The following is a 144,179-nucleotide window of genomic DNA, read 5'->3' as shown; positions in this document are numbered from 1 at the left end:
AAGGACTAATTAGGTTCATTATCGTGTTACACAGCACATTTAAGCTTATCCAAGGACCAATGAGGTTCATTCTCGTGTTACGCAGCACGTTTGAGCTTCCGCAAGGACCAATGAGGTTCATTCTCGTGTTACGCAGCACGTTTGAGCTTCCGCAAGGACCAATGAGTTTCATTCTCATGTTACGCAGCACATTTGAGATTCCGTAAGAACCAATGAGGTTCATTCTCGTGTTACGCAGCACATTTGAGCTTCTGCAAGGACGAATGAGGTTCATTCTCGTGTTACGCAGCACGTTTGATCTTCCGCAAGGACCAATGAGGTTCATTCTCGTGTTACGCAGCACGTTTGAGCTTCCGCAAGGACCAATGAGTTTCATTCTCATGTTACGCAGCACATTTGAGATTCCGTAAGAACCAATGAGGTTCATTCTCGTGTTACGCAGCACATTTGAGCTTCTGCAAGGACCAATGAGGTTCATTCTCGTGTTACGCAGCACATTTGAGCTTCCGCAAGGACCAATGAGGTTCATTCTCGTGTTACGCAGCACGTTTGACCTTCCGCAAGGACCAATAAAGTTTATTCTCGTGTTATGCAGCACATTTGAGATTTTGTAAGAACCAATGAGGTTCATTCTGAGCTTCTGCAAGGACCAATGAGGTTCATTCTCGTGTTACGCAGCACATTTGAGCTTCTGCAAGGACCAATGAGGTTCATTCTCGTGTTACACAGCACATTTGAGCTTCTGCAAGGACCAATGAGGTTCATTCTCGTGTTACGCAGCATATTTGAGCTTCTGCAAGGACCAATGAGGTTAATTCTCGTGTTACGCAGCACGTTTGAGCTTCTGCAAGGACCAATGAGGTTCATTCTCATGTTACGCAGCACATTTGAGATTCCGTAAGAACCAATGAGGTTCGTTCTCGTGTTACGCAGCACATTTGAGCTTCTGCAAGGACCAATGATGTTCATTCTCATGTTGCTGTTTGAGCATGAAAAAAAACGTTGCAAAGTTACAAAGCACAAAGTCACTCCAAAGGGAGTTATTCTCTATATTAGTAAGCAATGTTTCTGAACTCCCTGAAACGCCTAGATTGTAGTCTTGAGTTTTCTTCTGGGAACAAACCTGTCGCAATATTCCTCATTTAAATAATTCCCATCCAATTAAGGCATATGGAAAATAGAGCGGGCAGGGCTTGGTTGAGTTGCATTAGTTGTGTTGCATTAGTTGAAACCTTTGGTAAGGAGCATGAAGCAGTTGACTAATCACAACAAACTGGTCCTGCCGACCAATTAGAGCACATTTACGCTTTTTGGAAGGAGGCGCTTCATAGAGACAGAAACTAAACAGAGTTGGCAATATTTGTGTCTAAAATGTAAGTGATTAAATAAAAACTTTTCATCTGTTAAACTATATGCATAAAAACTATGGCTGTAGAAATAGAAGTTTCACATTTTAGTTTAAGGAGCCAATACTGGTGCAGGTATATGCCTTCTGAACCCGGAAGTCTAATTCGTCGCTGGTTCCTTCAAGATTTTCCTATGGGGCTTTATAATGGGGATTTTCGATGTATGGGTAAAATAACCCCTGTGGTAAACATAACTCTATAAACAACACTCTATAGCCTTTGACAAAACGCAGCACTTATGATGTAAAATGGCAACAATTTTTTTTTATATATATATAAACGTGTGAATAAAAAAGTGAGATGTGACTCTAGTCAAAGAAGACCATCTGGCACATTTTGTATATTGACCGATTAAAAGACAGTTCCTGGGTGAACAGCACTTAAGGTTTTGTTTACACTGCATATAAATCTGATTTGCTTTTCAAATCCAATATTTGGGACTGACTATCTGTGCCATTTTTGAAAGTGATGAAATCAGACCCGTTTGAACAGACAGTATAGTCAATATCTATTGTATCTACTTTGGTTGCTATAGCGATGATGTAATCCTCAGCAGGATGTCAAGAGACTTTCTCATGCAACTGAGAATAGCTGTCAGTTTGGAAAGAGCGGACAGATAACTGAACATTTTGCCTCTTCTCATGTCTGTCATGACATCTCGCCGTTCAACCCACAGTGCTGAACTCACAATGTTTTAGAGAAGTTTCAAAAAAATGTCATCAGTCACACTTTTGAATTGGTGTCGTTATATGTATTTAGAATAATTGTTGTATGTATGTATATATGTAATGTAAGGTGTAATTGAAGGGTCAGTGTAATTGTATTACAGCTGTAATTATACACAGGTATTAAAAAAAAAAGTATTATGTAAAAATATGTATGTACACAATAAGTGCATTGTACCAAATGATTCATTTAAATGTTATGATAGTTAAAGACAGTAAATATAAACTGTGACCTTTTATTCTATCTAATATATTATTTTAATATTCATACTTTAAAATGTAGCTTATTTTTTCAGTGTAGTCCATGATCATTTTAAAATCATTTAATGTTTTATTTTAAGAACTTTTTTATTTACTTTTGTGTTATTAACTATTATTGTATATAATAGTTAATTTAGTGACTTTTATTTTGACATTCTGTTTTGTTTTCCCTCTCTTTTTAGTTTTGGTCTGTGTCTGAAATCGCCACCTATACCCTTAAATAGAAAGGTGCACTATGTCATTTTTTTTCAGTAAAATATCCAAAAACCTCTAGGCCAGTGATATATATTTTGTTCAGTTGAGTACTTACAATATCCCAAATGTTTCCAACTATTTGTAAATCGTGAGAAAATTGCTATTTTAACCAAGGAACCGGGACGTGTGACAAAGTCTCATACTACAGTAACGTTAATAATCGCATCCATGAACACGATTTCTGCCCGATTCCTAACCCGATTCTTTTCCACTGGCTGTGAGGTGAAGACCACATGTCCCAAGATTCTGCACTCAAACTTGACGTCATCAAACTACGCCTTTGTTTTGAACAGGCGACCGCTAGGACGGAAAAGTTACATAGTGCAGCTTTAAGCCTTAAAGGTCTGCATAATTAAGGGCGTGGCCACTTGAGTGACAGGTGGATTGCCGCTATGGTTGAGCTAGGTGGGTGTAGTTTCAGAAACCAGGTACCCTTAGCTCTGCCCACATCCCACCTATTCGCCCATTTTTCGGTTATCCGGGAGTGACGCGCTGCGAAGATGCCGACGGTCGGCTCCACCCACTTTGGCCATCAAAAATGCTCTTCAGAAACCTATGGGTGATGTCACAGACACTACATCCGTTGTTTTATACAGTCTATGGTCTGACCAAAAGATGGCGCCCGCAGCTGATTCATTCATCCATACATTTTCCAAACCGCTGGTCTAATGTGGGTGTACATACAGACAGCCATACATTTTTTAATTGATTATTAAATCGTTTGATTAAGGTTTATACATGCTAGTTTCAATGACAGAGTTCAAGACAAATCTTTTCATTGAGCTTCCAGTTTGTTAAGTTTCAAAGGATTATTAAACAGCAAACACAAACTATGCAAAAGCGGCACTAATTTTTTATTTAATTTTTCCCATATTTTTCCCATATTGCGGTAATCTGTGTCATTTAGTTCCCTTGTTTTTCCTGTATATTTATGCTGCCTTCACATGCTATCAGAATTATCGTAATTATCAGAAGTTTCCTAGTAAAAAATTGGACATGAACAGTTTACCCCCATAGTTTGGTCCCTTGTTGGTTATTGTTAGTTCTTTGTGTGGTTTATGTAATATATTGCTTCTACAATTTCCTACACGATGACATTTAAAGGGTCAGTTCACGCAAAATTAAACAAGATGAGGGTGAGTAAATTATGACCTTTTTGAGTGAATGCTTTAACAGTGTTTGGTCTATTTAATGCTTTATTCTGCCACCGTAATGTAGCCTAATGTCTTTGAATTATCTTCATTTTGGGGATTTTCTCAGCAAATATTGATATGTGAGATTCATTTGATTCATTTATCAGTGTATTGTGTAATTCATTTGATTACATTTTTATAAAATTACTGCGTCTTGTATACCACAAATGTTATAGCCTATACTCATCCTTTAACACCACCACATTACTGCCTGCAGCCTCTCAGAAACACTTGTGACATCCAGCAACTTTGACAGCAATCATATGAGAGAGTCCTCATCAGTGACAGCCCTTCTTTCTAACAACCTCTCTTCACTTTTGTTCCCAGGGACATCTAATCACTTTGCGGATATGAAGGGCTAATGAATATCACACTCCAAACAAGAATAATGAGGTTCAATCTATAGATAATGATTGTGACTTCTCAAGCTGCTTGTGGAGCTCAAAAAGACTTCCTGTAACTCACAGCTTATTTCAACCAGATGAGGTCTTTACTTCCCATCATCCTCCCGGGACAAGTGGATGGCAAGGGAACAAAATCAATCATCACCTCTTTATTGGGTTACAGATTTCACCAAAGTATTAAACTTTGACACGCAACTCATCCTGCACCGCTTGTTTCAAGATTCAAGATTCAAGATTCAAGAGTTTTATTTGTCACATACACAGTTATATACACAATATACAACTGGCAGTGAAATGTAAACAGGTCCGCTCCATGGACAGTGCAAATAACAGTTACAAGAAATTAAAATAGAAATAGAATAAAATTAGAATAAAAAGTATTAACATAAGTAGAATTATAAATAAATCAAGTAAAAGATAAAAATAGGAAATAAGATAAAAATAAAAATATAAAAATTAAAATATAAAAATATAAAAAAAAGTGGATATGATAAGTGAGCAACTGTAGACTTAGAAATAAGTGGTTAACATAAATATATATATATGTATATATAAAGAAGTATAATGTGCAAGGTTTATTACAGGTTGTTACGCAGTAACAATAGGAAAGTAAAGTGCAGTGCAATGGCAGTATGTGGATGTTAATGTTTAAACTGGATGTTTATGTGTGTGCGGGGGTGAAGTGAAGTCACGTGACTGAGTTCAGGAGTCTGATGGCCTGGGGGAAGAAACTCCTCCTGAGTCTTTCAGTCTTTGCCATCAGGCTACGGAAGCGCTTACCAGATGGCAGCAGGGTGAAGTGAGAGTTTGCAGGGTGATTAATGTCTCTGATGATTTTAGTAGCTCTACCTCTGCAGCGTTTGGTGTAGATGTCCTGCAGAGACGGGAGAGCTGAGCCTGAGATGCGCTCGGATAAGCGCACCACTCTTTGCAGGGCTTTGGAATCGTGACTGGTGCTGTTCCCGTACCACGCTGTGATGCACTGAGTCAGGACACTTTCTATCGCCCCTCGATAGAAAGTTTTCAGGATGGCTGGTGAAACCCTGAATTTCCTCAGCTGGCGCAGGTGGTACAGTCTTTGCCTGGCTTTTTTCACCTGTGTCTGGATGTGTGTAGTCCAGGTCAGATCCTCGGAGATGTTCACACCCAGGTATTTGAAGCTGCTCACTCTCTCTACCGGTGTCCCGCTGATCATGAGAGGGGAGTATGACCGATGCTGTCTCTTCCTGAAGTCCACAATCAGTTCTTTGGTCTTGTTAACATTCAGAGAGAGACAGTTGTCCTGGCACCATGATGTCAGTTGCTCCACTTCGTCCAAGTATGCCGTCTCATTGTTGTTGGAGATGAGACCCAGGACAACAGTATCATCAGCAAACTTGATGATCGAGGTGGAGCTGTGTGTGGACAAACAGTCATGGGTGTAGAGAGAGTAGAGCAGGGGACTCAGCACACAGCCCTGTGGAGCTCCAACACTCAGGGTGATGGAGGTGGAGGTGAACTGGCCTACTCTCACCGCCTGGGGTCTGCCAGTGAGGAAATCTTCAATCCAGAGGCAGAGAGAAGAATTCAGGCCTAGATCCAGGAGTTTGTGTGTTAGCTTAATGGGAACTATGGTGTTAAAGGCTGAGCTATAGTCAATAAATAGCAGCCTGACATAGTTCCCACTTTTGCTGTCGATGTGAGTGAGGCAGGAGTGAAGGACGTGAGAAATGGCATCTTCAGTCGATCTATTGGGACGATAGGCAAACTGAAGAGGGTCCAAAGTGTCAGGAATGGAGGAGCAAATGTTGTTTTTAATGAGTCTCTCAAAGACCTTCATGACTAAAGATGTGAGAGCCACTGGACGATAGTCATTTAGGCAAGAGGGTTTACTGATCTTAGGTACAGGGATGATGGAGGATCGTTTGAAGGAGGTGGGGACAACAGATGTAGCAAGGGACTCGTTAAATATGGATGTAAAGAGCCCTGCGAGCTGATCAGCACAGGACCGCAGAACACGACCTGAAATACCATCCGGCCCAGCAGCTTTCCTGACATCCACACGTTTGAGTGCCCTCCGAACCTCGTCCTCCGAGACAGAGATCACGTGACCGTTGCTTGTACTACAGACACGAATGATACCTCAAATCCTACAGCTTGGTGAAGAGGAGGAATAATTTTTTTAGCAACTGGTGGATTTTCGGCTCCCTGTCAAAATATCCCATAGAATTACATTGGGCCATTTCAAAGAGGCCCTTTTGACTTGAGGCAGTCAGCAACCACAGAACAATGTGTGACAGTGAGTTTTACACAGTCAAGTATCAATCTCATTTTCTTCAGAAAAGGTTAAAAAACCTTGTTGTTATAATACAGAGGGTATTGTAACAATTTCGTTACAATACCTTCTGTATTACGGCCGTTCCGATCCTGAGGGCCGAGGACCCCGACGACGTGGTGGTCGACCTCTGGATGAAAAAATAAAAAGTATAATTAAAAACTAAAAATAAAACAGGGTTAAATTGAAACACATAATTAAAGTGCAAGCAGTTTGGACAAAGCACAGAGCTCATTGAGTAAATGTATAAGATAAGGTGCAATCAGTCGGACATACGGTGGCATAGCTCATTCAGTAAATGCACAGCTAAACAGATGTGTTTTGAGTCTGGATTTGAAAGTGGCTACTGTTGGAGCACATCTGATCTGTTCAGGAAGCTGGTTCCAGCTACGGCTGGCATAGTAGCTAAAAGCAGACTCTCCTTGCTTTGAGTGAACCCTTGGTATTTCTAATTGACTTGATCCTGATGATCTGAGTGATCTGTTGGGTTTGTACTTAATCAGCATATCTGCAATGTATTTAGGTCCTAGGTCATTGACTGATTTATATACAAGTAATAGTACTTTAAAATCTATCCTAAATGTAACTGGAAGCCAGTGTAAAGATCTGAGGACTGGTGTGATATGGTCATATTTTCTGGTTCTGGTCAGGATCCTGGCAGCAGCGTTCTGTATGAGCTGCAGCTGTCTAATGGTCTTTTTGGGAAGAAGATTACAAATTATGGTGAGAAGACCATTACAATAGTCCACCCTGCTGGTGATAAAAGCATGAACGAGTTTCTCTAAGTCTTGCCTGGAAATAAAGCTTCTAATTCTTGCAATATTTTTTAGATGATAGTAAGCTGATTTAGTTATTGCTTTGACATGACCACTGAAACTCAGGTCAGACTCCAAAATCACACCAAGATTTCTGACTTGATTTTTTGATTTTAGACCTTTAGCCTCAAGATATGCGTTCACCTTGAGAATTTCATCTTTGTTTCCTAATGTAGTGATTTCAGTTTTGTCTTTGTTTAACTGAAGAAAGTTTTGGCACATCCAACTGTTAACTTCATCAATTCATTTTAGTGCTGTCAGTTAAACGCGTTATTAACGACGTTAACGCAAACCTATTTTAACGGCGTCAATTTTTTTATCGCGAGATTAACGTTCTTTTTGGTCTAACAAACTTTGTAGTTTTTTCACATGCTGTTGCAACAACTAGTAACGTTAGAAAAACTACAACACCACTCCGGATGTAGCTAGACCGGAAACAAAACATCAGGCACGCTGCGGCTGCCCGCACTCGTTTGGGCCATTAAAAGAGTAGACGTGGATGGCAAGCGTGAGACGCCGAAATGAGAAACGTATTATGCCATGGTTTAACTCAGGGGTCTTCAACTAAAAGTGCTTGTCTTGAGCGCTGCTTTCTGCTCTGATGGTGCTTTCACACCAGACGCGAATGAAGCATTTTGCGCGAGTGATTTAAGTCAATGCAAAGACGCAAATAGACATTCTGCGGCGCGGATTAAGCGGCGTGCATGTCGCGTCATTCGCGTCCGGTGTGAACGCACCATCAGTCTCTTCTTCACTGCATGCTTGACCGCGCGTCTGGGTCTGAACGTAGTAACTGAGCATTGCAACGTTAACTGTTTCATTACGTCAAAAGGCTTCGCGGTCCGGATTCGGACCGGAGTTCACTAGTTGGCGACCCCTGGTTTAACTGCACTATAGGCGGAGTCCTAGTTTACCTTGCATGTGCACTTTGTAATTTTATTTTGTATCACCCTGTTTTGATCCCTTAGAAAGGGCTGTTGAAGGGGCTGTTTGTGCAACAAAGTATTTGTTTCACCCTTTTATTGATGGGCAGTGTTACATTGTGTGAGATTATTTGCTCCAAGTGAGAATGTTGGTGTGAAATCGAACACTAAAGTATGCCAATGTTGTTTTCAATAAAACAAACATTTGAACAAAGCAAGCCGATCCACTTTTCTATGTTGATAAGAGCATTAAAATAAGAAAAAATAATGGGACAAAAAGAAATCAAGGGACATTTAGAATAAATAAAAATGTGCGATTAATTGTGATTAATTGTGAGTTAACTATGACATTAATGCGATTAATCGCGATTAAATATTTTAATCGTTTGACAGCACTAATTCATTTACATAGAGAGTCAATGGGGCTGTAGTCATTAGGTGATAGGGCTAAGTAGATCTGGGTGTCATCAGCATAGCTGTGGTAAGCCATTTTGTTCTCTCATTATTTGGCTCAGTGGCAGCATGTACAGGTTGAATAGGAGTGGTGCAAGAATTGACCCTTGTGGGACTGCGCATGTCATGGATGTCAACTCAGACTTATGGTCACCTATACTCACATAATAACCTCTCCCTTCTAAGTATGACCTGAACCATTTGAGGACCATTCCAGAAAGCCCAACCCAATTTTCTAGCCTGTCAAGAAGTATGTTGTGGTCAACAGTGTCGAATGCGGCACTGAGGTCCAGTAGTACCAGAATTGATGTTTTGCCTGTATCTGTATTGAGGCAAATATCATTTATAATCTTTATGAGCGCTGTCTCTGTGCTGTGATGTGGTCGGAAACCAGATTGAAAATTGTCAAAGTATCCATTTGAGTTCAAGAATTTGTTCAGCTGACTGAAAACAACTTTTTCAATGATCTTGCCTATGAAGGGGAGATTTGAGATTGGTCTGTAGTTGCTCAGTATGGAGTTATCCAGATTTCTCTTTTTAAGGAGAGGCTTTACTACTGCAGTTTTAAGGGAGTTTGGAAAAGTCCCAGAAAGAAGTGAGGCGTTTACCACTTCTAGGAGATCTGCTTCTAAACAGTTAAACACACTTTTGAAAAAAGAAGTGGGGAGTGTGTCAAGAGCGCAGGTTGATGTTTTAAGGTGCTGTACCATTTCTTCTAAAATTTTACCATCAATTGCTTCGAAATCAGTCATAATAACTTAATAAGGTTGTTGTCTCATCTGACACACCTCAGAGCAACTGAACGATGTGCTGATCGCATTTCTGATATTAATGATTTTCTCGGAGAGGAAGGAAGCAAACTCACTACATTTGCTGTCTGAGAGCATTTCACTGGGAATGTGACTCGGGGGGTTTGTTAGTCTCTCTACAGTAGCAAAAAGAGTGCGTGTGTTGTTTATGTTTCTGTTTATAATATTTGAAAAGAAGGTCTGTCTAGCTTTGCCTAGTTCCACATTGAAAGCACGAAGACTGTTTTTATAAATGTTGTAATGGACTACAAGTTTTGTCTTTCGCCACATGCAATCAGAGTCTGTCTTGAGCTGATGCAGATGCTTCAGTATTGCCAAGCATGTTTCGCCTTACTTCCTCATTCCAAAAATGTATGCAAAAACATTCTGGTCCAAATCCAGGGATAATTGGTGCAAAAATGGCGCAGAAATGTAAAGTTGGGAAGAGACAAGTAGAGATTGTTTCTTCTGGATTATTGACAGAAAAAAGGGTTCTATGCATCGGCTGTTGATTGGATTTTGAGTGTTGCATCCAAATGTGGAAGACGATGAATGTAAGCTTCTTTACAATTAATTATTAGAGAATTTTTCACACTGCACGATGGATCGGCGACAGGAGATTTCACATTGCATGACTGTACAAGATGAAGAATCACAGACAACTCTTTCCGGTGCACAATCACAACCAAACACGTGAGATGTGACAAGTAAACAACGCGAGATCATGCGTGCGTCAGAAAGAACGGAGTTCTCAAGCGAGACTGGAATTGTTATTAAAAATGATAAACTGCAGCAAGTTTGCTATCCAAATTGTCTGTGCGCTGATTTTCAGCAAAAAGGAGAAAAAGAAAAAAGATTATGGTGGAGGAAATGGTTGGGGAGACACAGGGAGCAAGGACTGTGTTCTGCAAAGAGAGTTTGAGGTAAATAAATAATTGTGCAATGTGCTGCTGTTGCAGCTGGTCAAGCAAATGTTTGTGCTTTGTTTCTGTTTAATATAATTGTAAATACATCTATTAAAATACCGATATTCTGGTCTATAACTCCTCCCTGAACCTCTCGCTGTCCTTGATCTAGCTCTCATTGGCTGTAGGTCATCGCTGATGTCATTTTCTGTCAGAACTCGTTTCACATGGCAGGATTTTGAATCGCAGACAAGTACAGATATTTAGCATGCCAAATATCTCACGGACGTCGCGACTCGGCTGCGATTCTCTCAAATCGTGTCTTTGATCATTCACACTGCGTGATTGTCACTCGCGTGCACAAGTACTGATTTGCCTATGATTTCGGGCATTTGTCGGCGATTTTGCATAACCTGTCGGCGAGTCAAGATCGGGCCTAAAATCAGGCAGTGTGAACTCGGCATAAGGGTATAGGGACACACCAAACTGACACCACAGACAGAATTAGCGCTAATGAAAGCCGACTGTGTTGTCGCCTCGTGTCGCCTACATCGGGGCAAAAAAAGCTGCACTTGAACACACAGAGAGAACTACAGTCAACTGTAAAATAGCATGTGTGTTCTACGCCTGCGTGTAAAAATGAGACAACTGTCTATTTCTGCAGATATATTCGTCTATATTCGTCATTCAAAAAGGGAAATCGACGCTGCAGATGAACAAACCGTACCGTTTTGAATATCAGTCCTGCTGATCACTTTCTTTATTCCACTCCGCTCATATTAAAATATATTAAAATATTCGCCCAGGAATACTCATTAAGATTACGTAAAATTTGAACAGCCTTCTATCTGTACAGTTTTGACTTCTTTGCTCACTATTTTGCTATTATTCTCGTGCACTGACTCATTAACTATAATTAAACAGCCAATCAGAGTTTTCTCTCTCACCGATGTCCCGGCACCAATTCAACATATTGAATTGGCCCAAAAAACGCAGACAGCGTCCGATTAGAGCCAACGGTGCGGAACACACTGAAAATCAAAAAACGGCCCAGCAGCTGATCGTCGGCTTGGCATGTCCCGGACATTTTGATTAAACTTTACAAAAATATGCATGGATAAATTGTTGACAGTAAGATTTATAACATGTAATAAGATAATAGATCGGTGAATTTTCATTTCATGCAGACTTTAAAATGTGTACCAAAATGCACCAAAAATGCGGCAGTAATGAATTCCTTGTTAGTTTTTTGTTTACTTATTTCATTAATGTATTACACTCACCTAAAGGATTATTAGGGACACCTGTTCAATTTCTCATTAATGCAATTATCTAATCAACCAATCACATGGCAGTTGCTTCAATGCATTTAGGGGTGTGGTCCTGGTCAAGACAATCTCCTGAACTCCAAACCGAATGTCAGAATGGGAAAGAAAGGGGATTTAAGCAATTTTGAGCGTGGCATGGTTGTTGGTGCCAGACGGGCCGGTCTGAATATTTCACAATCTGCTCAGTTACTGGGATTTTCACGCACAACCATTTCTAGGGTTTACAAAGAATGGTGTGAAAAGGGAAAAACATCCAGTATGCGGCAGTCCTGTGGGCGAAAATGCCTTGTTGATGCTAGAGGTCAGAGGAGAATGGGCCGACTGATTCAAGCTGATAGAAGAGCAACTTTGACTGAAATAAACACTCGTTACAACCGAGGTATGCAGCAAAGCATTTGTGAAGCCACAACACGCACAAGCTTGAGGCGGATGGGCTACAACAGCAGAAGACCCCACCGGGTACCACTCATCTCCACTACAAATAGGAAAAAGAGGCTACAATTTGCACAAGCTCACCAAAATTGGACAGTTGAAGACTGGAAAATTGTTGCATGGTCTGATGAGTCTCGATTTCTGTTGAGACATTCAGATGGTAGAGTCAGAATTTGGCGTAAACAGAATGAGAACATGGATCCATCATGCCTTGTTACTACTGTGCAGGCTGGTGGTGGTGGTGTAATGGTGTGGGGGATGTTTTCTTGGCACACTTTAGGCTCCTTAGTGCCAATAGGACATCGTTTAAATGCCACGGCCTACCTGAGCATTGTTTCTGACCATGTCCATCCCTTTATGACCACCATGTGCCCATCCTCTGATGGCTACTTCCAGCAGGGTAATGCACCATGTCACAAAGCTCGAATCATTTCAAATTGGTTTCTTGAACATGACAATGAGTTCACTGTACTAAAATGGCCCCACAGTCACCAGATCTCAACCCAATAGAGCATCTTTGGGATGTGGTGGAACGGGAGCTTCGTGCCCTGGATGTGCATCCCACAAATCTCCATCAACTGCAAGATGCTATCCTATCAATATGGGCCAACATTTCTAAAGAATGCTTTCAGCACCTTGTTGAATCAATGCCACGTAGAATTAAGACGAAAGGGGGTCAAACACAGTATTAGTATGGTGTTCCTAATAATCCTTTAGGTGAGTGTATATGGAAGATGACATGCATAAAATCTAAGTTTAATGCTTGGAGATAGCAAGCTGAATTTATCCAAAACCAAGCTGCTGTTTACAGAGGCACCATTATTGGGTTACAGATTTTTAAGAAAAATCGTTCATGAACACATTTAACCATTAATATTAGTAATATGCAATTCAAATCTGTAAATTATAAAAAAAGAAATAAGTGAACTTGCCCTCCCATCACTTGTGTATGACGTTCAGGCAAAGACGACCACGATGGACAGGAAAAGGCATTTGTCAGGTACCCAAGAGTGAAAGCATAGAAAGTAGGGATGAAGAGGTTAAAAGGATGAAACATGATTCCAGTGACAGACACAAAGAGAAAGTATTTTTATATTACATTTAAAGTTGTCCTACTGAAGTGGGTCAAAAATCCCTCTAGAAAAAAGATTAAAGATATCTTTGTGTGAGACTCTTACATGCTACTTGCATTAACGTGCTATCAAATAGCCTTTTGTTGTAATACCAATGAAGCTAATCTCTCTAAAAATATAAATTATTTTAAATCAAAAGAACAAAAGTTAATCTGAAAGGAGGGAGATCATAATTCTGCCTTGCAAAGCTGTTTATGGCACCCCTAGGTGTTCATCCTGGCCAAGAATCACTCTTGCAAGACCTTGTCATTTCAAGAGAAAACCTTAGGGTCATATTTGACAGCGACCTGTCATTTGCACCCCGCATAATGCTGCTAACCAGTCAAGACATGCTGATTCCTGCTGCAAATCACTGTTTACCAGATAAACAACGGGTCTATTTTTTCAGTATTTTTTGTGTTATTTAAAGGGCACGTTAGTAATATGCACCTACAGGCGGGTGCACACACAGGGACACACACAGGGACGCGCAAGCAGCACACAAACATTTTAAAATATAAGGAGTTCTCTCTGGAGAAGTGTTCAGTCTTTCCACTCACAAATTCTGTCATGTAAATAGCGAATCCGCCATGGTGCCAGCACAACTGGCTTTTAAAGGGAATGGGAGATGAGACTCTAAGACTCAAAACACACCAATAACTCATTAAGAGACTAGGGACAACCCTTTTAGACTATGCACCGTTTTTTCCGTCATTCAACTAGCAAAAGTAGATTCGGACACGCCCTAAGTGCACCTGCGCCATGCGCATCAGACCATGTGCTCAAATCGTTAAAATCGTTCATATGCAGACTCAAGACTGGCTTGTTTATTTGGTTGTATTTTATCTGAACTACCTTGTGAAAAAGAAGTATACTTTCAGATAAGATAATTTTAATGAAATAAAAAGAGAACTTTGTAAAAAGTTTTGCTTTAAGATCCATTGTTTTAATAATCTTTTGTCATGCTTTAAAGACGTACACATATTCTGATGTGTTGACTAACTCAAGCACATTTAACAGTATTTGCATTTTATAATGCATTTAACATTAATATTTTTTAAATGTACTAAATTATAACTAATGTGTAATTACAAATATAGTTAAATACATACAATAGAAATTACATCAAAGTATATTTTAGTTTATCATGGATTCTTGTCAGTGCATTTGGCTATACAATTTAACCATGTTATAGAAGTAATTACACCTAAATATCTAGAAATCTCTCTGTAAATGTCAGCTAATACACTTATACAGATAAAACAGTACATTTAATATAAATTGAAACTATAATTCATTTTCATACAATTACAAGTGAACTGGAAAAAAATGGTGTAGAAACTATTTTCACTTGTTCAATTGTACATTTTGCAAACAATTACATAGAAACGGCAAGTAACTCATTGATTTAAGTAAAAAAAACTGAAACCGCCAAATCGCCTTCCATATTCAACTTACGGAAAAAGCGTAACTGGTGCGACATATGAACTGCGTTTTGAACTGCGAGAGGCATAACAATCTTCGTAAGTTGAATACAGAAGGTGGTCTGGCAGAAGCTAGATATTGTATAATGTCAAATACCTCTAGGATGGTTGAGGGTGAGAAAATCATGGGGTAATTTTCATCTTTGGGTGAACTATCCCTTTAAATACATTTCAATTAAATAACAATATATTTAATTCAATCGAAAAATAATTTTCTACTGTGTCTCAAAAAACATTACATTCAGTTTGTCCTTAAGTATATTATTTAAAGTATACTATTTCCATCTGTTTAAAACTGTATGCTAAAGTAGATAGGTTTATAGCTCTTGTTTTGTTTTGTTCAGGAAGCACTTCTTTAGCAGATAGTGTTTCAAATGACATTGCCATCTGTTGATTACAATGCTCCCAAATGAGACGTAAAAACACTTTTGTAAGTCGCTCTGGATTAGAGCATCTGCTAAATGCCTTAAATGTCCATCTGTTTTTCTGAATCTTGTTGAAAGTGGAGCCAACATGGAGCATATTTTGAAAAACAAATTGCATTTCAAATATTCATATTGAAAACTGTCCCTTCCTTGTCCTTCCTGAATAATCTTAACTAAAGATTGTAATTTGTGCACCTCATCAAACTATCACTGACCAATGACAAGAAAGTATTGTGTAATGTGAGTGTAATTGTGGCCATGTGACAGTTGCGTAGTGAGGGCACAGCCTAAATCTTACATACTTTTGGTTATTATTGAGAAATTTGCCCTAATGCAGCCTGGTCTCTTTATTAATACATAACGGTCAAAGACACAAAACATACTTTTTGTACGTTTGAATAGATGCTGAAATGTTCAAAATGGACGTATACAGAATATACAGAATATAAATAGAAAGCTTTTGTAACATTGTACTACCGTTCAAAAGTTTTGGGTTGGTAAGAATTTTTTTTTTTTTTTTTTGGGAAAGAACTTAAAGAAATTAATACATTTATTCAGCAATTAAGTTGATCAAGTGACAGTATAGACATTTATAATGTTGCAAAAGCTTTATATTTCAGATAAATGCTGTTCTTTTGAACTTTCTATTCATTAATAATCCTGAAAAACTGTTTTTTAACATTGATAATAATAATACATGTTTCTTGAGCAGCAAATGATCATATTAGAATGATTTCTGAAGGGTCATGTGACTCTAAAGACTGGAATAATGATGCTGAAAATTCAGCTTTGAATCACAGAAATAAATTGCATTTTAAAATATATTCAAATAGAAAAAGGCTATTTTAAATTGTAAAAATATTTCTGTTTTTGCTGTATTTTTGATCAAATAAAGGCAGCCTTGGTGAGATTAAGAGACTGCTTAAAAAAACGTAATGTTTCCAAACTTTTGACTGGTAGTGTATTATATATATATATATATATATTATATATTATTATATATATATATTAGCATGAAAACCAAAGTTTTAATGATTGAATGTGTGTGCATCGACTTTTTGTGACAAAGATCGGAACTCCTGTTATGATGTTGTTACAGGTGAGGCTCCCTCTCCGAATCATCAGAGGGAGCTCTCACCAGAATATTGACAGTTGCTATTCTGACTACAATTCCCATAGGCACTCATCCTAGGACTGATTGCACACACTATTTAAGCGCGCCACACACACACACTACCATTGCGAAGTCTCGATTTGCTAAGGTGATCAATTCTGAGCGTTTCTACTGTGAATTGTTATTCTGTGTTTGATCTTGACTGTTTCCCGTTGTTTGATTCTCTGCTGCCCACCCCAACCATTGCCTGTTTATTGGATTGTGATTGTAAGCCGCCTGCCCAGACCTATTGCCAGTGTTTTCGGACTGTGTATGTTTGCTGCCTGCCTCGACCTAAGCCTGTCCCTGTTTACAATTCTGTTTTGCCTTCTCCACTGCTGTGTCTCGACTCTGTATTGTTTAACTCTGACCAAAATAAAGCTGCAGATGGATTCTCACTCGGCTGACTCCTTGTTACAGGTGTAGATTTTTTGAGGTGCACTCTTGTCATAAAATAATCGATTACTGTTCCTATTATTACAAACTATTACAAATTTGTACGTCAGTAAAATTGTTCATATGTAAATAATTTACGTTAAGTGCTGTCAATACGTTGCCTGGTCCTACCAGGCTCTCGTACATTTCATTTGTACAGAGAGTCTGGCCACTCTCCATTGACTAGCGTTAACTTCCTAGAAGGCGGTATGTTGAAGTTTAAAACTATTGGATCTGCCCAGAGACACTCTGGATCTGCCATAACCAATCGCTAACGTTTGGTCGTGACCAGTGGTTAAAGTGGGATTTGGCAGGTGGGGGAACCCTCAATTTTGTGTAGGTGCAACAGGGAAAAAGGACTCACCGTGGGACAACATATTCAGCATCGGTATAGCAATACTTTTTGGGACAAGAGTGTCACTGGCACCAAGTATCACAATAATTATTTACTTTATATTTTAATGGTTTTATTTTGGTCCATCTACATCTACACTGATATGATGATTATACTATGTTAAAATAATATGGAACACAACCTTGTTTTTCACATTGTAAATTCAAACATAAAAAGGGGAAGTATACAAATTATTAACATTTAACACACCAAAATGGCTGAAGACACAACTACAATAGAAATAAATCACAGCCTAAATAGACCTATTGCAGTCGCAATGTCAAAATACAGAATCAAAAGTTTTGCTGTATCATAAAACATAAGAAACAACAACAAAACAACAATGTATGATGGTCCAAATATTGTCTCACATCCAGTAAAAATAGCTCCCATATTGATTGGAACTGTGACTTGTACTTTTAACTCCACTGCAACCAGGCCAGGATTAAGAACAGGCGGGCCCTGAGGCAATAACAAACCCAAGGGCCTCCATATTACAACCCCAAATCAGAAAAAGTTGGGACAGAATGGAAAACGCAAATAAATAAAAAAAAGAAGTGATTTCTAAATTTACTTTGACTTGTATTTCATTGCAGACAATATGAATACAAAATATTTCATGTTTTGTCTGGTCAACTTCATGTCATTTGTAAATATGCATCCTTTCCTGTCATTCAGACCTGCAACACATTTAAAAAAAAAGTTGGGACAGGAGCAATTTAGGGCTAGTAATGAGGTAAAATGGTTAAATAATGATGTGATTTGAAACAGGTGATGTCAACAGGTGATTGTAATTATGATTTGGTACAAAAGCAGCATCCAAGAAAGGTCTAATCCTTTAGGAGCAAAGATGGGCCGAGGATCGCCAGTTTGCCAACAAATACGTGAGAAAATTATTGAAATGTTTAAAAACAATGTTCCTCAAAGAAAGATAGGAAGAGATTTGGATATTTCACATTCAAAAGTGCATAACATAATTAAAAGATTCAAGGAATCTGGAGGAATTTCAGTGTGTAAAGGACAAGGGCGCAAGCCTAAGCTGAACAACCGTGATCTCCGATCCCTCAGGCGGCACTGCATCAAGAATCGTCATTCATCTATAAGCGATATCACCACATGGGCTCAGGACTTCTTTGGCAAACCTTTGTCAAGTACCACAATACATAGTTACATCCACAAATGCCAGTTAAAACTGTACTGTGCCAAAAGGAAGCCCTATGTTAACAGTGTCCAGAAGCGCCGTCGACTTCTCTGGGCTCGGAGGCATCTGGGATGGACCATCACACAGTGGAAACGTGTACTGTGGTCAGATGAATCAGTATTTTAGGTATTTTTTGGGAGGAATGGACGCCGTGTGCTCCGGACAAAAGAAGAAAAGGATCATCCAGACTGTTACCAGCAACAAGTCCAAAAGCCAGGGTCTGTCATGGTATGGGGTTGTGTCATTGCCCTTGGCAAAGGTAACTTGCACTTCTGTGAAGGCACCATTAATGCTGAAAAGTACATAGAGATTTTGGAGCATAATATGCTGCCTTCAAGAAGACATCTTTTCCAGGGACGTCCATGCATATTTCAACAAGACAATGCAAAACCACATTCTGCACAAATTACAAAGTCCTGGCTGCGGAGGAAGAGGGTACAGGTACTTGACTGGCCTGCCTGCCTGTAGTCCCGACCTGTCTCCAATAGAGAATTTTTAGGTGCAAAATGCGACAACGAAGACCCCGTACTGTTGCCCACCTTAAGACTTGTTTGCAGGAAGAATGGGACAAAATTACACCTGAAAAACTTCATCACTTGGTGTCTTCAGTCCCTAAACATCTTTTAAGTGTTGTGAAAAGGAATGGCAACATTACAAAGTGGTAAATGCTTTACTGTCCCAACTTTTTTTTAAATGTGTTGCAGGTCTGAATGACAGGAAAGAATGCACATATACAAATGACATGAAGTTGACCAGACAAAACATGAAATATTTTGTTTTCATATTGTCTGCAATGAAATACAAGTCAAAGTAAATTTAGAAATCACTTCTTTTTTTTTTTTTTTTGCATTTTCCATACTGTCCCAACTTTTTCTGATTTGGGGTTGTAGATGATCTTGGTGCCATAACGTTTTCTACCGCAGAATTTTTTTTTTTTTTTTACAAAATCACAGAGATACAATGAGTATATAATGTCTGAATATTCAATTTTAATATTAAGTAGGCCTATACATATTCCAAGATGCAACACATTAACACCATAAATGCATTAACTTCAGATATGAGGTCAAAGCAAACATGTTTCCAGAAACAGCAACAACTTTTGAGTATAAAGCTGCCTTAAGGAATTTTAAAACCGGTGAGGTCCCAAATTCAAGCTATTTAGTGGGGTTTGGGGGGCATGGTCCCCCAATACATTTTTTATTTCTCTGATTTACATATGTGCATTTTACGGTGTTTGAAGACTAAAATAAATAAATAAATAAATAAATAAATAATAAATAGCTTTTATCTGTTCTCTCCTCATTTCATCACTCTCTCATTTCCATCACTCTTTCTTTTTCTCTCAGTCTCCTTCTCTTGTCCTGTCTCTTCCCATCCTAAAGCTGAGCTCTGACTAGTCTTTTCATTTTCGCCTCAGTGAAGAAAGTAAACATAGGTTCAACTGATATTCTTAGCCTATATTTTATGAATTCACTGAAGGCTATGAATGCTAGGTAAATACGTTTTATAAATTAATTTACAATATGTACACACACATTCATTATTCTATGCCTAATCTGGTTTAAATTATTTTACAACATTTATTATATAGCTACACCTTGGAAATATACCGGTGAGCTGACTACGCCCATGATTACAGCCGTATAGGCAGCCTATAGTTTACCTCAACACTTCACTTTACATGGTCGGACTCGGAGCTATTCAGTCTGGTTCAGCTAGTTTCGCCACAGAGCCTTTACTGTACACATTATGTTGCGCTTGTATTCAAACGGATAAAGCGACTGCCTGGCGCTCATTATCAGTTCAATAGAATGGCGATAGAGCCGAACGAGTTTGTCAGCGTTGTGCGTGAGATGATCCAGCTGCTCTCGCGCTGCAACCGCTGGATCTATTTAGTTATTAATTTATCCGAGGTGCCGGAACACAATTCCGGACCGTTCCGGCCCACTTTAACCCCTGGTCGTGACGTATCTCATCTCAAACTAGCGCACAACATCATCGTCATCGTTCTCAGCCACTCCCTCTGTTCGCTGATTGGACCGGTTCAAATTTGACCGGAGAAAACCATAGACAGTAAAAGAAATGGACAGAGAGACTCCATAGACTTCAACTGGGAGAATGGAAGTCAGGTACAAGCACTCACTTCCTGATGGCTGAGCGCACTGCACAGCCTCAGACTGAGCTTGACAACGTAGATGTGACGTGATCAGCCTGTCTGACAGTGGCAAGTCTTCTAGTAGTTGTGCAACTTAAAATCTGAATCACCGAATCTTGCAGAGACAGAGAGGGGGAGCAGGTGCAACTTTTGATGAAGGAAGCAGGATCTGCAACATCTCTATCTGCGTTTATTCCTCCACGTCCCCCCGATTGCCTCATAGACAGTAAAAGATTGCTACGAGCTTCTCCTCGGGTCTATACGGTAATTTGCTCAACAGCGCGACACAGTCGCGTGTTTATGACGCAATCGTTAGCCTATATTTTACAAAAACAGCTTCAATGGGGCGATAGTGTAAGATACAAGGTAATGGAGCCTTTTATACATTGTCGTGTTTGTTTAGAAATAAACAATGGACAGTGGAGTCTTTAAACGCCTCAGATGTACAGATATTCACTGTCAAAGTGAGGCCAAAATGAATGGGAGTCAATGGGATGCTAACAACAGGTGATGGCTTGGTTAGCAATGGCCGCGCCTATGGGTGGTACGCTTTCCGGGGGCTGGGCTACCCCCTTGGAGAAAACCAGAGAATATACCGCAGTCCCAGACAGAGTATACTGGAGGAAAATTTAAATTGAGCGGAAGTATGTAGGGCGGAGCCAGGCTAGTCAATACGTCTATATTATAGGTTTCAGGGTGTATGAAAACGTAAAAAATGTATGTGTGGTAAAACTACACTTCATGTAAAAATACACACGTATTCTCATAAGATCACGTTGCCTAATGGTAAATGGACTGCATTTATATAGCGCTTTCAACAGACCCATGTCCACCAAAGCGCTTTACATATTACCTCACATTCACCCATTCATACACGACGGTGGTGTCAGCCATGCAAGGCGCCATCCAGCTCGTCGTGAGCAGCTGGGGTTAGGTGTCGTGGTTATGGACACCTTGACACTTGGTCAGCCCCCTAATGTGACCTTTCATTCAGCAGTGTTTTGAAGTTTCATTACACTGAAATGCAGTTGCATGCATAGCCTACTGCTTTAAAAAAAAACATCCATCACAACCTTTCTGAACAGAGATGTTTATTGTGCTTCAGCCCGTGTCCCTCAGCACTCCAGCCCACTAAAGGTCATGCAGGAGTCACCACTGGAGACAGCTTAATTGGAAATCAAACACAGAGCGTGAGAAAGAGAGAAAGACAGGAGGCAACAGATGTTAAAGGAGGAGAAGAAAAAAAAAGCACAGAGTGAAAACTCTCAAGAGCGATATTGATTTACGCTGAATAGAAAAATGAGCCCGGCGATAGGTGTGGTGGCGAGAGAGAGCAATAAATAAAAGATTAAATGTCCTGACATTGGGTTGGACAGAAATCAATGGAAATAATAATGTTACAATGCACATTTTCATTAGTCTGGGGAGAGACTGAAGGCGGTCCGCATGTCTAATGCATCATTCAAAGAGAGCAGGTCTGCACTTCCTCGCTTATTTGTTTTATGAATATAATTTACAGCACACTTCAGAGCAGATCATATCACAAGGAAGGTTTGGGATTTCGTTCTGACATACTGTCTCCTTACAAAGCCAGTGCAATGTAAATAAATAATCATGCATCCTGTTTTAACATTCAGCGCTGGATTATGGGCCGGGACAGAGGGCCTCAAACTGTCAGGGGCCCCTATATCTATTCTGTTGGGATGTGAATGTGCACTTGTAGTGTATGTTTTAAAAAAAGCTGTATTTGCAGATAATATTAATGAAATAAAAGGCCACTTGAGTGTACTTAAAGTACACTTTCATGAATGTATTTCTTACTTAAGTACACTTTGCAGTAATGCCTAATTAAAGTTTTATTTCAAAGTACATTTTAAATCATTATGTTTTAATAATCTTTTGTTGTGCTTTAAAGAATACAGTTAATTTTATGTATTACTAGCATACTAAAAGCACTTGATTATGACGTTTAACTGTAGTGTGTTATTTGATATTTAATTTAAACCCTCATTTTGAGTTTTGAGTTGACGGAAATGTCGATTAACCTTTATTTCATTTTGTGAATTTTTTTCATTTAGGGTCATGAACATGCATGCAAAGCTTCAACACGCTGATGTGAGTGATTCTATAACTAGAGATACATTTTGCGATTCAAAAGTTAAGTGAAAAAACTGTTCACTAACAGAAAATATTTCCTGTATTCTTATTCAGTAACATATTCCGTTTTAATAATTTAAGTTGAAAAAGTAATTTAGTAATCTAGTATTGTTTGTCAACTAACATACAAATAACATTGGTAACAGAGTTTGACAGTAACAGGATTGACCATTTTAAACCTTTTTGCCAAAAACTTGCTAGCATAAATGCTAAGAGCACATGGCACTAATGAAATCATGAGTGTGATCAGTGATAAATTGTCTTCTTTTTTATATTGTGGTAACAATTTTGATGTTTTACATAATAACTGTTGGTGTAAGGACTTTTTCGATTTAAATATTTTCTCAGAGAGAGCGCACACACCTTTCAGTGCTTCAGATCTTATCAGTGAGGGAAAGTGACATCATTTCCTGTATCTTGTGGGAGATAATTCCACCAATTTAAAGGCAAAGTATGGTGTGGTAACAGAATTGACGCAAGATTTATGGACACATTTTGATAAGATAAAAGTTATTTTTAAACAATTTAATGTTGTAGAAATAGGGAAATTACTATTTAGGGCTTTTATACATAAAAGAAATTAAATATTACCAAAAGAAAAATAAAAAATTTTGATTACACAATGATACATAATAGAAAAAAATATTAATTCGGACAACAAGAAATCATAATTTTCACCTATATAAATCACTTTTTACAGAAAATATGATATTGTTATGGGCTGTAACATCTTGTGATCCATGACAATGAGTAACAAATGATTAAAATATCAAAATAATACAAAATATAACATAAAAATAATGACGTTGGACACTAGGGGCGACAGGTGCGAGGCAATGTGATTTTTGCTAGTTTCATCCTGACGCATTTTCACGTTCAACGTTGTTTAAATATGCTTTGAGGGTGTCAGGTTGGGGGTGTCCATGTAAATAGCGAATCCGCCATGGCGCAACCGGCTTTCAAAGGGAATGGGAGATGAGACTCTGATTGGTTAATTGCACATTACGCCCAAAACACACCCATGACTCATTAAGAGACTACTACAACCCTTTTAGACCATGTGCCGACCATTTTTTCCAACTAGCAAAAGTGGATTCGGACACGCCCTAAGTGCACTTGCGCCGTGCGCTTTAAACCATGCGTTCAGATTGTTAAAATAGAGCCCCAAATGTACCTGCAATTATAGAATCACCCACGTACACACATCATTTCTATTATGTATGCACTGAAAAATTGTGGAGAAGAATTTTGAGAGTGCATTTAATGTGTTTAATATAAATTTGAACTATAATACATTTTCATTTAGCAAATTAATTAACATGCAATTAAGTGTCCGAAAACATTACATCCAGTTTGCACTTCAGTTTGAGCAGTCTGTTTTCACATTCAGGACATCATCAGAACACTCCTGAGCCCCTAGAGTGGGGTAATGGGATAAAAAGGATAAAATGGAGCCCCATACAGTACGAGAGCCTCTGCATGCACAGTGCAAGATAAAAACACATATTTCAGGGGCCTCTCACGATCATGATGTTAATGTTAATCTTTGAATAAGCAATGAAAAAGAAATAAGTGTGCTCCCTCATTTTTGGTCTATATTGTCACAAGGCCGGTTTCTTTCTTTAATCATTCCGCTTCATTATCATTTAATTTGTTTTTAATTGTGAATAAGCCATCACTAACTGATGTATCATTCAATTAGTTTCCCCTCAGTCTGTCCTTTGGGACCCATGTTTTACTCCCTAATTAAGTTGGAGAAAAGTATTGCAGACATCTCACCTCATCCCAGCACGCAAGTGAACCTGCTGCGATCAATATTTAGGGCCCGAGCACCATGGGGACGAGGATCCTATTGGAATTGCTCTGTTTATTATTCCCTTTTTTTCCTCATCTTTTATTTCCTTCTCATCTTTTTTGTATAAAGAAGTCACACTCATACATAGAGAGAATTCGCTGAGTGGTGCTTTTTTTGAGGAAAGAAGAAAATGATATAACATATGACATAACCTGGCCTCGAAGATTCTTCAACTTTTAATTCCTCCGTGATTTAACCTTGGTTTGGGGGGCGGGGGGTGGTCATTTATTTTAATGGAAATACTTTCAGAAGATATTCCCTTGAGGAGACAATTATGATTAAAGTGGAGTTGTCTGAATAAAATCAAAAGAGGGTTTATCCAGTAATGATTCTTGTTTTTCTAGCGTAACCATTGATGTAATATTAACATGGTTCTGATTTATTAACGTGATATTATCTATATGGATATGAACTCATATAAAGATACATTCCCATGATACCCTGCATGAAATTATCTCTTTGTTGATTGCATAATGTACTACCTAGATCTCTGTAAGTGTATGTTAACATAGCACATTTAACCCTGCTCTAGCCTCTAGGCAAGATCAGGCAAATTAATATGTGGTGTGGTGAATCAAAGTGCATTTATATTTATGTTGAGTAAACACAGGGGAGTGGTTGGTGTAGAAGCCTTGAAATGCCTTCTAGCACATACTCTGACTGATGCGATTATGTTGAGCTCAGCCTCAGTGGTTAATATTTTAGAATATGCTAAATCTTACTTTGCTGGGGGGGGGTGGGGGGGCATCAATGCTGCTCATTTACTAATTAACTAAAATTAGATTCTGTTGGAATCGTTTTGTTATGTGCCATAAACGTAATTGTCTGGCAGATTACATGCAATGTTTGGTGGAATAAGTTGCAGTCTCATTCAGATTCTCACATTTGCTTTGTATTTACTTGACATTAACACCTCAAGTTCAATGTATATTAAATGTGGTTGAGTTACTTCCATCTCTTGGTATGATGAGGATGTGCTATAGTCTGATGAAGAACTTGCTGTGTCTGCTGAATAAACTCTTATTTCTCCAATCCACAAAAGGAAATAGTAACTTCTATGATTGTGCTTTTGGTACAAACATTGCAATATTGTTATTTAAAGGCTTTCTTTCTTAGTTGCTAATGCCAAAGTAGTGGCAAAAAATTGTGTGTGTGTATATATATATATATATATATATATATATATATATATATATATATATATATATATATATATATATATATATATATATATATATATATATATATATATATATATATATATATATATATATATATATATATATATATATTTAATGTAACGACCTACAAGTTTGATTAAACCATCAAAATAATATTATCATATTTTAAATATGAGGGAAGAACGATACTCGGTTACTTAACGTAACCTCGGTTCTCTCTAGAGAGGGAACGAGTATTGCGTAAGTTCCTTACGCATCGGGAAAGTTTTCTTTCTTCGAGATTACTGAAAAACCCAAAATTATCCTTAATTTTTTAATATTGTCAACGCAGTGCGGCAGCCTGGCAGACCATAGCAGGCTATTCCAGCGTGCTATTGGCTGCTCCGCTGGCAACTGCAGCAGCCTATCGGTGAGCCCGCGTGACGTGGCGACCAATGAGGGCGCTTCGCGCCCACCTGGCTTCATTTGCCTACAGGTGGGGCGTGGCCACGTGTATATAAGCGGGGCTCACGGGGTGCATATTCGGTTTTCGTAGTTCTGAAGCGTAAAAGCCCGCGGGGCGCACGGCAAGGAACGCAATACTCGTTCCCTCTCTAGAGAGAACCGAGGTTACGTTAAGTAACCGAGTATCGTTCTCTTACGAGAGGTTCTCTCGTATTGCGTAAGTTCCTTACGCATCGGGAACATATTGTCAACGCCGTGCGTGCCTCGCATACCGCACATGTTTCCCGGGGAACCGGGGAAAAAACACTGCTCGGGCAGGGTGGCCGGTAAGGAAACGGGCTACCGTATATACGGATACTTCATTTGAACTGACGGGTGGTTACGACGGGTGGTTACAACACCCTGTCCCATGAATGAGGGAACGGCACCTGCCGGCCTCCTTCAAATTCACCACACCTTGTCTCATGAATGAGAGAACGGCAACGCCGGTCGCCTTCAAATTCACAATATCTTGTTATATGAGTGAGGTAACGGCACCGCCGGTCACCTTCAAACTCACAACAGCTTGTCTCGTAAATGAGGGAACGGCACCGCCGGTCTCCTTCAAATTCACATAAGCCTAGTACCGAACTTACTACCAGTATGTGAGCTATGTCTGCGCAGAATCACTGGGCAGAACCAACAGCCCTATTAAACTGATAACACTTTCGCCTGTAAGGCAGGAACTTCCAGATTGTAAAATCTCACGAACGTAGACGGGGAGGCCCAGCCTGCCGCCATACAGATATCGTGGATGGAAATCCCTCTGGCCCAAGCCCACGAAGAGGCCATGCCTCTAGTGGAGTGTGCTCTGACACCTAGCGGGCACTGCAGGAAGCGTATGCTGTTGCAATCGCGTCCACTATCCACCTGGACAGGGTCTGTTTCGAGGAGGCGAGACCTTTAGTGCGCACACCAAACGAAACAAATAGCTGCTCAGAACGCCTGAAGGCGGCGGAGCGTGTGACATAAACCCTCAATGCCCTGACAGGGCAGAGGACATTGCCACCGTCCCCCTCGTCGGATGCTGGCAGAGCCGAGAGGGAGATAATCTGCGCCCTGAAGGGAGTGCCGATCGCTTTGGGGACATAACCATGCCTTGGTCTGAGAATGACCTTGGAGTCATTAGGACCGAACTCCATACACGTCGGGCTCACTGAGAGCGCGTGTAGATCCCCCACGCGTTTTACTGAAGCCAGAGCTATCAGGAACGCGGTTTTGAGCGAAAGGAACCTCGGTTCCACGGTTTCAAGCGGTTCGAAGGGATGAGCCTTCAAGGCCTCTAGGACCAAGGCCAGATCCCATATAGGAACCGATGGGGGCTGCGGGGGATTCATCCGTCTGGCTCCTCTGAGGAAGCGGATGATGAGCTCGTTCCTTCCTAGCGTGCTGCCCAGCGTCGTCTGAGCGAACGCTGCTATAGCCGCTACATACACTTTGAGCGTGGAAGGGGCCCTGCCCAGTTCCAAAAGCTCCTGGAGGAAGGAGAGCACCCGCTGGACCCCACATTGCTGTGGATCCAAACCCTTGGAAACACACCACTCAGTAAACACCGACCACTTAGAACTATATAACCGCCATGTCGAGGGGGCTCTAGAGTGTGAGATCGTGTTCATAACCCCTTCGGGCAGGTCAACGGATATCCGTTGGTCACCCATACATGCAGAGACCATCGCTCTGGATGGGGATGCCAAACTGACCCTCCGGCTTGAGAGAGGAGGTCTGCTCTCAGCGGAACTGGCCACGGGGGTGAGTGCGACAGCTTCACCAGCTCTGGGTACCAAATCTGGTTCTCCCAGTGCGGCGCTACAAGGAGCACCGGGCGGCGCGTCTCCCTGATTTTCGCTATAACCTGGGGCAATAGGGAAATCGGCGGGAAAGCATACAGCGGGAGGCTGGGCCAAGGCTGGGACAGCGCATCCTCGCTTTTGGATAGAAACTTCGGGCAGCGGGCGTTTTCTCTTGTTGCAAAGAGGTCGAGCTCCGCTCTGCCGAATAGGCGCCATACCAGCTGGACTGTCTGGTTGTGCAAGGACCATTCGCCTGGGAGAATGAGGCCCCTGGACAGCTTGTCCGGGCCCACGTTGAGTTGGCCCGGTACGTGCGCGGCCCTTAGCGAGCGCAGCGAGCTGTGTGCCCACGTGAGCAGGCGCTCTGTCAGATTGCCCGGACAACTGGATCTGACACCGCTCTGCCGGTTCACGTAGGATACCACCGTGGTATTGTCTGACCGGACCAATACGTGGTGGCCTTGTATAAGAGGGAGAAACTGCTTGAGCGCGTTCTTTACCGCTATCATCTCCAAACAGTTTATGTGTAGGAGTTTTTCCCGGCACGACCAGAGGCCGAAAGCCGATTTGCCCTCGAAAACGGCGCCCCAACCCGAGGTGGAGGCGTCCGTCGAGATAACCTTGCGGTGTGAGATGGCTCCCATCGTCACTCCCTGCCGGTACCAGTCGGCTACTAACCAGGGCTCCAGAGCTGAAACACAGCTCTGAGTCACTCTGATCCGGAAGCCCCCGGACGCCCAGGCTCTGTGAGGCACTCGAGCGTTTAACCAGCGTTGTAGCGGGCACATGCGCATTAGGCCCAGCTGGAGCACTGCTGCAGCTGAGGCCATGCGTCCCAGCATCCTCTGAAAAACTTTGAGAGGTGCGATTTTGCCCGGCTGGAAGTACGCAGCCATGCGTCGGACTCGACGCGCACGTTGGGGTGACAGGCGGGCTGACATTGCCACTGTGTCCAGATTCAAGCCCAGAAATGAGGTTGATTGCGTGGGCACCAATGAGCTCTTGGTCCAATTGACCGTGAGCCCCAGGCTGTCCAAATGGCTGAGCAGCACTGCCCTGTGGGCGAGGAGCTCGGCCTCTGACTGTGCCAGGATGAGCCAATCGTCCAGATAATTCAAAACTCGCATACCCTGTCTTCTCAGGGGAGCGAGGGCCGCGTCCATGCACTTCGTAAATATAATATTTAATTTGTTCTCTCGTTTTTGCATTTTGTAATTTATTTGTATGACAGTGTCCAAAAATTTGGCATGTTTTATTGCGTTATCGACTCCAAGCAAAACTCCTCTATATTTGTATTAAATACCCAATGCACTTACAATGAAAATGAAACAGAAGTTGCAATCTTTTCATCCCTATTATAGCTGAAGGGTCAAGGGTCAAGCCAAACATCACTTGTCTCTTCATCAGACACATATCCTTCAAGAATGATTTTATGTTCAATATTAAAGTAAGAATTAATGATAATCAAGTTATAACCATTTCCTACATTTGATAAATCAGTTCTCTATATTCAAGGAGTGATTTTGGATATTGAAGTGTTTTTGCTGTGTGCTTTTGAATCCAGATTATTCAGGTGCTGCTCTGATGTCTGTGTCAAGACGTGCTGACAGGCAACTGTCCTTGGTGTTGTAATACACTCCAGGGAGTAAAACGAGATCAGCATCTGTTAACTATATGTCTTACTGAGGTGACCCCTGGGGTCATCTATGTAACAGCTATGTGACTCTTTTGGGGAGAAATGTACCTCTATGATACTTTTCTTTCTTTATAGAATAAAGTCACTTCTGTACTAAATGTAGTATCAGCATGTTTTGGAGAAGTGCTTTGTTGATAGTTAGTTAAGATGTCCCGACCTTGATGGAAACTGGTATTCTCTGGAGTATTGTGTGTGTGCGTTGTATGATTTGTGCAGATTCAGTATTGGATATGGGCCTTCCTGCAGGCGATGCCAGACCTTTAGACGCTTTTCTGTGACCTCCGAGGTCACTGGAGACTAATCTGGGCCTGGGCGACATCAAGTCTACGCATTTTTAGAGATATATGCTCCTATCTGTCTACGTGTGGAAAGTTGCTTACATTGCATGTTGTTAGAACCAATCAGAATCATTCCACATGGCAGTAATGACGTGTCTAGACCTTGAAAACAGTATAACTGTTCAGAAAATTGTATGTACGTTAGACGGAGGCAGGGAGACTGTTACGCCCGTTTCACACATACTCCGTCTGAAGTGCGTATGCGGTGCGTGTTGCGGTGCGTATGCGGTGCAGGAGCAGCACGCGCTGTTGTGCTTTCATATATGCTGCGTTTGCAGCGCGCAACTGATCCGCGGTTGTATACCACAAACACAGCATTTATTCATTATTATTTTCATTTCAAATCCAAAAGTTGTTACTGAACATGGCTTGTCAGAATTGCAATTCTCTTTGTTTACACTTTCATAGATGTCAAGTTTTAACGTAGTACATTTAAACAACGTTTTATTCAATTCATTACTTTATATTTATATAGCCTATATAACTTTATATAGCCTATACTTTAGCTCACACAAGTGGCAAAACATTGAAATATAACTTATAGCCTATAAACATTTTAAATTAGAAACTTACAATAGAAACAGTCGACTCTCGTCTTCTCTTTCGTTTTTAAACCCTTTTAAAAGCAGGTCATAAAGACCTTTGTTTTTCCACCTCCAGGAACGTACGTGCTCTTCATTATTTCAATTTTTTTTAACCTAAATGCCAGGTAAGGTGTCGTTTCCTTGCTTTACCCGAGAAAAAAAAGCCATGTGTTGACTTTGAAACAGAGTATATTTTAAATTACATACATCTGTGGTAAAATTACTAGATTTTCGTGTCAGTACATGTTTATTTTAAAGCGAACAATGTGCTGTCACTTTAATTCCGCAGTGCAGCACAGCAAAAAATAGACTCGGTACGGAAACGATCGCCGGACTGCTGCAGACGCACCGCACCTGGAACGGACTGACGGACAGCATCCGCGCGCAGTGTGAAAGCTGTAATCCGTTAACATGGGTACGGAAAAAAATACGCACCGCATACGCACTGCAAACGGAGTATGTGTGAAACGGGCGTTAGAGGGAGCGCGGCCTACGAACTCCTCTTCTTCTGCTGATGAAACTGCAAACTATTCTTCAGTAAAATTTTCTTTAATTAATCTGACTCCTGACTCCTGGTCTTCATTTTTCACTACTGGTCCTGGGTCCTAAGCTGTTACCCCAACATAGCGTATAAGCGAAACGGCTTCTCAAACTTCTCGGACAGGAAGAGCTGCTAAAGGCTCCATGGGGTAAAAGGCTCCTTTGATTTTATTTTCCTCCAAACCACTAGATGGCACAAAAACTTGCCGCACGCAGCCCTTTCCAAGATATCTGCTTTTCAAGATGCACATGGAAATTGTTCTTATCTTTGACGCGATCTCGGGCAGCAGCAATAAAAGCTGATTCCGCATTCATTTGATCTAATATTTTATGGGGTTTTTTAATGTTGCAGATTTAAGTAGCAAATGAGAATCGCTAAAATTATTGAATATATTTTGAGATAAATGATTTTCAGTTTTGTTCAAGGTAATTAGAGGAACAGTTTTTCAATGACGGAAGAATGTAAGTATAATATTTGGTGTAAAAGGCACAATTTGCTGTTGGAGCAAAAGGCACAATAATTGACATTATAAAAACAGCCGGTTGACTTTTCCATTTGCTGACATGACATGGTTAGATTCTGATGGTAATCATATATTAAGTTGTTAGTCCACCTTAGAGATAAGCAGAATATTTATAATGAAACCATCCTATTAAAAAAATATGATAGGCCTATTAATCATTTCATATAGAAACATAGGATTTAATGTTACTACTGTAAATCTATACAAAATGGGATCTCATCCAATGCTTTCAGAATCTTTACTTTTTTAAATAATTTTAAAATATATTTTTATTTACACTTTATACTACGAACTAGCAAAACATGAGGACACTATGTCTCAATTAGCTCTCTAGTTCATAGTCAGCCATTTTAAGGGCTATCTCAATCACAGAATCCTTCCAAGGAACTGAAACATTTGTTCCCTAAGAAGTCCCACAATGCACCACAAAACCCAGGGTGCATCGATGCTCACAATAGCTGTGTCCCAATGTGAAGGCCGCATTTGAAGTGCGATTGCATCAGAGTGGCACTACGAAGGCTGTCCCAATGTGAAGGCTGCACCCTCTGAAGGATGCATTCGAAGGCCAATTGCATCACCGCGGTGTGACGACGGCTTCCGCAATTCGAAAGCAAATTCAAAATGCGCCCTCCGTTTCTCAGGCAAAGGAAGGGTACAACAGATGGACCATTCGCACCCTGCCCTATCCCAGAATTCATTGCACACCGGTGACAACAGGATTTGTACAGATTGCATTCCCGCGGCACTCAATCTGATTTTTTGCAGCGCGGAATTAAATTTCCCAGTGAAAGACAGTAGCGGTCGGTAACTCTGGAGTACTTTGTATGGGAGTGGGCGGTCTGAAAATAGTCCGGCCACTCCTGACACAACAGTGCAACCGCACTTGATCTTGAAGTAAACAAAAAGTTTTGTAGTGGTGCCATTCACACAGTTCCCAGTTCCCTGCCCTGAGTAACCTGGCAAGATAATGTTTCATTTCCCAATTTTAACTTGCATAAATTTTATTTCTCAACCATTCTCTCAAGAAGAGGAATTAGTATGTCCATTCTCTCCCTGCTCTTTCTTTCTTTTTCTTTTATGTTTTTTTCCCCGGAACTTTAGAGGTCCTCGTGGGAATGTTTTTCCGCCCCGCTCCTGCTAATGTTGTATTCCGCTCACGCTTAAAATTCATTCTGTGTTCACCCACTAGGATGATTTTATTCCCGACCCGATCCCGCTAAATTTAGATTTCTCATTTAAATTTCCCCTACAGAAAGAGACTGGAGATATCAAATGTAAAATGTTGGTTATATAATAATTCTATTTATTTATCTTTATCTTTGTCAACACCGTAAAAAAAATGTCACAGAGAAAAATAGGCTAAATCAAATACGAAATGTCATTCAAAATTATAAAATGAAAACTGTTGGCTTACTAGCTATACTGCAGAATGAAGTATTTTATATGAATTAATGAATGTCGCTCACTGACGACGGTCAGTGTCAGTGACAGTGTTGGGCACGTTACTTTAAAAAAGTAATTAGTTATAGTTACTAGTTACTTCTTACAAATAGTAACTGAGTTAGTAACTGAGTTACATCATTATAAAAGTAACTAATTACCAGGGAAAGTAATTACTGCGTTACTTTTTTTTTTTCCCCAAATGTTCAAATATGTCAAATAACTTGGATGCCCCCAATATTAGATATGTTAAATGAATGAATTGGACACTAAATAGAATAAATTATTATTATAAAACATTGTACATTAATGTACACTATTGTAATGTTGCTGTGGGACAATGTGAGAGACACCTATCAAATTCAATACATTATTGTAAATATTATCAGTAGGCCTACTATAGTGTAAATATTGTGTAAATATTATCAGTACTATACTTTCCTTTGGTGGTGGAGCTCACGTTATCACCTGGGTTTTTGGAGAGACTCTTTCTTCCTGGGCATAAGTTGCACGTTACATAAATATTCTGACCTTTCACCTCAATGAGGGGAAAGTAGCGCTTATACTTCCAGTTTGCGAAAGATACCTTTGAAGTCGTTGGAACATCGCTGAATGTGCATATGCGTGTGCGTCATAGGTGTGTGTGTGAACCATAGACCGTGAAAAAAATAGGTGTAAACTCAACCTATCAACTTCAACCTTGTCTCCCACCCACCAATCATCATCAGTTATGTGTCCCACCGCACCCACCCCCAACACGCATGGCTGGTGCGCGCGCACACACACACACACACACACACGTTACAGGTCCGACTGACAGAGAGCCTGTTCGGATGAAAACCGCTTCAGTGAACTCAATTATAGTAACGCGACTAACGCCGCATTTTTTTTCCTCAGTAACGCTAACGGCGTTGTAACGGGAGAAACAGTAATTCGTTTGATTACTCGTTACTGAAAAAAATAATTCCGTTAGTAACGCTGTTTATCTGTAACGCCGTTATTCCCATCAGTGGTCAGTGATTACTACATTATTAAGTTCTCGCTAGAAATGACATCAGAAGTGGAAAATGTTGGTTAAAAAACATACATTTACACCCAAACTGAACAGCAAACACAACATTCGGACGCCATCTTTTATTTCCAGCTCAACTGTCCCAGACTGGAACGCACAGGATTGTTGGATATCAAAGGCAGCGAAGGATACATTTATGCTGTCTCCAAAAATCCATCATATGAAGCTAACTTTAGATTCGGACGTGCCTTGATGCCTTTTTACCTTGCAATGTGTCCTCCGAAGGCAGCATTTTCCAGGTTTCGGACGCAGCCGTGAACTTTGAATTGGAACAGTACTTAGGCAGCGACTGATGACGTTTCACTAGTCCACTAGAACACAAGTACAGACAAGAACGCATATTGAGAAACGGCCATGGTCACCCGCTGTCTCAAGTCGGACAAAATTTCTTTGGTCTGCGCATCGATTGGTCTGCGCATCGCTGCATGAAGTTGAACAAGCCTAAAGCCATGTGGTGACACGCAACACAAACATAGAGACAAGAAACAAAGACAAGAATGACAGAACTGTCAGAGGAGAACCCTGACATTAAAGGGTTAGTTCCCCCAAAAATGAAAATTCTGTCATTAATTACTTACCCTCATGTTGTTCGACACCCGTAAGACCTCCGTTCATCTTCGGAACACAAATTTTAGTTGAAATCCGATGGCTCAGAAAGGCCTCCATTGGCACAATGCACTGTACACTCTCAAGACCCATAAAAGGTACTAAAGACGTCGTTACAAAGTCCATCTCACTACAGTGGTTCTACAATAACTTTATGAAGCGACGAGAATAGTTTTTGTGCGCAAAAAAAACTAAATAACGACTTAGATAGTGTCCCACAAACATTGTTCTTTAACTTGTAAGAATACACATTTAAGTGCTGTCAAGTTATTAACGAAATCAATATAAGTAATAATAACTCTTACAATATACTTTTTTAAAAAAAAATGTATTCATTGATGTCCCGTGTCACAGACAATCATACTGACTGCTGCTAATCTGAGTCCATAAACCTACCGCAGCTCGTATGTGAACACATCACACGCGGCTGTGTTGATGGATGATTTAGTCACGTTCAGGAACGGTTAAACATAACTAAATTAATATTATTATTACTGTAAAGTTATTGCGTACCGGACATTTTCTCACCGCTTCCCAACTCCCAACATACACATACACACGCACACGACGCACACACATCTGTGCAACTGTCTGTACTGTAGCCTACGTCAGCGTTGCATTATTATCTCGTCCCATCTCACCAACAGTTTAATACTCGCACATCCAAACGTAGTCAGAGAAGGACCTCAACTTCTTTCTGATCGCATGAACGTAGTCTCATCCTCTCAAACTGCCCAATGAATCACTCAATTCTCATTGGCTACCTGCCAATGTGGCAGGTAGATTGACAGTGTTACCCACCAATTGCAAAATTCTCCCGCATTTGGCGCGTGGTCGGGTGTTCATTTCAGGCCCTGGTTGGGGGGCATGGTCCTCCAATAAAATGTTGATTTCTCTGATCTACATATGTGCATTTTAAGATGTTTGAAGACTAAAAAAATAATAATAAATAGCTTTCAAAACCATGTTAGTGGGCAGTAGATTATCTTGTCATACCTACTCTCTCCTCATTTCATCACTCTCTCATTTTCATCACTCTTTCTTTTTCTCTCAGTCTCCTTTTCTTGCCCTGTCTCTTCCCCTCCTAAAGCTGAACTCTGGCTGATAGTCTTTTCATTTTCGTCTGTGTCAGTGAAGAAAGTAAACATATATATTACCAGGTCAAGAAAATATGAACATGTAACCCCAATTTTATCATCCTTGCACTGACATATTAAGTTCTGTATCAATTACAAAGTAATCACTTATAAGGCCCTTAATGGTTTAATCTAGATTGAGAGTTAATACGCAGGAGCTAAAAATCTCTTTAGCCAAGAATTCACAAACAACATCTCATTATTTGCTTGTAGCCTACTCCAGTTACATCAGTTGAAATGCACATTAATAACTTTTACTTGAAATGTAATTAACAAGAGCTACTCAAAGTATTTTCCATTTGCTTTTCTGTTTCTACCTCGGTATATCTCAAGGTAACTATTACACCAGCTCCAGTTTGGATCCAGCCTCTTATGAAGATTTCTGATGACCCAATACCTGTGGTTACCATGGTTTAACTGCAATAATGTTTTTTTTCTCAATTGTTTACACACAAATACTGGTCCTTGAGACACAATGACCACAACATGTAACTCATGCACCAACCCCCTGAACCAATTCTGCTAAACTACAAGCACAATTCCTGCTTTACACTCAAATTGCAGTTCTAAAACACACTTTTTTCAAAACACTACACACAATTCTCAGCATTTGGCACAGTTTTCATGCAGAAAATATCTTGTTTTCACAAGGAACACACTGCCATTCAAATATGCCCACTGACTCTTCACATGGGCAAACACCCGTCACACAGTTTTACAATTAGCAAACAGAGCTTTTGATTCAAAGGGCAACAGGTGAGAAACCGAAGAGAGGATGCAGTATAGTTAAATCTTTAAATTCTTCTGTTGTTTTGTATGTAGACCACTGTATGTGCAACTTTGTGTTGGTTGGGATGTACACTGTGTACATTGTTTTAGTGGGAAAAATAAAATATATTTGTTACCGTGTATTTGTGTGTTCTGAGTATGAAAACAATATTCTCAAATATTTTACAACACACTTATGTATGTACTGTTTGTTGTAAGTGTAACACTGAACCAAAAAAGACCTAAGTCATTATGATGAAAGGAGAAGAAGTGTTTTCCAGTCATCATAGTGTTTTACATTGAGCACATCAGTGTTCAACTGGTTCTTATAAATGTCTATTCATATGATGGTTTGTGTGTGTCATTTGAAAACAAATTTCCATTTTGAAAATAAATAATATTGTTTTGAATGTAAAGTTGCATTTTGCAGGAGAATTGAGGGGTTTTGCCCATTGTGTGTGTGTTTTTGGATTTGTGTGTAGAGTTCTGAGAATATGAGGCATGCTTTCAGAAAATGTGTGTAAACAATCGAGAAAAACTGTAAAACCATGGTTCATTTTCGTAAGGGTTGTCTCAGAACATTTCTGCCATATGGACATTACTTGGACACAGTCACTTCTGATAACAGATTACTCTTAATTATAATGTAGAAGCATTCATTTTCTGCAAAGCAGCTTGGAACAGTATCATGAAAAGCACTATAAATGTGAATTTAAATGGATTGAATTGGGTGGTACTTGATTTTGTCCATGGGGAATTGATTGGATTTCATGTGAGTGACAGGTTGTCTCGACCAAACGCCAGTAAACACGTCATCGGAGAAGAGAAGAGAAGAGAAGAGAAGAGAAGAGAAGAGAAGAGAAGAGAAGAGAAGAGAAGAGAAGAGAAGAGAAGAGAAGAGAAGAGAGGAGAGAAGAGAAGAGAAGAGAGAAGAGAAGAGAAGAGAAGAGAAGAGAAGAGAAGAGAAGAGAAGAGAAGAGAAGAGAAGAGAAGAGAAGAGAAGAGAAGAGAAGAGAAGAGAAGAGAAGAGAAGAGAAGAGAAGAGAAGAGAAGTCGCTGCAAGAGGGAGGGGAAGTTATTTTGATTATGAGGGGAGCATTTTTTTTTTTTTAAAGGATGTGAACAGATAAATTATTTATAACTAGATAAAAATGTTAGTCGTGACAAACTGACAGTTGGCTTGAGAAAGCCGGACCAGAAAGTTTGAAGAAGTTTTAAAAGCTTGAAGTTTGAAGGCAGAAAGACAGACAGGGTTGTTGTTCTGCGGTTGCTAAGGTACTCGGGTGGTTATTAGGTTGTTGCTATATGGTTGCTAGGGTGCTCGGGCTGGTTGCTAGGGTATTCTGGGTCGTTGCTATGTCGTTGCTAAGGTACTTTGGGAGGTTGCTAGGGTGTTCCTATGTGGTGTCTTGGGCGGTTGCTATGTGGTTGCTATATGCGGATGCTAGGGTACTCTGGGTGGTTGCTATGCGGTTTCTAGGGTACTCAGGGTGGCAGATATAGATAGATAGATAGATAGATAGATAGATAGATAGATAGATAGATAGATAGATAGATAGATAGATAGATAGATAGATAGATAGATAGATAGATAGATAGATAGATGATAGATAGATAGATAGATAGATAGATAGATAGATAGATAGATAGATAGATAGATAGATAGATAGATAGATAGATAGATAGATAGATAGATAGATAGATAGATAGATAGATAGATAGATAGATAGATAGATAGATAGATAGATAGATAGATAGATAGATAGATAGATAGATAGATAGTAGGGCTGCACAATATATCGAAATTATCGAAATATTGCAAATGTACATATCGCAATATGCATATCGCAACGGCACGCAATATCTGAATGGTTTTAATAGGCTACTTCAACATTGTGAAAAGTGTACGTTTTAGGTTGACGCATATAGCAGAGAATAGACTGGGCTCACGACTGTTACTTATGTGACTTGCTTGACTTTAAAAAGAGTAACTAAACGCAATAACTTGCGAAAAACAACTCCTTGCAGTCTCGCGCTGTCTGCTGTCTGACACACACACCGAAACGTGCGCACAAGCCGTACTTTTTTTGTGTGTCTTGTTACACACTCGAACTGTCAAATTCACACACACACACAGTTATGTCAAAATTGCTGTCTTGATGAGTATTCATGTAAACACAGTCGGTTATGTTTTAAGTAAGCGATATCAGTTGGGGAAAGAAACCGAATGCGTGTCAATAGGATTCGTGCATTAGGTCTTAAAGTGACAGCCTGCTAATATAGTAAACCTGCTAATACAGTAAACCTGCCGCTGTCTGTCAAACAACGAAAGAAAAGGAGAAAATCACTCAGTGCTCTTGGCTGAATAACCTTTGTAGCTTTATTATGTAACTTAATATTATGTAATTATGTATTAAGACTACTATTTTTAGTTCTAATTTTTACAGTTTTTCTCCATTGGTTTGGCTCATTTCTTGAAACAGAAATTACATTCTCAAAACAACATGGACAAATCTCCAAACCACTTGGCAATTGTTCACAACAGAATAGCATTTCTCTTTCATTTCATCAAATTGCAAATGTCTAAGTACATGTCTCAATGTCTCAGTACATCTTTGCAAATGATTAAGTACAGGTAGCCTACATTTAGCACAATTTCCAAGTGAATAGATCTTGTTGATCTAAACTGATTGTTTGATTCTCAGTCTAATGGTCGTTCGCTCCAAAACGTGTCAGCGTCATTTCCTTGTATAAGTCATCACATGCACAATAGTCTGTTCAAATGTCAAAATTAGTCAATAACATAATACCATGAATACCATATATGAATCGCTTGGAACATTTGATAAATTTCTCACAGCAATTGACAGTCAGGTGAAACTAGAACTTGACTAATGAAGGAGGACTTTCACACATCTCAGATGACCAATCAAACAGTATGTTTACAGGTGCTGTCCATGACTGTGAATGCTGCCAAACATATATGTAAAGAGCTTGACCATGCAGGACCAGTACAATTTCTGAACATGGAGGCACCTGGCCAAGTAAATGAACAAGGGCAACTGCCTGCTCGAGGAAGAGGAAGAGTGAGGATGAGAGGGGGAGCCCGTGGAGGAAGAGGGGTAGAGAGGGGAAGAGAGGGGAAGGGGAAGAGAGGGGTAGGAAGAGGTAGACCTGGAGTAGGATGTGGCCAAAGAAGACGGGGACCAAATTTATCAGATGCAATTCTACTGAGTACCCATGGGTTGACATTGAGAGAGGCTGGGCAGAGATTTCAGCCCAACCTCAGCAGATACATATAAAAAAAAAAAAACCTTTGAAAATGCTTGAATGAATCGAATGATTTTACAAATGTGGAGAGAAATAAATATTTTCATCAATATGCAGTACTGGTCTTGTGTGTACTGTTTGGTCAATATATTCATATACTTTACTCTAACAATATCTCTGAAAAAAATCAAACCCATATTATATCATTAGAAAAGTAGAAATTTTACAATATTACAAGTGTTTACAGAAAGATTGAGAACAGCAGCGTGTGGATGGCCAGGAGGGTGAGGACGGTAATTTTCATTGTTTTTTTGTTTGAGTGTTAGATTACAGTATATTATGCTGTATACATTTTCTTTTTACTCTGATGTATGGAAGTTACTTTATGTGTGTGAATGATAATGGTTACAATTTCCTTGGCAGCATGAGTGCAATGTGTGATGTCAAACCTTGGAGGCTACTCTTACCCTAAAATCCTATTTCTTTTTTTTTTCTTCAGTTTTATACACAATTGTATTCTGTTAGCTAGACAAAAATGAAGGACTGGGCTAAGACTGAAAGGTGGACATGAGGGATATTTCAATGGTCCTCTGCCATAGTGACAAAACATCTAAACATTTTGACTTGCAGTGCTTACACAATGCCAAAGGAACGAAGCATTTTGGGGGCACTGACTGTTTAAATGAGAAGGAAATTTAGTTTTGACACATGAGTGAACTGTTTTGGGAGAGGTATGAGCTTTTGCAGGTGAACCATGGTGTTGTGCCGAACCATCCACGTTATTTTGGCAAAAGCACCAAAAGTGTTGAGAACGTCCGGTCTGTTTCAAAAAATGAGCCAAAGCAATGAGAAGGATCTTTGCCATTTTCGTGGCACTGACTATTTATATGGGAAAGGAATTTAGTTCTGAAGCATGAGTGAACAGTTTTGGGAGAGATATTAGCTTTTGCAAGTGAGCTATATTGTTGTGCTGAACTGTAAGACTGTTTTGCCAAATTATCTTACAATTTTGAGAATGTAATTTCTGTTTCAAGAAATGAGCCGAACCAATGGAGAAAAACTGTAATAACAAAGATAAATTAAAATAACAAAAATAATCGCCCACCCCTAGTTCAGGTGTCTTTGTTTACCTGGATGTTCTTGATGTTAAGTTTTAGGTTGATATAACTATATTACCAAGTCAAGCAAAGAGTTTTTAGTATTTAAATATTGGCATTACATTTTTGTTTACATTGATGTTAAAATTATATTGTTAGATTTGTGACATTAATATTTGCTATTTTATAAGTTGTAGCGATGCTTTCTTTTCCCAGAAAGAATGTGAAACACATAAATGGTATCATTCTCAGTTTTTAAATATTTTTTTTAAGTATAATTTAAAAAGATTTTACTCACTTAAAGCAATATCGTATCGCATATCGAATATCGCATTATTTAACAGGGATGTCGCATATCACATTTTTCTTCAACATTGCACAGCCCCAATAGCCTAGATAGAATGATAGATAGATAGATAGATAGATAGATAGATAGATAGATAGATAGATAGATAGATAGATAGATAGATAGATAGATAGATAGATAGATAGATAGATAGATAGATAGATAGATAGATAGATAGATAGATAGATAGATAGATAGATAGATAGATAGATAGATAGATAGATAGATAGATAGATAGATAGATAGATAGATAGATAGATAGATACTTCTAAGTAACTGCAGTGATAAGATGACTTTGGCTTTTTTATTTAGAAGGAGGGATCTATTCAGCTATAAACTTTCTTAAAATATATCTAATGTAGTCTATATCTAAAGCAGAGGTGGACAGTAACTAAGTACATTTACTTGAGTACTGTACTTAAGTACACTTTTTGAGTATCTGTACTTTCCTCGAGTAGTACTTTTTCTGGAAACTTATGGCTTTTACTTCACTACATTTGAAAGACAAATATCGTACTTTTTACTCCACTACATTTCTATCAAAGCCCTCCAAGTAGAAAGTCGTAGCCGCTTTGAAAGTCAGTGTATGATTCGTTTTTGTTTTTTTTGTGCAGACAGCCTATCAGTAATCACATCACATGAAGTTCAATGATTTACAAGTATTTTTTGAACACTAATCAATTGATGGCGAAATAGAAGGCGGCAGTTCCCAGACGCAGTGCGCACAACCATAGTCATACTTAAAAGTTAAAATTCAGAAGAGCAGACGTGGATAAGTCTGAAAAAGTGCGACGACACGAAAGTGCCCACAGAAAGCTGCCTCTCAGACGCCAGACCACAAGCACTGAATTTTAGTCTATTTAAAGTACTAAAATCTTATTATAGTATAATTAAAACTAGACTAAAACAATTCAGATGCCTAAAAGACTGACTAAAACTAAATAAAAATTTGCTGTCAAAATTAACATTGGCATGAAGTATGGTTTCATTTATAATAGTATTATTTATTTTTTATAGATTTACCCGCCAAGTTGCCATAGCCTTGTGGATACAGCGCTAACACATAACGTTAGACAATGATGTTAGTTAGCATGCAAAAGCGTAGTTGGGCTAATAATGTTAACTGAAGTCCTTTCAGAAATGTTTTTTACATAATCCTGTCAAATAAACACAATGTAGAAACCTTTCTTTTCTAGTATGATTTTGACTTTGATTAGAGCTTTGTAACTTTTAAACAAGTATGTTTAAAAATCAAGTTCAAGTATGCTAGCATGTCAGATGGAGCATGACCACCATGATGGAACAGTGCATTCATACAACAATGCAACAATAATAAAATAATGCGTTTACTTTTACTTTTGATACTTAAGTACTTTTAAAAGCAAGTACTTCTGTACTTTTACTTAAGTAAAAATCTATCTTTACAACTTTCACTTGTAATGGAGTAATATTTAACCAGTAGTACTTTTACTTTTACTCAAGTAATGGAGTTGTGTACTTTGTCCACCTCTGATCTAAAGTCTTTGATAAGGACTACAACTACCACAAGTAGGCTAGTCCATATGAGTGTAAGTGCTTGACCAAACAGAAAACCACTGTTGTCCTTATTTAGCAACTTTATTTTTATTAAAGTTTATTATTATTATTATTTTTATTAACAACAACAACAACAACAACAACAACAACAGTGTTGTTTGATGGTTTTAATGTGTGTTGTAGAACAAACTGTGAAATTCATACATTTTCTACATTTTTGTAACGTTCTAACATTTTGAAATCAATTCAAAGACTAAAGTTACGTTTGGTAGCGGTCACCTTGTATCTGTGTCTATGCAGGTCGATAAATGTTTGCAAAAATAAATAAAAAAACATCAGCTTTTTGGTGCACATGCGCACTAGTGCGCACAGGAAACACTTGCAAACAAAGAGGAAGCGTTCATGTGATTTAAAGGGGACCGCACACAATCCAGAAATCATGTTCTGTTGCTAACACATTCAGTTGTTGTTTTTAAAAAAATGAAACCCGTTACATGAGGAGCTGGGGATCGACTTGCACTAAATACTGAGGTAAAACTAAATTGAGATGAGGTGCTGTATATCCTCATAGTTAGCTGGTTGTATGGCTGCTGGTGCATAGTTCAGCTAAGATTAGCATGTGAGCTAATTCCACGTTGATCAACAAAGCGACACGTAAACAGAACCACCAAAACATACTGCTAAACGACTAAGTTATTCTATTAGTATCAAATGGCAGTTTTGTCTCATGCTGTTTGAAAATGACATTATTAGTATTTTTTTTAAAGACTAAAGGTGCAAACGATTGTATGCGCATTGTGTTAGACTGTAACGTTAGGTGTTTTATATTATAATTGATTCAATATCATATGTTACATAAATGTAAATTCACTATTAATATAACGGTAGGATATTTGTGTAAAATCAAGCAGTATATTGACAGTATTGGATTCTCTTGCTTAAAGACAATCTTTTGATTTGAATGTATATGTTTTGCCATTTGTTAACTTGTATATATTAAATTATTATTTGACATCTACACTTAAAAAGGAATTGTTATTTTGGTGTATTAAGATATTTTGGGTTAAGTTTGAAATGTATTTTATTTATAATGTGACACCTAAATAGAAAACATAATTGTGAGTCACCTTTTAGTATCAAATAACAATTTTGGCAGTTTTTTTAGGTAAAGTTGTTTATGATAACATTTCCTCTGCAGTACATTTTGTGTATTTTAATTGACTAAATTTTGTTTTAATTTATACGCCTTATTTTGCATTTTGTCACCTTTTTAAATAATTTTTAGACATTCGTTGTATAATGCTTAATGAGTAAATAAATAAATCAAAGTGTTTTCAGGTGGTGTTTTAATCTTTCCACACAACCCCAGTTCATATTAAAAATTCACTGAATATTGTTTAAACATGATCATTTACTTTTTTTTCTTCTTCTTGCAGAACTCACCTCTGCTGTGCAAGATGGAAACTCTCTATTCCTGAACTTTATGCCCAGTTTTTGGTTTGGTGGGATAGCGAGGACACTAAGCAGATCATTTTTGCCAAAACTTTTGAGGGAAACTTTATTCAGAACAACACTAAATTATCAATATCTCCAGTGCTCGAGGGCTCTTACATTCACGTGGGGCTTTGCATCTAGCCCCAGTGGCTTCTTTTTCTGTGTGCCACAAGTTCGACAGTTTACTCTCAGCTCCGGCTCTTATTTCCACGTGTCTTGGCCTGAGTGGCAACGTGAACAACCAGACATGGCAGAGCAGAGATTCTGCGTGGAATATGCCAAACGTGGCACGGCTGGGTGCAAGAAATGCAAAGACAAGATCATGAAGGGGCTGGTTCGGATTGGCAAGATAGTGCCAAACCCGTTCAGTGAGTCTGCAGGGGAAATGAAGGAGTGGTACCACGTAAAGTGCATCTTTGAGAAGCTGGAGAGAGCACGCGCCACCACAAAGAAAATCGAGGACATCACAGAGCTGGAGGGATGGGAGGAACTTCAGGATGAGGATAAAGAACTAATCAATAAACATGTGTCAGGTATTTGGCCACTCTTCCCCTTGTTTAGTTTGCATCAGATGCCATTGCAGACCTGACATGCTGAACAGTCTCTCTTCTCTTTAACAGAACTGGCAGCCAAAACCAATGCAAGCCCAAAGAAGAAAGTGCAAGCAAAGTTAAACAACAGTGGACAGCTGTCAGCACCGCTAGCTGATCCAACCGTCAACGCTCCTCGCAAGTTCTCTGGCTTCACAGGTACAGCACCAAGAGAGCATGGGTTTTTTCTTTAGCTACTATTTTTGTTTTGTAATATTTGTGTAACTTTTTTATTTGTAAGATACACTATGGTTCAGATATTTGCAGTCAGTTTATTTAACGCTTTTAAAAGAAGTCTCTTATGCTTACCAAGGCTGCTTTTGTTTAATCAAAAATACAGTAAAAACAGGAATATTGTAAAACATACAGTTCTTTTTTCTATTTTGTAATTCATTCCTTTGATGGCAAAGCTGAATTTTCAGCATCATTACTCCAGTCTTCAGTGTCACATGATCCTTCAGAAATCATTCTGATATGCTGATTTGGAATAAATAAACATTTCTTATCAATTTTAAACACAATTGTGCTGCTCAATGTTTTTTTGAAAACCGCTATACAATTTTTTTTTTTTCAGGATTCTTTTAATAGAAAGTTCAAATATTTTGTAACAATGTAAAAGTCTTTACTGTCGCTTTTCATTAATTTAATGCATCCTTGCTGATGCATACTTTAAAAGTATGAATCCCCCTCCCCCTTTGCCATAAAAATGGGTTAAGATTTTGACCAGCCATAAATATTTCTTACTGCCAGTAAATCTGTATTTAATAAAAATATTATAGCTTTTTATCTTTGTTACGGGATAACAGTTTAGGACCCAAGACCAGTTGTGAAGAATGAAGACTAAGAGTCAGGAGTGCAATTAATTAAAGAAAAATGTACTGAAGAATAGTTTGCAGTTTCATCAGCAGAAGCCAGCTTCAAGTCTCTAGAGGAGTTTGTAGGTCGCGCTTCCTCTCTACCAGCTTTTCGTACAACAATGTCTCAACAGTTACTGTTTTCAAGGTCCAGCCACGTCATTACTGCAAGTTGAATGATTCTGATTGGCTAAGAGAAAATAGACAGTCATAGTAAATTTCCACACATTGTCAGTTAATCAGATTCACGTGTCCATAGATCACTTGTTGACGTTTTCACGCTGGAATTAGGCATGTAGTGACCTTCCAGGTCTGGAGCCGGCGCCAGTTTGTTCAGAACAACATCACTCTACTTAGGATATCCGTTTTACTCCTTCAATACTGATCTGTAACACAGAATACGGCGAACATACACAGTTTCTCCTAGGTTGGAGTTGATTGAGATCCAGTTCTGACCAGAAAGTTTCCCAAAACATACTGATAACGTTCTTTCTCTCAGTAGGAGGTACAGACAGTATTCACCATAATTCTTTTGTGTTTCAGTAAAAGAAAATATAAAATGAATAAAAGAAAATTTAAAATGACAGACAAATCCATATTTCTCTCTGGAAGCCGGGCTAAGTGAGTAAGCACTGTTACTGCACTCCTGGCATCAATGGCATGTTAGGGGTGTGTGATGCCACCAAAATCCAAACACACGACAACATGTTGCTATCAAGTGTTAAGCGACACATCACACATCCCTAGGCCAGACCCTCAGTCACTCTTCAGAGACCAAATACAAACTTTAGAAAACAATCAGTGGTTCTATTGATTAAGTAATATCATAACTGGAAAGAATCATTAAAAATCTTTACAACAATATAGGAGGATAAATATTGAATAAGACTTTGATTTTTTTTATATATATATATATAATGTATATATATGTATGTATGTGTATATATATGTGTATATATATGTGTGTGTATGTATATTGAAGCGGCAGTGGATTTCAGAATCCGCCCCTTTCATCTTTTATGTATTTAAATTTATTTACTTATTTAATTTTTATATTTTATAAATGTATGTTTATATTTAGATGCACAAGTTGTCTTTTTAGTCACTTAGTACTGTATATAGACAGTATGTATTGGTTTGAATTTACATGGACGACGATCACATTATCATTCTTACCATTTAATTTTGTAAAGTGTCTTGCCAGCTGGAAAATAAATCTGTTGACCTGCCAAAGCCATTTTTACTTGCATTTGCTACTGGGCCAGAGTTAATTTTGGACCATTATGATATTGATCTATAAATGTGATGTATCATTTCATGCTGTCATGCTCTGCCAACTTAATACAAGGCTTAACACTGTGTGTCCACAGCTACCAAGGCTGGTTCCTCTTCCTCCAGTCCTGGACCGTCTCCAGCCAAACCCACTCAGGGCAGTGCTTTATCAGCTCAGCTATGTGACCACAACCATAAAGACAACTTGCTGCGGGAGTTCCGCAAACTCTGTGCCTTAGTTGCAGAGAAGTCAGGCTACAACGCCAAGACCGAGATCATCAGAGACTTCTTAACAAAAGGCTCTGGTGGAGGTAAGCATGACTAGAGCCATCATTAAGGCCAAAATTGTCATTAATTGCTCACCCTCATGTCGTTCCACACCCGTCAGACTTTTGTTCATCTTCAGAACACAAATAAAGATCTTTTTGATCAAATCTGAGAGCTTTCTGTACTCTCCTAAAACGGCTATTCAACTACCACTTTGACACTACAAAAAGTTAATAAAGAGATCGAAAAAAGGAATCCATAAGTTACACCGTCTACACCAGATGTGACCGTTGACGCGCCGCAACAGCTAGAAGTGGTCTACACTGGACGCAACAAAGCGACCATTGCAAAGCATTTGTCCTTCATGTCAGTACGTCATAAATAGAACGAGACTTCAGTTTACTGTCAGGGTTTGTGGCATTGCACCGCGCCGCATCCAGTGTAGACAACATCACTGATTATAATGGGTTATATTGTCTTTTATCACGCCGCTCGCGTCCGGTATAGACATGGTTTTAGGCTTTTATTTGCATATAAACATTGATCAGCGAACATAAACAGTAGCTCAACCGAACCTGCTTGACGTGTGAGAACAAACCTCATTGGTTCTTGCGGAAGCTCAAACGTGCTGCGTAACACGAGAATGAACCTCATTGGTTCTCGCACGTGAACATGCTTGAGCTTCCATTTACCACAACTGATGGGTGAGTTGATGAATGTTTATATGTGAATAAAAGTGTCAATTAAATCTGTTCATCATATAAAGGATTAATCTATCTTCAGAAAATTTGGACTAAACCGCTTGATTCATATGAATTATGTTTACGATCACTTTATGAACTTTTCGAAGCATCAAAAGCCCTGTTTCCACCGAAATTACCTGGCACAATTTGTTTTTTTTTTCCCAGGAACTTTTTTTTTTCTTCTTTTTTTTTCTCCCAGATCTGTTGCTGTCTTCGTTTCCATCTTGGTCTAAAGTATTGTGATGATTAGTCCGGTGACGTAGGACTGCACGCGACTTTCCAGAGCCCACTGGATTTCGTCATCCTCAAATAAACATAATAGAGCCTGAACCTCGTCGTCAGTCCCTTGGTCGTATTTTTTAAACTCCATTGTTGATTCGAATAGCAAACAACTCTTACTGCACACACCGCAACAAACTTTTAGGTTGAAATAAAATGCTGCGTGAACTCAACCAATCAGCATTGTTCAGCGCCCAAGTCCCACCCTCAAAAGTTCCTGAACTTTGAAAAAGTACTACCTCGCAAGCAGGGCCATTTTAAGGAGGAAATTTTTACCCGTAACTTTATTTAGACCCTGGTCCCTGCGGAAGACAGAGTACCACCCCAAAGTCCCTAGTTCCCTTGGGAAAGTTCCCATGGTGGAAACACTGCTAAATCGGTAGTTGCGTAGCTGTCGATAGAGACTTGGAGAGTACAGAAAGCTGTCAGATTTCCCTAAAAAGATCTTCATTTGTGTTCTGAAGATGAACGAAAGTCTTATGGGTTGGGAACGACATGAGGGAGAGTAATTCATGTAATTAATTTTCATTTTTGGGGGAACTAACTAAAGCCGCGTTTCCACCACGGGAACTTTCCCCAGGAACTAGGGGCTTTGGGGTGGTACTCTTGTGTGTTTCAACCGCAGGGACCAGGGTCTAAATAAAGTTCTGGGTAAAAATTTCCCCATGAAAATGGCCCTGCTTGCGAGGTAGTACTTTTTCAAAGCAAGGAACTTTCGAGGTTGGAACTTGGGCGCTGAACATACTGATTGGTTGAGTTCACGCAGCATTTTATTTCAACCTAAAAGTCTGTTGCGCTGCGAATCAACAATGGAGTTTAAAAAGGATTATCTGATGACTAGGTTCAGGCTCTATTAAGGCCCCGATCAGACAGAACGTGTTTTTGCAGTGAGAGATGCCTTTTTTAAATAGATTTCTGTTGGCAGAGAGCATTATGCGCGCTGCTTATGCACCCCGGGCGCCTCGTGTTTTAACCGCCTGCTACGCCTCGCGTTATTGAAGGAGCGCTCTGAGCGCATGAAGTTGAGAAAAAAATCAACTCTGAGCAGAAAAGCACTCGACGTCATCACACGTATTCTCCATTGTCCATTGATTAGACTGACTGCACAGCTTATTCGGGGGTTGCCTAGAAACAGCACACTGCTTTTTTCTAAATCAAAAAAACGTCAACCCAAAAAGGCAGTGCCTCACGTTTTCAAACCTGAAAAACGCCTTCTGTCTGATCGGTAGGGGCCTAAGCTTATATGCGGAGGATGAAATCCAGCGGGAACTGGAAAGTTGCAAGCAATCCTACATCACCGAACTAATCTTCACGGTACTTTAGACCGCGATGGAAACGCAGACCGCAGCAGGTCTGGGGGAAAAAGAGTTCCTAGGAAAAAAGTTCCTGGAACAAATTGGTCCGGGTAATTTTGGTGGAAACGGGGCTTAACACAAGCAGTCTCAAAGTGATCTTTGTTAATCTCCCTCCCTCATCTTCACAGACAAATTCAGAGGAGATTTGTACCTGACGGTGAAGCTTCTCCTCCCAGGAGTGGTAAAGAATGTGTACAACCTCAATGACAAACAAATTGTCAAGCTTTTCAGCCGCATATTGAATTGCAGTCAGGATGAAATGGTGCAGGACTTGGAACAGGTTTGTCGCATTGTCTTGCATATTTCATCCGCAAAAGTAGTCCAAGAAATATTTGAGCCTTTTCTTAATTGATCTTTATCGGTTTTATATAGGGAGATGTTTCAGAGACAGTGCGGATGTTTTTCGAGGACAGCAAGTCTTTTCCTCCAGCAGCCAAGAGTCTTTTGACCATCCAGGATGTGGATGCTTCACTGAGCCGTCTATCCCTACTCACAAAGGAGGATGATCAGCAGACAGAGCTGCAGGACATTGCTAAAAAGTGAGATAGAAATAATTTTCATCTTTGATTATATAAAATGCTTATTTAACCCACTGATGCTGTTCGGTCTTTTTTTTTTTTTTTGGAGACTGAAAAATTTTACGTTTTGTTTTTTTAGAATGTTTTCCTTCATTGGAATGGTACGAAACATGTAGGTTTTGGCACTTGCTGTTGTTCGCAGTCAAAAATGACCGCATGGGAAATTAATTAGTGACAAATTTCATCTATTGGACACGTTTAGTACTGTGTGCACAATTGTTTTACGGAAAGCTAAATTTTTGTGATCAACCTCACAGATTTATGGCTTTGATTTTCTCAGTTTTAGAGTAAAATGTGTTTTGGAAAATATATTTCATATAAAAAAGTAAAAAAAATATATATATATATTTTATTTTTATAACAATAAATTTCATTCAAAAGTTCTTTTTTTTTTTTTTTTTTTTTTTTTCACTTCAGCAAAAATCCGCTACGTGTTGTTTTTAAAAAGAGACCAAACTTAAGTCTCTGATCCAAAGTATTTACAACAGTTCAAGTTGGAAATGTAATTTTCAGATCCATGCTCAAAAAATTAATCAATGGATTATAACTACTGCATAAATTAATTCAGTACCATAGAATGCCTTAAAACACTAGACATTATATCGAGCTAAAATCTAGTGCAATCATTTCATTGAAATAAAAATAAATTCTGTCATTTGACCGACACACAAACAATACCAGAGGGTTAAAAAACATGTTTTCCATTTGTTTGAATTTTGATTATGCTAATTTTAAAATGCGTTTCTTGATTCCCAGATGTACCGGAAATGATCTGAAGTGTTACATTCGTTTGGTCAAGCATGATCTGAAAATCAACTCGGGGGCTAAGCACGTGTAAGTGTTGCTAGTAAATTGTACCTAAAGGCATCATGTTTGTTCTGTCTCACTCAGTGTAACCTTTCTCTCATCAGTTTGGATGCTGTGGACCCTAACGCATATGATGCCTTCAAAGCCTCCCGTAACCTTGGTGACGTAATTGACAGGGTGCTACGGAACCAGCAGGAAGCCTCTAATGGAACAGGGCCCCGAAAGATTCTTAGTGTGGAGGCGTCTCTGATGACCCCCGTACAGCCAATGCTGGTCTGAGTCTCTAGTGATCTTAAATAGATAATTCACAAAAAAAGAATTTTCCTGTCATAATTTACTATGTTGTTCTAATCATGTATGACTTTATTTCTTTTGTGGAACACAAAAAAAGATATTTTGAGAAATGTTGGTAACCAAACCATTTTGATTAAACAATTTCTCAGAATATCTTCTTTTAAGTTCCACCAGAAGAAAGTAATACAGGTTTGGAACAACATGAGAACTCTCATTTTTGGGTGAACTGTCACTTTAATTCCATATTCTTCAGCTACAGATTGCATTCAGTATTAAAGGTGCAGTGTGTAGTATTTATGAGGATCTTTTGACAGAAATTAAATATAATATACATAACTATGTTTTCAGTGGTGCATAAACATGTGGACCTTACATAATGAACCGTTATGTTTTTATTAACTTAGACTGAGCCATTTCTATCTACATACACCGCGGGTCCGCAATTTTGCGCCGCCATGTTTCTACAGAACCCCAAAACTGCTCTACAGAGCGCTAGCTCTGCTGTCTCAGGCGACATCTTTGTCCTATGTCAGCCACCGTAGCTTCTCTGTGCTGTGAAAAGAAGGGGTGGGCGGTTGTAATTCGCAACCTTACCACTAGATGCCAGTAAAATTTACACAGTGCACCTTTAATTGAAACTAAATCATTTGGACTATAAGTTGAAGATTATTAACTCTTTCCCTGCCAGCTATTATTATTTTTTTTTTTCACTAAGTTGCCAGCCGCCAGCGTTTTTGATCATTTTCACAAAATGTATTTGTTCTAGCTTCATGCATTCTTTTTTTTAAATTAAAATTTGGTACGTTTTATAAAAAAAGCAACACATTGAGCAAAAAGCTGAGAAAATCACGTTGTTGTCAAAGACTATTTCTGAATCAGATTCAGTACAATGAGCAAAACAGATGGGGTAGAACGAGTCCATCAACACCCCCAAAGCTTGCACAGTCCAAACCCCTTCCTGGGTCGACATTCCTCTCTGTAGCATTTGGCCGTTTTGATTTATATGCCATTTATTGTTGCTGATCGCATTATTTTCATATGCATCTGCTTGCATATGAGATCGCTCGTTTCTGCTTCTTTTTGTCCTGTTTGGAGATACTGTACTCATTCTGGAGATGTGTAATGGCGCCCCCTAGCGTATTACATTGAAAACACTCAATGGCAGGGAAGTGTTTTCTCATAAAAGACAAGATAACTCATCTGTGGTGGGGAAAGTTAATAAGCAGAAAGATATATTTTGTTTAAATAATTTAAAAAAAGTAATACGATTATGCCTAGTATTTACTTTTTTTAAATCTACTGCTTGTTTTTATTCTTGTAGGCAGAGGCGTGTAAGTCCATTGAGTATGCCATGAAGAAGTGTCCTAATGGGATGTACTCTGAGATCAAGTATGATGGTGAGCGTGTGCAGGTCCATAAGAATGGCGACCACTTCAGTTACTTCAGTCGAAGTCTCAAACCAGTACTTCCACACAAGGTTAGGACCTCCAGCAACTGTTAGCTGTATTTATTTGTATGTGTGTATGTATGTGTGTATATGTGTGTGTGTGTGTGTGTGTGCGCGCATTTGAAATCAAAGATTTATTTTAAAAATTGATTTCTCCTGCAGGTTGCTCATTTTAAAGAGTTCATACCGCAGGCATTTGCTGGTGGCCATAGCATGATCCTTGATGCTGAAGTTCTTCTGATTGACACAAGGTCTAGCAAACCACTGCCTTTTGGGACACTTGGAGTACACAAGGTAAACCAGAGAGCAATTATGTTTTGGCGTTCCTTAATGCCCGGTGCACACTGTAGGATTTTGGGCTGTCCCAGACGAAAGATAACCAATCGTGGCGATTTCTGTGTCCTACGTCGTACAGTGAGAGAGGTTTTAAAGATGGACGTTTTCACGGTCTTGCGACCAAAGATAGCCTGCGATAATTTTCTGACAGTGTCAGAAATTTAGCATGGTCATCAGTGTTTTTGTTCCTACGACCTACATCCACTGACTAGCCAATAAAAAATGGTGTATTTATCAACGCGACATGGAGCGAAAACATAAAGCTACTTACCTCAAGCTCCATACAAAATTGGCATGCCAAGTTGGCCTCTTCCCTAGCAATGACGCAGCCATAATCTCCTTTTTCTCTTTTTTTCTGTGCACATGAAAACCACAATTGCCAAAGTGTGATTCATCTTGCTCTATTTATTTACTTACCACTAGCACATGCTGATGAAGTTTTATTCTTCGACACTAACTTGCGTCGTAGCCTACGATTCAATAGGTGTCATCATCGTACAGTCTACATGCATGTCGTACACAAGTTTATTAGATCCATGTTGTATAGTGCAATTTGTAACGATCTTATAGGATTGCCGAAATCGCGCAGCCTGCAGCAGGCATAAAAGAATGTTTCAAATGCACTATCATTTGAAGCTTTCTGGAATAGACCCCAGAACTGAGGTTTTTGTTTGTTTGTTTTTTCAGAAAGCAGCTTTCCAAGACGCTCAAGTGGGTCTGTTTGTGTTCGACTGCATTTATTTTAATGGTGTCAGTCTCATGGACAAGTGAGTTAACCTAAAGGAATTCATTTTTCATTATCTGAAGGTTATTTCATGTTTTAGAACAATAAAACATTTATATTAAAGTTTTATTGACATTTTCAATCTAAGACTTGAAAGATGTTGATGTGGTGATGTTTTTCAGACCTCTCTGTGAAAGAAGAAAGTTTCTCCATGACAATATGGTGGAAGTTCCCAACAGGATTCTGTTCTCAGAAATGAAGCATGTCACGGTCAGTTCTACAGTGGTATTTTAAATATGTTTTTCTTTCTCTACCCATCATGCATGTCCTCAGTATTTTAGAATGTGTAGGTAGGTCAAGTTAATTAAAGGTTATTGTTATAGTAATACTTCAGGGTGGATGATTTCATTATGGCTAATGACATTGTGTCCCAACAGAGAGCTGCTGACCTGGCAGAAATGATCACGCGTGTCATCAGAGAGGGACTGGAGGGGTTGGTTCTGAAGGATATCAAGGTACAGGCTACATTTTGAATGCAATACTAGCGTACTGCAAACTGCAAAGTATGCTACCTTACTAAAGGACTTGAATTCGTATGATATAACCCATGTTGTAAGGCCTGTACACACCCAGACAAATGTTTGGTGTGAAAATTTGGATACATTTAAATTTGAATGAAGACTGATAATGCGTCTCTTCAGACCATAGACCTTAAAAAAATATGGACGACATGTCTTCACTACCTTCCACTGAAGAAAAGTGAAGCCGCCAATGTCCGAATATGGCGCTGACATCTTGCGCAGATTTGGGACTGGAGTCTGCGTTGTAGAGAGCAGAAAGTAGAGCCGCGATATCAAAAGCCTGTCCACACTTTCACAGATGCCGAACAATTTATTATGTCGGTGTGAAATAAACACTTTATGGAAATGTAGAAATTAAAGGGATAGTTCACCCAAAAATTTAAATTCTGTCATCATTTACTCACCCTCAAGTTGTTCCAAACCTGTGAGAGTTTCTTTGTTCTGCTGAACACAAAAGTATATATTTTGAATAATGTTTGTAACAAAGCAGATAGAGCAACCATTGACTACCATAGTATTTTTTCCCCTACTATGGTAGTCAATGGTTGCTCTATCTGCTTGATTACAATCATTCTTATATACAATATATACTTTTGTGTTCAGCAGAACAAAGAAACTCATACAGGTTTGGAACAACTTGAGAGTGAGTAAATGATGACAGAATTTACATTTTTGGGTGAACTATCCCTTTAAAGCTAAAGCTCCAATCTCCTCCCGAAAAAAAGTCTGTTGGTGGAGAAGCTGTCAATCATGACGTCACACCCCCTGTTTTATAGCATCAAATAATGAACTAAAACCAAACTTATTTATAAAAGCGAACACTTGAAATTAAAACAGCGTGATTTAAAAACTGCCTAAAATGACAGAAACCAATTTTGGGAAAATTATTTGAAGTGTAATTTGATTGTTTAGTTTGTCTCCCATCCATTAGAATACATGGAGGGGTGGGGTTATGACCTATACTGGGACCAACCACCTGGGGTCGAGACGTTTTGGCTTCAGTTTTCAACACTAGTGCGGCATGCTTACTTCAGACCAAGTGGCAACCTCCCCCAGTTTCTCTTGAAGCCAATACGGAAGTGACTTAAACTGCAATTCATTGACTGGCCGCTAGGGACAGGCTCCAGAAGGGAGCAGAATCTCATTGAGCCCCATGTTAAAATGCCCAACTTTACAGAAGAACAAAAACATGTTTACAGCCTGGTACAAATTGTGGTTTTGGTCTATACAGCTGCCCTTCATGACAACTGTGAGGGGGTGAATTTTTTTATAACTCATTCGTTTACATTATATAAAGCCTTAAAGTTCTGCATAGTTAAGGGTGGCCACTTTGAGTGACAGGTGGATTGTCGTTTGTCTGCCGTCTGCTAGTCATCACGTCACCTCAGCTCCAGCCACGTCCCGCCTCTTTGCCCATTTTCTGTTATCTGGGAGTGACGTGCTGCCAAGATGTCAACAGCCAACTACGAGGCTTCAAAACTGCTCTACAGAACCCTATGGGTGACGTCACGGACACTACGTCCATTTTTTTTACAGTCTATGCTTCAGACCCACACGAATATTCGCATCCTATCAATGCAACAATTTTTTTTTTTTCCAGAGATGTATTAATCTGTTTCCAGCCCATTGCAAACAAACTACATTCACACTGTCAATCTTTGGGATTGACAACTGAATTTGCTTACAGGAGTGAGTCTTGAAATTACCCGTTTTCACAGTAACTCACAGTAGCGTCTTGAATACTGTCTGTATGAATGTGCAATGGGAGTCAAGCCCATATTCTCAATTTCATTAACTGGCAGCAGCTTTTATGTCTGGGTGGAGAGCGGAGGATTTGAATCGTGCATAAAACACAAACTGATAGGAGTAGTGAGTGGGTCTTAAACCGTCAGGTGACTCGCACGTCTCTGTCACACTGTATGACATATTCACGGGACAACTACTTGTCCAAGCCAGCTCCATTCATACATGGTGGGTTTTCCGAGAACGCAGTTGTGAGTTCTTAAAATGTACAAGTGTGAGTTTGGTTGCGTTTTCTCTCCTATAAATAACTGAACTGTGTATGAACTTAACAGTATCAAGGAATTGAATTGGATCAAATTTGAGCCAAACATTCCTGTTGTTGTAAACAGTCCTTGATTCATTGATTGGCATCCTGTTACCATCTAGGAAGTAAAAATGTTTCATTCGTAATCCGGTTTGTGAGGCAAACATCTCAATTCCCTGCAGAATGTTTAAACGGAGGCAAAAAATGATGGTTGACATTACTTCCGGGTTCTTTGTTACGCTGGAAATGAAAGGTCAAGCACATTGCATTGTAGGATACAGCTTGCAGCTCAAGGTGCTCTGTTGTGCACTTCACATTTTGATAAATGTCATGCGTTGTCCTGTCTGTTCCATTCTCACTGAAAATGTGCATACTGCGCACAGTATACATACTGCAAAAATAGTATGTAGCCAATAGCCCATGATCTCAATGACAAAAGCCCAAGGATTCTGTCAGCTTATTGCTCTCAGGTGAAAAAGTGGCATACATGCTGGGAGCTATCACCCTGTAGCCCAAGTATGGTTGCCCACTGAAACCAAGCAGGGTTGAGCCTGGTCAGTACCTGGATGGGAGACCTCCTGGGAAAACCAGGTAGCTGCTGGAGTTAGTGAGGTCAGCAGGTGGTCTGTGTGGGTCCTGACACCCCAGTTTGGTGATGGGAACACTAAAGCATGTCAAAATGCACTGTGCTTTGGATGAGATGTTACTCTGTGGTCATAAAAAAATCCCAGGATGTCCTTCGAAAAAGAGTAGGGGTGTAACCCCGGCATCCTGGCCCATTGGCCTCCTGATCATCCCCATATACTGATTGGCTTCATCACGCTGTCTCTTCTCCACCAATAAGCTGGTGTGTGGTGGGCATTCTGGCACAATATGGCTGCTGTCGCATCATCCAGGTGGATGCTGCACAATAGTGGCGGTTGAGGAGATTCCCACCCTGCCATATATAAAGTGCTTTGAGTACCCAGAAATGTGCTATATAAATGCAACACATTTTTTTTTATTAACTTCATGCTTCTGAGCTTTATTGTTGTTTCAGGGGTTTTATGAGCCAGGAAAGCGTCACTGGTTGAAGGTGAAGAAGGACTATCTGAATGAAGGAGCAATGGCGGACACAGCTGACCTTGTGGTGCTTGGAGCTTTTTATGGCAAAGGCTCAAATGGTCAGTATCGGCAGTCCAATCCAAATGGTTTTAAACAATTATTGAACTTAAGAGCTGTTAGTGTTCACAATTTTGAAATATTCTGTCCTATCACACAGGTGGAATTATGTCCAGTTTCCTCATGGGCTGCTATGACCCAGAATCCAGGAAGTGGTGCACTGTGACCAAGTGTTCAGGAGGCTATGACGACGCCACGCTAGCCAGACTGCAGAAGGAGTTGGACGTCATCAAAATAGGCAAGGTAAATCTCATGACTTAAGCAGTAGATTTTCTTCTGCCTATATCAGATTTATGAAAGTTGCATGACGCAAGTTTCCTGTTAATCTTGCCATCACAGGATCCAAGCAAGATCCCAGGATGGTTGAAGATTGTCAAGAACTATTATCCAGATTTCATTATCCGGAATCCAGAAGTAAGACTGAGCCAATCCTCTTCCCAATATGACCAAAGGGATGCTTAATGTTTATGTGCTTGTAATGTGAAATGAGCTTGATGCGACTGTTTAAAACCTGGTTACAGTTGAGTATATGATTGGAAAAACGGCAATGAAGGAACTTTATTGGCTTATCTCTTTAACTCGGATGAATGTGTTAAATAGACCCTACACTCAAATGTTTAAGATGTTTGTACTGAACTGAAACTGTAGTAGTTTGTATTGTGTGTACGACTGAGGATGAATATATCCTGTTTGTTCATGCAGAAAGCACCAGTGTGGGAAATAACCGGAGCAGAGTTCTCCAAATCAGAAATGCACACTGCGGATGGCATATCCATCCGCTTCCCACGATGCACTCGAATGCGTGACGACAAGGACTGGAAGACAGCCACTAACCTTCAGCAGCTCAAGGTACCCTTGACTGTAAAATGAAATTTGCATATCTGTAAGCATTTTGCATGGAGAAGCAATTAGGAACTGCAGAATGTGCCATCAAGCGCCTCAAAAGATGTTACATGTGTGAATAATTTAAAACCAATCTTTTCTTGGCATGTACAAAATGATGAAACTATATGCTCTTAAAATCAGCATGAAATGAAAATTGCCCTCATTCATTTAGTAAATGCATGATCTTACTGTGAATGACTCATCCTTGTACATTTTTCTTTTTTTTCATAAAAAATGCCATAATTTGATCTTCCGGTGAACCAACAGATTTTTCTCAGTTTACGCATGTCTGACTTCTCCAATCATTTAATTTGCTTAAACCCCGGCCCTCCACACTCGGCTTCCAACTCGCATTCAGTTTTGAGTCCAACGCCCACATCTCAAAATCCAATCAACAACTGATAGGTTGAGACAAGTCCCCGCCCTACTTTTTTTGTTGTTGCTGATACTACTTCTGTTTTTAATCACAACTTGTGTCAAATTAGAATCTTTTTTTTATTTTGTAAATAATCAAATACATTTTTTTTTAAAGGGGTCATGAACTGGCTTTTTTTTTTTTTTTTATGTATACTGTTGTCTGAGATCTACTTGTGACTTTCGTGTGGTTTTTACATTCAAAAACATCATAATGAATAAGTAATAGGCTATTTTCTACCCTGGTTTTGAGCCTCTCTCATGGAGCGCTCGTTTTTATGGGTGTGCCGCAATGAAGACTTGGAAGTAAACACCCACTGCTATGATTGGATAAGCTTTGCATATTATAATGAGCTTCTCCTCCCCCGTGAGTACAAGTGAGGGATTGTTTTGAAAGCGTGTGGGAAATGGCAACCGGAATTCTCTCATCCACCCGCAATTAATATGAATGTAATTTTTTTTTATTACTTGGCCCGCCCGATCGGTGGATATAACCGCGAACCGTGCATTACTAATACACACACACGCGCGCACACACACACACACAGCAGAGTCAGACAAATCAAAGCATGATCAAAACTTCTTCAATTGTATTTTTCCTTCAAATATCAAGTCAAGTATTTAAGGCCGGCGGGCAGGCCATATGTTTTGGTAGCCTGTCTGGAAAAAACCCGGGACGTTGGGCTTTATGAGCCCTGGCCCGAACGCCTCAAATAAAGGATTCTCCAGCCTGTGACAGCGTGCTAATTTATGTTCAGTTAGACACATACACACACAATCAATAGATCTCAAACGATCTGTAACAATGCAATACTTTCACATATATAAAAAACAAATTTTTTACTCACATTAGTATGTTGCTTCATTCATTCATTCATTCATGTAATCTCATCCTGTCTGCAAATCCAGTCTCTTGTTTACAAACGAATCCGTGGTGAAATGAAGGAACACGTGCAATGTCTTACCCATGTGAGCTGGATCTTCATAAAAAATAAAGTTTATCCATATATTGGAATCCAAATGAAGCTTATGCAGCATGTTTATTGCTTGGAAGTTCGATCCGGTTTAGCTCCACGTAGGCCCATAATCGGTGGGCGGGGCTACAGAATCAGGCGTACTTCTGTTGAGGCGGCGTTTCACCACACTCTGACGTCACATTCTGAGATCATTCGTTTTCTGGGCCTGGTGTCAATAAAAGCTTCTCTTTGACTAACGAGGAAGTTTTCAGCTCCGAAAAGTAAAGGATATTCTTATATCACGATTAACTTTTATATATCAAAGGCTTAATGAAAAGTTAATTTCTCAATTCATGACCCCTTTAAATGAAATTCACCATGAAATTAAAATTGACAAATGTTTCTTATGGAATGTTGCATTATTTATTATAATAACTTCATAATCAAAATAACTTCCCCTTTTAAATGCAACATCTTTTCTTTGATGTGTTTACTGGCGCAAGGACAGGACAACCAGTCACCCACATCACAGCAATAGCAAACCACAACCATCCAATCAATTCCAGATGGACAAAATCAAGTCCCATCCTACTTTTTTTTGTTTGTTTTTATTCCGTTTCACTCTGGTGTATGTCACAATAGAGATGAAAAGACTGTTGCAACTTCCATTTCATGTCAACATTTAATTCTTTTTGTTGCAGGAGCTGTATCGTATCTCAAAGGAGAACTGTGATTTTGAGGTAACAGCTGGTCCATCCAAAACTAGCAAAAATGACAAGAGCTCCTCAGGAGGAGAGAGTGGAGGAAGCTCTCCCTCGGTATCTCATGGAGCTTCCACAGCTAAAAAGACCAGTAAGCATTTGCTATGAACCGATCCTGTTGGGTCTATAGTTGTCAAGTGTGCCATCTGCATCATAAAAGAGCCATTAAAAAAGCTCTAATGTTCTGTCATTTTCAACTGTTCAGAAAACGGTCATACCCCCAAAGCAAAGGCAGTGAAAACAGAATCATCCTCTCCAGCAGTTAAGAGGAAACTACCCACAGAGAAACAAGAGGCCAAGAAGGTATACACACACACGACCGTTGAAAAGTTTGTGGTGGATACGATTTTGTTTTTTGAAGTCTCTAATGCTCAAGTCTGATCGAGTTTGATCAAAAATACAGGAAAATATTTGAAGATATTTTAAAATAAAGCTGAATTTTCAGCGTCATTACTCCAGTCACATGATCCTTCAGAAATCATTCTAATATGCGGATTTGATTATCAAGAAACATTTGTGATGCGTAAAAACTGAACTTTCTATTCATCAAAGAATCCTGAAAATGTTTTATCAAAGAAACAGCGTTTATTTGAAATAGAAATATTGTGTAACATTGTAAAAGTCTTTACTTAAATCAATTTAATGCAACCTTGCTGAATAGAAGTTTTCATTTCTTAAAAAGAAAAAAAATCTTTTAGTCTGTCTTTTCATCTTCATATATCCGACTTTGGTTAATCTTTCTCCTCAAACTCTGTGATCTCACTTAATTTCAGATAAAAAAAGAACCTGTTCACAGCAATGGACAAAGTAAATTGAAGACCATTCAAACAACGGACCCGAAGAATGAAAAGGTTTGTTTTAGCTCTTTTGCTTGCTTTGGAACTTTTAACCTTTAGGTTTGTTAACACTTGGCTCGTTTGGTTCAATTAAAACTAGGGCTGTGCGATATTGAAGAAAAATGCGATATTCGTTATGCGATACGATATTGCTTTAAGTGTGTAAAATCTATTTCTTTCCCCAACTGATATCTTTCACTTAAAGCATAACTGACTGTGTTTACATGAATACTCATCAATACAGCCATTATGACACACTTGAACTGTCAAAGACACACACAGTTGTGTAAAAAGACACGAAAAAAGAACTGCTTGTGCGCACGTTTCGGTGTGTGTCAGACAGCACGAGACTGCAAGGAGTTGTTTTTCGCAAGTTATTGCGTTTACTCTTTTTCACGTCAAGCAAGTCACATAAGTAACAGTCGTGAGCCCAGTCTATTCTCTGCCAAATGCGTCAACCTAAAACGTACCCTTTTCACAATGTTGAAGTAGCCTATTAAAATCATTCAGATATTGCGTGCCCTTGCGATACGCATATTGCGATATGTACATTTGCGATATTTCGATATATTGCGCAGCCCTAATTAAAACAGACTCTGGTGAGATTGCTCTGTTAGTGCAGTTCTTTTGAAAAAGCGTGAATGCTGTTTTACATCTGTTCCACATTGGAACCCCATTGACTTTAATTGCATGGACAAAATTGGAAATTTTCAAAGTAACCCCATTAGCACGCTGCATAAGAGTGTCATACAGATTAGGAACGACATGAGGGCGAGAACATTTAAATTTTTCAGTGAACTGACCCTTTAACCCTCTGGTCCTCTTCGTTTAGGGGTCACACTGTGTCAATTTACCCCCCCCCCCCCCCCCCAACTACTGTCAACTAAAACAGTATTCCATGTTAAAATAGAGACTAGGCATTCGGAATCCAATTTTTGGAAGGTAGATTAGTGCCATCTGGTGGGAGTTAAAAAAAGAAAAACTGATGTACTGCCATGTTGTAATCACAAGATTCCTATATAAAGTGGCTTATAAATTCTCTAGTGTTTTTAGACATAAATACTACTTTTGATTAAGTTGTGGATGTGGATTTATACTTAGACATTCTCAAAGATTACTTTTTGACAAGGTTTAGGTTTTTTTTTATGTTGATTTGAAGTGTCAGTTTTTGCATTAGTAAATTCAAACCTGAGCAGAGGAGAACATTTTGGACATATAACATCAAAATTCAATAAAAATGAACCGGTATATTTTATCACCGCATAATAGATCTGATTTCAAAGGAAATGTCTGTAAGATTGTGGCCAAAACTGGTATTGCAATCATTTTCAAATTACTGTAGAGCAGTGTATCCCCTCTCCCCCTCACTCGAGGTGACCAGATAGGCTGCAGGAACGTAGGCTGCTAGAAGGAGCTTCCAATGGCAAGTGACGAATCCTACACAGCAAGTTCTTTGTTTTTCCATTGTCACAAGGTTTTTCTGATTCATAACGAGGTCTTTTAGGTTTCGTAAAGTTTTATTTTTTTTATCCAAAAAGCTTGTAGCTGCAGCTGTGGTAACTAGAGCAGAGCTGGCAACCCGGATGCCGAAACACTACTGACTTCGTGATTAGTAGATAGGTGGAGGGTGGCGCTTCAGGCCAAAACACATGTCAACGTCAACATCAACATAAGTTGAGGGCTGCAACTTCACTTTTAAAATGACAATATCCTGGCCGAACAACTGTTGGCAGTGATATAAATATTTGAAATTAACATGATTTCTTAATGTCTAGTGACATATCAGGGCGATTTTATGATTAATTGAAATACTTTTCTTACATACAGTTCCTTTTAACCTCTTATTTGAGTCTTTTGGCTCAATTTTACCATATTGATACAGCCACACCAGTTAATTTGTGTGAGAGTGTGTCTGTTTTGAACTCTTGATGTTTTAGAGTGTAACCTCTTCCTTGCTGTTTTTTTTTTTTGTTTTTTTTTACTGCATTGTGGCTGAATTAATGATTGTTTCACACATTTGAAAAGTGCTGTTATAGTTGACATTGACAACCCCCCCCCCTCCCCCCACCCACAAAACATATATATATATATATACACTTGGTGAGCTTTATATATATATATATATATATATATATATATATATATATATATATATATATATATATATATATATATATATATATATATATATATAGCTCACCAAGTGTCATCCCATTCCGATGAAGCAAAAAATTATAATTTCAAAATGTAAAATGTGTCAGCAAAATTCAGCTTTAACCCTCTGGTCCTCTTCAGTCAAATGACTGTTACAATACTTCCATCTCAAATGAACTATAAATAGCCATTTGTAGGTTGATTCCCTCAAAACATGTAAATGCTGTGCACAATTGACACGTTTTCACCCTTGTCCATGTTCCTGCAGACACTACTGGACATTTTCACAGGCGTGAAGCTCTACCTCCCTGAGTCGGTACAGGATTTTGAGAAGCTGCGACGTTACTTCCTAGCGTACGATGGAGATCTGGTGCCTGAGTATGACTCTGGTTCAGCCACACATACACTGAAAGAGCCAGAGGACGACAGTTCAGCCCAGAAGGTCACCTCCAACTGGATCTGGGAATGCATCCGAAAGAGGAGGGTGGTTCCCCCCTGCTGAACGATGATGTAGAGACTGCTCAAAGAACACTAGCACAAAGCTCAGGTTTGCTGTTTTTTAACAAGCAATGTCATTGGAAAAAATGCCCGTTTCACCAAACACGCAGCTACAAAAATACAATGCTGTCAATCACGACAGACCGAGTTGAATGAACTTTTTCTAAACCGTGTCTCCAAATCATTTTTTGTTAGCTTTACCACATTGTGGTATTAGAAAACTGTCACTCCTAGCTTTTCAAGTTTGTGTTGGTTTAACATGGAGATATTTTCTCACTATGGATTCTCATATTTATGATTTTTAAACTTTATTTTGGTGTCATTGACTAATGCTGACACTCATTTCTTAAGCATATTCTTCAAGAAGGTCAATAAGTGTAATGATTTTGATGACTCCATCATAATACAATGTCATTTATCTGTTTTGGCAAAGGATGTTTGTATGAAGTATGCTCTTGGGCACAGGACAAGTGATTAATAATTCAATAGTAACAGCCATGAGGCATGATTGTGGAACAAATAATTGTGTAGAGTAAATTGGGAAAGAGCCCTCTAGCTTAGTAATGGTAGTTGCGTGTAATTTCAAATATCACAATCATTCTAATTAAAACAAGCTTTTTATGCACAAAGAAATTGATTTGTGCTTGAATTGAGTCAGTCTAGCATGCAATAGGGAAACGCAGTCCTGTTCTGAAATATGAGTGATTGTGTGTGTCTGTAAAACACATTAATTTTCTGATTTTGTCTAATCGGTAAGGTGCACTCAGTAATTTTTGGACTTATACTGACACATAGAGGTGAGACAGCATAATGCACGAATTTGTTTTTCCATTGAAAAATTGTCATTTTTACTGTAAGTACTGAGGAAAACGCATCTTTTAAAGTTGCTCTTTGTTCCATTCATCATTTAGAAAATATTAAGGTGCCAACATAAAAGATTTTAATAAAAAAAAGAATGCAAGGCCTTTGTAACTTCAGTAAACGCATACAAAAAAAAAAAACGTACAAAGTAGCACATGTTCCTTATCACTTGTCAAAGACAAAAACAGTCCATAGAAATAATATACATATTTACACTGACTCTAAATATTCCTCTTAGTCTTTGAAATCAAAAGAAGCAGAGCCATTTGAATTGTCCATGAAAACACTGAGTGGCACTTCTGTCAAGGTTTACTGCTTTCTAGTTTCCTCTTGCCTGAAATGGAGGTCGTCCTCTCTTCAGACCAGTGACAAAGATCAAACTCCTCTACCAGATGACAAGCCTGAAGATAAAAAAAAACCCAGTAAATTGTAATGTTCCATACCCACTCAGTATAAATTGTATTGGGTTATTCTTAAAAACCTAGACCAGGGGTAGCCAATCCTGCTCCTATACCCCTTTTCCACCAAGTGCTGGTTCGGAGCCAGAGCCTAGTTTCAAATCTGTTCTTTGCCTTTCAACACCCAAAGCACCAGCTCTGAACCAGGAAAAATGCTTCTTAAGTAGCACCAAAACATTGCTGGTCAAGTCAAGTCAAGTCAACTTTATTTATATAGCGCTTTTAACAATGTAGATTGTTTCAAAGCAGCTTTACAGTGTTAAACAGGAAAATAATGCAGCATAATTTTATTCAGCTGTATAGCCATTCTGGAAAAATTTCAAGTATCATACAGTGACAGTGTGGGCTTTAGATCAATATTTCGATGTTTAGTTGAAAAATTTAGTGTCCCCAACTGAGCACGCCAAGCCAGAGGCAACAGTGGCAAGGAAACCAAAACCCCATTAGGTGACCTAATGGAGAAAAATAAACCTTGGGAGAAACCAGGCTCAGTCGGGGTGCCAGTTCTCCTCTGGCCAATTAACAAACAGCGTATTATTATTATTATTCTGGCAGTTTTACAGCTCGGAGGTCATAATAGATCAGAATATTCGAGGGACCGGGGGCAACATGCTGGAGACGGGTTTATTGAGGATGATGTTGATTAAATAATTATTAAAGTGCAATATTCGATATACTGGTCTAGAAGTAAGAACCGCTTGTGTCAGGGGCTGGGGGCGGGGTTACCGTGACCAAGACGAACACAAACCTGTGACCGCCATTTTTGAAATAGCAGCTAATGGCGCTAATAGCTGCTTGATTGTAATCTCCGTCTATACAAATCATGATGAGCTGCACGAATGCGTTGGATTCGCTGTGTTTTGATGCTGATGTAGGATTGTAAAGCCATGAGCATCAATAGTAACGTAACGTTTGCCATTGTTGATGGAAGGCTTGTTCGAGATGCATCAAAGAGAGCATACGACTCCTTATGCTTTTGAATCGCTCATGCGTTACTTTGATACCAAACGCGGATCGGTCTGCGCAGCTCTGATGCATCTCAACCAAGCCTGGTGTGTTTTAGTGTTTGTTTCCCACTGCCTCGCTAGCGTTGCTGAGGAAGAGGAGACGTATACAGGGACGTAAGAACTGGCTCAGTGGTGGCTCTCTAGCATGTGGAAAGGCAAACCGGTTCTTAGGCTCGTCAGTCGAACCAACTCCAAATGGGCACTAGCACTATCTCTGACCTAGCACCTGGGTCATTCTGGTGGAAAAGGGGTACTGGAGGGCTACCTTCCTGCAGAGTTAAGTCCCAACCCTGCTCCAACATACTTACCTGCTAAACCTTGAACACCATGAAGCTGGTTCAGGTGTGTTGGAGTAGGGTTGGAGCTAAACTCTGCAGGATGGTAGCCCTCAAGGAGCAGATCCCCTGATCTAGACAATTTATCCTAAAACCACCTGTCGTGATGATTTGGTCAGAGTCGCGGTTCGTAAGGACGAAGTCTCTGCGTTCTCCATTCTCTGCAGGAGTACACGTGTACGTGGCACATGACTCCATGACTGGCCTAGTCCAGCCTTCAAATGCCCATTTCCATCTTTGGTCACATGGTTTGTCACCTTCAATACAAGATTTTACCATATCAGTATCTACTACAAAAGACATTTTGATAATTGGTAGTCACTGTGGGATGGATTGGCATGACTTTTACAGTCAAAGTTTCATATGCAGGTTTTTTGAAACCGGGAAATTAGAAAGGTGTATACCAGCACAGCAATGTTGAAGTCTCTGGCAATCATCTTCATCTCCCCAGCAACTTGCATCAGCAGGGACATACCTGACGCAAAGGAGCAGAACCGTGACATCTGATGCATGAGAAAGTATTATGATAAAGTATTGTGCAATAAATACCCTCATTTTGTTTCCCTCCGAGCATGGATGAGAGCACAGCAGAGACTGAATCCACCATCAGCGCTTTGACTGAACCACCTCCAACAGACGCCTGGGCACATTCAAAAGTTCTACTAAAAACAACCACTTCTATTAACAGGCTTTCACACAGAACAGTACCTACCTTCTGAAGGCCATCCGATCTTAGATTTTGAAGACATGCGAGCAAAGAGAAGACATCAAATACTCTGAACACCTTGATTTTTTGAAGTGCCTCCATCTATGTATTGAAAAGGAAAAACTATTTATGTAGCACAAGTTATAATACAAGACGGTAACGTTTAAAGGAATATTTTGGTTCAGTACAAAATAAGCTTGACAGCATTCGTGGCATAATGTTGATTACCACAAAAATATAATAAATTAACTCGAACTTGAATTACGGTGAGGCACTTACAATAGAAGTAAATTGGTCAAATGCAAGATAATTGGAGAATCAAAATGTGAAGCTTTAATTTTCTATTAAAAATCCAACGCTCTCCAATTACTTTGTATTGCGTGAAGCGGCTTCCTTGTCATTTCTGATTTATAACAAAAAAAAATAGAACAATGTGTAAAAGCTGTGACAGGGTGTACAGCAAAAGCTAAAAAACACAATTTTTTATAAGCTGCCGACCCAAAAAAGTGAGCATTTAAGGAGACAAAAGTGGATAAAGGCTATAAGATGTGAAGCTTCAGCAGGAAGAATGGGTACATTTTGGGATCCTGACACTCAGTATGCCTATGTGTGCAGTAAACATTTTGTCACTGTCAAGTCAAATATCAGTTTAAGATATATTATTTTTCCTGTTGTTGATTACGTTCCCCTCCAGTGGGCGTAGTTCTCAGTGTAATATTACATGTCGCGCTCTGTCTCAATTGCCTGTATCCACTTTTGTCTCCTTAAACGCTCGTTTTTTTGGCTCAACGGCTTATAAAAACTTCTGGGTTGTTTAGCTTGTTTGCTGTACACCATGTCACATATTAGCTTTTAGACATTGTTCTGTTTTTGTTACAAGTCAAAAATGACAAGGAGGCCACTTCACACAAAGTCAATGGAGACAATGTTTGATTGTCCTGTTTCCCCCCCCCCCCTGTGGGCTTGGTCTTCAGATTATGACTGACGCGTATCGCTCAGTCTCTATAAACTTCCATTATAAGTGCATCACTGTAACCCAGATTTCTGCCTATTATAAAAAAAGGGATGAGAGGAAGTTTAACATTATGATCTTGAATATTGAACATACAACATAGTGATACTTGCCTTAGCCATCACTACTAATAAGTTAGACTTTGATCACCTGCTCCTCCATATTAGGGGTCTTGGTTTGTAGCATCTGAAGCAGTCGGTTAGCACACACACCACCTTTTGTGTCAATGTAAAACACAGTCTGCTTCAGCTGGTGGGACATATTAACCGCAACACTAAAACACACCTGCAAAGTGATTGAGACACACACAGAGCAATTGTTGAACACCCACTCATTTGCCCACCCAACCCTAGTAGGTAATAAATGCAAGGTGGACTTTGACATTGTAGAGCAGGACCAAGCAACTGAGAAGAGTTTCCAGAACAAAAGGTCACCTGTGTTTTCCCGCTCCCTGGACTTCCCATCAGCTCAGTTATTTCCCCTGTGTACAGCCCAGAATCCAACAGCTTATCCAAACTGAAGAGAGCATAGCACAGATTTGCACACAAACTTAATACAAAATACATGCACTAACATTCAAAAGTTTGGGGTCGGAAAGACGTTTTATCCCGTTTAAAAAAAAAAAAATCTTATGCTCACCAAGGCTGCATTTATTTGATAAAGAAAAAAAATATAGAAAAAAACAGTAATATTACGAACAATGTTGGAGGTATTGTAATATTACAAGTAACTTGAGTTATATAATCAGATTATTTCAAGTAACAACAAAACATCAGTTACTTTTAAGCAGTAACTCAAGTTACATTGTTTTCCTCTCCTGTACCAATGAGGTGTTGTTTGTGTAAACATGATGGTTATTGTAGTTTTGTAATATCGTAGTATTGTGTATAGTCTAGACTAAATGTGAACATGCTCTTAAAAGATATCAAGCCATGGCACTCTGATTTATGATAAATATAAAAAGCCTTTATTTAATCATGGCTACGGCATTAGAAACAAATGAAAACCCTGCACACCTATGGTATTTATCCAACCATCATGTTTACCGTTGTTTAGACTAGTGATTGTGGTAATTGTGTTGGAGCCATACATTCAGGGCCGTTTTAAGGCATAGGCAAACTAGGCGTTTGTTTGCAAACAGTATGTTTGTGTGTAAAGGGTGTCACGGCCACCCTAAAATGTTTTTGCCGCCCCCACTAGTTCCTCCACACTATTGGATCAGAGAACTGTCAATCTGATTCCTATATGCCATCAGATCAGAGTACTGTCAAAAAAGTTTGCGTTTGGAGTAGGGCTGCAACGACGCGTCGACGTCGTCGATGACGTCGACTACGAAAATACGTCGACGTGCGTGAAATGCGTCGACGCGTCGGCGGCACATTATTTACGTTCGAGAATGGAACAGAAGATCTAGAATAATGGCAGCTTCTGCTCCCGGGCATAGTGAAAATGATCATTTATCATATAAAGCCAAACCGCGACATTCAAAAGTGTGGGAGTACTTTAAACAGACGCCGAATAAAACGGTTCTTTGTTCGCTCTGTAACGCCGGTTTCACACTGCGCGCGGTGGCAGAGCAGGTGCTGTGCGCGTGGAGAGCGGGAGCTTTCACGCTGCAGTCAGTGTTGCCAAGTCCGCTTTTTTCCGCGGAATTGGGCTACTTCTACACTGTTGCCGCGGGCTGTGTCTCATGTCCGCGGGTTGAAGCAAAAAAAACACACATATTTAACCCCCCGAACGCGATGTTTACCAAAGAACCTCCCCGAAACGCGATTGGGCTTGTTTTGGGCTAGTTTTGAGTAACGAATGGGTGGGTTTTGTTGTGTAAACCTGGCAACCCTGCTGCCAGTGTTCTCTCGCGCAGCTGAACCGTGGCGCGTGTATTGCAACAGACCGTCACATTTTCCTGGGTTCTTCTCCGACCCCAGTACGTCTCGTGCTTTTATTTATTATGGGCTGCATATATCTGCTGTTAATGCGACCTGGTTCCCCTCTGTCCCAAACAAATATGCATAATAACATGCTGTATATAGGTAGTTTACATGATTAAAGTAACATTAAAGTTAAGATAGGCCTCTAGCTTTAATCATTTAAATGTGTCTTTGAAGTTTGGGCAAAAACTTCTGGCAGCTTTAGTCGTTGTTTATGCACCTTCAAAATAGACGACTAGTTATACATTAACACTATGCTGAAAGCTCCTGTATGTGAACCTTTTGCAGATAAATACAAGTGCATTTTCATTTACTACTGACACAAATCAATAAGTAAATCATACTCAACTACTATAGTAAACAACTTTTCCTAATTAGGCCTACTCTGTATACATTTTATGATGAATAGTATCATTATATATTATGTTTAAAAAGCTTGTGTTCATATATTTCTTTATAAAATGGCATACTATGTACACTACCCTTCCTGAAATACAATTAATATTGTCATCATTCATTGATTTCATGTTAAAATAATATACAAATTCACTACCCTCTTTGAAATACAATAATCAGTAAAAAAGAATAATAAGATTAACCTGGAAAAATAATCGTTAGATTAGTCGACTAATCGAAAAAATAATCGTTAGATTAGTCGACAGGAAAAATAATCGTTAGTTGCAGCTCTAGTTTGGAGCGCTCAACAACACCATTAGATCAATGAGCTCGGTCAATGTTTTGGCATGGTAACCCTTTTTTTAACCATACAATAAAGCTAAACTCAAACTAAAGGCCAATTAAAATAACAGGTACAAATCTGTATTTTGTTAGGGCAGTATTTGTGGCAGTCGAGGAATCACGCTGTGAAATTGGCAGATAGCATCGCTCGTGTGTATGTTAGAGGCAAAATATAACTGCATACTCACTTCAGCATTATATTTGGACTCTATAAAGCTTTCTTCTCTTACTTGCACCTCCAAAAGGTTTTTGCGCCAATGGATCGTTAAAAGAATCAGTGTGTTTTGTAATTGTCCCATATAAAACTTTAACATCCAATATAAAAATGGTATAATAAATTCACAACATGAATAAATCCTTTATGGAATAATAATAAATCCTTTATAAATCCTAAATCCTTTACCTTAACTGGTATTAATTTTAATCCTTATTGACAAATATATACACAAATATAATTTGGTATGTATGTATTTGTTAATTAATACCAGTAATACCAATGTTCCTTTTTAAAATTGACTGGGGGCACCAATAAGGATTTCGCCTAGGGCATCAGAATGGCTAGAAACGGCACTGCATACATCATTATGGTAGAGAAATACTGGACGCAATTCTCATAATCCATATTATATAGTCTCATGGTAAGATTTTGGTGTGCTGGTTTTTCGACTTGTTTATAATGCCTAAGCCATGATTAAATGGGCTTTTTATATTTTTAAAAAGGCTTTTTATATTTTTCATAAACCTGAGTGCCTTGGCTTGATATCTTTTATGAGTTGGATTATCCCTACGCCCAAAGGAGCACCGGGATACAGATTCTACCCCCTTCGCAGCACTTTTTTGCATTTCTTGTTTTATAAATGTGAGCTTACATTTACTCATCTCACGTGATCAAAAATAGATTCAATATTCCTCAAAATTAATCAAATGAACGTAAAATGCAAACTTGAAATATGATGCAAATTGTAAATAATTTTATTAAGCAAATAATTATGTTAAATTATACAAATATACTTTATGTATTTAATCTCACTTCATTAATCAATGTCTTTGCTGCTGACCTTCAATGATCTAATTCAACCATACTAATAAGCACAAATTACCTTAGATAAACATCACCTTTGTGTTTCATTTTTTGTTTTTTATTGCTTAAGGCAGTCGTGGCCTAATGGTTAGAGAGTCGAACTTGCAACATAAGATTGCGGGTTCGAATCTCATGTCCGGCAGGAATTGTCGGTGGGGGGAGTGAATAACCAGCGCCCTCCTCCACCCTCAATACCACGAAGGTGAGACCCTTGAGCAAGGCACCGATCCCCCAACCGCTCCCCGGGCGCCGCAGCAATATGGCTGCCCACTGCTTTGGGTGTGTGTGTTCACTTGGTGAATTCACTTTAAAATTACCCCATGATTTACTCACCCTCAAGCCATCCAAGGTGTGTATGACTTTATTCTTTCTAATGAACTCAACCAGAGTTATATTAATAAATATTCTGATGCTTCCAAGCTTTATAATGGCAGTGAATGGGGCTCATGACTTTGAAGCTCAAAAAGTGCATCCATCCATCATAAAAGTAATCCACACAGCTCCAGGGGGTTAATAAAGGCCTTCTGAAGCGAAGCGATGTGTTTGTGTTAGAAAAATATTCATATTTAACACATGATAAAGGCAAATATCTAGCTTCCGCCAGACCAGCTTCCATATTCAACTTACAAAATAAGCATAACTGACGTTGGCTATAGCGTAAGCGTTTTGAACTGTGAGAGGCGTTACACTTTCTTCGCAAGTTGAATATGGGAAGCGGTCTGCCGGAAGCTAAATATTTGACTTTATTAAGTTTTAAATATGGATATTTTTCTTACACAAGCACGTCGCTTTTGTGCGGAGTCGTTTATGATGGATGGATGCACTTTTTTTGAGCTTCAAACTCAATGGACCCCATCACTGCCATTATAAAATATCAGGATATTTATTAATATAACACTGATTGTGTTTATCAGAAGGAAGAAAGCCATATACACCTAGGATGTTTTGAGAGTGAGTAAATCATGGAGTAATTTTCATTTTAAAGTAAACTAATCCTTTAAAACAGGGCTCTCCGAACTCGGTCCTGGAGGGCAGCTGTCCTGCAGAGTTTAGTTCCAAGCCCAGGTTTGTTTATTTGGGGTTGGAACTAAACTCTGCAGGACAGCTGCCCTCCAGGACCGAGTTTGGAGACCCCTGCTTTAAAAGATTTGTATTTGAATATATTTTAAAATGTAATTTATTCCTGGGATGGTAAAGCTGAATTTTCAGCATCATTACTCCAGTCTTAAAGGTGCACTATGTAATTTTTTTTTAGTAAAATATCCAAAAACCACTAGGCCAGTGTAATATATTTTGTTCAGTTGAGTACTTACAATATTCCAAATGTTTCCAACTATTTGTAACTTGTGAGAAATTGCTATTTTAACCAAGGATCCGGGACGTGTGAGGGCGTTGCCTGTCAATTGCGTTACCCTCGGTTTTTGGTTTAATTTTACAGAAATGCTTTACTCTCACTGCAGTGTGCAACAAGTGTCATAGAAGCCACCGAGCGAACGCACAGAGTAACGTCATAACATCATTTTCAACACACTCAGATGTATCTAATATGATAAACAGAGCTGCGTTTCCTCATACTCATGACCGGAAAACGGGAAGTGGCGCCGGCGACTGTCATAATAAAAGTCCCGCCGGAGACTGTCAAAATAAAAGTCCCGCCGCTCTTCTCATTAACAATCGCTCCAGCGGCCTTGATCAGCTCCACAAACTCAGTCCTGCTCTGCTACATACTACAGTAACGTTAATAACGGCATCCATGAACAAGATTTCTGCACGAGTCCTATCCCGATTCTTTTCCACCGGCTGTGAGGTGAAGACCACATGTCCCAAGATTCTGAAACTACGCCTTTGTTTTAAACAGGCGACCTCTAGAGGACGGAAAAGTTACATAGTGCACCTTTAGTGTCAGAATTCAATGCTCAAGAAATATTTATTATTATTGTTAAAAAAAACAGTTGTGCTGCTTAATTTTGTGAAAATCGCAGCAGCATTAAATAAAAATATTTTGTAACATTTTAAATATCTTTACTGTCACTTTTGATTAATTCATTTTGCCCGTGCTGAATAAAAGTATGAATTTCTTTCTTTCTTTAAAAAAATAAAATCATAGTGACCCCAAACTTTTAACCGGTAGTGTATATACAAACAATTAATTATATATTATATTATAAATCCTCCACACATATACATACGTATGTATGTATGTACAGTGATGGGAATAACGGCGTTACAGATAAACGGCGTTACTAACGGAATTATTTTTTTCAGTAACGAGTAATCAAACGAATTACTGTTTCTCCCGTTACAACGCCGTTAGCGTTACTGAGGGGAAAAAAATGCGGCGTTAGTCGCGTTACTATAATTGAGCTCACTGAAGCGCTTTTCATCCGAACAGGCTCTCTGTCAGTCGGACCTGCAACGTGTGTGTGTGTGTGTGTGTGTGTGTGTGTGTGTGTGTGCGTGCGTGCGTGCACCAGCCATGCGTGTTGGGGGTGGGTGCGGTGGTACACATAACTGATGATGATTGGTGGGTGGGAGACAAGTTTGAAGTTCATAGGTTGAGTTCACACCTATAGAGTGCCGAAGTAATGACGTCACTTTGTAGGCCAACCCGGAAGTTAGCGGCGCATGGGTTCCCTCGATCAAAAAGCCATTCATTTTCCCCATAGACTTTTGGAAAAAAAATCGCAAAAAATAAGATCTGCGTTCAACAAAGAGTTATGACCCTTACACATTTTGTCTACCAAGATAATCTTTACAAGTTAATCCAAAATGTATACATTTTGAAGCCCAAATAAAGCCGTCAGATATAAAATGCTAACGGTAGGCTATAAACGGACTACAGCACACCATAGAGACAGAGCGACACGCGTCATAATCTGAAGACCACGCCCACCGGGGGGGAAAACAATCAAACCGTCTCCATTGACTTTGCATTGCGTGAAGCGGCCTTTTTGTCATTTCGGACTTATAACAAAAAACTGAACAATGTATAAAAGCTGATATGTGACAAAGTGTACAGCAAACAAGCTAAACAAAACCCAGAAGCAAAAACCCAGACGTTTTTATAAGCTGTTGACCCAAAAAACGAGCGTTTAAGTACAAAAAAGTGGAATCAGGCCATTGAGACAGAGCGCGACGGGTCATATTACACTGAGAACTACGACGACTAGAGGGGACGTAATCAGCGACAGGAAATATAATATATAAAACGGACATTTGGATATTTGACTTAACAGCGACAAAATGTTTACTGCACACATAGACATATTGAGGCATACTGAGTGTCAGGATCCCAAAATTCACCCATTCTTCCTGCTGAAGCTTCACTTCGTATTGCCTGTATCCATTTTTATCTTCTTAAACGCTCGTTTTTTTGGGTTGACAGCTTATAAAAACTTATTTCTGTGTTTTTTAGCTTGTTTGCTGTACACCTTGTCACATATCAGCTTTTAGACATTGTTCTGTTTTTTGTTATAAGTCCGAAATGACAATGAGGCAGCCTCCCGCAATGCAAAGTCAATGGAGAGCGTTGGATTGTTCCCCCCCCCCGGTGTGGGCGTGGCCTAAATACGCTCTGTCTCTATGGTCGCGGATCAACGTCATCATCAAGCTTCCTCAAACTTTATTTAAAAGCACGCTCGCTCATTATGATCTGCGCTGTGTATGAACCAAGCGGCAACCTCCCGCAGTTTCTCTTGAAGCCAATACGGAAGTGCCTCAAACTGCAATTCATCGACTGGCCGCTAGGGACAGGATCCAGAAGGGAGCAGAATCCCATTGAGCCCCATGTTAAAATGGCCAACTTTAGAGCAGAATAAAACATGTTTACAGCCTGGTACAAATTGTGCTTTTGGTCTATACGGCTCATTTTGCCCTTCATGACAACTGTGAGGGGGGTGAATTTTTTTATAACTCATTCGTTTACATTATATAAAGCCTTAAAATTCTGCATAATTAAGGGCGTGGCCATTTCGAGTGACAGGTGGATAGTCATTTATCTGCTGTCTGTGCGTCATTGCGTCACTTCGCCCACGTCCCGCCTTTTTGCCCATTTTCTGTTATCCGGGAGTGACGCGCGATGCCGCGCTGCCAAGATGGCTCGTCCCTACTTTGCGCTTCAGAACGGCTCATCAGAATCCTATGGGTGACGTCACGGACACTACGTCCATATTTTTTTACAGTCTATGGTATGAACCCTTATCCCCTTTTTCATGAGAAATATTGCCCATTCGTCTTTTCCAAAAATGTAAGAAACTAATTTTGTTTATGCGTGCCTCTCTGAGATTTATCTTTTGTTAATGTTTTTTCAGACAATATGATTATCACTGTGATAACATTAAATGACATGAAACAACCCAGTCCCTTTTTGTTAAATGCAAGTTTATGTATGATCAATAATACAAAACGTATAATAAGCTACACATGAAATAAAGCAAACAATTCAGTCAAACATTCAAAGTCAGTGCTAGTCGGCTAACTTACAATGGTAACGTACAGTTATAGCCTAAAAATAAACAAGTAATGAAACTTCACTTTGCACTCAGCCTAAACGATTTGCCAGGGAACAAATTATAGATCCATGACAGCAAATATGGGCCGTTAAATCTCCACAAGACTAATTTTAGCTGGAGACGCCACAGAGACAGAGCCAGCGGCAGACGTCAGAAGGACTAGCCGAGGAAAGTCTACTCTCGCCGGCTAAACAAGCGCTGACCGCCGCTGACTCACTGGAGCTCACAATTCCGAAAACACCAGATAAAATGTTTAAATAGGCACTCTTCTTATAAATAAACCACAGATTTGAGCTTTAAACAACTACATTATCGACTGAAAAAGTCTTAAAACTACGTTTTGTCACACATTAACAGTAGATTTTAACACAAAAAGACGTGTAAACACAGCCCATGTCAGCCATTTCTCAACGAGACGAACATGTGAAGAGAGTAAACTCCAAATGTTCAAGCATCCAACTTTGCGCGAATAGCGCGATTTATTCACGCCACATAAGTTCTTCATTCTTAGGCTGAAACGCGGGCTAGTGAGAGATTGTCTGTTTGTCACGATGACGTCTAAAGTCCCCGCCAAAGGATGTAGTCCCTTTTAGCAACTTGTTAGCAACCATCGTTTTTAAGACACAATAAAGTTTTAAAAAAATCACAAGCAGGTTTTAACTAATGTGTTTTATGTCATAGATCAAAACGTGAAAATATTTAGAGGCTTTGTTAACCACAGACCTTATTTCAGGCGATTTAGCAAAAACCCATTCAAAAAACCCATAGACTTTAGGGCGAGGGAACCGGTAGGGCTAAAATGCTAACTCACTTCCACGTTTTGGCCTACAAAGTGACGTCATTACTTCGGCACTCTATTTTTTTCACGGTCTATGGTTCACACACACACACACACACACACACACACACACACACACACCTATGACGCACACGCATAATATGCACATTCAGCGATGGTCCAACGACTTCAAAGGTAGCTTTCGCAAATTGGAAGTATAAGCGCTACTTTTCCCTCTTTGAGGTGAAAGGTAAGAATATTTAAGTTACGTGCAACTTATGCCCAGGAAGAAAGAGTCTCTCCACGCCGGTGGCAAGTGATTCTGAAGCGCCTCATCATATGCCACAAAATTAGTGGCTAACAACCCAGGTGATAACGTAAGCTCCACTACCAAAGGAAAGTATAGTACTGATAATATTTACACAATATTTACACTACAGTAGGCTAATGATAATATTTACAATAATGCATTGAATTTGATAGGTGTCTCACATTGTCCCACAGCAACATTACAATAGTGCACATTACTGTACAATGTTTTATAATAATAATTAATTCTATTTAGTGTCCAATTCATTAATTTAACATATCTAATACTGGGGGCATCCAAGTTATTTGACATATTTGAACATTTGGGAAAAAAAACGGTAACGCAGTAATTACTTTCCCTGGTAATTAGTTACTTTTATAATGATGTAACCCAGTTACTAACTCAGTTACTATTTGTAAGAAGTAACTAGTAACTATAACTAATTACTTTTTTAAAGTAACGTGCCCAACACTGTGTATGTATGTATGTATGTATGTATGTATGTGTGTGTGTGTGTTTGGGACCTGGGACTGCCGGTGGACAGAATAGCTGTGGAGCTCAAGAGCTCTTCATAGAGATCAGCTCCAGAGACGGGAAAAGCAGTGTACTGAGCCAAGAGGACACGCCGAACAGCTACTAGAGCCTGAAAGACAGCATGGACAGGATTTAGTTAGTTCACTTGGCTTAGTTTAGTTTAGTTATGCTGTCTTTGTGATGGATAGTGGTAAATAAAGGTACGGTCCGAATAGGCGTTACACTAAAAGTCATTCCACGTACCTTGTAAGACAATGAACACTTTTGTGCAAGTGCTTCTGGGTTACACGAGACAAAGTCCTCAACTGAAAGAATTAAACATGGATGTATTATTATTATTTCAAGACCACAGAAAGATACAGTAAACTGTATTAATGCCCATAGAGACAAATGTAGTGATTGAGCAGCAACAATAGTTCAGTGAATTGTCCTCTTATTATTTATGTCGTTCCAAACTCAAATGCTATTTTTTTCTTTTGAACATACAATGAGAAATTTCACAGAATCTTTATGCATCTCTTTTCCATACTAAGCGGTGTTATTTTAGTATCATTGAGACACTATTATAGTTATTTTTTCCGTTTTCATTAAAAATTTTAATTCGATTTTTAGTTTAGATGTGTGGACTGCCATGACAAGAAAACATACAGTCCCCTCCAAAAGTATTGGAACAGTGAGGACTATTCCTTTATTTTTTCTGTAGACTGAAAACATTTGGGTTTGACATCAAACAATTTATATGAGACAAAAGATCAACATTTCAGCTTTTATTTCCAGGCATTTACATCTGGATCTGATACACAACTTAGAAGATATAACCTTTTGTTTGAACCCACCCATTTCTCATGTGACCAAAAGTATTGGAACAGATTAACTTAAAATAGATTAAAGTGAATAAGACTTAATATTTAGTTGAAAATCCTTTGCTTGCAATAACTGCATCAAGCCTATGACCCATTGACATCACCAAACTTTTGTATTCTTCTTTTGTACTGCTTTTCCAGGCTCTTTCAGTTGTTGTTTGTTTTGGGGGGTTACTCCCTTCAGTCTCTTTTTTAGCAGGTAAAATGCATGCTCTATAGGGTTTAAGTCTGGAGATTGACTTGGCCAGTCTAATACCTTCCATTTTTTGCCCCTGATGAACTCCTTTGTTGCTTTGGCACTGTGTTTTGGGTCATTATCTTGCTGCATGATGAAGGATCTCCCAATCAGTTTGGTTGCATTTTTCTGTAAATTGGCAGACAAAATGTTTCTGTACACTTCAGAGTTCATTTAGCTGCTGCCATCATGTGTTACATCATCAATGAAGATCAATGAGCCCGTCCCAGAAGAAGCCATGCAAGCCCAAGCCATGACATTACCTCCACCGTGTTTCACAGATGAGCTTGTATGTTTGGGGTCATGAGCAGATCCTTTTTTCTCCAAACTTTAGCCTTTCCATCACTTTGGTAGAGGTTAATCTTTGTCTCATCAGTCCATAAAACTTTGCCCCAGAATGTTTGAGGCTTGTCTCTGTAGTTGTTGGCAAATTCCAGCCTGGCCTTCTTATTCTTCTTGCTTATGAGAGGTTTGCATCTTCTGGTGTAGCCTCTGTACTTTTGTTCATGAAGTCTTCTGCGGACAGTAGACTGTGATACCTTCACTCCTGCCCTCTTGAGGTTGTTGCTGATGTCACTAACAGTTGTTTTAGGGTCTTTCTTTACTGCTCTCACATGTTTCTGTAGTCAACAGCTGATGTTTTTCTTGGTCTACCCATTCGAGGTCTGTTACTTAGTACACCAGTGGTTTCTTTCTTCTTCAGGACATTCCAAATGGTTGTACTTGCTATGGTCAATGTTTGTGCAAAGGCTCTGATTGATTTTCCATCTTCTCTCAGCTTCACAATTGCTTGTTTTTCACCCATAGACAGCTCTCTGGTTTTCATGTTGGTTACACGTCTAACTATAAATGCAGTCTGCACAGCCAAAACCCAAATCTGAAACTGAGTGCAGACATTTAGTGCTATTTATTGTTTGAATAATCAATGTAATAGGACACACCAGGGCAACAAAACACACCTGTCAGTCACATGTTCCAATACTTTTGGTCACATGAGAAATGGGTGGGTTCAAACAAAAGGTTATATCTTCTAAGTTGTGTATCAGATCCAGATGTAAATGCCTGGAAATAAAAGCTGAAAGATTGATCTTTTGTCTCATATACATTTTTGGATGTCAAACCCAAATGTTTTCAGTCTACAGAAAAAATAAAGGAATAGTCCTCACTGTTCCAATACTTTTGTAGGGGACTGTATATGTTGTGTTTCATAAGGAAAAATAAGAATTTGGGATGAGTTAATAGCTACAGGTCCTAAGTATGCAATATACAATATGCAGATTTATATTCCAACACAATAAAGATGAGCAAAATGGCTAATCCTGATATTAAAAATGCATTTTTACTGTGATATTCCTGTGGTAGTTGGTTTAACCTATAACAACCATTGTAGTATTTCTTGTTGTATCAGTGTGATGCTCAAAGTCAACACCTGTTCTGATGTCCTCTGATTGCAAAGCCTTAATGAAGTCCTCATTTATTCCAGGACAGATCCCTTCTCTCAAGATCACCATGACTCCCTAGACAGAGTTTGAGAACACAATCGACAACAACGTTATTAAAAAGGAGGCAATAACAGCAATACGCTAAGCATCTCAACAACAAAATACTTGATCTTCTCACCAGATGGCTAGAAAGCCAATCAACACACACAAACACTTATGTTCTTCTGAGTATCTTTACATCTTGAGAGTAATCTTCATGACTTTATGGCGCGGCGCGCGCCACATTTCAACGCCAGTCAGCGTTCAGCGTGATTGACAGGAGCACCGTCCAATTACAGCCTCCGTTTGTTTACATAAGCCAATGACAGGCTTTGCTCTGTGTTAAGCCCCGCCACGCGTGATCGGTGCGTGCGTAGAGAAGTGAAAGTAACGCGATTGGTTGTGCTGGTTCCTAAACACAGAAGACATCTCCCGTCAGTTTCCGTCAACCAGCAGCTCGTTATAGACGCAAAGGCCAAGTAAAACCCCGTTTTGAGAACATAGTGCACCTGCAAATAATGGGAAGGAGTGTTGTGTACTCCTATACCGCTGTCAGCTGTGCGTTTGTCGCACAGGCCCGTTAGGCTCGAGTTTGTTAGCGTTAGCCGCCTGCAGCTGTCCTGCGCACTCGCGGAGGCAAAATGGTGAGTTTGAGATTTCCAGCTTGTTTTACGTTAATAGCTTAACATGTTCTATTTGTGTGGTTGGGAATGGTTGCATAACTAGTTATCCGCATAGCTGCTCCAGTTGCATGTTACCAGGTTGAGCTGTTTTGGTGAGAATGGTAATGATACGTGCAGTTCAGACCGGAGCTCGTAGCTAAGTCAAGCAGCTAGATGTCGACTGTGTATCAAAACCTAGTGAGTTGCTTGCCTATACTGCAATTATGTGTGTCACAGGCCCTCTAATGATGCCCCAGAAATACTGCCTCGATTGGTAGATCACTGGGATTTGACACACAGCCGTCGTGTAGATTTGACAGCTCGATATGTGCTGCAGACAACCTACTAAGGAGGTCGAGAGATTCAGGCCATCACCAGCAGCAGCCTAATAAGAGCAAATATGATACGAGACAAGGGAACACAACAGTGTTTCTGTCAGGGAGATCCCTAAGTGCTGTCTGGAAAGGCATGGTTGTTATTAACGATTCTGATTTTGTGTTATTTTTATGGTAAATAAAACAATAACCATAATGTGATATTTCAGTTGTTTTGAATGACACTATACAACATAATTAGTTGTATTCAATGTGAGCCAGACATGATGCCTATTATAGGCACAATTTTGGGATTAAAATATTCAAAAACCACTAGAACAGTGTTATGTATTTTGTTGAATTTTAACCAGGACACGGACCATGTCCGTGCGTCGCCTATCAATGACATCACACTCGCGTTACCCTCGATTTCTGGAAACCATGGAAACATCAAAGCCGTTTCAATGTATTATTTGTTTTAGTAGACAGGTGAGCAACTTTTTGAATACACTCAGCGCCAGAAAACAAATCATTGTTATATAGCTAACACAGTTAGTCTTTATTGTTTAAATCTTGTTTTCTTGATTTTCCGCGAATACCATGTTTTACCATGCCTAATATCGATCTAGCTTACTGCATTGTGCAACATTTATCTCATAGTGGCCGCCGAGTGAACTCACAGAGTAGCATTATAACATAACTTTCCACACTGAAATAGTGTAATCTAATAAAACAATGCTACCCCACATACGCATGACCAGAAGAAGAGGTAACGTAGACTAACCATGTTCTGTACACTTTTCGCCATTCACCGCACGCCTACGCCCACTCCTCCGTTGTTGAGAGCCAGACAAGCATGTTTGTGTGATCATTCCCTAGGTGAATACCCATTGGACAGTCCACACTTTGATTGATGTCTTTTGGACCAATAATATTTGAGAAAAGTGGGGAAAAGTACCTCCTCCGCTGGTGTACGGAAGATGATGAGCGTTAACGGTGTTCCGTACAGGTTACAATGATGTTCCTTACAGAGCGAATAACTTGATTTCAACTGCGAAAAGTGACATTTATCTGATAAATTGTGAGCTGTGTGTTTATTTTAACTAAAGAAAACATAATTTAAATGAATAATAAAGGTGAATACCTTTTTATTTGGTTAAAATGTAAGTTAATTGCAGGTTCAATAAGAGAACCATGCGATCTACGCATGATTGTGTCGTGATATTAATTATGGCATGTGAGTTAAGCATGAACCTTGTGAAACATTGGGGAATAATATTACCATATATTTCTGAAGACAAAGAAGGGCAAACAATTTGCATTGATTACTTTTTTTTAATGATAAACCAATGTGTAAACTTCAAAACTCTAGCCTGTCTCAGCCTGAGTGGCGCCAAGCGGTCATCGCCTGCAATTTAACGTTTAAAAAATCCCATTTAAAAGCATTTATTCAACAAAAGGTCATATATTTAACAAGTTGTGATAACATAATATTCATTTAATAAAGACTGTAATACTCTGAGAAGCATGAATTAAATCAAAATGTACATTTTCGCTGCTCTAGTCATCTCCCCACACAAGCTGCACTCTGACGTGCAGCTTCCCCACCGTCCAATTTCAAGCGCAGTGGGCGCACCATGCAAATTTACTGAAATCTCACTGGAACAAACGGCGGTAGGCTCTCTGTCTTGATCGGATGTGAAAAAGGGAGAAATGACGATGACACAGATATATAGTTTATGTATGACCAGGAAGTATTTACCCAGCGATCAGCGGTAAAAGTTCATCTGTACGGAACATCGTTGTGTACGGAACATGGTTAGTCTACGTTAGCTCCACTGCTCTCGAGCCGTCTCTCATTCGCAATCGCTCCAGCGGCCTCGTTCCGCTCCAACGGCATTCAGCCACACCCTGCTTCGTTCACCCTACAGTAACGTTAATAAGACAACAGCTCCCATGATTCCGCAAAATCAAGGTGTCATCAAGCTACGACTTTGTTTTGTATAAGCGACCTCTAGCGGCAAAAATAGCGCCACTCCCTTATAGCATTGTGAATGAAGTCAACAGTTTCCCTGTTCTCAAGCTACATATATATTTGTATGCATATCTTGCAATACCCGTAAAATATATTGTTTCTGTATCTTTAAATCAATCGTTTATATTTCGCCATCAATTTGATTCTTTTGGATTGCCTCATTAGATTAGTTCTTTCCCTCATTAAAGCAGTTAAAGGGATAGTTCACCCAAAAATGAAAAGTAGCCCATGATTTACTCACCCTCAAGTCATCCTAGGTGTATATGACTTTCTTCTTTCAGACGAATAAAATCAGAGTTATATTAAAAAAGTCCTGGCTAATCCAAGCTTTATAATGGCAGTGAATGATGCTTAGTTTTGTCTATGAAAGTGCATCTATATCCATCATATAACTGCTCCACACGGCTCCGGGGGGGGGGGGGGGGGGGGGGGGTTAATAAAGGCCTTCTGAAGCAAAGCAATGCGTTTGTGTAAGAAAAATATCCATATTTAAAACTTTATAAAGTAAAATATCTAGCTAGCCAGATCAGAAAATAACGTAACTGGTGTGCAATGTTGTCGGATGTAGCGTAAGCATTTTGAACTGCGAGAGGCGCTACACGTCTTGTCAAGTTGAATACAGAAGGTGATTCTGGTGGAAGCTAGATAATTTACTTTATAAAGTTTTAAATAGGGATATTTTTCTTACACAAATGCGCCACTTCGCTTCAGAGGGCCTTTATTAACCCCCCGGAGCCGTATGGAGCAGTTATATGATGGATAATCTTTAAAACTTTTTAAATATAACTTTTTGATTTTATTCTTCTGAAAGAAGAATGTCATTTACACCTAGGATGACTTGAGGGTGAGTAAATCATGGGCTAATTTTCATTTTTGGGTGAACTATCCCTCAAGTACACAATCTTGAAATTGGTTTTTGCCAGATTTTCAAATACTACTTTGCTTCAAGTCTAAGTTTCTGATGTTGTGATTCACCTTGAAGATGGTTTGTTTGGTTCATGGCTTATAACTATTAAAGGAAGACTTTTTAAAAAATCCCAACGGGAAAAATTCTTCCAGAACCAACCACTGAAAAAGCGGACAACACTTGCATTCTATAGGCCAATTCACACTGCACAGACACTTGCCGACCAACGATTTTGTCAGATCAGGGTCTGTTGCCGTTAGTTGGCACTTGTTTTCACGGATTGAACCTGTTCAATTAGTTTTTGTCGGGTCGTGGAATGTCGGATAAGTAGCATACACTCTAAAAAAAAAGGCTCGTATTCATAGGGGAACCTTTTTTAGTGCTATATAGCACCAATTTTGGTGCTTCAGTGGTTCTTCAGCGGTTCTTCAGAGGTGCTATTTAGCACCTTAGTCAAAGAACCGGTGAAGAACCTCTGAAGAACCGCTGAAGAACCTCTGAAGAACCGCTGAAGAACCACTGAAGCACCAAAATTGGTGCTATATAGCACTAAAAAAGGTTCCCCTATGATTACGAGCCAAGAACCATTTTTGGTGCAATATAGAACCTTTTTTTTTTTAGAGTGTACTGTAATCCTGTGATTGTCCGTCTTGGTCAGTGTGAATTGACAGAATGTTAACATTCGATGTCAGGGTTCCTTAAATCCAGCCCTGTAGGGCCAATGTCCTGCAGAGTTTAGCTCAAACTATGATCAAACTCACTTGCCTGCAATTTTCTAGTAACTCTGAAGACCATGACTAGCTTCCTCAGGTGTTTCAGGTTTCCAATTCCAACGCAAGAATTTTCCCCGGGAACTAGGGACTTTGGGTGGTACTCAGTGACTTTAGACCACAGGGACCAGGGTCTAAATGAAGTTCTGGGTAAAAATTTCCCCCTCAGAAAGTCCCTACTTGAGCTGTAGTACTTTTTCAAAGTTCAGGAACTTTCGAGTGGTGGGACTTGGCCGCTCAACATGCCGATTGGTTGAGTTCATGCTGCATTTTTCCGATTGGCCGATGTGTTAGAAGCGGGACTTTGATGGTGTGCCAGACTTTTATTTTGATGGGTGGTGCTAAAAAACGCCAGTGCCTGAGAACAGAAGCGCCTCATCACACTTCTTCTGTCTTCAATAGTTTACGGCCTCTGTTAAACAGTCATATCTAATGTTATTATATAGACCTGTTAAACACAGAAAGTAATCGGTTTGCGAAAAAGTATAGCGTTTGCTTTTATATTATTAGCAACGGAAAGGCAAACAATAGGCTATTATACTTTCAAATTTACCGTCAACATTCAGCTAATACGCATCTATATAATTAAAACAAATCTCTCAATATCTAATAAACATTTAATTTCACAATCCTTTCAGATTTAATCAGATCCAGCCGTGAGATCTTCTGAAGTGCACATTTTTAGCCTGCATTAATGTGTTTCTGTGCGTGACGGTCGCTCCGTGCGAAGTGAATGCGGACAGGAGAGTTCAGCTTCACTGGAGACGCGACAAACTTTAAATCCATGATTTTAAAATATGCTGCGCTATATTTAGTTGACCACTATGTCATATCATATTAATGTATTTTACACAGTGCTTTATGTTAAATTAGTGCTACCTTGTCTGTATTTGAAACAAATATGATTACCAGTGTGCAAAAACGTACCAGATTACTGAGTGCCGTTAGCCTACATTGTTTACTTCCTTTTTATACATATATTTTTGAACAATTACTTTATTTGTGAAAAATACTGTAATATGGTTTCAGAATCATAAGTTGCCATATAAGCATGTATATTTTAAAGATCCATTTTTAAAAATGTATTTTCATATTTTTAATTTAATAAATATTAATTAAAATAAATATATATTATGTATATTATATAGCGGCTTTATATCGGCCATCGGTCAACCTGCTCTCTCGGCATCGGCCTTAAAAAAAACAATATCGGTTGACCACTAGTAGACAGATGGAAATGCAGACAGCAATAGGTCTGGGGGGGAAAAGTTCCTGGGACCGATTTTTCCTGGTGGAAATGCGGCTTATGATTGGGGTTGGAACTGAACACTGCAGGGCAGTGGCCCTCCAAGACCTGATTTGAGGAACTCTGTTCTATTGAATACTTCGATGACCTTTTAGATTTGCTAAAATGTTACTTGATCTTCACTGTGAATTTTACTTTGCAGTGTGATGGATCAATTGGAAGTAGTGTTGTTAAAAGTACCGACTTCGGTACCAAGTCGTTACCGAAATTTAAATAATGAGACTTTGAGCGCTGTTGAGTGGAATCGTAAGCACCCCTGACTGGCCATTGTGCTTACTGGCTCATCGGATATGTCTCTGATTTTCCACAATGATCAACGCATGGGAGCGTTTGAAAGCACATGGAAGTGTTTGAAAGTGTTTTGACTTGAGACGGGTCTGCTGATAGACATCTGCATTCAAACGCTCCTGTGTGTATCTGTGTAAGTGCTCTGTGAAGACCGTCATTGGTTTTTACAACATGTTTTTGAAGCGCTGATCATTGTAGCCAATCACAGACATGTTTGATGAGCGCGTAAGCACAATGGCCAATCAGAGGTGTTTACGATTCCGCTTAACAGTACCGAAAAAATTTCAGTACAGGGCTCCAGAGTGCGACTAAATGGTCACATTTTGCGGCTAAAATTTGAGAGTGTGCGACTGAATTTTACATCCAGTCGCACATGTGCGACCAGTAAATTTGCCTGCTGTCGGTACTGGAGAAATTAAGAAAATACACTTACTAATTATAATTGATAGACGTTATGTCTGGCAAATTCTATCTTTGCCAGCCGTTTCTATATGAGATAATATTAAACCATTTGTCCGTGATGCATTTTTGCCATTCGCAATCCAGAAGAGAGCGAAAGCGAGCGCTCTCTCACGTGGAGCTACAGCAAACACAACACCACAGTCAGCTTTAATGAGTGACGATGGCCAAGAACTAAACAAAAGTTTAGTCTGCTTAAACTTTAGGGATGTGCTGTGATATTAATCAATTTTTATTTTCAATTTTGGCTTCCAAGAATTATAAAAAGATGGTATGAGGTAAAACTATTCCTATAGCCGTGTTCAGTCGAGCACGACATCCTTCCCTTCACAGCTGAGCTGTCATTTCTCCCTAAACCTAAACTAAACGTCAGATTCAGTGATTGTTGTAAACTGCAGTCTCTACTGTTGCTAAACTGCGGGATGTGTTTGATAATAAAGAGCTATTAAATGCACAATAATCTGCGCAAGAGACGCTGTTTCCAACTTCAAGGAGGCGTGTGTGCTGCGAAATGGACCGACTTGCACTTAATATTTTAGGCTTCGTGTGCGCGTCTAAACCATCAAATAAACAACAAATAGCCGGTGTCAAAATGACCAGATTAGAGAGTAGTTATTTTAACAGTTTATATCTTAAATGGGTGTAAATAGTTTGGAGAAATAGGAGAATATGATATTATTAGTTCTACATTCAATCGGTCTTAAAGGGGCAGCGTCTAATAAACCTGCTGACGATTGAGCCATTAATTCGAATCGAACAAAAGGCAAATAGAAAATATTCACATCTCTTGAATTAATAACTTTAGCTTTTATAAGCATTCATTTATCAATTTATACAGTGAAAACTATGCAGTGTTATTTTACATTTCATTACTTTATTAGATTTCTTTGTAGGTTTGTTCTTTACTGTAATATTAATGTTAGCAGACCTTCCGAATGCCTGCAAACTGGTCCATTTACAAATAGATGTTTTATATTTTTGTTCAAACTTTGCGGTTTCTTTTGCTATAGATATTTTAATTTTCAGATTATAAAGCCATGTTAATTATGTTCTTAATTATGTTTTTTTTTTTAAATAAAAAATATAAAGTATAATAAAAAGAACCGGTAAGAATACTGTTAAAGGGTAACTAAACCCCTGCTCAGAGCTTAACTCCACCCACTGGCAAATTTTGAAAAATGCTGGAAAAGTGGGCAGAGCCCAGCGGAGACAGAGGGGATGAACCGAGGGCGGGGCTGAGCAGAGGGCGTGCACCTGAGACCCGCAGTGATGGATTGATTGACAGCTGTCAGACTCGCGAGTCGCAAAGATGGAGAATGACTGGAGTGACGCCAGCTTTGCAACAGAGCGGTCATTTCTCCTACCTTCACCTGAAGTGGAGGAGGGTGGATTGTCTGTAGACACAAACCCGGAGCCTTATCAATGCGAGCCGCTGGCTCAAACTGCGTTAACTCCCGATGCAGACGATGCTAGTGAAGCAGCAGCGCAAGAGAACTGACCTAATCTATCTGCGTCCGCGGCAACCACTTGCGTGTCAGGGTTTGAAAGCGTGTCTCATGTATGAAAATTCTGTACACATCATGGGCGGCAATAATATCGCAAGAAAAGCCTGACGTGTACTGACAACTGCATTATTTAACCGTATTTTCTTCAATACAATGTTAAAGCATGTGTCAAGTCAGTTTCATTCATAATGTTTCTACTTCATGTAACATGACAGTTCATACTGGAGTGAAGCAGTTCTCATCATGTGATTGGGGGAAACATTTCTGAGGGCGTGGTGAGCTCGTGCCAGGGGCGCGGATAGTGAGCCGTTGGAGGTACCATCCTACGTCACGATGTACCACAACGTCCAATAGGAAAATTCAACTGCAGTAGCCACCGTTCAACCTTAAGAGGGCAGCACTTTGGCGGTTTTACACCATATTTTATATAATTAAAACACTTTAAACTCAAATGTCAAAACATTTACTCGAATCAATGAACAGCATTAATAAAGCCCCAGTATTACAGATCCTTAACTAAAAAAAAGTTGGTTTAGGGTTGAGTTACCCTTTAAAGTATCGATAAGCAGTATAGGTAACAGTAGTAAAACCATTAAAACCTTAACGATACCGATCCCTATTAGTAATACAGTGGAAATTAGTAGATTTGGTTAGCATGTTGATTTACGGTGTGCGCCCCTAAAATTTTCAGTTGGGGGCCACTGTGCTCCTAGTGAAAAAAGTTAGTCTGGAGCCCTGCAGTACCGAAGTTGGTACTTTTGAGAATACTATTTTGAAGGAATATCAGCTGTGATTTCTTACTTTAGCCATTATTGATCAGAATGCTGGCTGTTGACACATTTTAAATAAAAATGCATAACTGTATTATAGCAAAGATTATAATTACATTAGGGCTGCCACTAACGACTATTTTTAAATAGATTAATCTATCGACTAATTTATTGATTAATCGATTAATCTATCGACTAATTTATCCCAAAAATTTTCAACAATTTTATTTAAAAACATTTAATTTAACTTGCAACATTGGCCTTCAGCAGTGTACCATAAAAAAGTATAAATGTAAACAAGCCCTTGACAAAATGTAAAACTAAAAGAGTAAAAATGTAAAAAGGTACAAATTTGTAAACCAACAGAACAAAAAAAAGAGAATATCAGCAAATACTTTTTATATAGAATAGTGTTGTCACGATACCAAAATTATGACTTCGATACAATACCAGACTAAAATACCTCAATAACGATACTGAATCGATACCATGGCAAAAAACTGTTAAAGGGATTGAATAATATGACAGAACTTATTATTAATTGTTTTATCATTATTTTAGGGTTAAAAAACCCTATTTACTCACTAGGCCGGCATGTTCCTGCCCTGCTTCACACAGAATATTAGGTCCGGCCCTTTAAGAGCTGCACGGACCAAATTCATTGTAACACCCGATTTCTCATTCAACTCTGTTTATGTTCACTAAAGACATATCTGACTGCGTTTACCCGAATACTCGCCAGGACGTGCATTTTTACATTAGTTTTAAACTGCTGTGCGCGCTTCAGGTCAGAGTCCGGCAGCGCACGCGAGCACGTCCCGGCCACGCCGCACTTATGTTGTTTTCTTTTTCCTGAGCTGTGCGTATACATTTGACTGTTCTGCTTCCATTGTTTAGTGAACGGTGGAAGCAGAGCTCACACACACGTCCTCACTCCTGCTGTCACACATTTACGCAAATTAAGAAATACTGCTCTTATTAGAGTGCTCTCATTTCTAAAGTACCGGTACTAAAACAATTTCATATCGTACCCAACTTACCTAGTCGACTAAAAATATGGACGTCGACTAATTAACAGTGTCGATGCAGTCGATTGTATCGACCAATCGCGGCAGGCCTAAATTACATATACCTCAATTAATTAAATATTGATTAGATCGTGATGAAGAATGCATGTTTAACAACCATTAACTGAACTGAACATCACAATAGGGTCTGATAGGATGTTGGTGTCTGTGAGTTTATTTTCATATTCAAAATACAAGGCTGGAAACATATGCTTCACCTCAAGATAACTGGAGGTATTGTTACATATGTCTCACATTACGCACAAGCCAGCATGAGCTTCTAATGCATGTTACGGTTTTGCTTCTACAATTTAAGGGGAAAGAAGGTTTATTGGCTCTGTCACTATTTACAGGTTTTAATTTGATTAGTTGTAAAACAGTTTTTCAGGATTTGTGAACGATTTAAGCCGCACAGAAGAGCTCAAGGTATTCACTGAGAGTATTGTCTCTTTATTATTTTTGTCAGCTCATTCAGCCATTGCTTGTTTGAGTTTGTAAGTATGTGTGTGTGGGGTGTGGAGTTTCTGCTTGTATTTCTAAAACCATTTGACAGTATCTCTGTTTGTTTTCCACACAATTTAATCTACAGAGCTTTAGTCCTCTAATCATTCGTAACTGCAATAATACTCGATTTTGTAATCAATAACCCTCTTTGATATTAATATTGTGCGAAAACAAGCAAGACTTTTTTTCAAATTTAAATCAAGATCTGCCATTGACTGGTGTTAGCTGTATAAATGACTGTAAAACAAGTTGTGAAATTTCACAGTTCAACTCTTTGTCAAGTGAAGAGAGAACAAATAAATGAACTAGACCCAAATATTGACTTGGAGCCGTAGGTTGGCACATGGCAAACATTTGTGCCTTGCAGGTAGGATTGAGAATGCAAACCAGTTCTTACTCTGAACAGAAGATGACAAAAATGAATTAGAATTCATTCAATGCAAGTGTTGATGCAGGTGAAAGTTTCCCTAAGCTTGTGGGACTTTTCTCTTGTTGCAGGTGTTGTTGTTGAATCCACTGGAGAATCTGAAGATCTACATAAGTAACCGTCCACCGCTGGTCATTTTTATGGTCAGCGTCAGTGCTGTGGCTATTGCTTTCCTCACTATAGGATACTTCTTTAAGATCAAGGAGATCAAATCACCTGAAATGACCGAGGTAGAAAATAACTTGGTTTACCACAAATGTGTGAGCCATGAACCATTGAAAATACTTGCTAACATAATAGTTAATGATTAGTAGACCAGTGTTATTTTAGTATTATTTATAGACTATCTAAATAATAGTATATGTATTATGTATGTATTTTGAATTAGCTTTATTTTTATATTTTCAGTTTTCATTTTAGTTGTAGTCTTAGTAATGCAATTTAGCAGTTTTTTTTGTTTGTTTGTTTCCTTTTCTTTTTTTATTAAGTTTTCATTTTAGAAATTGTATTACTTCAACTTGGACTTATTTCAGTTAGACACCAGGGCAATATTTGCAAAGTTTTCCATCTAATATTTTTTATCTTACTTTAGTGAATTTATTTTTATTTCAATTACTTAAAATTATTTTAATAGTTTTAGATAATAAAACAACACTGTAATAGACATGCAGGTATGAGACTGCATAAATATATATCAGGAAATGCTGGCGATAAGCTTTCCTTTGAATTTACTTTTGTGACCGTTGTATCGTGTTTTTTTTCCCCCCCAGGATTGGAACACCTTCCTTCTCCGATTCAACGAGCTTGACTTTTGCATCTCAGAAAACGAGACCCTCAAGCACAGCTTGAATGAGTCCATTACACCAGAAAGCACAGTGACCAGTAGCCAGACGCGTTCCAGCACCCAGTCACCGCCCCTGCTGGAGGACCCTGGTTTGATCAACATCTCTGTGCCCATCACATTGACCCTGGATCCGCTGAGGCCATTTGGCGGCTACTCGCGCAATATTACCCACCTTTATGCCAGTGTGCTTGGGCAGCAAGTTGGCCTTGCTGGTATGTCTCAGTTTTTTGGTAGAAATTTAACCTGAATGTCATCTGATAACATACCTCCATGTGGTATGCACTAGGGATGGGCATTTTTGTCAATTTCTCATTTCGATCATCGATAGGTTTCAAAAACGAGTACTCGAGTACTCGGGGGCGGGGCATGTCCGTCATTGAGATAATGAAAACTGTTATGAAAAAGGTTGTGACAAATACAAACGTGACATGAAAACAGGTATATGAAAACATGAACATATAAAACAAAAAATAACTGCTAGATTATGATGCATAAATGTCTTTGAAAAATAAACATCTTTATAAAATGACTGTCTCAAATAACCAAGTCAGTAATATCGAGCATTGCCTTTGAGCTGAAACTGTGAAATAACACCACCCTGCAGAGCTTGCTAGCTGGTTAATTAACTCAACCAAACGCACCATATATCAATATTAATATGAAGATTATTATGAACCTATTACGACATAAATCAACACAAAAGGACGTGAATGCGCACGTGAACTTCAGCATGCTAGATTTTACAGGCGAAGGGTTTGAAACAGAACATTTTGAATGCGCGCTTCCCTTAACAACGCTGATACACGGACAAAGAAAGCACACAGAAACAACATTTTATTAAAATCCTGTTCTCATTATAATTAGTGCTGTCAAACGATTAAAATATTTAATCGCGATTAATCGCATTAATGCCATAGTTAACTCACAATTAATCACAATTAATCGCACATTTTTTTTTATTCTAAATGTCCCTTGATTTCTTTTTGTCCCATTATTTTTTCTTATTTTAATGCTCTTATCAACATAGAAAAGTGGATCGGCTTGCTTTGTTCAAATGTTTGTTTTATTGAAAACAACATTGGCATACTGTAGTGTTCGATTTCACACCAACATTCTCACTTGAAGCAGTCATTCACACTTGGAGCAAATAATCGCTCACACAATGTAACACTGTCCATCAATAAAAGGGTGAAAAAAAATACTTTGTTGCACAAACAGCCCCTTCAACAGCCCTTTCTAAGGGATCAAAACAGGGTGATACAAAATAAAATTACAAAGTGCACATGCAAGGTAAACTAGGACTCCGCCTATAGTGCAGTTAAACCAGGGGTCGCCAACTAGCGGACTCCGGTCCAAATCCGGACCGCGAAGCCTTTTGACGTAGGCTAATGAAACAGTTAACGTTGCAATGCTCACTGTTACGTTCAGACCCAGACGCGCGGTCAAGCATGCAGGTGCGTTCACACCGGACGCGAATGACGCGACATGCACGCCGCTTAATTCGCGCCGCAGAATGTCTATTTGCGTCTTTGCATTGACTTAAATCACTCGCGCAAAACGCTTCATTCGCGTCCGGTGTGAATGCACCACCAGAGCAGAAAGCAGCGCTCAAGACAAGCACTTTTAGTTGAAGACCCCTGAGTTAAACCATGGCATAATACGTTTCTCATTTCGGCGTCTCACGCTTGCCATCCACGTCTACTCTTTTAATGGCCCACAAGTGTGGGCAGCCGCAGCGTGCATGATGTTTTGTTTCCGGTCTAGCTACATCCGGAGTGGTGTTGTAGTTTTTCTAACGTTACTAGTTGCTGCAACAGCATGTGAAAAAACTACAAAGTTTGTTAGACCAAAAAGAACGTTAATCTCGCGATAAAAAAATTGACGCCGTTAAAATAGGTTTGCGTTAACGTCGTTAATAACGCGTTTAACTGACAGCACTAATTATAATGCTTTAACAGATTGACTCTGCACATCATGCACTTAATTTTATTATTCATGATCGAAGCGTTTACAGACATCACTGCGCGTTTTCGAACTCATAACGAAAAACAACTTTAAATAAACTAGGTCTACTGTTAAAAAATACGAGAACAGTATAGCACTGCTGCATTACTAATGTCAATGATTCTGAGAAAGAAATAGCCTATCTAAAAAGAAGTTGACTGTCTCTAAACCATCATGTCGAGCATGAAATATGCGTTTGAGCTGAAACTGAAGAGAATGAACAACAGCCGGTATAACAGCAGCGCTTTGCTAGCTTATTAAGCTCAACCAAACGCTTCTTATATTAGATTAACCAGATAGACAACATAAAAGTAATCTTACAACGTGCATCTGCAGAAAAGGACGCGAATGCGAATTCTCGCTAGTTTCTCTGTGGATCAGCTGATACACGGGGAACTAAGCACAGATCATTTACAGCATTCTAATTTCCATCGTGTTCTCATTATAATGCTGTGTAGGCTATGACAGATTGGCGCTGCACATCTTGTACTAACCATTCAATGATCACAGTGATTCCAGACATCACTGCAGTGCACGCCTCAGTCTGGACTCTGGAGGCGTGCTGTATAACGCTAACCAATCAGACCTCCGGTACCGCGCAAAACGACGCAATAACCAATAAAAAAAAAAGAGACAAATATTTTTTTTTCAGGGCGATCATCGTTCTCATGATCGATGATCGCTGTCACGTTCGAGTACTCGATTACTCGACCACTGTTGCCCATCCCTAGTATGCACTCAGTTTGCACTTCCTTGATGGGAAAGTACTGTACCTATGTTTGAGCCAGTACATAGATTTTCTAGGTATGCAAATACAGCTTTTATCTCCTTTTTTGTAGGGAAAGACCAAGCGGCAACCTCCCGCAGTTTCTCTTGAAGCCAATACGGAAGTGACATATACTGCAATTCATCGACTGGCCGCTAGAGACAGGCTCCAGAAGGGAGCAGAATCTCATTGAGCCCCATGTTAAAATGGCCAACTTTACAGCAGATTAAAACATGTTTACAGCCTGGTACAAATTGTGGTTTTGGTCTATACGGCTAATTTTGCCCTTCATGACAACTGTGAGGGGGTGAATTACATTATATAAAGCATTAAAGCTCTGCATAATTAAGGGCGTGGCCACTTTGAGTGACAGGTGGATAGCCATTTATCTGCTGTCCGTTAGTCATCGCGTCACTTCAGCTCCGCCCACGTCCCGCCTTTTTGCCCATTTTTATCCGGGAGTGACATGCTGCCAAGATGGCAACGGCCATCTCGTCCATACTTTGCTCTTCAGAACGGCTCATCGTAATCCTATGGGTGACGTCACGGACACTACGTCCATATTTTTTTTCAGTCTATGGGAAAGACCAATGAAACAAGCTTATGTTTAATGCATATATATATATTCCCTTCCCCCGCTATAAGAGAAACACAAATGCAAACTCTTTTTTTTCAGTCTCTGTTCTAATTCAATCCAAATATGTTCTATCGGGTTGAGGTCAGGACTCTGTGCAGGCCAGTCAAGTTCCTCCACACCAAACTCGCTCATCCATGTCTTTATGGACCTTGCTTTGTGCACTGGTGGGCAGTCATGTTGGAACAGGAAGGGGCCATTTCATAGTTGAGAGTATGAAATTGTCCAAAAGGTCTCGGTATGCTGAAGCATTAAGAGTTCCTTTCGCTTGAACTAAGGGGCCAAGCCCAGCCCTAAAAACAACCCCACTCCATAATCCCCCCCCCTCCACCAATCGTTACACTTGGCACAATGCAGTCAGGCAGGTACCGTTCCCCTGGCAACTGCCAAACCCAGACTCATTCATCGGATTGCCAGACAGAGAAGCGTGATTCGTCACCCCAGAGAACACTTCTCCACTGCTCTAGAGTCCAGTGGTGGCGAGCTTTACACCACTGCATCCGACACTTTTCATTACACTTGATGTAAGTCTTGGATGCAGCTGCTCGGCCATGGAAACCCATTCCATGAAGCTCTCTACGCACTGTTCTTGAGCTAATCTGAAGGCCACAGGATGTTTGGAGGTCTGTAGCTATTGACTCTACAGAAAGTTGGCGACTTCTGCGCACTATGCACCTCAGCTTGCGCTGACCCCGCGCTGTGATTTTTACGCGGCCTACCACTTTGTGGCTGAATTGGTGTTGTTCGCAATTGCTTCCACTTTGTGATAATGCCACTAACAGTTGACCATGGAATATTTAGTAGTGAGGAAATTTCTTGAAGGGACTTTCTTGAATTACACAGGTGGCAACCTATCACGGTACCACACTTGAATTCACTGAGCTCCTGAGAGCGACCCATTCTTTCACAAATTATTGTAGAAGCGTCTGCATGCCTAGGTGCTTGATTTCTATACACCTTTGGCCATGGAAGTGATTGGAACTCCTGAATTTTAGGATTTGCAGGGGTGTCCCAATACTTTTGGCAACATAGTGTATTTCTTTGACATAAGAAACCTTTTGTAACATTATGAATGTCTTAACTGTCTCTTTTGCTGACCTCAAAGTTTTGAATGGTAGTGCACAACATATTCTTAAACCTGAAGGACATCGGTTGTGGAAGTTGTATTGAAATTTACATTGAGTACGTTTAGAAATTTTGAACATTATTCAGCTTATGACTGTCTATTTTAGTCAACAGATCAGCGTGGAGAGTCATTGCTGTGTTTTTTCTCTCTCCTGGTGTTGTAACTGAACATAGTCCAGTTAAAACAATGGTCCATTGTGCATGAAGGGATAACAGTGGGAGAGAGCCCGGAGCTGAATACCTTCTAGATATCACTTGCAGGCACATCTAAGCTCCCTTTGTTTTACAGAACATGCTGACTCTGTGTGGGTGTGTTTGTGTCATTAAAGGCAGAGAGGCCCATGAAGAGATGAACATCACTTTCACTCTGCCGGTAGCCTGGAACTCAGATGAGTGTGTTCTGCACGGTCGTTGTGAGCAGATGGTTTTCAGCACTTGTATGACCATCACAGCAGTCAGTAATGTCTTCCCAGTCACAGTGTAAGTGTCTATAGAAACATATGTCCCTAATCACATTGCAGGTCATTCTCGTAGGGCAGGGGTGGGGAAGAACTCTTGCAGAGTTTAGCTCGAACCCTAATCAAGCACACAGCTAATCAAGGTATTGAGGATTACTATGGCTACGTCTACATTAATCTGGATAGATTTGAAAACGCTGTTTTCGTTTCAAAACGCTCGCCGTCCACACTAACGTTTTCCAAACGTTTCTCATCCACACTGAACCGGCAGTACACGCCAAATTCAACTTACTGCGCATGTGTAAAACCTCATAAAAGCTCACTGAGATGATACAGACATTATAAAAGTTATCACACAATTCTTCTGGCAGGATCATTTTATTTAGCAAAATATCTCCCCATTCACTGATGCGTCCAGGTCGCACTCGGTCAACCATGGTTGGTCTAAAACGCAACTGTTCTCATGTTTTCCCACAGGACAGTAAATGCGAGTATGTTTTCTGTCATCCTTGCAGGACTGTGATATGAAGTGTTCAAAGTAACATATTTTAGCAAGTGTGTGAAAGTGAATAGTACATAACTGGCACAATAGCGGTATAAACATACATATCTATTGGTACAATATGCGTCACATGACTAAACATGCGTCATCGTTCTCAAATACCTCCGTCTTCACAGTCCACACTACGACACGAAGACAGCGTTTTCTCCGCTTTGCAGAGCGTTTTCCAAAAGCTACGTTTTCGTTGACTTAAAACAACGTATTAGTGTGGACATGGCCTAAAGTTACAGGCAGGTGAGGTTTTTTTTTTCAGGGTTGGGGCTAAACTCTGCAAGAGAGTGGCCCTCCAGTATCAACGTTCCCCATCCCTGATGTAGGGGGAATGTGGAGTAAGTTGTGCAACTTGTGTAATATACAAGGATGTCTGTTATCAACTGAAATTAGAAAAGTATAAAATTCGAAATATTTGAATGTACTGAAACCGTTTACAACATTTTCAAATTAGATTATTTTCATATTTTATTTTATAAATTGTCATATATATTTTTTTTTAATGGTTTACGTTTGTATTACGTCGCTGTTGTGTTACTGTACCCTCAGACACATTAGGCAACACATTTAAATAATCGTATTATTAATCGTATATATATATCTTCTCTTTTTTTGAAAATTGTAGTAATTTTTCTGGCAAAATATTATCTTTTTTATTTCGGTTTTAGTTATTTTAGTACATCAAGTTGAACAAAAGCAAAATGAGAAATATTGTTTAGCAACTAGCTGAAATGAAATGCGTTTAAGTTGTTTAAAGTTTTATTTTATTTCAAGTAATAAAAATAGGTTTTAGTTAAAACAATGACCCTGGTATTATGTGCTCTTTCTAAAATACAAACGTATGTGCAGTTTGTAAGATAATGGGGTGGTACAACTTACCCACTGATACATCTTACCCCAATCTCCACCACTGTTTATTTTGTATCTTTAAGATGTGCTCTCAAATACTGCCGTTGGCTTTCAGCTGTGGATTACCTCTGTACATTTGTTTGTGTGCTGAGTAACTAACAACTGAGTAAACAAATGAGTGTTTAACTGATCCAGACAGCCAAAGAAAAACAGAAAGAATGTACACAGAGCGGTAACACAATGCAAATTATTACATAACCAAAGCTTTTTTTGTTTTTGTTTTTTAATTTGTTTCCTTCATCTTGAATGAGTAATTGATGCCTTGTTTTTGCAAATCCTCTGCAGGCAGCCGCCTCACTGTGTCCCAGAGACCTACAGCAATGCCACATCCTGGTACAAGATTTTCACCACAGCACGAGACTCGGACACTAAGTACACGCAGGAGTACAACCCATTCTGGTGTTACAAAGGTGCCATTGGGAAGGTGTATCACACACTGAATCCCAAGCTCACTGTCATCGTTCCAGATGTGAGTGTTTCAGCATTTGATGGTGACATTTTGTGATTTAAATGTCTTGTAAAAGTACAGTAACAATGTATAGCAGATAAAACACCCTAGCAACCACATAGCAATGCCCTGGCACCATTTCGAACACCCTAACAAAAACATAGCAACACACAAACTCAAAACATCTTTGCAACCATATAGTATAGAGATGTTCTGATAATCACCCACAACACATTAGCGTAGTAGTGTTGTCATGATACCAAACAGTTGTCATGTACTACAGCTGCAAGATTAATCGTTAAAAGATCTCATTTCAAACACCCACGCAACACACAGAGAGCAATTATCATGTGTAGGTATGAAATGGCTTTCAACGACACAGTATCATTATTTCTGTCATGCAATAATTCGAATTATCACAGAAGTACTGGGATAAAAGTTTATAGTTTGGATATAAACACCAATGTCTACGGAAGCGATTCAAATAGAGCACCACCATTTGAAAGAAACTTAAAGGGATAGTTCACCCAAAAATGAAAATTAGCCCATAATTTACTCACCCCCAAGTCATCCGAGGTGTATATGACATTCTTCTTTCAGACGAATAAAATCTGAGTTAGATTACAAAAGTCCAGGCTAATCCAAGGATTAGAATTTGATTCATAGTTGCTCTGTTTTTGAAGTCCATAAAAAGTGCATCTGTCCGTCAAATAACGTGTTCCACGTGTCTCAGGGGTGTTAATAAAGGCCTTCTGAAGCAAATCGATGTGTTTGTTTTAGAAAAACATTCATATTTAAATCTTTATCACGTAAACTTTCGACCGACCACCTTCCATGGAAAAGTGTTGAATGTTGAAAGTGAAACTCAAGATGCGTACGTGACGTCATGACGAGCGGACCTGGTTGCGTTAGTCTTTAGATCGGCAGGGGAAATTTCAACAATTTTTCCATAAATTGAACAGGGAAGGCGTCGGTCGAAAGTTTACTTGATAAAGTTTTAAATATGGATTTTTTTTTTTTACACAAACGCATCGATTCGCTTCAAAAGGCCTTTATTAACACCCCAGAGCCGCGTGGAGCACGTTATTTGATGGGCAGATACACTTTTTATGGACTTCAAAAACAGAGCAACTATTACTGCTATTCTAATGCTTGGATTAGCCTGGACTTTTGTAATATAACTCAGATTTTATTCGTCTGAAAGAAGAAAGTCATATACACCTACGATGACTTGAGGGTGAGTAAAATATGGGCTAATTTTCATTTTTGGGTGAACTATCCCTTTAACGTTTCAAACAGCGATTGTATCGATTACATCTTTATGCCACAAGGTGGCGACAAGTTAAAAAAAAACAATTGTTGAATCATTCATTCAAGAGATTTTTTTTTTATTCAAAACCGCTGATTCATCCAGTAATGAAGTATTTATGAGCGAGTCATTGAATCATTCATTTGATTTTTTTTTTAATTATTATTATTATTATTATTATTATTAATTTAAATATTTAAATAGACTGCAGCAATTAACATTTTGTCAGAACCAGTAGTAAATTACATGTTATTTTGTTTAGTTGTCTGAGAATCGTGATCTCTGTTTGAAGCAAAAAAAATTGTGATTCTCAATTTATTCACAATCGTGCAGCTCTAGTCTGTACCAATACCAGTAAAACTTAATCGTTCTCTTTATCAATTTCAGTGCCATAGCAAAAACTATTGTAAAAAAGTAGTTAATTATTAATGCTATTTATAATTATACATAAATAATACTTTAAAACATTAGCATGATGCCTTTAAATATTCTTCAATCAAGTAAAAATGTTATTAAAAACATCAAATAAAAAGGTAATTAATAAAATGAGAAACAAAGAAACACATTACAGTTTACAGAACATGTGGCAGGTCTGTTGCATTCACACTGCAACACTTAATGGACAGACCTGTTTCGACATATGAGGTTTTGTTTGTTCTATTTGTTGCTATAATTAATACAATGTCAAACATCACGATTTCATATTCAGTCCCGCATTTTAATATGGTTGTCACAACTTGCAGCATCTACTGTCAAATTACGAACTGATTATATACAGAAACAGAGCAAAGAGAGCTCACTTTATAAGCAATGAGGCGGATATCAGTGAAAACTCCTGTTATAATAAAAAAATACGTCTATGATGCACAGTGAATCTTTTATTTATTAGGGCTGTGTATCAACAAGAATCAGGCTATATGATGTGTGTCACGATACATGGGTTATGATACAATATATTGTGATATTTCTTATCTAAGTTTAGAAAAATTGCCACAAAGAAGTCACCATAATATGCGTAAAACCGAAGCAAAAAATCTGAAAAGTGGAATCTGCATTTGCATTTATCAGACCCAGTAACATACAGCATCATCAACACTCATTTTCTGCAATCTGAGTAAAGGAAAAATAGTAAAGTGCTTGCAGGATTCTTTAGGCAAAGAAATTATTTGTAGAGTCTTTGGCTTTTACTCTGTAGGGTCATGTGGATCCCAGTCCATTACAGGGATTTTTTTATTTATTTATGAAACATTTAATATTATTGTTATTATTTTTCATTTTATTTGACCTGCTATTGACCCTATTTATTGATTTGTAAATGTGTATTTTTTTTTACAGCATTTACACTACAATATACACTCACTTAAGGATTATTAGGAACACCTGTTCAATTTCTCATTAATGCAATTATCTAATCAACCAATCACATGGCAGTTGCTTCAATGCATTTAGGGGTGTGGTCCTGGTCAAGACAATCTCCTGAACTCCAAACTGAATGTCAGAATGGGAAAGAAAGGTGATTTTAAGCAATTTTGAGCGTGGCATGGTTGTTGGTGCCAGACGGGCCGGTCTGAGTATTTCACAATCTGCTCAGTTACTGGGATTTTCACGCACAACCATTTCTAGGGTTTACAAAGAATGGTGTGGAAAGGGAAAAACATCCAGTATGCGGCAGTCCTGTGGGCGGAAATGCCTTGTTGATGTTTGAGGTCAGAGGAGAATGGGCCGACTGATTCAAGCTGATAGAAGAGCAACTTTGACTGAAATAACCACTCGTTACAACCGAGGTATGCAGCAAAGCATTTGTGAAGCCACAACACGCACAACCTTGAGGCGGATGGGCTACAACAGCAGAAGACCCCACCGGGTACCACTCATCTCCACTACAAATAGCAAAAAGAGGCTACAATTTTCACAAGCTCACCAAAATTGGACAGTTGAAGACTGGAAAAATGTTGGCTGGTCTGATGAGTCTTGATTTCTGTTGAGTCATTCAGATGGTAGAGTCAGAATTTGGCGTAAACAGAATGAGAACATGGATCCATCATGCCTCGTTACCACTGTGCAGGCTGGTGGTGGTGGTGTAATGGTGTGGGGGATGTTTTCTTGGCACACTTTAGGCCCCTTAGTGCCAATTGGGCATCGTTTAAATGCCACGGCCTACCTGAGCATTGTTTCTGACCATGTCCATCCCTTTATGACCACCATGTACCCATCCTCTGATGGCTACTTCCAGCAGGATAATGCACCATGTCACAAAGCTTGAATCATTTCAAATTGGTTTCTTGAACATGACAATGAGTTCACTGTACTAAAATGGCCCCCACAGTCACCAGATCTCAACCCAATAGAGCATCTTTGGGATGTGGTGGAACGGGAGCTTCGTGCCCTGGATGTGCATCCCACAAATCTCCATCAACTGCAAGATGCTATCCTATCAATATGGGCCAACATTTCTAAAGAATGCTTTCAGCACCTTGTTGAATCAATGCCACGTAGATTTAAGGCAGTTCCGAAGGCGAAAGGGGGTCAAACACAGTATTAGTATGGTGTTCCTAATAATCCTTTAGGTGAGTGTATATGTATAGTCATAATCATTAATATTCGTTAATTCAAAGTGATAAGTGATTAGGTAATGGCCACAGATATTCACTTTTTATCACTAAATTATTATACAGAATATGAACTAAACTGTTACAATTTGTGTGCAAATCTTTGTAAAAGCATGTATTTACAGAGGCAAATTGCGTTCTCTTTCCCGATAGGACGATCGCTCTCTCATTAACCTGCACCTCATGCACACCAGCTACTTCCTGTTTGTGATGGTCATCACAATGTTCTGCTATGCAGTCATCAAGGGCAGGCCGGGCAAAGTTCGACAGAACAACCCAGATTTTTGTTCAGAAAAGGTACGACTTGGTGTATAAGATGATCTGTGTGATTAAGGCCCCGATATACTCACGGCAAAGTTCTTTTTCATTCTTTGCTTGGGGGTAAAACAAAGTTCAAAATATGTGACCAGCGATATACTATCACACTGCTGTGAGCGACGTTTAGATGAGTATGTAAATATGTGCTGCGCGCTTTCCTCTCAATAACAAAATCTCACAACAAAATTGAGAAAACGGCAAGCATCTGATCATAGCAAAGATATGTCTGCACAAGCTCTGCAGTTCGGCACTAGTAAAGTCACGTCATGTTTATTTTTATAGCACTTTATACAATTTATTCATTAAAATCAAACAGCTTTACCGTATTAAAGTGTCAGTGTGTCCCGTTTCATCAGAAGTACAACATTTTCTACTATAAAGCGGCTCTCAAGTGTGTTTATGTTTTCACTCACCCACATCTGACCTCAACCGACTAAACAGGAGAAATGAACCGTAAAAATTTTGGTAACACTTTACTTAAAGGGTAACTCAACCCCTGATCAGAGCTTAACTCCACCCACTGGCAATATTTTAAAAATGCTGGAAAACTGGGCAGAGCCCAGCGGAGACAGAGGGGACGAACCAAGGGCAGGGCTGAGCAGTGGGCATGCATCTGAGACCCGCAGTGATGGATTGATTAGGGTGTGGTGAGCTCGTGCCTGTGGCGTGGGTAGTAAGCCATTGGAAGCAAGTAAAGGTCTCTGCAGGATAGTAATAGGAATTACTAGATCAGTGGGCGAGGCCATGAACGGAGGATGTTTTTCACAGCATTACCTGATTTGCCCACGTCACAGTGTGGTAGGGTTTAGGGGCTGGGTAGGGTCGGGTGAAGTGGTTCATTTTATTTGCATGGTTTATAAACACCCATCAGTTTGAAAACACCCACAAATTTTGAAACACCCACTTTTGTTCCGCAGAGACCTCATACTCGTTGGAAGAGCCAACATGCGTCACGATGGCAAACAACGTCCAATAGGAAACTTCAACTGCAGTAGCCACCGTTCAACCTTAAGAGGGCAGCACTCAGACGTTTTTACACCATATATTGTAGAATTAAAACACTTTATACCCAAATGTCAAAGCATTTACTCGAATCAATGAACAGCACTAATAAAGCCCCAGTCTTGCAGATCATTAACTAAAAAAAGTAGTTTTAGGGTTTAGTTACCCTTTAAAGTCGGCTTTTGTCTTTTTCTCCTTGTGTCGTATATCCGAGTGAAACTGTTTCTGAAATTAGAAAAAATGTTGGGCGGGCCTGATTTCGTCCTTCGGGAATTGATTGGATAGTTGGGCGTTGCTTACAAAATGGAGGCAGATTTGAATGCCAGTTTGCACTCAGTTGTGGAGAAAAACTTGATCTATCTCTAAAATAAATGTATTTCTCTCTAAATCTTTTCTACCTATGTTACTGAGCATATTACCTCACTTTTTGCTGGTTTATGCTACAGATTTAACTCATTTTAAGCCTTTTATGGCGTCTTTAAAACCTTTTTCTCAGCTCTCCCTACATAAGGTGGGAGCGTTGTAAGCGCGTTCACACACGCTGCATTCCTAAGTGTGAGCCGTCACGACAAGCTGATCGTCCGACTATATTGAGTACTTTTTACATAAAAAAAGCTTTTATTTCTCATATATTTCTCTCTTTTTGACCCAAGTCCTTCCTGAAGAAGGTATTGTGTATAACGAAAAAAATGCGCCCTCGCGACATAGCACCTGACCGGAAGAGAAGAGAAGTCGTTTCGAGGGGTGAGGGAAGGTTAACGTATTTGATTAAAGATTATAAGGGTAAATTCATTTTTTAAAAATTAATGAAGTGCACAGATAAATCAGTTACAGTAAACACTACAATATTAAATATAGAAATACGAATTGTAAAATTATTTCATGCTGACTTTAAAGCCTTTATCTATAATGCATTATATCTGTTCATAAATAATTGTAACCAAAGTTAAATAATGTGTTATATTCCCAGATTACTTGTTCCATCTGAAATTGGTTGTTTGTCGAGTTTTAATGCATTATACTTTCTAAAGGTGCATTATAACTGGTTATAATTACAGACTTTAAGTAAAGTGTTACCAAAATGTCCACGTCAAAGGAGGAGCCTCAGCACAAACCTACCTATTATGTAATCACCACGGACCAATGATAGTACAAAGGTGTTTACCAGCCCTAGCAAACTTTTCCTGAAAGCTCGCTTTGGCAAGTTGTTTTGAACTCTCAAAACGGCCGGATTTTGTTCTAATTGAAGTCACATCAGTTCGTTCTTCGATTTCGTCAGCTAGTTAATTTGTAACTGAGCCTGTAGTTGCTGCTCATCCAGATCACAACAAACATGCCCTAGTTGCTAAAAATACTAAAAGTGCCTGTTTTTCTCACAGGTGGCCTTGTCGGCAGGATAAACGGGGTGGAAGGTGAACATCTGAACCGAAGCATATCGGAAAGGGAAGTGAGAAAACTACATGTTGCCTACTGAACCCAGGAGAAGGGTGCAAAACAAAACAAAAAAAAGCTCTGTGAATGCATTTTCCTGCAATGTTGGGTCACTCCAACCAAAGACATTTAAGTGCCTGTATCTACTGTGTAAATAATTTTAGGACTCTTAAATTCAGTCCAGAAGCAGTCTGCCTGAGCTTCCCCTGCACCCTGTGCCATCTTGTAAATGTTCCGTATATCCAGTATCAACAGAGGAAAGTGTTTGACTAGAGATGGGGAATATCGCCTCCATTAAATTTGATCCATTCTCATCAGATCACAAATGTGTACCCTACTCCCTGTGACATTTGATTTCTCTGGGGGTGACCTTTGCCTTGTCATTCCTCTTGTGTCTTTGTCTTAACCGACCCTTTCATATGTGCCCATTGCAGATTCTGCAGTGGCATTTCTTTCGATTCCTCTTTGAGGACGGGCAGATGCGTGGATCTCTGCCATGTACCATGATCAGGCTGCTGGTCATGATCTTTGAACGAGTTCCTCTAGTGATGACAGCAGGCATTTGTTTGACACGCTTCTATCATCATCCAAACCCCACGTTGGTTTGACTGCGAACGTGTCTAAAAGAGATGCCTGAGTGGATGTTGACACAGTGCTCGATTCAATTCCTCTTAAATGCAATTGGATGGGAATAAAAACTTGACAAAACGTCATCTCACTCAGAATGTTACCGCGTTCGAGAGTCGAGATAAAATGCCTGTTCGTGGATCGGTGGATTTGTGTGCTTAAATCTGAATTAACGCAATGGTTCATGGCCTTGGGCTTCACGTGTCATTTAGGTCCACATCGGTTTCTGGACACTTCAAATGAATGTATTTGTAAAATCTGCAAATTAACAGCAGTGATGCAGCAGCAATCCTCTTGTACATTTAACATTGAAGTAAACAAAAAAAATGTAAATCTTTATTGTAGATATTTTATTTTTTTGTAATCACATTACCTTGCTTTGTTTTCCAGTTTTGTTTTTACAAAACGATCTGTACTCTTAATCATTTCTCAACCATCCATTGTGTTTCCTGCCTTTTTTTTTCCGTTTAATGCCTAGTTTGATACTTCAGCAATGCCTCTGTTTTGTTTTAATCTTAGTGCAATATCTGACAAATTGCTGTTTTATTTTTGCCTTCCAAACCTACTGTTTATTATTATCGTCATTCGTTTTTTTTATTGCTACCCAATGAAACGCATATCACGCATGTGTGATCATATCCAGTAGATGTGAATGAGACGTATTACGAATGTTCTGTCTAGCTTATGCTCCTATTTGGTTTAGCATTGCATCTTTGTACTTTCCCACCTCCAAAGTTACACTGCTCTTTATCGACGTACCCATTTTTCCCATCATGCCTTGCCTAATTACAGCCTTCTTAAGCTGCATCAGTCATGGTTCATCAGCACTCACTTTCTTTCTCCCAATATTACAGCCCATAATAAACAAACACTAATGTGCCTTTGCACTGTGTCAACCATGTTCATCGCTGTCTCCTGTTTAATACCTTTTTCCTGCTTCAGTTTAACCTGCTGTATGCATTTTGAGTTGAAATAAATAAATCTGCTCACACCGACTTCCTCCCCATTTCATGTTCGAGCTGCAGTAATGGCTGTGGAAGAGTGGGATTCAGTTGTGCTTTTTCTGTTGATGAATAAGAACGAGCACCTGCTTTTGTTTTACTCCCCAAATCCATCCTATTATAACTAGTTTGATAGATTTTGAAGTTAGTTGAAAATGCTTTGAGTAACCTATGGAAGCTTGTTTCCATCACGTAATTAAAACAACTGTCATTGTGAATTTTAGTCTCACAATATTTTCTCACTATTGTGAGTTTATATCTCACAATTAACTTTTTCTTCACAATTTACTGTCCCATAATTGCTTCACAACTGTGGCTTTTCTCACAATACTTCAATTGTGATGTATATCTCACAATTTTGACCTTTTCTCACAGATAAACAGTGTGTATATCTCGTAACTGCAAGTTATAAACTCGGAATTACTAGTTTGCATCTCTCAGTTCTGACTTTTTTCTCACAATTGCGAGTTCATATCTTACAATTGCAAATGATAAACTCGTAGCTGCAAGTTTGCATATCTTAATTCTGACCGTTTTTTTCCCGCCACAACTGCAAGTTTATCGCTTGCAGTTTAAAGTTATGAACTCATAATTGCGAGTTTCGATCTCGGTAGTTTCCGCTTTTTTTCCCTCACAATTGCAATTTTATATCTCACAATTCACTTCCTCACAGTTGCGAGTTTATATCTTGCAATTGGAAGTTATTAACTTGTAATTACTAGTTTGTATCTCACAATTCTGACTTTTCTCAATTGTGTTTATAATGCGTAATTGCAAGTTACAATTGCGATTCAACTGCGAGATGTTGACTTTTTCTCACGATTGCAAGTGTATATCTCCACAATTCTGACTTTTTTCTAACAGTTGCATGTTTATATCGCGCAATTGCAGATTATAAACTCAAAATTGCAAGTTTGCATCTCTCAATTCTGACTGTTTTTCCCCACAACTGCAAGTATATATTTTGCAATTTCAAGGTTTAAAAATCGTAATTGCAATTCAGTTGCGAGATGCTCACAATTGTGAATAATTTTTTTTAAATTCGTCTTACAGTTGCATGTTTATATTGCACAATTGCAAATTATAAACTTGTAATTGCAAGTTTGCATCTCGTAATTCTGACTTTATCACAATTTCAACTTCTAGGGTGCCTCTGAATCGGAAGGCTGCATCCTAGTAAGGCTGCGTATCTCGGCTGCCACGTCGTCAAACTCAGTCGAAGGCTGTCTCAAATTTCACGGATCCTTGAAAGTCCGACTTCGTTTTGTGTCCTTCATTTGGCTTATTTTGAAGGATGCATCAAGTGTATCCTTCGTGTCCTCGACTCGCAATTCCGACTTTTTTCTCAGAACTATGAGAAAAAAATCTGAATTGTGCCGAAAAAAGTCGCACTTATCTTTTTTCTCTGGTGGAAATGAGCTTCCATATAAACCTGCTTTGAAACCTCTTTAAAGCTTTTTTTCTCAGGCCGGGAGACATTTGCTCATGTCTATTTTTTTTTTTTTGTGTGATTTGTGAGATCAGTTCAAACCATTCTGATGGCTGATGAAGTGAGCGCATTTTGCTTCATAACTGCAGCAAATGCATCATTTCCGCGATCATTAAAGTTGGCCTTTCAGTGCTGCTGGAGGACAATGGGAAATGACACCGAATTCCACGGGTGCTGCCTGATGCTCAGATCATATTGATCTTTCCCCTCGTCCTTCCTTTCGGGCTCGTAGCATTTGAGTGAATTGTATTTGTAAGTGGTAGAAGGTCCTCTTCTTGTCTGAACTTGCGTCGCACACTTTCTCCAGTTCCCTCGTGTTGGCGAGAGGCGTCGCGAGCCCTTTGACTCGTCATGATGCATGATTGTAAATGTTCTACCTGCTGACCTGTTTGTACGAGGACAATCCCTCTGTTTTTGTTCTGTTTGTAAGATATTGTAGGCACATGCTTTGCTGAATAAAATCTGAGATAACACTGACTTGTCTTGTTTTGTCTTATTAAAGACCGATTTCATGGTTCATGTTTTTTTCTTCTTCTTGTTTCGTGATACCTTTAATCTAATATTGTTCTTTTTTTTACTTCAATCTCACAGATCACGGTTAATAATATAATTATGTAACATCCATTAGTGGAAAATAGAAAGCAAGGGATTCTCGGTTTGCTAGAAGTATGTTATGAACTGAAGTGGTTGGTTTTGTGTGGAGGGCATGACCGATGCACTCAGTTCTGTTGAAGGCCATCTGGGCGTAACTAATTGTATTTTCTGTCAATAACGGATTCAATGGCTGCCGCAGCCGGTTTACCTGCGGAACGAGAGCCTGACATATTAAGCATCTATTTTCTCCATCACAATTGAATATGAAACAAGACTTTTAAAGCATTCATTAATTAAAACGAATTATTGTTTATCTGTGTGCTTATTTCTCAGACTTGTTTCATTGCGAAAAATGGAATGGAAATACAGCCACTCTAATGGCCAATAAATATTTGAAACATTAAAAAAATACATTTTGAACATTTAAACACATTAGTTTCTTAACCCATTTAATCCCACTGGTCACAATTGTGACCACAAATTTTCCTCACATATTTTAGTGTGGTATTAAAAAGCAACTTCTAATATATAACAGATATTCATGTATAATACAAATTTAAAATGTCTACACGAGTTCTGGGCAGGTCTAACATTGTTGGGTAGTTACTTTGGTCATGTGACCACACATTTATTATTAAGTTAATTTTTGAATAGCTCATTCATTTTTTTGCGCATTAATCATGAAAGGGTTATCTATACATGCATAATGAAATTATATTAATACATGGTTTATTCTGTTGTCAGGCTGCTGATAAATGAAGACGGTCACAATTGTGACCGGTGGTATAACACAGGGAGTCTGTCATTCTGTGTTATTCACATGAAATCTCTTTAAGACTGAACTGATATCTATCCATCCGTCCGTCTGTCTGTCTGTCTATCTATACTTCTGTCTGTCTGCCTGTCTATCTATACTTCTGTCTGTCTATCTGTCTATTTGTCTATCTATCTGTCTGTCTATACTTCTGTCTGTTTGTCTGTCTGTCTATACTTCTGTCTATCTGTCCGTCTATATACTTCTATCCGTCTATACTTCTGTCTATACTTCTGTCTGTGTCTCTATCTGTCTGTCTGTCTATCTGTACTTCTGTCTGTCTGTCTATCTGTCTGTCTAAACTTCTATCTGTCTATCTGTACTTCTGTCTGTATATATTTCTGTCTATCTATACTTCTGTCTGTCTGTCTGTCTATCTATACTTCTGTCTGTATTTATTTCTGTCTATTTATACTTCTGTCTGTCTGTCTATCTGTCTATACTTCTGTCTGTATTTATTTCTGTCTATACTTCTGTCTGTCTATCTATACTTCTGTCTGTCTGTCTGCCTGTCTATCTATACTTCTGTCTGTCTGTCTATCTGTCTGTTTGTCTATCTATCTGTCTGTCTATACTTCTGTCTGTTTGTCTTTCTATCTATTCTTCTGTCTGTCTATCTGTCTGTCTATACTTCTGTCTATCTGTCCGTCTATATACTTCTATCTGTCTATACTTCTGTCTGTGTCTCTATCTGTCTGTCTGTCTATCTGTACTTCTGTCTGTCTGTCTATCTGTCTGTCTAAACTTCTATCTGTCTATCTGTACTTCTGTCTGTATATATTTCTGTCTATCTATACTTCTGTCTGTCTGTCTGTCTGTCTATCTATACTTCTGTCTGTCTGTCTGTCTGTCTATACTTCTGTCTGTATTTATTTCTGTCTATTTATACTTCTATCTGTCTATACTTCTGTCTGTATTTATTTCTGTCTATACTTCTGTCTGTCTATCTATACTTCTGTCTGTCTGTCTGTCTATACTTCTATCTGTACTTCTATCCATCTATACTTCTATCTGTATATATTTCTGTCTATCTATACTTCTGTCTGTCTATCTATACTTCTGTCTGTCTGTCTGTCTATCCATCTAGCTATGCTTATTTATTGTTTTGTTTCAGTTTATAATGTTTATAATTACCTTCCGGTTTTCTATAATTTGTCATTTTGTCATAATTTTATTTGATTATTTGTGCCATACTGCTGCATAGGAATGCTATTTTGTCCTTTTTGAAACTGAGCCAGACCAGGTTTACTTTGTTGGTGGAGTAAAACACTCATTTCAACTATTTAACCCAGTCTTTAAACAAATTTCTGGAGGTTTGTCATTTTGTAAATGCATTAACACCATACTCCCTGTGTTCTACCACCGGTCACAATTGTGACCAGACATAAAACCCATTTTTCATGGACTTTTCAATTATTTTTTTTACATAATTGACATTGATTGTTCAATATCCTTACAAATACCATACAAATTCATATATGTCATCTCTGGGGAACATTTGGGATTAAATGGGTTAAAATAGAAATTATTGGAAAAATACCCTTGTATTGATAAAGCAAGTCTACTTTCATTATAGAGTCGACTCTTGTCTGAATGTGTTCACTTTGTTTTTACAACTAAAATATGTTGACTTATTGAAAGTCTCTGATGCTCACCAAGGCTGCATTTATATGATCGGAAATACAGTAAAATAGTAATATTATAAAATATAATTAAAATACATTTACAGTTATTTGATGGTAAAGCTGAATTTTCAGCATCATTGCTCCAGTGTCACATGATCCTTCAGAAATCGTCATGCTGATTTGGTGAATAGAAAGTTTTTATTATTTATGATTATTATTTTCCTGTTCTGTTTTATCTTGGGATGCCCATCCCGAGGTAACTAGAGAGTGTCAGCTCCTGGATCCAGCCTCTCATAAAGACTCCAGATGGCCATCACCTGTGAAGAGACGACTCCAACTCCTGCGAGGACTTCAGATGACGCAGCTCTGCATCAACACGCACCCATGCTCATCTCTATATACCCTAATCATTAAAGGGTTAGTTCACCCAAAAATGAAATTTCTTCCATTAATGACTCACCCCAATGTTGTTCCACACCCGTAAGACCTCCGTTCATCCTCGGAACACAGTTTAAGATATTTTAGATTTAGTCCGAGGGCTTTCAGTCCTTTGAATGTAAGTGTATGCACACTTTGCTGTCCACGTCCAGAAAGGTAATGAAAACATCATCAAAGTAGTCCATATGTGACATCATTTGGTTAGACTCTTTTGAAGCGTCGACAATACTGTTTTGGTCCCAAAATAACAAAAACTAAGACTTTATTAAGCATTGTATCGCTGACTGTATCGCACCAGATAACACGTCACAGCGTCTTACGTCAGCAGCGTCACTGTGGCGTTGTGAACGCGGATTCAAACTAAACCGGAAGAGAAGACAATGCTTAATAAAGTCTTATTTTTGGACCAAAATGTATTGTCGACGCTTCAAAAGAGTCTAACTAACCAAATGATGTCACATATGGACTACTTTGATGATGTTTTCATTACCTTTCTGGATGTGGACAGCAAAGTGTGCATACACTTACATTCAAAGGACTGAAAGCCCTCGGACTAAATCTAAAATATCTTAAACTGTGTTCCGAGGATGAACGGAGGTCTTACGGGTGTGGAACATTGGGGTGAGTCATTAATGGAAGAAATTTCATTTTTGGGTGAACTAACCCTTTAACAACATGTATTCTAATTCACTTATGTATGTGCCTTAATTTAATTATTATATTGATTAATAATACATTGTTAGCTAATCTGTGTGCTTTGTATATGTACATTTGCATGCATTTTCTGTGAAGCTGCTTTAAATTCAATGTATTGTGAAAAGCGCTGTACAAATAAATGTGAATTGAATTGAAAGTTCAAAAGAACAGCATTTGTTTGAAATATATATATATATATTGTGTAATGTAAATGTCTTTACTTTCATCTATGTAATGCATCCTTGCTGAATAAAAGCATTCATTTTCTAACCCCACACTTATTAACGATAGTGTAGTTTCTGACTACATATGAATACAGTATGTAGATGCCACATTCGACCCCTCCAAACACATCAGCAACAAAGACAAAAAACCCTCACGCTGGCTAATGCTGTGGTCTGAAGTCTATGGAGCCCCTATGGTGGTGGAAAAAATATGAGATGAGAGAAAAAATAGGAAGTCAATGCTTTTGCGTTCTCTCACAAATGTATGTAACTGCAAAAGCATTGGCAAATTTTTTTTACACTTATCTCTTTTTTCTTCACCATTTTCCTTAAGGGACTGGTTTGCATAGTAAACTAGTAGAAGTCTATTGCAGTTTGTAGCTGCGTCCCAATTCAGAGGCTGCATCCTTTGAAGGCCGCATTCGAGGGCCAGTTGCGTCACAGCGGTGTGGTGAAGGCTGTCCCAATCATAGACCGTAAAAAAATATGGACGACGCGACTTCATTCTCTTCTGCTGAAGAAAAGTGAAGCCTCCGGAGGTCAGAATATGGCGCTGACATCTTGCGCAGATTTGGGACAGAGTCTGCGCAGAAGTGACCTCGGGGCCGGAGTCTGCGCTGTAGAGAGCAGGAAGTAGAGGCGCGATATCAAAAGCCAGCACACTCTCACAGATGCAGAACAATTTATTATGTCGGTGTGAAATAAACAGTTGTGGAAATGTAGAAATTAAAGCTAAAGCTCCAATCTCCTCCCGAAAAAAGTCAGTTGGTGCCTCAGTGACGACTTCACTCAGAGAAGCCGTCAATCTCAACTGTCAATCATGACGCCACACCCCCCGTTTTTATAGCATCAAATAATGAACTAAAATCAAACTTATTTAAAAAACGAACACTTGAAATGAAATCAGCGTGATAAAAACTGCCTATATGAAGTGTATTTTGATTGTATAGTTTGTCTCGCGTCCATTAGAATACATGGAGGGGCGGGGCTTATGAGCTATACTGGGACCAACCACCTGGGGGCGATCGAGGCGTGTAGGCTTCAGTATTTCACATGAGTGCTGCAGGCTTGGTCCCAATTCCCAAATGCGGCCTCCAAATGTGTCCTTCGTTTCCCGTGAAATAAAGGACAAAACAGATGGATCCTTCACAACCTTGCCTATACCCCAGAATTCACTGCATGCCAGTGATGACAGGATTTCGAAATACACTTTTAAACATAAGTTTTGTGTTTCAACTTACTCAAATATCTAATGTAAATGTAAAAAAAAAAAAAAAAAAACTTTAACCTTAAAACTTAACCTTCATTCTTCCCTCGCATTTTATAACAAATCCTTTTTTTGACCAGAAAGCTTATTTCATTTCATTTCAGTAATATTTTTTATGCAATTTTTTATTTTATTTACCTTTAAATTACTAGATTTGATCAATAAATAATAATTTCATAATAATATAAGCACATTCTTTCAATTTAAATTCAAAATGACACAATTTTATGCATAACCCTTTTAATTCAGCTCAAAATATCTTACATTGGGTGTCTTTGCCGACCGGAAAAATAATAATATAACATGATATTTATATGGAGCAAATGAGCTTTTCTGCTGGGTCCTAAAGTCAGTTTTTCTTCAGTATGCATTCAGATACACATGTAGACATTATAAAATAGTTTTTTCTTTTTGTGAATTTTGAGCATTTCTAGGTTTTTATATGTGTACTGAAGCATTCCTCGCATTACATTAATTCCTATGGTGGTCAAATAGATTTGTTTTATTATTTTATTTCACCACAAAACTCCTTGAACCAATTTTTTTGTGTATTCATGGTTCAAGTGCGACAAAATCACAGGGTCTTTCTTTGACCACTCCAATAAACACTTAATTTTTCAAAAGTTTCAGGTCAAAATGACCCGAGGGCAAGATGAGGGAAATATTTTAGATGTGATTCTATATAGTTTATACTCTTTATTATATACAGACATGGACAGGGTTCTTGCAGGTTTCAGAAAGTCAAATTTAAGACCTTTTTAAGACATTTTAAGACCATAAAGATTGAAATTTAAGACCTATACGACGAATTACCAAAATTATTTAAATCAAAGAAATAATAAAAAAAAGCAATGACATTAGTAACCCTCCACAGCCAACAACGTGCCAAATGCCCAAAACCTTTAGCCTGGCGTGGCCATACTCAATTCTAGTCAGAATATGAGTCTGGTACCGCTCCATTGAGCTTTGATTATGGGGCGTGTTTCAACCGAGCCAGGAAAGACCTCAATTGGATAGACCCACAACCAATCAGAGCAACGGAGCGACGCTTAACGTTAGTTGTCAAATGTCAACAGAACTCAACTGCACTGTTACCAAGTCCGTGTTTTTCTCCATGTCCGCGGGTTGAAGCGACCCCAATTATGTGATTATATAAACCCAGGAATGCGAATTTTAGCAGGCAACCTTGCCAAAATAACATATTTTGCCAACCAAACGTTTTGAGCAGCAATTGTGCGCGACATTGCAAAAACACTTGGAAACCCTGTCTGCACGCACGCATGATTAAGTAACGTTACAAGAAAAATATGAGTGTAAACGATCTTTGGCAGTAATAAAATAATTTAAGGATACACAGAGTACTTACCAACACGATCATCGTTTCTGAGAGAAATAGTGAAGGTGAATGCATATACGAACAAGTTCTCCGTTTAGGATAAGAGCAAATTCAACCCAAGAGCCTTCGATGACGTGGATGATTACGTTAAGGTTGATCATCTGTCCATCATCGTCTAAAGCCCGCCCTGACAATTTCATTGGTCCGAACAGTTTCTGTTCGGGCATAATTACTCCTCTATGGAGCGAGTCCAGACCGAATTGCCCGAGCAAAACATTTTGTGGGCGGGGCTAAATTCGGCTGGCATCCAGGCTACAAAACCTTAGGCCCAAAATGAAAATAGGCTAAAACAAACTCGCCCTCAAATAGAATAGATTACAAAACAGCATATTAATAGACTAATAGAGATTGAATAGGGGATGCTCTAGGGAGATAGGATAAACTAGGGATGCACGATTTGGGGAAGATATCTAATTGCGATTATTCTGGTTAAAATGCAATTTTTTTTTTAAAAGTGTAAAGTGTATGCATATAACATTTTATATATTAATGAGACTAATAATAATGATTATATTCAATAAATACAAATATTTAACAAAATTAGAAATATTACTATTACAATAATATTTTAATTATTAAAAAAATAAAAATGGAGTATTTAAGAATAAATATAACAATATAATAATAATACTAATAAAATAACATTTATATTTTACAGAAAATTTTTTACAAAAAAAAACCTGCTGGGTTACCTGTTAATATGCAGACAGCCTATGGCTAAAAATCATTAGAAAGGTCTAAAGATTTATTGTAAAAAAAATAAATAAAAAAAATAAAGAAATTCTGTGCTTTTTATCTGTGATATAAATTTCTTAAAGTCTATGTATTTAATATGCAATATGAGCCTCTTATGCATCCACTGTGGGGGGAAAATTGTACATTAGAGAAAAACATATGGGTTGTCATATACATTTATTTAGAGAGAAGTATTATTTTTCATATTTGTTACCCAAACTTTCATTCATACTGGAAGCCAGAGGGCGCCCTCGAGCAGAAACTCCACATTTCCCTCAGAGAAGTAATCCTTAGCCCTAATGTGAAGCTAGCGATGTAGGATAAACTGAAGATAGAAACGCTTTGACTGATGAAACGAAGACGAACTCGACTGCATCCAGCTATGGTGTATTTGAGTTCTTCAAGCCTTCACTATTGTCATAATAATAAGGTATGCCGTGCGGATTGAGTGCAGACTTTATCACTGTTTAGAATAATATAAAACAATGCATGTCTGCCTCTTTCTGTCCAGAAAAATACAACGTTATTAAATGTAGACGTATTTTGCGGGCAGGTAATTGCACTTATCACGGGATTTGAAGTTTTATCACCGAGTACGTGTACCAACACCCCCAGAGAGAACTACAACACACCGAACGATAGAGCTCCGCTTTCGCCATTCGATACTTTTTTGCTACAGTGTAACGTTAATAACTTTCTGCAGCCAGCATTTCTGGAAATGAACGAGGATAACACTTTTAACCTAACTAAACTAAATTTAAGACCTCGGGTGAAAATCTGGCCGTTTTTAAGACGTTTTAAGGCCTTAAATTTAAAAAATTTAATTTTAGACATTTTAAGACCCCGCGGGAACCCTGCAATCAAACTTGAGGACCGGCGGTAAGTGGCATCTGTCTAGAAGCACTTTATTCTTCACAAATGTTTTCTTAACTCATAACTTACATTCGACTGTTATCATCATCTGTAAAGATTAAAACATAAGTATTTCTAGGTTCTCATCTTAAGGAAGTTTCAGTTAATATGTAACAGAAGCAGCGCTTAGACAAAGAAGTGCAATGCAAATCATTTTTATTCATGAAAATAAAAGTGCAATGTGTTAATACACAGATTATTATACAATATAATCTCTTATAAATTCAGTTTTATATGTTCTTAAATTCTCAAAAAGTGGTTTACTTTGGCATGACACAAAATCAACGTGTTGTCCAGAACTTACAAGTATGGAAAACATTTTAATGTTCTGTGGGATCCAAAAGTCCACAATCTGGGATTTAAACCTGAAAATGAATAATGGTTTTAGGATTTCTGATTTAGATCCTGTCTTTTTTTTTAAGATCACAAATCAAATAAATACATTTTTGTGCGGAGACGGTCAGATGTTCTCACAGATGAACGGATGTTGTCACTCAGTGTATTCATTCAGTATTGTATACTGGCCGTGTCATGATGTCTAAGACAAATTTCCCAGGAATGGGACAATAAAGTATATTCTATTCTATTCTATTCAATCAAAGGGAAAAAAGAGAAGAGAAGAGATTCTGAAATTCATGAATATTTCATATTGCAACTTTGGATGTAAAGTGGACTTTTGGAGCCCTGTAGCTTTAATGTATAGCCATATATTAACCTGTTAACTGTCACTGGCCCACCGGTGGGCCCATTTGCCACTGCATATTAAAACAATTATATCCTATATTTATCCTGATCTAATGTTGACAAACTATATATCATTCGAAAGCTTACGAACTCAAGATTCATCCTGTGAAAACCATTTTGAAATCGGATTTTGCGTTCCCATGGAAACGGTACTCTAAATTCTTCTAGCGGCTCCTCCCCTAGTGGGCGTCGTTATGTTTCATATTACAACATTTATTTAAAAAACTTTATGATAAAAACCTTTTCTAATCTTGACAAAACACATATCATCGGAAAGGTCTGAGTCTCATGGTTCTATATCTGCCCACTGTTTTGTGATATTTGGACAAAAATATATACATTTGTTACAGGAGAGTGCGTAAAAAAAATCAATGGAATTTCAATGACACCCGGTGGCTATTTGTGGAACAGCGCCTAAACAAAATCTCATGGGAACTTCAATTTTTGTGGTATCAACTTCAAATTTGGAACACAAATTGGTTAGACATTTGGCTTTTATGTGATAGTACTTTTAGAGTACAAATTATTTTGTAACATATATATTTTACATAAAATATTAAATATTTAGTACAGTACATTTGATTTACAGTAAATGTAAACTTTCATAACTTTTTCATACTTTCATTTTTTGAAGTGTTTTCACTTGAGTCATAATCTGCTGACTGTCTTCTTTAAAATGAGACCAAACTTATGTCTATATTCCAAAGCATTCTTGAATTGCAACCATTTAAGTTTGGATAGTGCATTTTCATGTTTATTTTCAAAAAGGGGGGTGACAGTTAACAGGTTAAGCAATAAGTCTTTTGTAAAGAACACTGATGCTGATTTAGAAGCTGATTACACCATTTGTATAGTATTTTTCAGCATTATATATCCTGAATCACTTTTAAAAGACAGTGGTGCAGCAGAGTGTGTTGCTGTGTATGTGTGTGTGTTTCTTCAGGACATGAATGCACGCACACTCCCACGAATGACCGCCCTGCATATGGGGCAGTGGCGCAGACTGTGCAGACGACCAGATGGCCACAGGGGATGAAGACCATGGAGACCAGCTTGTCCATGCAGACCTTACAGGTCCTCTCTTCCTGAAGCTGTCTCAACTGTTCCTCTGGACTCAGATCTGATCGCACTGAAAAACACAAATACACTGACATTTCAACTCAACCTGGGTCAATTAAGATGATTATGATCTGTTCCATCCCAGAGGCTACTAGATAGAGAGAAGAAGATGATACACACACACACACATTATAAGTGCAATGAGAGCGGGTTAATATAAACCTTTCTCCCTGACTGAGACCTGCGTTCTTGACGTTCTCGGACTCTCCACAGTCTCTGAGGGAAAAAAACATTCACACATTAGAGGAGGGAAAACGGCACATATCATTTTATTACATTTTTTAGTGAACACGTGGCTATTAATATACAGTACTGTGCAAAAGTCTTAGGCACGTTAGTATTTTCACCAACAAAAAAAAATGTTTTAACACTCGGGTACTGTTCACGCGTACTGTTTTTTTTAAATTATTTTTTTTATAAAATGATTGTACTAGGCTATATTTTAGTTTGATAATGTTTTTTAATACATATTTTGTGTTTTAAGGGTACTATGGTACTAAGGGTTTTATGGTACTAAATTATATTTATGCAGTAGTTATAATCCATTTATTTACTTTTTGAGTGGTATTATTTTACCTCTTAACAGACGAACAGAAGCTAACTAAGTTTTGGTCCTGGTCCGAATCGAAACCACATACAATCACAATTTCATCTCAGTTTCATCTCACACAAAAAACACCCTAGTATGAGATGGACCTGTATAGAAGAAGCCAGCTTGTGCCAGCGTGTCGGGCTGAACTGATGCTCCTGTGGGCCAGTTGTGGTAGGTGGACAACCGGCTGTCCTCGGACTCCATCTCCAGGTTCACCGGCTGCCCGGGCGGCACCTGCTCGTCCACGGTCAGCCGCTGCAGTTGACTCAAGAGCTGCCCATCCACAGAGTCGGACGCGCCCCGCGGAACATAATAATAATATATATATATGTGTTTGTGTGTGTATGCGCAAGGCTTTAAAACGCATGCAAATAATGAATTCTCATTCAAAAATAAAACAACTCATATCAAGGGCATAGTAAGTAACCTTCTCCAGCAAGCAAGCCGCTCTCTCTCCGTAGTGTACAGTCGCGGGAGTTCTTGTCTCGCAAAGTAATGCCGCCTAGCCTAGGTAAACTGTATCTTGGAATTGGCTGTTTTTGGGCAATGCATGTAATATTATGGAAGCTTGTTTCCGGCACGGAATAAAAAATAAAAAAGGAACAAGATTTAAAGTTGCAATTGAGTCAGAATTGTGTGATATAAGCCGCGTTTCCACCGAAATTACCCGGAACTATTTGTACCAGGAACTTTTTTCCCAGGAACTTTTTCTCCCCCAGACCTGCTACAATCTGCGTTTCCACCGCGGTCTAAAGTACCGGGGAGATTAGGCAAATTAGTCCGGTGACGTGGGAATGCGCGCGACTGCTTCTCCCAGTCACCGACGGACAGTAATCACTTTTGCGCGATACTGTCTGCAACAATAACAAGTGTAGGAGATGCAAGCAGCGCTGCTTTTGCTGATTATGTACACACATTACCAACACTGCTTATTTAAACGTGCACTTTCACCTGGTTTGACCATTTTAATGCAAAATGGGATGATGGGCAATCCAAAATCTGAATGTGTTGTAATAGCTCAATTCCAAAACAAAACATTTTCTATAAAAGGATAATGAGGTTTCAGTCATGACAGATGTGTGAAAAGTTAATTGAATGAAAACAATAGACTGAATTAAGCAGTTGAAAGATTAGGTACTAGACTGCAAGTATTTTATTTTTTATCACAATAACATCTCTTAACATTCACAAAAAAAAAAATTCACATGACTAGTATTACAATATGCTTCATTAAATGCATAATTTTAGAGACTTCTTCCTCAAATTTGAAATGAAGCAGGACCACACTTATGGCTTCACTTAAGTTGTGGTTATAAGTTATTATACTACATTCACATAGTTATACATTTAAAAATATAATATTTGGGTTTTCTAGATATGTTTATGTGCATATTCAGAAAGACTTGCGAGCAGCAGCCCTTTTATTTGCTTCCTACACTATATGAATACAATTAGAATGTGGTTATATAGTTAGAATGTGGAAATTAAAGACACAGTGACATTTTACACATTTGACTTTATTTTAGACAGATTAGTTCTTACAAAATTAAAATAAAAGTGTGCAAAGACAAATAAATTACTAGAACAATAAAATGAAAATATAAAATGTGAAAACAACAATATAAAAAAAAAAGTGTATTTTTCAGTAACCTGTCCAAGAGCTGTGCCAACACGTACAATATATAAAGTACAAGTGTGGTAGTGCAAATGCTTCATTCAAGCAGCTGGTCGTTGTGGCTACTTCTTGAACGACTGGACAAACTGTCCAAGAACAGACAGAAACCCGGTCTGAAAGTCCCTCTGCTTTCTTCCGCTTCTGACTGGTGGAATGCCAGCTCTTGCCTCCTCATCTCTCCTCGGCCTGGCTCTCCAGTAACAGCAGCATATATTGGTCAGGCTGTTCTTGTCCATGCTGCAGGACGGCCCGGCCCATGTCCCTCAGTGCATCAAAAAAGTCACAGTCCCTTTTCCTTTTCCCTAAGTAGAAAACTTGCACAGAAACACATGGAAATTAATACACAAGGCAACCATGAAACAATAGAAACCATCAATTAATTATTTAAAGTGTTTTCACTACAAATAATGAACAATTGTTTGGCCAGCTTGAACAATGCCCAGTGTGCAAATTTTATCATGGGCAATTTAAGTTTACAATTAAAAACAACAAAACCATTAAGGATTACACATCAGTTTTTAAATATATACACATTTTTGTCAGCTTTATAACGTACTGGTGACCGCGGGGGAAAACACGCTGGTCTCCGTTGCCTGCAATTCATCAGGGCCACTCGTTATGTCTGGAAAAGCACGTTGAAAAAAGTTATCATGCAACGTGTTTAAACACTGCAACGAGTTTAATAGATGATACCAAGATGATATATTTACCTTCAACCCACTCGGATTCCTGGATGGTTTCCAACAACGCACTAGCCGAGTCTTTCGTTACCGCTGCCCTAGAAAAGGACGGTCTGTGTCCCAGCAACGCGTCCAGGCGGTCATAACACTTGTTGATACGCCGGTCGGAACCGCTCCGGTTGTTATGATCCTTTAATTTCTTGTAATCTTGTCTTAATTTCTTCAACTTCTCTCTGCACTGTTTTCCAGTGTGACTGGAACCGAGCCGATATCTTCAGGTATACCTTTTCATTACGGGTCGCCGTTTCCAGTTCCCGCTGGATGTCCTCCTCCGCATATATGCTCAATAAAGCCTGAACCTCGTCGTCGGTCCATCGGTCGAATTTATTGTTGAACTCCATTGTTGCAAAAAAAAATATTTACTGAACGCAAAACCCACAGAACCCACCTCGCAAAAGACTCGTAAATATGGCGGTGGAAAAAAAAAATAGCTGCGAGAGCTCAACCAATCAGCATGTTCAGCGCCCAAGTCCCACCCCCGAAAGTTCGGGAACTTTTCAAAAGTCCCACCTCGCAAGCAGGGCCGTTTGGAGGGGGAAATATTTACCCGGAACTTCATTTAGACCCTGGTTCCTGCGGTCGAAACACACCGAGTTCCCCCCCAAAGTTCCTGGTTCCGGGGTAAAGTTCCTGCGGTGGAAACGCGGCTATAAAGTCGCAATTGCGAGAAAAAAAAGAATTGTGAGTTACAAAGTCAGAATTGCAAGTTACAAAGTCAGAATTGCGTGATATAAAGTCAGAATTGCGTGATATAAAATAAAGTCAGAATTGCGTGATATAAAGTCAGAATTGCGTGATATAAAGTCAGAATTGCGAGTTACAAAGTCGGAATTGCAAGATATAAAGTCAGAATTGCAAGTTACAAAGTCAGAATTGTGAGTTACAAAGTCAGAATTGCGTGATATAAAGTCAGAATTGCGTGATATAAAGTCAGAATTGCGAGTTACAAAGTCAGAATTGCAAGTTACAAAGTCAGAATTGCGAGTTACAAAGTCAGAATTGCGAGTTACAAAGTCAGAATAACATGATACAAAGTCGGAATTGCGAGATATAAAGTCGGAATTGTGAGTTATAAAGTCAGAATTGCGTGATATAAAGTCAGAATTGCGTGATATAAAGTCGGAATTGCGAGTTACAAAGTCAGAATTGCGAGATATAAAGTCAGAATTGCGAGTTACAAAGTCAGAATTGCGAGTTACAAAGTCAGAATAACATGATACAAAGTCGGAATTGCGAGATATAAAGTCGGAATTGTGAGTTATAAAGTCAGAATTGCGTGATATAAAGTCAGAATTGCGTGATATAAAGTAAGAATTGCGAGTTATAAAGTCAGAATTGCGAGTTACAAAGTCAGAATTGCAAGTTACAAAGTCAGAATTGCGAGTTACAAAGTCAGAATTGCGTGATATAAAGTCAGAATTGCAAGTTACAAAGTCAGAATTGCGAGTTACAAAGTCAGAATTGCAAGTTACAAAGTCAGAATTGCGAGTTACAAAGTCGGAATTGCAAGTTACAAAGTCAGAATTGCGAGTTACAAAGTCAGAATTGCGTGATATAAAGTCAGAATTGCGTGATATAAAGTCAGAATTGCGAGTTACAAAGTCAGAATTGCAAGTTACAAAGTCAGAATTGCGAGTTACAAAGTCGGAATTGCAAGATATAAAGTCAGAATTGTGAGTTATAAAGTCAGAATTGTGAGTTACAAAGTCAGAATTGCTAGTTATAAAGTCAGAATTGCGAGTTACAAAGTCAGAATTTTGAGTTACAAAGTCAGAATTGCGTGATATAAAGTCAGAATTGCGTGATATAAAGTCAGAATTGCGAGTTACAAAGTCAGAATTGCAAGTTACAAAGTCAGAATTGCGAGTTACAAAGTCAGAATTGCGAGTTACAAAGTCAGAATAACATGATACAAAGTCGGAATTGCGAGATATAAAGTCGGAATTGTGAGTTATAAAGTCAGAATTGCGTGATATAAAGTCAGAATTGCGTGATATAAAGTCGGAATTGCGAGTTACAAAGTCAGAATTGCGAGATATAAAGTCAGAATTGCGAGTTACAAAGTCAGAATTGCGAGTTACAAAGTCAGAATAACATGATACAAAGTCGGAATTGCGAGATATAAAGTCGGAATTGTGAGTTATAAAGTCGGAATTGTGAGTCATAAAGTCAGAACTGCGTGTTATAAAGTAAGAATTGCGAGTTATAAAGTCAGAATTGCGAGATATAAAGTCAGAATTGCGAGATATAAAGTCAGACAGAATTGCGAGATATAGTCAGAATTGTGAGTTATAAAGTCAGAATTGCATGATATAAAGTCAGAATTGCGTGATATAAAGTCGGAATTGCGAGTCATAAAGTCGGAATTGTGAGTCATAAAGTCAGAACTGCGTGTTATAAAGTAAGAATTGCGAGTTATAAAGTCAGAATTGCGAGATATAAAGTCAGAATTGCGAGATATAAAGTCAGACAGAATTGCGAGATATAGTCAGAATTGTGAGTTATAAAGTCAGAATTGCGAGATATAAAGTCAGACAGAATTGCGAGATATAAAGTCAGACAGAATTGCGAGATATAGTCAGAATTGTGAGTTATAAAGTCAGAATTGCGAGATATAGTCAGAATTGTGAGTTATTAAGTCAGAATTGTGAGAACCTGTGAATGTTTAATTCTCGCAATTCTGACATTTTAACTCGCAATTGGTATTTTATATCACGCAAATCTGAATTTTTTTTTAAATTGTGAGCTGTAAACTTGCAATTGTGAGATAAAACGTCGCAATTATCTTTTTAAATGTTTTATTCCATGGTGGAAACAAGATTCCATATAATATAAAAAAAAAAAAATTCTGGTTTTGTTTGAAACAGATGGCCATTTCCAAAAGTGCATGTCCATGTCAGACTGTGAGATGCAGAAACAGAACTCCTACATCAACATCAAGTGCTGCCAGAAGGACTTTTGCAACACCTTTGACTGATCTGACTGAACTGATTCATAAAACATTGTTTATTAAAATACGTTGCATGCCTGCTTCTGATTTGTTACTAAAAAATATAAATCAACATTTCCTCATTGAATTTTGAGTTGTGCAAGTTACAAAGTCTAAAAGTGGCAATGGTCGTTAAAATAAACTAAAATAAAAGCATTTTGGTGGTGTGATTTACTTGCTTTTTAATTCAGATATCATACAAAAATACATAATTCTCATTCACACAAAATTGTTTATCAAATCAGGGCCCTAAAATAATCCTTCTTTTATTTTTTTTGTCCATCAGAAAGCTTATATTATTTAATTTTTGTAATATTTGTTCTAGTCTTTAATGCATTATAAATATATATATATATATATAATTTTTTTTTTTACCATTAAATTACTAGATTTTTATCAAGAAATAATATAATTTAAGCACATTCTTCGCATTATTTTAACTTAAATTCAAAGTAATTCTTTAAAACTCAGCTCAAATCTCACATTGGGCCAATTTTTGTCTTTGCCGACCTCTTGTGGAAAAATAAATATATATATATATAACATGATATTTCATATGGCCTTATAGCAGTTCTCGAGTTTATCACTTCAGTATGCATTCAGATCCACATGTAGACATTATAAAATCATTTTGGGTGAATCATTTTTTAGGTTTTTCTATATAAGCTGAAGCATTCCTCGCATTCCATTCATTCCAGGATTTTTTACTTATTTAAATTTCAACCACAAAACTCCTCGAATCCAGTCATTATGTTTGTGTGTATTCGTGGGTTCAAGTGTGACAAAAGTCCCAAGGTCTTGGACCACTCAATTTTATATATATATATATATATATATATATATATATATATATATATATATATATATATATATATATATATATATATATATATATATATATATATATATATATTAATAAACTTATTTAGGCCAAACCAGCCTAACTAGCTCAAATTTATGACCTTGGTGATTATAAAACCCTTCCTATGGCCCTGCCCCTGCACGACTTAAATAACAAGCATTGTGTGTGATGATTTCTTAAATAAATCTGTTTTATTCTGCTTTTCCTAAGTACAATAATGGACTGGAGTACGAGTTCAGCGGCTACGCCCAAGCCACAGCGCTGCACGGAATTCTCGGCGGCTCTGGAATGTCATTTAGAATGTGACGTCACAGTAGCTCGGTATAAAGAATGTTACTTTGCTCAATCTGCACCACTTGCTGTTCGTTGATGATCGATTTACTGCTTCTCGTGTCTTTCACTCGATTCCTGCTTAAACCACAACAACTTGCTTGCATTTTAACTACATTGATTTATTGCGCACTGGATTTTACACCATTTTTATCTGTACACAACGTAAATTCAGCAGCGATAAATAACAAACGTTGACCTCGCTTCACACTGCGGGTTCGCCTAGTAAAGGCATCAAAATGCTGTTTACTTTGCTAGGATTGTACGCCTTTTTCCAGCGTGAATGGAAAGTCCACAACAACCACTCACAGAGTGATGATGGTAAGTGAGATGTTCATGTTATGAGAATATGTAACTGCTTATTGGAGTCTGCACTGGCTCTACGCTTATTTTTGCTTTACGGTTTTTTGGAGGAAAGTAAAAAATGTAGCACAGTAATTTTATTAATACTGTAATATGTATGTCATTATCATCTTTAGATGAGCCTTCATATCAGGATATCCCCAGCGACCCCGAAGTCAGCGATGACTGGAGTGAAGACGATACGGACTCGAGTAACGACGAAGCCTATTACAACTTCCTTACTCCTTCTCAGTTGAGCCTGGATGAACAGAACGCAATGGGGGGTCAGTTTGTTAACAAAACCCTAACATAACCCAACACACACACGCACGCACGCACGCACGCACGCACGCACACACACACACACACACACACACACACACACTTTAATCAGCTGTTTATACTTCAAATTTACTTTAAAACATGCTTTGTTTAAGGGTAGTTGAAAAATAACACAGATTTCATTTAAATGTGTGTATGTATGGGTGAAGTTGTATATTTTACACTGATTTCTGTTTTTTTTTTTTTAATGCCTACAGTTTTCTTAAATAGTCCTGTAGTGATGAATTTAATGAATAATATGATGAATGTTATGAATGAATGAATATTTAAAGGCACAAATATTCAATTTAGTAACTCAATTAATCAGACAAATCTTGTTGAAATAGTTTTAGGTACAGTAGCTGCTGTCACTGCTTGACATTTCATGTCAACACCTCTTATTTTTCTTTTAACAGACATCAATTACGAAATCGGCTTTCAACTCGGCCTTCAACTCGGCCAAAGAGGCTTTGGAGATGGTGGTCCAGTGGGTTAAACCACTGAACTGATATACAGATGCTGGTTTGATCCCAGCGGAGAAAGAAGCGAATTGAACTGGAGAAAGTCAGTCTTTTTTTTTAAAGTTATATTTACTTTATATTTTTTATATATATATTTTTAAATGTTGCCTCTTTTTGTTTGTGTGTGTGTGTATATATATGTTGTTTGTGTAATGTATTTAAACAATTACCGGATTTCTTTTATTGTTTCAAATTGCAGACGTATAATGAGGAGGGGGAAAAGAGCAAACCAGCATCCCATACTTGACCATCAAACCAGCATCCCATTTATTCAAAATAAATCCCATTTATATAAAAAATATATCCCATTTTATAAGTTTTAATATATTTTTTATTATTTATTTAATATATATATTACATATACAATTTTAATATATATACATTTTTTTTTGTAAAGATGCATGAATTTAAAGTATATTTAAGATATTTTAAGAGACTTATTGACCTTTCCTTGTGTGATAGTATAAAGACTCACTTGTTAATAAATTAATTATGGAAAATAATGCAGGACATGTCACAGTACAGGCTGTTTTTTCACAAATTATTTCTACCCCTTTCTTTAGGGGTGAACACGAGGAACTACAGCTCCTTCTCCTTCATGGTAAGTTCTTATACTGTACCTCATGCTTATTCATAATGATCTGCAGGGGCTGTTTAATGTTTTTGGTATGTTGTTTATATATATAGTTAAGCTCGAAGTCAAAAATACACCAAGATTTTTTGCATAGGTATATCTTTTTCAGAGAAGGACAAAAGTTAGAAATAAAAAAAAAATAGTGCTAAATGGGTATGTATTCAATTAAATATAGATTAATCCTTGATTAAAGCTATGAAAGTCTTTTAAACAGGAACAGTGAGTAACTGTGCTTCTTAAGTAAATGTATCTTAATTAAAAATGTTTAGGTATTTGTATACTGAAAAAAGAGACAAAAATAATAATTAAGCAAATATTTTTTTTCCTTTTTCTGTAAATGTATAAAAAGAGCCTTTTGAAAAATGCACAATATTTCTTAAAGTGCCCCTATTATGATATTTTAAAGGCTCCTGATGAACATAGGTGAGTCGGCTACATATTTATTTATGGGTACCCGAGACGTCTCCGGCGTGATGACTCCGATCTTTCGAATATTCCTATTTTATAATTTTTTAAACGACATGTCATCCTCAATTAACCAGTCTCTGGCGTGATGACTCCGATCTTTTGAATATTCTGATCTGATATGACCTCTGACCTGTAAAGTTGCCAGAATAATAATCATACACTGTTTGTTAATTGGCCAGAGGAGAACTGGCACCCCGACTGAGCCTGGTTTCTCCCAAGGTTTATTTTTCTCCATTAGGTCACCTGATGGAGCTTTGGTTCCTTGCCACTGTTGCCTTTGGCTTGGCTTGCTCAGTTGGGGACACTAAATTTATAAAAAAAGTTACACAGTCCTTAAGCGCGGCGTTTTCTATAATACTCTACCCTACAATACAATAAACTACCTAAATACAAGTCATTGGACAACATTACTTAGGCTGCATATAAAGAACCAAAATGCATGTGCCATGGATAAATAGAATTAAAAAAAAATAACATTTCTAATATTACAGTAATAGTAAACATTAGGGATGCCACAATTCTCAATATAATATTGAACCGTTCGGTACGGCATTCACGTTCAATATGAGCTTGTGAATTGCGTTTTTTTATTTCTCTCCGAAATGGCTCTGTTTGAGCGTGCCTGTGAGTCTACGCGCTGATATGAGCAAATATCCAATCACTATGCACTAAAGTTAAAGGTGTTTAGCCACACTTGCAATGCTGTTCACACTTTAACAGAGCGGGGAAGTGAGGAACGTGTGTCTGTATATTAGATGCGTGCAGGTCTTAAATTGACAGCAGTGCAGTAGTGAACACGCTGACGCTAGTCCTTAAAGGGATAGTTCACCTCTAACTGTCATTATTTCCTCACTCTAATATTGTTCCAAACCTGTATTGAACCGTGGACTAACTGTATTGTTGCATCCCTAGTAAACATCTTTAATATTACTGCGCTGAAGAAAATTAACACTGGTAAACTGAAGAGCTTGTTCTTCCCAACAACACGCTGAAACACGGCAACTAAGCCCAAAGAATTCACAACATTTTATTACAATAGTGTATGTGGCGAGGTTGGCGAGGGACATGGGAGGAGCGAGCGGGACCGGTGGGTGATTGAGAATGAGCACCACCTGCGAGTCACACCGGTCTCGAGTTCTCTCATGAGGGAGCCCGGAGACATACAAGTGGAGGACGAGAGAGGGCCAGGCCTGGAATTTTATGTTGTGTAAATGGGTTTCCTTTTTTGGCTATGCCTTTTTCACCGAACTATAGAGCGCTTGGCGAACGCCGGCGACTCCTCCGCTCCCTCCAGGACGGCAGCCACCCCACCTCGACCCAGGGGCACAGCAGCGAGCTCTCCGTCCCACCGGATCTCTCTTCACTCGTTCCAGCACCACTGCCTCGTAAATACCTTAATATTACGATAATACGATTTATATCTGCTTGAACTAATCAGAATGTGTAAGCCGTAGACGCGCTCTTCTCACAAAAATGCACTGAAACAACTACCGTTTATTACAATACTGTTCTCATTATAATTATAGTTGACCTCCTCTTTGTTAATAAAATATCATAAGTCATCATTGTCGTCATCACTGTGGTTTTTTTCACTGTGTCAATGTATTAAAAGCATCACTCTTTCATTATTATAGTAGGCTAATTGTGACTTTGACAGTGATTTATTTCTTGTGTTTGTAATTTCTTGTTGTTTAGACAGTTTTCACACTTACACTGCAGATCTATATCATTTTGGTAACACTTTACAATAAGGTCTCATTTGTTAACAATTGCATTAACTAACAATTAGTGATATATTTTTACAGCATTTATTAACCTCAATTGTTCATGTTAGTTCACAGTGCATTAGCTAATGTTAACAGATACGACTTTTGATCATAAAAATGTATAAGTAAATGTTGAGATTAACTAATGTTAATGAATTGAATATTATTTTATAGTTACCATCATTTTTTTATTAGTCACTTGAATTGTTGCATTTGCAAAATATAAACTTGGAATTACAATAAGATATTTTTTTTTTGATCACTAGTTTTCAGGTGTAATTTTGAGAAAGTCAGTTTGAGATTTGAATGCAAAATATCAAACATCTTGTACAAATAAACTGATAGGACACAATTACAACAGCACAAACATGTGAATTTGTTAGTGTGTAATGCAATTGGCTTCAATGAAACATTTATTTATTTGATGTTAAAGTGTGTTGTTGTATATGTTGCTTTACTCAGATATATTTTTCTCAGCAATGCCACATCTCGCAGCTTTAGATGAAAAATAACATTCACACTGTGTGAATATGTGTGTGTGTGATTTTGTGACTTGACATCAAGAAGGTCCAATAAACAGCACTTCGAGAAGGATTACTTGTGGAAAGATCTCAGAAGAGCTCCATGCTGCTGTGTCTGCTGCCCTGAGGGAATGGGAACAAGAGATATTCCTCTCCTCCACCTCCATCTAGAGATCAGAGAAAGAAATGATAATAATAATTAAGAGTGCAATCAAGAAGAAATTTACATGTGTGCAATTTGTGAACTTGGAGAATGTAAGAGGTTTTCAGTCCCATAACCAAAACTTGATATTTGACAGTCGAAAGATCTGGTTATGGATTCATCCATTCATCCGCCACTTACAATACACACTATTTTAAGAGACTTTCCCCTGGTTTCACAGACAAATCTTAAGCCTAGTCCCAGACTAAAATGCATGTTTGAGCTGTTTTAACTGGGAAAAAAAGCCGTCTGTAAAACCAGGAGAGAGTCATTAAAGGAACACAACACTTTTTTGAACTCTACACTTTTTCCAACTCCCCTAGAGTTAAACATTTGAGTTTTACCATTTTCGAATCCATTCAGCCGATCTCCGGGTCTGGCGGTAGCACTTTTAGCATAGATCATTGAATCTGATTAGACCGTCATTTCAAAAAATGACCCAAGAGTTTTGATATTTTCCTCTTTAAAACTTGACTCTTCTGTAGTTACATTGTGTACTAAGGCTGACGTAAAATTAAAAGTTGTGATTTTCTGTTGAACAAAGATCTTATTTTTTGCGTTTTTCCAAAAGTCTATGGGGAAAATGCATGGCTTTTCGATCGAGGGAACCCATGCACCGCTAACTTCCGGGTTGGCCTACAAAGTGACGTCATAACTTCGGCACTCTATAACCAACAGTGCAAAAAAAGATTTGTTGATTATAATGGGAGTTTTGGGGACGGTCCAGAACTTAGTCACTGATAAACTCGGCCTGTGTGATTGACAGCTCCATGATTGAAAAGGGAACGTTCTTTGATCACTTTCTATATCCAATTACAGTCACAATTTAATCACAGTTTAAATAACAGATTATTTTCATCCTAGAAACAATGTGACCGTTTAGTCCAGTGTTCCTCAAACTCGGTCCTGGAGGGCCGCTGTCCTGCAGAGTTTAGCTCCAACCCTGAGCAAATGTTGCAGGCCCCGGCGCCTCCGGAGACCCGTCAGACCAGGCCAACCAAGCAATTGCTTGGGGCCCCGAGCTGGCCTGGGCCCCCAAGACAACGACAGGTTAAGAATAAAATGAAACAACAAACTGTGTGAGCCCCCCTTTGATAGTCAATGCAGTAAAGTGCAATGACACTGTTATCGGGATCCCCCTTAAGGGGCCCCTCTCAGTATTCGCTGACAGCAGCCAGCCAACTACGCGATCTCTGCTGCCGGCAAAATACAAAACCTCCTCGGCAGTCATCATGAAGCGGAATTTTATGCTTCGGGAAGCCAGAAAAGAAAAAAGAGAAAGGAAGAGGAGGATAAGAAAAAACAAGATGGTGGTAAGTGATAAATTACACTGGATAAAATAACTCTACTTGTCTTGTACAAAAATAGTGTAAGTTTGCAGCAGGTAGGCTAGCGAAAATATGTTTATGTTAGCTAACTTACCTGCCTGACGGCAAATGCTGCTTGTAACGAACAGTTAGTGCAACTTTTTTTTCGAACGGACGGAATATGGTTACATACTGTAATATGTTTTTTAACGGGATAAGGAAGATGCAGATCTGTTCCAGAATCACTGTTTATCGTATTTAATGACATGACATTGCTATAGCTTTGTAATAGGTTTTGATGAAAGTGGCATAGCATGCTATACTAACTATTATTTATGCTATGCATACATAACCTGGAATAGTTAATATAGCATGCTATATTAACTATTATTATAAACATTGTTTAACCAGAAAGAGGCAGAGGAACATGATTTTTTTCATAGCTTATCTTAATGTGCTAGTGTCGGGATATACGGTAGTGACAGTTTGCAAATATGACATTATTTTTATAAGTTACCAATGGATCTTGAACAATTACTTTATTCTGTGGCAATTTTTACACTGTTACATTTTGAAGGACAGTATCAGGACAACCCACGTTTTACTGATACTGTTTATTAACTATTTAACAAGGTATTATAGTCATCTGTTGCAACTTTATAATAACCATCCAGATAATGTTTATAGACAGTTTACAAACCAACTAGTAACCCTTAAGTATTCCCAAAGTGTTAGCTGGTCCATCTATCTATGTAATGTTTATAGATGTTTAAAAAATGGTTTCTTAAAGGTTTACAAAAATGTTTTAATGATATAGTGGTGTTTTTTGCAAATGTTTTCAAATTTTATGCACAGTATATGCAACAACAGTATTTGCACTGTAAACCTTTTTATTTATATAAAGTGTGGGTGAACTTAAACTGTATGGCTATGCTGTGGTTCCTGTAGGCTTTTCCGTGCGTGCGAGTGGAGTGGGGGGGTATTGGGGGGGCCTCCATGTCCATTTTGCTTGGGGCCCCCAAATTTCTTCAAACAGCCCTGCGTCAGACAGATTACTGTAAAAAACAGGATGAAATGAAAAGGACGGGAGAGTCGCATCTGCTCTTTTCACAGCTCCTCTGTTAATGTATTTATTATAAGTACATACAATCACTTTTAAAGCTTTGTTTCACATTCTGTTCTCTCTTTCCATCACTTTAGTGTCACAATAGATTTCTTTTTACCCTGTTTCTTGTCTCACGTCTTCAATTTATCTTTCGTTGACACCTGAATACTCCATAGACATTTTATACACATCAATATTCATTTTTATAGAGACAATATGACTTAGAATTGGTCTTACTCAATTTTATAATTTTATTATATAATATTATTATAATTCTTATAAATTTTATAATTTATATATATTATAAAAGTGTATATTTTAAACCACTTCCTTCTCAAAAATACTGTATAACACAAGTTACTTTTTTTTCCTCACATAGGAGAGCATTTACAATGGAAGAACAAAGATTGAGTGGCTTTTCACTCTTCCCTCAGCGACTGTAGTAGTGGGAAGTTCGGATCATTTTACTGACTCGGATCTTTGAGTCTCGTTCAGCAAAATGAACTAATCTTTTTTCGAGTCATTTCGAGTCATTTCGTTCATTTCAGAAAAATATAATTAAAATGACATGTTAAATAGTCCAACCCATCTAGTACTTATGAAAATGTTGATTACATTTGTAAAACTAAATAAAAATAAACTATAGAGTACTGCAACCAAAGCCAAATGATAAGAAACAGAAAGGTTTAATTAATTGATTAGTTGTTGGGTCAGGCTATTGCCGTCTAACTCTGTTAGTTCACCTCACCTCCTGATCCGAGACATTCTTTCTTTTGCAACTTTTGCATATTTATCACGTTTGTTCTCCGCCTCTCGTGTCTTCAAACTCCTCGAGACGTTAGTTGTCGACTCGTCTGTGTCTGACTCTGATCTGGCTGGGGCTGGGCCGGGCCGGGCCATGTGACACAGGTCCGGGAACAGAATGATTAGTTCATCTTTCGAGTCTCGAGTTCGGGTTTGAGTCTTTCGTTCTTCCTGTCAGTCCCATAGAGTCTATGCTGTCAGTATCCAGTTTTAAGTATGGAGGGAGAAATAGCTGTGGAGGATGGAGATAAAGTGGAAATGTTTTTAAAGGCGTTTATAAAAGTAAATAGTTCAGAAAATTTGAATGAACAGAGTAAGGAAATGAGGGAGGGTGTGATGAAGGAATATCCTGATATAAAGAAGAAAAAAGAGGCTGAAGATAATTTGTTAGATGTACCATTTTCTATGAGTGAGTTAAAGAATGCAGTAAGAAGAATGAAACAATCTACTCCAGGAGTGGATGGGATTAGTTACTGTGTGATGAAGCATTTTAGTGAAACATCAATGGAAGTGATTTTAACATTTTATAATAGAATATGGATAGAAGGTATAATTCCAATAGTATCTTTAGAAGATGAAATAAGAAAGGCATTTATAAATAAGGAAAGTGTCTTTGCTGTTTTCTTTGATATAGAAAAGGCTTATGATATGTTGTGGAAAGAGGGGTTATTAATAAAGTTACAGAAAATGAGTATAAAAGGAAGAATGTATAATTGGATAAAAGAGTTTTTAATTGGAAGAAGTATTCGAGTAAAGGTGGGTGGAGCTATATCTTTAAGTGGAGCAATTGATAATGGTACACCTCAGGGCAGTGTAATAAGTCCACTTTTATTTATTATCATGATTAACGATGTTTTCTCAAGGATTGATAGAAGTATGGGGAAATCATTGTTTGCTGATGATGGGGCTATCTGGTTTAGAGGAAAGAATATAGATTATAACACAAAGAAATTGCAAAGTGCGATAAATGAAGTTGAAAAGTGGTCAGGGGAAAATGGTTTTAAGTTTTCAGTGGAAAAGACAAAAATAATACTTTTTACTAAAATGAGGAGGAATGTGGATGTTAAGTTAAAATTATACAAAAAAAGAATAGAGCGTGTAAGTATAGTAAGATTTCTAGGAGTTTGGTTTGACAGTAGATTAACTTGGAGAGAGCATATTGAAAAAATGGTGGGAAGATGTAAGCGTGTAGTGAATGTAATGAGATGTATTTCAGGTCAGGAATGGGGAGCAGATAGATTGGCTTTAAAAACTATATATATCTATGATAAGATCTATAATTGATTATGGTTGTATTGTATATGGTTCTGCAAATAAATCTCATTTAATTAAATTAGAGAGAATTCAGTCTCAAGCATTAAGAATTTGCTGCGGAGCATATCCAACTTCTCCAGTTTCGGCTCTTCAGGTAGAGATGGGTGAAATGCCTTTGCATATAAGAAGACAGCAATTAATGGCATCTTATTGGGCAAATTTAAAAGGTCAGAGTGAGGAACACCCAACAAGGAAAGTAATGAGTCCTAGTTGGGAATATGAGAAGAGAGAGTGTAATAGTTTTGGATGGAGTGTGAGGAAATTGGTTAGAGATATGAGATTGGAGGAGGTTGGATATGCTCCAATAATTCCTTTATCTCGAGTACCATTATGGATCATGCCCCAACCAGAAGTAGATTTAAGTTTATTAGAAAAAAGGCAAAAGGAAGGTTCATATGAAACAGAAGTATATAATGTAAGGGAGTATATTGGGTCAAGATATGGGGAATATATGCACATTTTTACAGATGCTTCAGAAGATTCAATAACTGGTCATGTGGGTTCTGCATTCATTATTCCAAAGGTTAAAGTGTATAAGAATAAAAGGATATCAGATTGTTTATCGGTGTATACTGGAGAGATGTTTGCAATAATTATGGCAATAAGGTGGATTAGGGAAGTTAAAATATCCAAGGCAGTAATATGTTCAGATTGTAGTTCAGCTCTAATAAGTTTGAAGGAGATGAAGTCAGAAACAAGACAGGATATGGTAATAGAGATAGTTCTAGGATTATATTCAATAAAAAAAGTTAATTTAGAGGTACAGTTTTTGTGGGTTCCAGCTCACATTGGGTTGAGAGGTATAATGAGGAGGCGGATGCATTAGCAAAAAAGGCAATAGAACGAGAAATAGTAGATATACAGATTTTATTTAGTAGGTCAGAAATTAAATCAATTATTAAAAAGAATATTCTGAAATTATGGCAGCAGTATTTGGACAATGAACTAAAAGGTAGACATATGCATCAAATACAGTCAACAGTGGGTAAGGGAAGAATATCAGGTAGGAGTAGGAATGAAGAGAATATGATTACAAGACTAAGATTGGGGCATACAAGATTGAATAGTACATTGTACCTAATAAGTAAGCATCCAACGGGTTTATGTGAGGTATGTGAAGTTAGTGAAACAGTTGAACATGTAATAATGCACTGTAGGAGATATAAGGTTGAAAGGAAAGAGTTGAAGGAGGAATTAAATAATATAGGAGTTAAGTTGAATATTCAAAATGTATTAAAATCAGATAGGACTATAATACATTTATTGGTAGATTATTTGGGAAGTACTGGGTTAAATAAGCGTATTTAAAATAGGTGTTTTTTTTTGTTGGTTTTTTTTTTTCTTCCTGTCATGGGGGCTGAGAGTGGACGGAGGAGCTGAACACGCAGCGCCGGATGAAATTCGATGATGTCTCTATGCGGGTAAATAAGGGGAATTTATGTTGGGTATAGAAATATAGGAAGTGTCAATGGTCCATTTCTGCTATAGGTGGCGGTAATGCACGTATTTGTTTGCAATCCGCCGTAAAATTATATTGACTCGTCAGAAGAGGATGCATTGTTCGAGGTGGACTTCCAAAACAACAAGGTAGTGTTTTATTATATTATAACTGCATGTTTTATTGTATTGTACTGCGTTTGATGTGTTCTTCTCGCCGTGTTTGTTTGGATACAGCAGGCGTGTGGAGTGTGTGTGTTTGTGTTTGTTTGTGTGCTTGCTTGCGTGCATGCATGTCTGCGTGTTAGTGTTTTATTATATTATAACTGCATGTTTTATTGTATTGTACTGCGTTTGGTGTGTTCTTCTCGGCTAACCTCTGCCGTTTTTGTTTGGATACAGCAGGCGTGCGTGTGTGTTTGTTTGTTTGTGTTCGTGCGTGCGCGCGTGTGTGTGTGTGTGTGTGTGTGTGTGTGTGTGTGTGTGTGTGTGTTTGTTTGTTTGTTTGTTTGTTTGTGTTCTTGCGTGCGTGCATGTCTGCGACTGCGTGTTAGTGTTTTTTAAATGTATTTATTTATTCTTTGTTTTTTTATGTCACAGATTATCATCTTTGAGACCGTGACAGCATTTTGGACACGGAGGGGAGCACCTGCAGAGATGCCACACTCCCAGAGAGGCAGAAGAGGAGGAAAGAGAGACATGTAAAGTGTGCTAATGGTTTGATTAGATATTCTTATTATATATGAGTGTGAGTTGTAATATTAAAGAGCTTTATAAATACTATAACACTTGTTTTGTCTTTATTTGCACAAAGTTTAGTTTCATGAATTGCAAAAACACTATATACACTATAAAAAAACACTATAATGTTCATGTCTCAGCAATTATTCACAAAATTATTTTAAATCTGGATAAGGAATAGAACAGCTCTAAGTGTAACCTTTCATTAGAGCCCAAAAGTATGTCTGTACATAAAAGCATTCAAGAATAGCAGCATTGTATGTGTCAATGGTTACAAAGGGTCATTTGGAGTCTCCAAGTGGCTTTTTTTGGAAAGCGCCTAGACATGAACTTAGATAAGCATGTGCAAAACACTTATTTTCTAAAGGTATAGTTATCAAATAAGAAGTTGGACTTGGTAAGGCTTCATGCTGTGATCCCATTGTGTTTTCCAGCTAATAGCTCCCAGCTATAGTCATATGCAGGCATCTTTTTACAACATTTTTTTTAGCGGAATTACATATTTTCTTTTTTCAGTGTTTTAAAAGTTCTATTACTCAATACCAGTATGACTTGCAGTGATTCTGACTGTTTAGGAACAAACCTTAGATTGTCACCTTTTAAAAGAGACCAAAAATATGCATATACTCCAAATGTTTCAAGAACAGCATGCAATTTACTTTGGGTATGTTTTTTTTTAGGTGTTTTTGGTAAATTTTGCAGGAATGATAAGAGGTAAAATAATAGCATAAATACTGCTCGGTTTCTCGCAGAAACTGATCGTTTCGCTAGATAAGACCCTTATTCATCGTCTGGTATCGTTTAAAGCCCTTTGAAGCTGCACTGAAACTGTCATTTGGACCTTGAACCGTTTGTAGCCCAATGAAGTCCATTATACTGTATGGAGAAAAACCCTGGACTGTTTTCATCCAAAACCTTAATTTCTTTTCGACTGCAGAAAGAAAGACATGGACATCTTGGATGTCATGGGGGTGAGTAAATTATCAGCAAAAGTTTATTTAAAAGTGAACTAATCCTTTAAGTATTTTGATGATGAGGGTTTAAGACGTGCTTTTTTGGGGCGGTAAATAGGCCTAATGGCGCAAACATGTAGATCACAAGCTGATTGACGAGCGTAAACCTTAGTAAATTTAACTTTGCGTGATTCATTGAAATACTCTCCTCCACTAAATTTTGTGTCTGAAAGGGAAACTCCTACAAAAGCATGTGCAATAAGGTCAGTCGCAACAATAACTGTGTCCACGCTTTTTCAACACTAATTTTTCACTGCATGTCTTTAGTAAATCCTGAAAGTGGGTTTGCGCTAGCGCAAGCTGTTAGTAAATCTGGCCCTAGAATGTTTCAGAAAAAAAGTGTTTCATGAAGGATGTATAAATAACATTTTGAGGATGTTCTCAATGTTCTATTAACATCACTGGAGAACTTGCCAGAACGTTCTGAGAACATTCCCTGTTCACTGCCCTTATATGGACAAGCACAAGCAGAACATTTTTTATTTCTCCTTTTGTGGCCCAAAAAAGAAAAAAGGGCATGTGGCATTAGAACAAAACCAGGGTAAATAGTAAATAATCACTGAATTTTCATTTTGGGATGAACTATGCCTTTAAATCATTTCTTCTACTGCATAATTTAAACACCATGTTAACGTTTTTACGTTATGAAACATATGTTTGTTCTGTTTTGATGGAGGGATGAGTTTGGAAACAGAGGGTGCTCCACACCTGGTCTGGGCTCCCCGTCTGCCTCTCCTCCTCCTCGGCCTGCAGGACATCGGTCACCAGGTCAGAGACTGAGGTGTAGCGTGAGCCGGTGAGCAGGTAGCGCGACTGCACCAGGCTCTCCACTAGTGAGCGCTGGAAGCCCATCTGCAGCACCGCCTGCACCACAGGAGACAACAAGGCTGCCGCCACGGTGTAGTAATTTGTCTAATGTAAAATGTAATTTTCTTGGTCCTCACAAGTAGAACTTAGTATAAGCAGAGCTTGGGTGTACAATAAATTATTAGGGGCTTTCGCACGCGAGGAACCTTTTCATAGTTCCTACAGAACTATTGGCGGAAGTACTAGGAATGATTTTAGGTCTAGGAACACCTTTTGGGGGAACTAAATTAGCTCCTGCTTCAGAGTAGAGTCTAACCCAACACAATAGAGTGGTGCAGGTATGACTTCACTTTGTAGGCCAAAACGTGGAAACGGGTTAGCATTTTAGCACTTCCAGTTCCCTCGTCCTGAAGTCGGTGTTTTTTTTTAATGGGATTTTGGTAAAATGACTGAAATAAGGACTGTGGTGAACATGAGCTCAAGACACTTTCATGTTTTATTCTATGACATCAAATACATCAGTATTACTCCACTCAGGGTTTTTTGAAGCTGTTACGTGTCTTGTAAAAGGCGGTTGCTAACATACAGCTAAATGGGACTACAGAGGCTGTCTGGGACCTTTTTGCGATAATCCAAAAGCCTATGGGAAAATCCTATTGGGTTTTTCACGAGGGAACCAGTGTGATGCTAACTGCCAGCTGGCCTACAAAGTGACGTCATACCTGCACCACTCTATAGGAACTGCCATTTTTAAAAAGCTGTGGAAACACAGATTATAGCCTATTACTCCACGAACTAACTCTACTAACATGGAAAACAGTGATAGATGGAAGATGCTCAACCTTTACGCTAAAGAGAAAATCCAACGCAATTTGAGCGGACCAAGAAAAACATGATTAGGTATTTCTGCTCAGCTGGCGACATTGGACATCAACCACACGGCAAACGCTAATACTTTCTTTGTATAATAGTTCAATGTAATAATGTATTAGACAGGACTGTTAAACAGATCGTAAACCAATGAAGACTGAGGAAGCAAGATCTGTGTGCTCAGGCTCTGGCGTTCTCAACGCCATCAAAATAAAAGTCACAACAACAAGAACGGCTTACGTCACTTCAGAGTTCCTCCTGGCGGCGCGAATGCAACCAGGAAAATGTTCCTAGAACCACCAGATGGCTAGTTCCTATAACTGAGTTCCTACCCGGTGCGAAAGCCCCTATTCACACTCTTAGAAGAAAAGGAAGATTTAGGCAAAGAATCAGTTTTCAGGTATGTTTGTTTGCCAGCAGCGTACAGTGATTTAAAGCTTCAAAAATCACAAAATACTAAACGTTAGAGTAACACTAATCATCATCATCATTGTTAGTTGAATAAAAGGAACAGTTGGTGAGGACAGAGAAGAAGAGAAGGGCATTTGCCTGGGTGAAAAGAAAATTGTGAGAGCTGGAACAATAACAGCAACTCCTGAGGAACAAAAAATGTATAGCAGCATAAAACACAACCTGATATTATCCTGCTTATTACACGGCTCTTTGCCCCAAAAATAAATACAGAAAATGTTGATTTGAGTTGAAGTTATTTAATTATTTTACTCCAGAGAGACAGAGCATGAGCACAGCTATGTAGGAAACATGGATTTCCAGGACAAGCAGTAAGTTATACTGTGTCATGGACAATGGTTATTATTCAGAAATATCTGACTGCTGAATGTTGTGAGTGACCAATCAGAACCAAGTATTCCAGAAAGCCGTGTAATAAACACACATAAGAGTCTGTTTATCCATAGAACACAAGCACAACTCACAGCAATGGAGACATTTTACAGGACATTAGGATTGCAGAGAATCCATAAAGGCAGGGGTTTTCAAACCGGGACCTGTTGAGACCCAAGCGGCCGCAGGGGGAGCTAAGGCTCATTGGAAAATTTAAAGTACCCATGAAATAAAATGTTTTTTGTTTAAAAGTTTTTTGGCTCTTAGTATATGTTAGTCCTATTTTTATCTATATGCTAGTCTGCTCCAAAACAATGACAAAATTCACATTTGAAAGATAAGCATTTCAATTCAGCTTTTCTGCCCAATCAAATGCTCTCTCTATGTATTTTAACAGAAGTAAGAAATAAAAAAACAAATATGTTGTAGCATGAGGTTTCGGTTTGACCTGTGTACACGACAACAATCTAAAAATGGAAGCGTTTTTCCTATGCACTTTCCGCGTACAGACAACAACGTTGTCAAAACAATCCTTGTTCACACAGATCTGCGAAAACTATTAAAAACGCTGTATTATTCATGTCAGGTCAGTCGATGTCACTTCGCAAAGAAACACTACGCGCATATAGACACACACATACAAAGCTTAATGCTACATCACTGAAGTGACCCTGAAGTGACCAAGGACTAATGACTAAACAAGACACACCTGTGAACAATCAAGACAATGAACCAATGACAACATGACACAAGAGAAGCACATGATAAGATCACATGAGGGCAAGAGGATCACATGACTAACAGGAACCATGACTGTGATCAACTTCAGAATAAAAGACATGAAACATGAACAGGAAACAAAACCAAACACACGTGACACATTCTGCTACATTAAATATGCCTTTTATTGACTGTAAGGTATAAAATACAAAATTTGTATATTTATGAGAGCAGTTAATGTAAAGGGATTGTTGTAATGGTAATATAAAAATAAGATTAATAGAATGAATATTTTTAGATCAGTTGATGTGTGTGTGTTTAGTCCGTGCTTTTGTTTTTCTGTGTTACGGTGGGCAAGTTTTAGAAAGTGTTTATATTTGAACCGTTTTGCATTTAATGTTCAGCACTGACTATAGACACATTCACTATATGTGTTAGGCTTTTATTTACACATTGTTTTAATCCTTGTCATGGTTTTTATAAATAATTTAAAAAATACAATAGATATATAAATATAAATATTAATTAGTTGATCCTGGGTCTCTTGTTTTGCAGGAAGGGTTTAATTTAATTTAAGCTCTGGGTTTAATTTCATGTATTTTCTATTTCTTAATTTTATTTCTGTTCCTTGTCCTTGTAATAATAAATAAACCTTATTATGCTAGTTTACACTCTGCAGTTCAATGACTTTCACACACACCCTCTACCTCATCGTACAATATGTTAGTTATTGTTCTGAGCATAATAAATGTATTTAGTTTATAGATGCTTCTGTGTGTCTGTCTCCGCCTACTGGACTGTTTGTATTTTTACTGTCCTAGTTTCAAAAAGAGAAAAACAAGCACATTATGCAAGTTAACACTGCCTCAGACTGTTCTGGGCTGGATTTCTCGTCGTTCTTAAGTTATACCTTAAGGTGCACCTTAACGTTAATACGTGTTTCCTGAAACGATCTTAGTTAAGAATACCTTCTGTAAGTCCTACTTTCGTAAG

General features: G+C 38.6%; 3 protein-coding genes across 3 annotated transcripts; 2 read left to right on the top strand and 1 right to left on the bottom strand.

Annotated features, from left to right (window-relative positions):
* Window positions 1-43,360: 43,360 nt before the first annotated feature.
* On the top strand, window positions 43,361-65,305 carry lig3 (ligase III, DNA, ATP-dependent). Its single transcript, XM_079814800.1, has 21 exons — window positions 43,361-43,514; window positions 44,420-45,010; window positions 45,098-45,226; window positions 47,292-47,504; window positions 49,966-50,117; window positions 50,210-50,376; window positions 51,172-51,249; window positions 51,327-51,495; window positions 52,838-52,993; window positions 53,126-53,257; window positions 53,987-54,066; window positions 54,206-54,293; window positions 54,461-54,538; window positions 57,691-57,814; window positions 57,913-58,055; window positions 58,152-58,226; window positions 58,515-58,661; window positions 60,769-60,919; window positions 61,034-61,131; window positions 61,602-61,679; window positions 64,087-65,305. Exons 2-21 carry the CDS (start codon window positions 44,467-44,469, stop codon window positions 64,318-64,320), a joined length of 3,036 nt encoding a protein of 1,011 aa, XP_079670926.1. The 5' UTR covers window positions 43,361-43,514; window positions 44,420-44,466; the 3' UTR covers window positions 64,321-65,305.
* rad51d (RAD51 paralog D) lies at window positions 65,243-81,432 on the bottom strand. Its single transcript, XM_079814801.1, has 11 exons — window positions 81,297-81,432; window positions 81,106-81,193; window positions 78,822-78,883; window positions 78,569-78,687; window positions 69,130-69,211; window positions 68,846-68,980; window positions 67,690-67,785; window positions 67,527-67,617; window positions 67,382-67,452; window positions 67,076-67,234; window positions 65,243-65,578 (listed from the first exon to the last, which is right to left on the bottom strand). The coding sequence occupies exons 2-11, from the start codon at window positions 81,185-81,187 to the stop codon at window positions 65,480-65,482; spliced, it is 996 nt and encodes a 331-aa protein (XP_079670927.1). The 5' UTR covers window positions 81,188-81,193; window positions 81,297-81,432; the 3' UTR covers window positions 65,243-65,479.
* A 96-nt stretch (window positions 81,433-81,528) lies between these two features.
* Window positions 81,529-110,175, top strand: tmem248 (transmembrane protein 248). The gene is made up of 7 exons (XM_079814802.1): window positions 81,529-81,801; window positions 92,243-92,401; window positions 92,942-93,227; window positions 97,874-98,024; window positions 99,750-99,933; window positions 103,984-104,127; window positions 106,530-110,175. The coding sequence occupies exons 1-7, from the start codon at window positions 81,799-81,801 to the stop codon at window positions 106,548-106,550; spliced, it is 948 nt and encodes a 315-aa protein (XP_079670928.1). The 5' UTR covers window positions 81,529-81,798; the 3' UTR covers window positions 106,551-110,175.
* Window positions 110,176-144,179: the final 34,004 nt, after the last annotated feature.

The sequence above is a fragment of the Gobio gobio genome (genome assembly GCF_949357685.1).
Source record: "Gobio gobio genome assembly, chromosome: 4".
Taxonomy (NCBI): Eukaryota; Metazoa; Chordata; class Actinopteri; order Cypriniformes; family Gobionidae; genus Gobio; species Gobio gobio.
The sequence above is the reverse complement of the archived record's forward strand: the minus strand, read 5'-3'. Positions and strand labels throughout refer to the sequence as shown.

Excerpts from the sequence above, each read along its gene's own strand:
- tmem248 (XM_079814802.1), top strand. Across the intron at positions 99,934-103,983 it reads TCACTGTCATCGTTCCAGAT|GACGATCGCTCTCTCATTAA; the intron begins GTGAGTGTTTCA and ends CTTTCCCGATAG. Across the intron at positions 104,128-106,529 it reads CAGATTTTTGTTCAGAAAAG|GTGGCCTTGTCGGCAGGATA; the intron begins GTACGACTTGGT and ends TTTTTCTCACAG.
- lig3 (XM_079814800.1), top strand. The coding sequence starts at position 44,467 with ATGCCCAGTTTTTGGTTTGGTGGGATAGCGAGGACACTAAGCAGATCA. Across the intron at positions 58,662-60,768 it reads CTAACCTTCAGCAGCTCAAG|GAGCTGTATCGTATCTCAAA; the intron begins GTACCCTTGACT and ends TTTTTGTTGCAG. Across the intron at positions 61,680-64,086 it reads CGGACCCGAAGAATGAAAAG|ACACTACTGGACATTTTCAC; the intron begins GTTTGTTTTAGC and ends ATGTTCCTGCAG.
- rad51d (XM_079814801.1), bottom strand. The coding sequence starts at position 81,187 with ATGGTGATCTTGAGAGAAGGGATCTGTCCTGGAATAAATGAGGACTTC. Across the intron at positions 78,688-78,821 it reads AGTGTTCATTGTCTTACAAG|GCTCTAGTAGCTGTTCGGCG; the intron begins GTACGTGGAATG and ends GCTGTCTTTCAG. Across the intron at positions 69,212-78,568 it reads CTGTCCACCGGCAGTCCCAG|TTTGGATAAGCTGTTGGATT; the intron begins GTCCCAAACACA and ends TGCTCTCTTCAG.